The sequence below is a fragment of the Fistularia commersonii genome, chromosome 34 (genome assembly GCF_037954325.1).
Source record: "Fistularia commersonii isolate RoL2024-O1a breed Wild chromosome 34, RoL_Fcom_v1.0, whole genome shotgun sequence".
NCBI lineage: Eukaryota > Metazoa > Chordata > Actinopteri > Syngnathiformes > Fistulariidae > Fistularia > Fistularia commersonii.
In genome coordinates, this window is record NC_141317.1 from 919598 (window position 1) to 1040553 (window position 120956).

The 120956-nt window shown below is 40.1% G+C and overlaps 6 protein-coding genes across 11 annotated transcripts; 4 read left to right on the top strand and 2 right to left on the bottom strand.

Annotated features, from left to right (window-relative positions):
- Window positions 1–10070: 10070 nt before the first annotated feature.
- On the top strand, window positions 10071–12878 carry taf10 (TAF10 RNA polymerase II, TATA box binding protein (TBP)-associated factor). Its single transcript, XM_086141825.1, has 5 exons — window positions 10071–10491; window positions 10717–10874; window positions 11471–11535; window positions 12280–12394; window positions 12562–12878. The coding sequence occupies exons 1-5, from the start codon at window positions 10359–10361 to the stop codon at window positions 12649–12651; spliced, it is 561 nt and encodes a 186-aa protein (XP_085997951.1). The 5' UTR covers window positions 10071–10358; the 3' UTR covers window positions 12652–12878.
- A 5197-nt stretch (window positions 12879–18075) lies between these two features.
- Window positions 18076–28006, top strand: ppih (peptidylprolyl isomerase H (cyclophilin H)). Of its 2 annotated transcripts, none has more exons than XM_086141827.1 (9): window positions 18076–18127; window positions 21631–21695; window positions 21859–21882; window positions 23098–23142; window positions 24163–24205; window positions 25235–25327; window positions 27189–27276; window positions 27395–27435; window positions 27729–28006. In XM_086141827.1, the coding sequence occupies exons 2-9, from the start codon at window positions 21643–21645 to the stop codon at window positions 27795–27797; spliced, it is 456 nt and encodes a 151-aa protein (XP_085997953.1). In that variant the 5' UTR covers window positions 18076–18127; window positions 21631–21642; the 3' UTR covers window positions 27798–28006. The 2 variants fall into 2 exon arrangements, with proteins under 2 accessions (XP_085997953.1, XP_085997952.1); XM_086141826.1 differs by having other exon boundaries at window positions 18109–18289.
- Window positions 28007–31495: 3489 nt separating this feature from the next.
- ybx1 (Y box binding protein 1) lies at window positions 31496–37038 on the top strand. Of its 2 annotated transcripts, none has more exons than XM_086141830.1 (8): window positions 31496–31755; window positions 33572–33635; window positions 33886–33919; window positions 34008–34097; window positions 34214–34495; window positions 34830–34915; window positions 36032–36318; window positions 36708–37038. In XM_086141830.1, the coding sequence occupies exons 1-7, from the start codon at window positions 31650–31652 to the stop codon at window positions 36270–36272; spliced, it is 903 nt and encodes a 300-aa protein (XP_085997956.1). In that variant the 5' UTR covers window positions 31496–31649; the 3' UTR covers window positions 36273–36318; window positions 36708–37038. The 2 variants fall into 2 exon arrangements, with proteins under 2 accessions (XP_085997956.1, XP_085997955.1); XM_086141829.1 differs by having other exon boundaries at window positions 31497–31755; window positions 34830–34927.
- Window positions 37038–51531, bottom strand: arhgef16 (Rho guanine nucleotide exchange factor (GEF) 16). 2 transcript variants are annotated; one of them, XM_086141828.1, is made up of 15 exons: window positions 51382–51531; window positions 50208–50841; window positions 49749–49797; window positions 48871–49034; window positions 47836–47892; window positions 46272–46432; window positions 42362–42514; window positions 42146–42275; window positions 41154–41228; window positions 40964–41056; window positions 40626–40777; window positions 39823–40011; window positions 39333–39403; window positions 38587–38688; window positions 37038–38492 (listed from the first exon to the last, which is right to left on the bottom strand). In XM_086141828.1, the coding sequence occupies exons 2-15, from the start codon at window positions 50778–50780 to the stop codon at window positions 38353–38355; spliced, it is 2109 nt and encodes a 702-aa protein (XP_085997954.1). In that variant the 5' UTR covers window positions 50781–50841; window positions 51382–51531; the 3' UTR covers window positions 37038–38352. The 2 variants fall into 2 exon arrangements, 1 of the variants encoding a protein (XP_085997954.1); XR_015104381.1 differs by lacking the exon at window positions 39333–39403.
- Window positions 51532–55251: 3720 nt separating this feature from the next.
- espn (espin) lies at window positions 55252–95677 on the bottom strand. Of its 3 annotated transcripts, XM_086141810.1 has the most exons (15): window positions 94723–95676; window positions 93513–93706; window positions 86363–86549; window positions 85979–86161; window positions 84283–84414; window positions 79861–80131; window positions 79146–79411; window positions 75987–76145; window positions 72472–72703; window positions 71182–71235; window positions 68184–68329; window positions 67211–67588; window positions 59305–59384; window positions 58106–58126; window positions 55252–57203 (listed from the first exon to the last, which is right to left on the bottom strand). In XM_086141810.1, the coding sequence occupies exons 1-15, from the start codon at window positions 95020–95022 to the stop codon at window positions 57056–57058; spliced, it is 2751 nt and encodes a 916-aa protein (XP_085997936.1). In that variant the 5' UTR covers window positions 95023–95676; the 3' UTR covers window positions 55252–57055. The 3 variants fall into 3 exon arrangements, with proteins under 3 accessions (XP_085997936.1, XP_085997938.1, XP_085997937.1); XM_086141812.1 differs by lacking the exon at window positions 84283–84414 and having other exon boundaries at window positions 94723–95677; XM_086141811.1 differs by lacking the exon at window positions 71182–71235 and having other exon boundaries at window positions 94723–95677.
- Window positions 95678–107896: 12219 nt separating this feature from the next.
- On the top strand, window positions 107897–108836 carry LOC147214144 (transcription factor HES-2-like). Its single transcript, XM_086141902.1, has 3 exons — window positions 107897–108022; window positions 108131–108314; window positions 108422–108836. The coding sequence occupies exons 1-3, from the start codon at window positions 107933–107935 to the stop codon at window positions 108745–108747; spliced, it is 600 nt and encodes a 199-aa protein (XP_085998028.1). The 5' UTR covers window positions 107897–107932; the 3' UTR covers window positions 108748–108836.
- Window positions 108837–120956: the final 12120 nt, after the last annotated feature.

The window sequence follows — 120956 nt, forward strand, 5'->3', positions numbered from 1 at the left end:
AAAATATCAAAGAGGCTACATATTTAAGACAAACCTATTTAAAAGATGTTACAACACCTTCTTTGCGGCAGCTACACTGTAAGAAATCCAAAGTTCCTCCACATTTTTGAGTGAGTAACATGAAGTTGCTGAGGTGTCAATGTGACGCCCACCACTTCCTTCAGCCTGACATGGAACAATCATGTTTGATGTTTCTATTTCAACAAAAACTGCCTAAGGAACGCCATATGAGATCTTCCTAAAATGTAGTTATTTTATAAAAATGGAATTTAGTTCGGGATCACCTCTGTATAACAGACTTTATTTCTACCTTCTGGTGAGATATTTAGAATTTGAAAAATAATCCTTGTTAACAGAATGAATTTGTGGTTCGGTCTGACAAGTGGGAGGCATCAGGAAGGAATCGGGTTTCTGAAATGCCTGAGTGGACTTCGCATCAAGGTCTTTGACCTGATCAGGAGACAGTTCAGTTATCAAAGAGACAACAGCCACCGGACAGAGGATGTGGCCGAGGAGGGGGAGGAAGCCAGTCTTTAGTATGACGTTTGATTAAATTGAGTATTTGAAAACTTGTCTCCTCTTTGAAAAAAAAACAAACATTCATTTCAAATTGTATAACTTGCGAAAAGCACTTATTACAAGCACAGCCATAAGGTTGGAGACAAAGAACATTGAAAAAAAAATTATGTGACCCAAGACAAGGAAAGAAATTAAGGAGGGATTATTCGCGGGGTACTAATGCAGAACAAAACAAGAGTGTGCAGGCAGAGAAGTGACTGAGGAAGTGGGGAGGATTAATGTGACATCTGATTTCATGGCAACAGCTTCAAAGAAAGGCAACAGAGAGATCATATAAAGAGCAATTCTTTGCCCAGGATGTAGCTCTCCAGGCCTGGGCAGCTTCTGCCCAACATTTCTATATGGGCAGTGGGTCTGAAGGCCCAGCAGGAGGCTTTCCACAGCCCTGGGAACCCAAACCACAGTTCACTTGGAGTTTCAGGTCAAAGGATTGAGGCTTTGCAGGAAAGATACAGCATGTGATTTACGGTTTAACTTGTTTATTTGTCATCTATCCAGTGGAAACGCTATCTAAATCATCATTATTGTAAAGAAATTGAAAACTGATTCTAAAAATACAACATCCTGTCATTTCACATGCTTATTCCGTAATATGTCGATGCATGAGTTATCATATGTATTCCTAAGAAATTTGGGGGAATTTTTGGAACCAGCATTCAGTTAATTCTGACTGAGTCACCCTTCTTACATCACAGGTTACTGTTACTTCTTGAAAACTAAAGAAGGTGCCCAACATGTTTCTAAGTCACTAACAGAGAGAAGGTCATCCTTCTTCTCCTTGATGTTGGGATCCTGGGCTCAGGCTCTGGGAGCAGCCCACCAGAGAGCCTGACTGAGCAAGTGAATGATTCCAGCTGGGGGTGCCGGCACACCCGCGGCTGAACGGGCCTCATCAAGCAGAGGAGCCTGCCACCAACAATTCGCTGCCAGATGGCTGGTTGTTCCTCGCTAGTTCACCTGCCGCTTCTCTATGCTGGTTCCTGTGACCCCCGACGCCTCCCCTGGCCAGCTCCTGGCTCCTGTCACCCCTGGCCAGCTCCTGGTTCCTGAGACACCCGAAACATTCCCCAGGACACAACCCTGCCCCAGCACAGCTCCCCATTCCCCTTTCTTGTCAATAAACCCCTGAATACGCCCTTCCTCCTGAGTGTCCTTGCATTTGGGTCAGGCAAACCTTCCTTAAACATGACACTTTTAGTCATTGCAAATAACAAATTACTCAAAATGTTGACCCATTACTGTACACATGCCCAAATGAAACTGTCAATATTTGCTTGTTTTCACAGTTTGTTTGGAGTCCAAAGTCTTTTTCACCCTACATGATCGGGGAACAGTGAAGCTTTTTGGTCTCTTGATTGCTTAAAGTTTGAGAGCTCGTCACCACTCGAGTGTGAAAAAACAGGAAGCTAGGACAAAAATGATGAGGCCATCCGTGATTTCAAGGCCCAAAGATTTATACAAGAAAGATTCCTGTTTGTCATCCTCCCCACAGCATAGCTTGAAGTTCTTAAGCATGACAAAGCCAATCTTCCTCTTACTGTATCACCCCTGTTACTGCTTTCATGCTCCCTTTCATTCCCTAATCTTACTTACTACTGCTCAATTATTTGCTGTTGAGTCACCAGCAAAACCAGCCTGTTCCGTGCTCTACAATTTACGGCTGCCTTAGTTGCTTTCCTCCTCCACTTCCTTGCTCACAGATGTTGTCTTGTAAGGGAGAAATATGCAGTGCTGCCCTCCAGCTGATATTACTAAAGCTTCAAGAAAACTGAAAGCAGACATAAGAGTTTCTTCCTGGCAACATTGCTGATTTTGTGCAGTAAATGACTCTGAGGATTAAACCCTCAATACTTCAGCAGAAAATTCTCCGTGAGATGTCATCCCTGTACGATATTATAAAAGGAGAAGAAATTCAACCCACAAGCGCAAAAGGGAAAAGTAAACATGGCCAGCATACAATTAGATGTTCTTTTAACTTTCCTATAACTCTGGCGACTGAAAGCTGAGACTGATGTTTTTGATTTTATTACATCAGCGAGGTTAACAATACTGATTTTCACAAAAAAAAGGAAATATTGATTCACTCATTTTGGCTATTTGAAGATGTATTGTCACTCATTTAAATGGGAGAAAGTGATGCCGTGATGAGGTAAAGACCCACACAAGAGCAGGCCAGGGTTGGCTGTGTGAGAGGGAAGGCGGAGGGCACGTCTCTGAGAAGTGAAAAGGCTCTGTGGTGGATCGGTTGAGTCACTGAAAAATACAGCTTCTGACTCACATTGCAAACTTGTCTCCTAAAGCAAGTTGCCAGTCTTTCTGGGGTTCTAGGGTGTATGTCTGACCTCTTTCTTGTGAAAACCAAGTGTTCTCAGCAAGTCTGACGACAAGAGATTCCTGTTTCAAGAAAAGAACAAATGATTATACAAAATCCCAAGATTTTAGAACTCTGAATCAGCGTGACTTACTATAAAATGGAAACTCAGAGCATAATGCCGTGCCCCTGCTGTGATCCTGTCCTGGCACCAGGTCAAAGTCTTTCTGTGATTCAAGCATTTCGTCATTTCTTTTGTTTGCTCTACACACCCTTCTTGCCACAGTATTCCTATCTGTCCTATCTGTTTCAATTCTTCCATTAACTCCATAAGATCCATGATCTGAAATATACCTCCATCTTTCACAATAAAAAAAGGTGTGGTGTTGTCGATTATGCCGCTCTTTAGGCAATTAAGTGTGGTTCACCGGCACAATGGGATGTTCGATCTCAAAAAAAGAATGCAAAGATATTTCACAGGTAGGTGTGGCATCTCATGACACTGTATGTTATTACATGTTCAGGCCCTTTTTTCCACAAGTTTAAACTTCAATGCTATATCTGGTTACAGCCCAAGATAAAAAGTAATGAGAAACAGTGCTTTAAACATCCGATAACTAACCTCTTGTTTTCTGTATTGACAATATCTGGCTCCAAAGTCAGTAGCAGTGTGTCATGCACACCTTCTACGGTTGACCTGCCCAGGCTGAGGTTTAGTTGGTGAGCTGTATGACATGAAAATGCTTGTCTGTTTCATCTTTTATGGCCCGTTTGAATATTTGATTTGCTATATTTTTATCATCATCATTTACTTAATGTCTTAGAATCAAATGTTAATTTTAGTCTTGGAAATATAAGTGAGGTACAGTGTCATCTCAATGGCCTGCTTGACAACGATATTTGGAATGACTTGTGGATTTTTTCAGCTTATTAGTTCGTCTGAAGACCATGACAATTTTCCACGCAGAATAACGGATAATGAGTGGGTCAGGTGCATTTTTAACATTTAATACCAAGGCATACCTATGGGCTGGTTTGCTGTTCTCAGGTTTAAGTTAAATCTTTGCAGCATTTTGCACCAGTCGGTCAATGAAAATGCATCTGGAATTTCCAAACATTTTATTGTATGTTAGCCCACATTTAAAGTTAATTTGGACAGTTATTGTCAATCCATTAGAATGCTACTGTGACTATGTTAGCTAAAGCTGATATTTTATTCAGCAGTTGACCATCATGGGTTAAAATGCATATGAGTTCATCTATAATTCACTGTTTAAATACAGTGCTACTTTGATTCCCATTAAGCTTTCACGGCACGAAAGAATATAAGAAAGAATGAGACAGTATATCACTCATTTACGCACCCAGCGCCATATTGGATTTTTTCCTACCTATGTTAGACTCCAATTTCGAGGCTCTTTGACAATAAAAATGTTTTCAATTTTTAGTTTCTTGGGTTACATGATGATGTGACTTGCCTTAGTGTGACAGCTCTGAAGATTAGATAATCAATTTAGCAGCAGAACTCTCATAACCATGTGTAATAGTTCATTATGAATGTTTATGTCCAGGAAAAGCAGCGGGTACTGGTTTATCAGAATGCCTAGACAAGACTCTGAAGAAAAAGAAAGAAAGAAAATAAATCTACCATGTCCTATACATGCATATAAATCGCTTTCTCTGCATCCTCATAGGTCTTCCAGTCCCAGAAAAATATCCTGGGTGTTGTATGAGCCTTCACCTAAGGAGGTGTGGTTGGAAGTTGGCAATAGTTCACCACTCTCTAGTCCACTAAATGTTTTGGTATGGTAATTATATCATAAAAACAAAACTATAACTTTTAAACTTCATCGTAAGTCTTCATTTCATGTCGCTGCCCATTCGTCAGGTTGTAACATCAATGCGGCCACACCCATCATAACAGAACTCTTCTGGCTGTGTGGCTTCAGTTTTTGTACACCAAAAGGTGGGTGAATGTCAACCTGAGAGCATTTTGATGGTCACTTGTGAGCTAGATCGCTTCAGCTTTATACTTGCGTTTGCTCTACATACGAGCATTATTTGTCATTTTGCTTCATTTTATTTTCTTCTGTTTGGCAGTCATCTGGGGTGGGGTGTAGTTTGGAGTCTGGCAGTGGATTTCATTCCTGGTCTGCTGACCTCTCATGAGTTTACTGATTAGATGTTTCATACAGAGGAGCAGTTGATTTCCTATTGACCTGTTTGGTCTGAAAGTTAAACAGAAGTTACCGAGTGCAGTGTGTTACATGAGCCGTGCAAGTGACCTAAGTGTTAGTTAATTGTCAGGAGCTGGTTTTGCCACTGTTGGGTTGCCACGCTCTTTAAGTCTAATGAGTCTTTTGCTTACAATGCTTTTAAACCCATCACAGGTTCACATCTTCAGGCAAGCATTTCAAGATCAGGTGTTTTATATGACCTTGTGGAGAAGTCAGCCCTCTTGGAGTATTTCGGTCAGATGGTGGCAGCACCTTTGTGAGGTATTGAACTGCAATAACAGTAAACATTGTGTTGTTGCAGCTTCCCTGTTTTACAAATGCCTGAACTCAATATACTGCAGCAATTTATAATGGGATGTGTGAACTTTTGTTGGATTATTTGCTGCTGCTTGGTTAATTTGCAGTCACTAAGTGTGAATAATTCCTCTCATGTGTGATCAACTTCCTATGTTCCAAAGAACAATAGCAAATTTTTTCATGGCCTGATAAAATGCAGTCTTCAGATGAAATAAACTAGTGACACCCAGTGTTAACAAGATGGCACTGCAAGTTGCATGGCTTTGGTTCGGGCATTGCTTCTGAGATAGTGGGGTGTGCGAAACAAAAAGGTTTATAGTTTAAATAAGGAGTTTATTTTTATAAATTCCTGGAAAATTGATGCCCTTTGAATCTTTTCCGTTACAGAATAAAAAAAACACTGAATAAGTTATTCTTTTTTGCAAGTCAATCTATTTTTCTTTCTTTTCTATTTTCTTTTACATTAATAAGAATACAATGCTATACAGAGGTGTACATATAACAATTTTATAGAAAAATGATACTAGTTGTGGCAGAGAGTGGAGGGAAGAATATAATTGAGTCACAGAATATAATTGAGAAGCACGAGGTCACAGGAATAGAGAAATAACAATTTGAAAAAAAAAGGCTGTGAAATGTAACTTAACATAATGCAGTTCTTGACAACATGATGTAATGAAATAACTGAAACCATTCAAAGTAAATATACTTTGTAAGTTAGCTTTGATGTATTTTTCAATCACATACTCTAAAATACATCCAGTACAAGACCAATTTAATGATGTTCTTCATGGTTAGCTGACAAATATCCTAATGTATTCATGTCATGTCTTTGTTGATATTTACATTTGGAGAAAACTGCCAAGGATATAATTCATCTGGCATTTTCAAGAATACATTGTGGTGTTCCTCATATTATTGTGCGGGCTGTCCAAAAGTCTGAAGGACAGTTCATAAAAAAGAAAAAAAATGTATGTAGCAAAGAACCCTTTCTAAAAAAATCCTTCCTTCCCTCATCTTCTAAACATAAAAATCCACTGGATCAATACCTTTTCCTGGATCCACTGTGAAAACCTTTAACATAGTCCGTTATCTACCATTACAATTTACCATTCTTCTATAGCTTTACATGCTGTCACTCCCACCAAGCAAATAACCCTGCATACAAATAACAAACAGTGGGTTACTAAAGACATGAAAATGTGCAAAATTCAGAGGAAAAGGCATTGTTAGAGGGGAACAACCCTGAGGTAAGGGAGCTTGGATAAGAATTTATAGGGTAGGACAAAATGGCCAAAGCTCATTTTTAAAGTGAGAAGTGAGAAAATAAGGGGAACCTAAGCTAATATTTGGAAATGCAAAGGAAGCATGGCAGGAGTTGAAAATTATGAATGGGAAAGCCCCCAAGCTTGCAGAGATCAACCGCCGGGGTCTTGCCCCTTTTCATAGCAACTCAACATCTTCTGCAGAAGATCTATCATATCAGCCAGCAGGACCCCACCAAAGCCAGGATCCATCCCAGCCCTTTCTATCGACAAGAAGTTGGTGACCTCCGTCTTTGCCAGAGTAAACTCATATAAAGCGACTGGTATGAACAAGCTCAGAGGAAGGCTGGAGAAAAACTGCCCCACTCGCCTGAGTACTCTTCCAGCAACTCCTGGAATCTGTCTGTGTACCTCACTACAGAAAGGAATCTGAAATAATTCCAATTCCCAAAAAAGTCACATGCTGAGTACCTCAGCAACTTCATACCTGTTTCCCTAACACCTGTATTATGCAAATGCATGAAGAGACTTATGTCTGTCCAACGCTACAGCATGGTGGCAAAGAGGCTGGATTCACTCTCGGTGCTTATCAGGTCAAACATGGAGTGGATGCATTTCTGACTGTTGTACTCAATGGGCAAGCAGCTTAACTCAATGTATCCCTACACCAGGATTTTTTTTCATTGACTGCTCTTCAACTGTCAACAGTGTTAACACAATTTTAATGCATAATTCTCTTTTCTTATCCATGTGACTGAAGCCAAAGCACTTTCCAGGAAAGTCTCCTGTGCACAACATCAATAAAACCAAAGAGGTATACTGTGGGAGCCGAGAAAAAGTGGTGTCACAGCAGTTTCCTATTTTTCAGACACTCAGCACCAATGGTCAGTTGGTGGAACAAGTCATTCAAATACCAGGGGACTGAGACTGACACAGCCTTGACCATTAATACACATACTGTCTATACCTTAGAAACATCAGCAGCGTCTCCAACTACGGAGGAAGCTCAGGTCTGTCTTTGTCATTAAGGAAACACGGCCCGTTTGCCCCTTCAATATGGCATCCTGGTACGATTCACTCACCACTAAACAAAATAAAATCAAACTTTCCTGGAAAATAAAATAAGTTGTCAAAATATTTGGGTCCCATATGACTCCCTCCCTTCATAGAGTTTTACACTGAGATAGTTACCAGGAAAGCCACCACCATGACATGATACCGCTTGTACCAATCCTTCAAGTTACTACCGTCAGGTCCCATTGAGAAAGTACCATTGCCAGCCCCCCAAAAAACAATTGCAAAAGACGTTATTTTTTTAATTGGATTTTTTTAACCCTTCTTTTCAAAATTGGACGAGGAAAAAAATTATGCTACTTGGACACACAATAAACATCTATCTTTCTATCTATTTACCTATTGTGACATTTTGAGGAATGAGACTTAAATTTTCAAGGAAAAAAAATCCCTGTTTTTCTCACAGTCAATAAAAGCTAGTAGTTAATAATTCACCTAATTCCTCTCTAATATTTTATAATAATTCTTGTTGAAATCCTCTTGTCTTGTCAACTGGACTTGAATTTCTTCACTCGAAGATGTTTCACCCCTCATCCGAGAGGCTTCTTCAGTTCTCATGACCTAGGGGGAGTTTCTGAATACAATTGCCAAGTGTTTGGGCGGGTCCAGATTATGGATACAATAATGGATTATGGATTATGGGTACCATAATCTGTGAGTGAATAAGTGAATAAGTGAATGAGTGAATAAGTGAAGAAATTCAAGTCCAGTTACCAAGACAAGAAGATTTCAACAAGAATTCACCATGACCTGGATGACTGAGAACCTCCACAGACATTTAATAATAATTTAGGTAACTTTCTCCTTTACAGGATCAGCCATCACAGCTCTAATGAGTGATCATTTTGACATTGCCATTGTTATTGGGGCCCAACGTTGATCTTTAGCATGACACACAGATCATTTTTCTTGAGTTCTTTTTTTCCTGTTTCCTCATTGTAAAATGACTAATGCTTTGTATCTTAACAAAGGTTTTCATAAAAAAAATTAAGGCTTTAAAAAAATCTGTTAGCAATTCAGCAAATTTTCTAAACCAGTTCAAGATTCCATCTCTTCCCATTTTTTGGGGGAAAGCTTTGACCAGCACTCTCACCTGAAAAACTTGAACTGCTGTTGTTTAAGGCATCATGAAGTGATCACTGCCTGCAGTTCAGTCCTAATAGAAAATAATTACATCAAGTATTGACTCTTCTGGTATTAACTAAATAAAACTGGTCTTCTTCTTCTTCTTCTTCTTCTTCTTCTTCTTCTTCTTCTTCTTCTTCTTCTTCTTCTTCTTCTTCTTCTTCTTCTTCTTCTTCTTCTTCTTCTTTCAGCTTTTCCCTTCAGGAGTCGCCACAGTGAATCAACCTTCTCTATCTAACCCTATTCTCTGTATCCTCCTCTCTCACACCAACTACCTTCATATCCTCTCTCACTAACTTGTCAATACTATTTAATTCCAATGTTTTAAGGCAGAAGTCTTTTCAACCTCAATTGGCCGATTCAATTTATTTTCAGACACTGCATGAAATACTGTATCAGGTTTAACCAAGAACTGAGCGTGATGCCTAATTTCCCTCTACTACCACAAATGATTGTGGAAAATCTGTTCATTGGAGTTAGGTTTCTTGGATTCATTATGAAAGAAGCTTCAGTCATATGTCACACTTTTGAATAGCCTGTTTCATTATTTTCCCAGCCGCACCCTCTGTCCAATTTTCTGCGGACTATGCCTGCGTTGCCCTCTCGAGCATGCAGGCGAATTTTGTTGGGTGATTGCCCGCCGCCTCTCGGCTACACCGTTGCATTACATTATCAACTTTTAGATATACCGGTCTATACCTGTGTATACGTGCCTGTCCTGCATGCATTTCTTGTCAGGCGGTTAAAGTGAGCCAAGGCATACTTGGAAAAGCACATACATGCAGAGAGCCGTTTTTTGTTTGTTTGTTTGTTTGTTTGTTTGTTTGCAGGGAGCAGATTTTTTTGCAGGAGGGAGTATTTTTGTTTGTTCGTTTGTTTTGCAGGGAGCAATTTTTTGTTTGTTTGTTTTTTGCAGGGAGCAGTTTTTTCTTTGTTTAGCAGGGAGGAGTTTTGTTTGTTTGTTTTTGTTTTGTAGGAGGTAGTTTTTTGCTTGATTGTGTGTTGCAGGGAGCTGTTTCGTTTTGTTTTCGCAGGTAGTCGGGTTTTTTTTCTTTTGTTTGTTTGTTTTCGCAGGAAGCGTTTTTTTATTTGTTTGTTTTTTTGCAGGGAGCAGTCGGACCGTACAGAGTTGATTCTCGTCGTCACAGTCTGACGTAACGCAGAACGAAGGTCATGTGACGCGATTAGCTGCCCGACCGGCGTGTAGTCCGAGTCTACTGTTTGTAGCTACTAGCTTTGTAGATGTTGGCTAGCGCGTGTTTCCTTGATTTTTATACCGTCTAAAAATATAGAAGTATTCTAGCTACCAACTTACATTTTTTTCGAAAAGCGAAGGTAGAGCTACAGCGATTGGAATCGAGTTTGTGGGCATATTTGGAACATAATCTGCTCTGGTTAGCAAATGTTTTGCGCGTTAGCTAGCTCTAGCAAGTGACTTCTAAACGGCAAAGATCGAAAACAAATTTGAACATGAATGTTGAAGGCGTCAGTCAGTCTGCCACAACGGGAGTTTCATCCACTACGTCTACAACTGCAAGTAACTGTATCGCAAATGATAGTGCAACGACCAACGTCAGCAGCATCCCTTCGGTTACGACTAATGGTAATGTTCGGTGACTTCAGCTGTTTAGCTGAACCATAATCGACGCAGTTCCCCCTTTCCTACTCATTCGATGTAATTCTGACTAAATCTTGCTTGTCACACAATAACTTGCAATCAGCATTTTGTGACCTGATAGCATAGCATTCTGTAACGTCACATAGTGTAGAATGTGTATTCTTTTAGTTAAAAAATTACGTGTTCCTAAACTCTTATGACATTTTACAGCTTCAACTTCAGCGGCCATGGTGACACCTTCATCAGATGTGTCCGTTTCTAACGGCGTATATGTTCCCGGAGGCATCACAAACGGAGACATTAAACCTGCAATCTCTGCTACACCCTTAGCTGATTTTGTCATGCAACTGGAAGAGTACACTCCTACAGTAAGTCAAGTTTGCTCCATTACTTAATTACTGCGTTCACAGGTATTGCAGTTGTTCTACAATCTTACTCTGCGCCTTGTCTTAAAATTGATCGCAGTTCAGTCACACACATCCACATCCTGGTAATAACAGATTTTAACATGAATAGATGGTCAAATAATTGGATTTGTACTATTAAAATGTGGTGGTGTTTTATATCCACCTGAAGGATGAATAGTCTTTTTAAAATGTTTGTAAAGGATACCCAGCTTATTTAGAGCTCTATATTTTAGTATTACAAGAATAATGCTATAATGCTCCTTGTTTAATGGTAATAATTTTTTCTCAACCTGATTTTCCCCCATTGTGGGAATTTTGTACTTGTGCCGGGACTACTACTTATCTTCATCAAATTCAACACCAAGTCTTACACAGTAACAGACAATGCTACTTGTAATCTGTTTGAATATCTTAAAAGTTTGTTTGGGGTTCATATTGTTGTTGGTTGAAGAAGTGAATTAGTACATTAATGACATGCAATATCAGTTCCTTTTAAAAGTGTGTATAAGAAGGCCTATGTAGCTTTTGACGAAATGTTAAAATGCATTATTTTACAGATCCCTGATGCAGTCACAGGCTACTACCTCAACCGGGCTGGCTTTGAAGCTTCTGATCCAAGAATGTAAGTTAACTGCACTATATACCTCAAAGTCCATGTGTTCGTCCATTGCTGTTTTATATCAAACACTTGTGAGGAACCCTGGCTAATAGATGTTGAGTATGTAATATATTTAGAGATGTGTAACAGTTGTTTAAAAATATCCCCGCACAGAAAAAAATTGAATCTTTTACCATATATTTATCCTTTGTCAGCTTCAGTAGAGAAAAAAAATAAAGCAATTTCTTCTTCTGTGATGGAGTTATCTTTAGATTGTAAGGAAGAGGAAACTATGAGGTTTACATTTTTACAAGCAGTGAGAATGAACGAACAAGTCCTCAAAGGTCTTTGTATGTCTTATCCTGTACTCTTTCTTAAATCATGTTTGTGTCCAAACATGACTGTTGTATTGTCTCAACCAAATCACAGTTTGAATGCTGTTTGCATCCCTAGAGAGTTAATGGTAAACCAGATTCACTAATCACTTCTGCATGAGGTTCCCACAAATACAAAACGATTCTTTGAAATGGAGATGCTCGTTGTTGTCTCTTTTAAAAAGTCAAGACACATGAGTTTAATGTTACATTGGACTATACCAAATGATGATTTTAAATACAAGTAAGAAGCCTTTAGGCATTTGTAATGGCTATCAGTTGCAAAACCTAGCAAGTAGTCGTTGCCATTAACATTTCTTGGAATTAAATAGTTGTGCGCCAAAGCCAAGTATTTGTGGCAACAATGAGGTAATTTTATTTGTTCTTTCTGTAGAATCCGTCTGATATCCCTTGCATCTCAGAAGTTCATCTCAGACATAGCCAATGATGCACTGCAGTATTGTAAAATGAAGGGCACCGCCTCAGGAAGCTCTAGGAGTAAGACAAAGGTCTGTTTCACTTTTTTATCTGTATTATATAAATGGAAGACTCACTGTATGCTGAAGATTCAATAAGTTATCTGTTTGAATATCCATGTCTGCAAAAGTTATAATTTATTTTTAAGACCGCCTATCAATAAGAAGGACACATTTGTTCCCGTTGCTTTTCTTTTCAGGATAAGAAGTACACCCTGACCATGGAAGATCTGACCCCGGCTCTAACAGAATATGGCATCAATGTCAAGAAACCATATTACTTCACATAGAGGTGTCTTTCCTCAAGGCTTTAGTTAATTTTACCAACTTGCTGTCCCACTAGAATGATTATTGACCCCCTCCTTTGTTATAAAAAAATGTGTCTATAAAATCACTATGCTTCAGTGTAAATTCGATAAATCCTTGTAGTCATTTTGCATCTGTCTTTTCCATAGAAACCACCTTTGCATTTTGGTAAATTGTAAACCTGTTTTTGTTGAAAATAAATCCCTAATCATGAACCTTAATGTTTGTGAGACGCTCAAGTAAAATTGGATTAAGAGTTTATTCAATGTCTGTCCTATAGAGCAGCCCTAATGTAATCAAAATTCTCTACATATAAATTTTAATTAAGCGTTGTCATTTGTTGGTTACATGAAAAGTAGTTGGCTATTTCAACATTAATTCATGGGTTTTCTTTCCCTTAACCAGACCTGGGAATGTTATGTCCCTGTCCGGCCCGCGTTCCGCCAGTCATAAATAAACAAGTATTTTGGTTTGGATGCGAAGCAACAAGACTTTTATTTTGAAAAGGCCTGACGCCTTGTGCTGCTGTCTGCATAGTGGCAGGTTATGTTAGCAGCCAAAAACCCACAATCCCCAAAAATGTCGATTCATGGTAAAAAAAAAATAAAGTTTTCAACAAGGCACGGACAGCGGAATATTTATCTACAGAAGTCAAAGTTAAACCCGTTTGTTTGTTTTGCACAAGTGGCTGTGTTAGAGGATTGCAATCTCCATCGTCACTACGTGACCAAACGTGAGGTGAAATACAAGAAGTTTTCAGATAAAGAGTCGTCTGTATTGCTTGCCCAAACTCAACAAACACTTTACAGAGGTGCAGCAGTCGAGACAAGTTTTGTCATATCTCACATGTTCGCTTGAAAGAGCCAACCATTTTTTGATGGGGAGTTTATGAAGAAGTCAGTGGTGGACTTGTCCGCGCTTATATGTTCCGAAAAAACGTCTCCCTTTCCCGCCGCACCGTGGCGACAATGACTGAGGACATGGTGAAAAACCTGGAACTACAAATGAAAGACAGCCAGAATGACTTGATTATTTTTTTTTCCTGGCTTTGGATGAAAGCTGTGATATGCGGGACACTGCCCAGCTGCTCATCTTTGTGCGTGGGATCAACGCAAACTTCAAAATCACGCCGTAGCTGGCCGGCATGCGGTCAATGAAAGGGACAAAAACAGGGAGTGATTTCCTAACAGGTAAATGTGTTGAAAACTTGGGGCTGAAATGGGACAAACTGGTGGTCGTGACAACAGATTGCTGTCCAAATCTCACAGGAAAATAGCTGGTCTTTTAAAGAGAATCCAAGACAGTGGCAGAAAAGAACCCTGAGCAGAAATTCCCTTTTTTTTTGTTGTATTAGACATCAGGAAGGGTTCTGCAAGTCAGTGTTAAAAGTGAATCGCGTTGTTGAAGTTGCTACTAAAACAGTTAACTTTATCAGCAAGAGCTGTGAATCACAGACTATTTGTTGCACTTTTGGAGACAAACAAGACTGGCCACGGTGACATAAGCTACTGTACAGCTGTCAGGTGGCTCAGGTTGGGAAAAGTGCTGAAAGACTTCTGGGACCTGAGAGAGGAGATTCAGGAGTTGTGTGAGAAGAAGGGAAATGCCATCCCTCAGCTTTCAGAGGCAGACTGGTTGGCAGATCTTGGTTTTACTGTAGATGTGAGTGCTCAGATGAATTAACTTAATTTCAAACTGCAAAGCAAAGGACTTTTCGAAGTATGAAATGTACAACGGAGTCAAAGCTTTCAGTAGAAAGTTGCAGCTTCTGTCATGTCAAGTGAGAGATAATATTCTCATTCAAATGCATTACATTACATTACAGTCATTTGGCAGACGCTTTTATCCAAAGCGACCTACAAAAAATGCAATTCAGTCACCGAAGATCCGAAGTACCAGTAGTCGGAAGTGACTGCTCACCCAAATAGCCATCTCAGAACCATATACATACATACATAGATTCATTTCATCGTTTATTTATTTTTTCCGGGGTGGTTGGGGGCTAAATGCGATTACTAGGGTAGTGCTAGGTGAGGAGGTGTGTTTTCAGCTCACGGCGAAAGATGGGCAGTGACCCCGTTGTTCTGACCTTTTTGGGAGTTTGCTCCACAACCGAGGAGCCGAGACCGAGAAGAGCCGAGACTGGTTCGATCGGCAGCCAGGGGTTCTGAGTAATTGGGTCGACAGTCGCCGAGAGGTGGCAGATCGGTGGGGACGGGTAGGGACATGTGCTGATGTGTTGACCATATGCTGGAGATATGACAGGGCTGTCCCATTCACTGCCCGGTAGGCAAGCACCAGGGACTTGAACTTGATGTGGGCGACGACCGGGAGCCAGTGAAGGGACATAAGAGGGGGAGTTTTGTGGGAGAATATGGGATGGTTGAACACCAGGCGGGCTGCCGCTTTCTGAATAAGGTCCAAAGGCTTGATGGTCATCGCTGGGGCACCAGCAAGGAGGGAGTTGCAGTAGTCCAAACGAGAAGCAACACTGAAGCAAGCTACACCATCAGCAGGTCAGCTCTACAGGTACTCATCCATGTTAGATGCCCTGCATTTTGAGTTTTCAAGGCAATTTCAAGACTTTCAAACAGTCAAGGGTGAAATGCACATGGGTTCTTCTCCCTTCACCTGCAGTGTTGATAATGCATCCAGTGATGTTCAGATGGAACTTATTGAAGTGCAGTCTGACACATGTTTGGCAAAGCGCTTTGGGTCAGTCCCCCTGCTTGACTTTTACTCTTCACTCAAAGAGGAGGACTTTCCATGCATAAGGTGACATGCGCAAAAGGTCCTTGTGGTCTGTGGATCTACATATGTATGCGAACGGACATTTTCAATGATAAAGTTTAACAAATCCAGATCCAGGTCTTCCATTACTGATGATCACCTCGTCGCTGTCCTGCACATAGCCACATCAGACATTGAGGCAGATTTCAATGCACTTGTTGAAGCCCATGACAGATTGTACTATACACATGATTAAAATCAGTTATTGCTAATGTATAAAGTTGATCAGTTGTTCATCTTTAAGATAAGACTTTATTGATCTCACAATGGAGAAATTCCCTTGTGGCATTATACAAACCATTCCAGTTGTGAAGAAATTAACAAGTTAAAAATAAAATTGTGATGATTGTGTTTGTTCTATTTAAAGTATTACTTTTATAAGATCACTAAGAAGTCACCCTTCAACATAAATGACAGTTTATACATTTTTATAAATATTTACAGAATATTCGTATTTCTTACAGAATATTCATATTTCTTATTACCAAAAGAATCTTGATTTAAGTGATGCATAAAAAAAAGGATTAAATGAGAAAATGTATTTTGAGCAGTATTAAATGATTAGTCATTGTTGGTTTGGTCCCCCAACACATTTCAGATTTTTCATGTGGCCCCCTGTAAAAATGAACAGGGCACCTCTGCTCTAAACTGTCAAATGCAAATTGTTTTACCAAGGCTTTGCAAATAATGAAGCACTGAAATGCAAACACAATTTTTTTTTTTTCTTCGTAAGACATGTCAGATATTCAACATATTTCGTATACATGACATTTCAGGGAATTCATATATTTGACTGCTCGGATATGACTAAAAGAACAAGTGGGGAAAGAAGTCTGTAAAATGTAAACCTTAAGTAATGGATTAAATAGATATAAATAAATGATTAAAGTAGGTAAGAGGACAGTGCATTACAACAGATATTCAAGTATTTCAGATTTGATTCAAGACGTAAATGTTTAGTTTGTGTGTACTGACTGGATTTATTTCTATTATTCTGGTGCTCCAAACAAAAATTCAAATCCCGATTTTTTTTTCTCATAGATGCTCTGATTGAGTCAGCAGGCGGCTAAGAGCAGAGAGGAACCACCAGGATGCACAAGATGAAATCGCTGTGGTTGTCCTGTAGCTCAGGGGTGTCAAACTCATTTCTCATCGCGGGCCACATACGGCCTAGGTAGATGTCAAGTGGGCCGGACCATTAAAATAATAGCATATTCAACAATAAATAACCAAAATATCATGTCTGTCCTCTTTTTTGGTGTAAAGAAGTACAAGGACATTAGAAAATCTTGGAATTTAATGACCGATCCCTTGACAAAACATTTCATGAAACACCTCATATTTCCTTAGACAAAAGTGCAATTTACTTCTATCATTCACATGTATGAATTGCAATCATGTGATCATGAGATCCAACTGATCGTACAAAGGCACAAAACTTTAACAAGTAATTGGTATTAAAAAATATAGTAATGCACTTTAAGATTAAATGAGACTTATAAAGAAAGGGATTTTTAAACAATTTACACATGTGCATATAAAATCTAAATTGAATCCCTGCCTTCACCCTCCAAAATAAAAAGGGTGCTAAGGGTGTAAGGATTGGAGTATTCACCTGTCCTGTAAATGCGTAAACTTCATCCATGAAACATGCATACTCATACAATACATACTAAAAATGTATGGAGTTGCATGAACAGTAGAATTCCATCATACTAGTTTGTAGTGAAGTTTCTGACTTAACTTTAAATTGCACATTTTCGCTAGCAATTAGCTAGCTGGCTTTTACCGCTGCATCACTGATTTCTCGGCTATGGTTGAGAGTGGACGCTGTTTCCTCAGACCAGCCAGCAATTCGTTGATCTTATCTCTTCTCAGTTGTCTTTACAAGCTGTCATATTTTTCGCTCTGATGAGTCTCGTAGCGGCGTCGTATATTATATTCCTTAAATACCGAAACTTGTTGCAAAAACGCTAAGCACAAAGGTTTCCCGTGCGTCTCCGTAAATAAATAGGACATAGTCAATTTTTCTTTGAAAATTCTACACTCTTTAACTACTTTTCTCTATTTTGATAACGACATTTTGGCGAATGAGGGCGTAGCGGGGAGGTAGAGAACAGGGTAGAAACAACGTCATAACAAGCAACAGGTGGTGCATTGATAACGTCTGCTGATTGGTCCACCTCAGTGACGCGGATTGTCCTCTACTCTGACCAAAATAGTGCGCCTCTTAGCGGCAAATTTTCGAATTGCACTTAATTAAAAAAAATAAATCCTTGTCTTTTAAGCATTTTTTTCACTTTCAAATTATCCTGCGGGCCTGGTCGAATGCCCTTGCGGGCCGGTTCCGGCGGCCCGTATGTTTGACAACCGTGCTGTAGCTGCTGTAAGAATAATTTCCAATTAGTCAGTTGCACACTATTTTTGAATAATTAAATTGTCAGGTTGGATGGAGTCCATTGCAACCCCAGCTTTAAATGATGAACACATTTTGGAGACCCAAATCAATCACATCTATTTAGACGATCAAAACCCGGTACGTGTTGTAACGAAACTCTCTGATGTGTCATTAGTTTTACCGCTTGAAGACTTCTTGAATTTTTGGCTCGGCCTTTCCGTACACGCTCTTTTGTCCCACCCCGCTAGCCATACTACAACTCAAACTCTCCAGTAAGTCGCCCCAGTTGCTACACATTTTCTGCTCACAGCGTGTCGTCCACCGAAAAAGCAACTGTTCTGCCTTTTAACACCGGGGAAAGCACAAACATGTCTATTCCGTCAACGAATCCTAACAACCCAATTGTTTTCTTTGATATCACTATTGGAGGGCAGGTAAGTAGGGAAAACACGTTGCTTCTAGCTAGCAGGCAGCTAACTACGTTACCGCTAAATCTTAGCCGCTGTTATCATCGATTCCGCGCATCAGTGGCCGTGGTGTGCCGTGTTACTCTTCGGCAAACTTAACGCTTATGTTAACGTGGATGTGGGTTTTTGTCGGTGGAGGATTTTCTGTAAATAATGACGTTAATGAGTGCTCCAATTGAATCCACCGATATTTTGCGATTAAAGTAGTAAACGTCGTTGCTCAGGATTGTGGTTTAATTTACTTGTCCAGTGACTAAAGCAGGTGGTTTGACTGTATGCATTAGTTTTGAACAGAATATTAAGGACGTGGTTCTGAGCCGAATTGCCTAATGCATTGCATTTATTTGCAGTTTGTGAAGGCCTCCAGTCAATAACATCTTTTTTTAGCAAAATGAAACAAAACACGTAACGCATCAATTTGTCCAAGTGAAATAAAACCAAGAAATACAACTATTTCTAAAATAGGTAATGCTTTATCGATCTGACAATCTTTGAATGACAGACAACAAAGAAGACATTTTGTCTCTCAAAGAAATGTATTCTATAGACCTCATTTTCATTATTCCGAGTTTTCACTGGCTTCCACACCATAACTTGTCTTGTTTTGTGTTGTATGTCTTCTGTATCTTCTGTAATGTAGCTCTTATTAGAGAGGAAAAATGTCTTGATTTGAATTAATAATGATTAACAATTTAATGATTTATCCTTTATTAATCCCCCTGAGGAAGTTTGTTCTCTGCAATGAACCTATGGATGAACCGTGATCAGTAGGCTGCCAGGGGAGCAGTGAGGGGTTTGGTGTCTTGCTCAACAACACAACTAGGAGGATAGAGCCAGGAATGTTCGGTTCCAAAGACAATTACTCTACCTCCCGCTGCCCCTTAGGACTTGCTCTGTATTTGTAATTGTCAAAAATTCTCTCAAGGGCAACGCAGCTTGAGAAAACATCTTTGAAAGGCAATAAAAAACATTAAGTTGAATGATTATTTATAATAATAATAATACATGGTATTTAAGATGCCTTACTCAAAAGTCATGGTCACTGTATGTACATACTTTTACAAAAATGTACAAATCTGACTTTAGAAGTAATTTAATTCACATATTTATCTCCCTAAGATGTAAAGCATGCATACCTCCACCTGTCTATTGTTGGCTGATAAATTGAACAGGAGAACGACTGACCAGAATGAAAACGTTACAGATAAATGTAAAATGGATTAATTTCCAGCAGACATCCAGCTGGACCCCTGCGCTTTATCAAATTTTGCTATGTGGTTTAAAGAGGGTTGGGTCAGTGTTTTATTTTGTCCATCAACAAACTTATTGTTGGCATTGATACTATGTTTTTTTCCTAATCTCACACCTTATCTCACACATGATCAAATGTTGACACTAACACAGGGTGGTATTTATCTTTTGAGGTTGACATTTGGTTAATTTCACGCCCCACAATTAGATTTTTTAACATCACCATCATTTTCACTTCCGACAGAAAAAAAAACATAGATCCAACAGCATTGTGACTTATAACTGATGCTATTAGTTCCATAGTGTTAATAGTGTCATTCTAAAAGCAGCATTAGTCGTTCAAACTTCACTTACAGCCTAAATAGTTATGTACAGACATCCACTTCCAAATGTACCCCCCAAAATCCAGCACTGGTTGCCCTTCCTCTTTTACTAAGTTGTAAGTAATCATGTTTTTTTAAGGAAATTGTTTTGAAAAGAGCAATGAATCTTCTCAAAGCATTTTAAGTTTTAAACAATCATGCCATTGTTACTCATCTTCCGGGATAGATTCAACACATCGAGAGATATTTGCCACTGTTTTGCTTCTTTGCCCATGTGCCAGTGAACTTGTCAAGAGCACACGTTTTCCAGTAGATTTATGGAAGGCCCAAGGTTTTTACTCCTTCTCCAGAAAACACCACCACCAATAAAGTGTTGGTGCACTCCACCCTCAGTAGGTTGATGCAGATGTAGACAGGCACACTATAGCCAAAAAGCAGAAAGGCCCTTAAAACAATAAGATAAGTTATCCAAAACACACTAATGCCCAGTATCAAGCACAGACACAGGGTTTTGGAAGAGGGTGTCGCTACCATGCAGCTAATTCTTGAGACTGCATCATGTCTCTTTGTAACATGCTTAAGTGAACGATGGGTCGTTCTTCTGGTTCCGTGTTTCTTCCCTTGCCACTTAACAGAGCCGCCTCCCTCATCCAATTTGGAATCATTGACAACATTGGGCATTGGGCAACATTGAAAATATGATTATGCTTAAAAGCACTACAGCTAAGGAGGAAGGGGTTATAGAGTCTTGCACTTCACACATCCTTGCCTTCATTCCTGTCAGTGCCGGGACAACAAAATTATTACTTCCTGCAAGTTGATCTGTATATCTTTCTTTTTTGTTTAATGTTAATAAGGATAGAACATTATGCAGAGGTGTACAATTAACAATTTTATAGACAATCGATACTATCTATAGTTGCGGCGGAGTAACAGAAAATAATTGAGAAGCACTGTACTGTGGTAGCTATTGTATAATTTTAGAGGGGGATGTTTAAAAAATGTCTGGTAGACACTGAATCTCTGATGGTTCCAGATTTAGGCCGTCATAACGGCTCGCAGTGTATTTTGGGGTTATCTGTACAATATAGCAGTTGGGTGGTCTCCTGCTTTTAGTCTTGACAATCTTTTCTAACAAATATGATCGCGAAATGTTTTCTTCTTCCTAGGAGGGGCATAACAGAAAATATTGAGAAGCACTGCTTCTACATCTTTGTAGGAATTTGAGCATCATCTGGTTGCCAAATGTTGAGTCAACTATCTTGTAATGTATAGTTTACTGAGCATTTAGTTTATCATGACAACTTGCTGTATAATATAAAAATTAAGAATATGCAATGAGCCCGATTACCATAAAACATGATGCATTTCTGTTTTAGAGGGTCAAGGAAGACTTAAAATTATGAGATTTTTTTTCCAAACAAGTTGAGATTTGTTTAACCCTTTAAATCCCTTTCATTTTTTTGCTACTCGAAAATACTGAGATCTCACCCACCGTTCAAGTACTGAATTTCTAAGGACCCAGAAATTGTTTAAAGATTTTAGAAAGTTTTGATGAATAGACCATTTTGGACATTTTCCAATGGTTGGAAATTGGGACATATTACATCCAAGTATGAATTTCACCTGCTTAAAGAAAACATATTCAGCATTATTCTGACCTTTTCTGATTTCATTTTATATTATCTTGAGTTTTTAGTAAAGTTATTTGAGTCAGTTTATCTCTGCTTTCAGGATGTGGGAAGAATGAAAATCGAGCTATTTGCTGATATAGTTCCAAAGACGGCAGAGAATTTCAGGTAAGATTTCATTGCGTGAAGGAAACTTTTTTTTTCAAATTCAGTTCCTTTTTTTGTCCCATAACTTGTGATATTTTCAATATAAAATAATGTCATATTTCTCTGTTAATGTGTCTGCTCGCTTAATAATTGTCGTAAATCACAGCTCCTTCATTTCTTTCAGGCAGTTCTGCACAGGAGAATTCAGGTAGGAGGACATTACAAAATGAATTGATGGATGTGTGTGTTCACAACTCATACAACCATAGTTTGAGATTACCTCAGTTTTTAGAAACAACTATATGTCTGATATTAGGAAGAAAGTACCTTTTTTCACCTTCAGTCATGAAATAGATATCTTTCTCACACTATCCTCCTGGCTTACTTTGCATTTCCTTTGACCTGTTTGTATTTTCATAATAACAAATAGGTTTATAAAGCAATCAGGAGAAAACAATGTATAATTGAACTGGTTGATATCTGCTTATTATCTTGGAATAAGGAAAAGTGCTCAATCATGCCCTTGGCCTTCAGTACAAATATCCTGGCGACTCTCCTTCAGACTTTCATTAAAAATGTGTACTGCTACTGCAGCAGATTTATTAAATCATTAAGAGCATGCTACTCTCTGCAAAGTGTTACTATCTTGTCAATCTGTACCAAGCGAAGCATGCAGAAAGTAACCCGGAGTCAGATACCTGATTTTGAGAACGACCACAAAAGGGTTTAACTCACTCCCGCTTTCATTAAATCTAACCACTGTTTGGGGAAAAATTGTACATTATGTGTATATATACAGAACATAATATAACTATATTCATTTTAATATATTCTCTTGGAAATATGTTACATCTTAAAAGTCATGATTCAATCTAGGGACATTGGTTAGTAATAGCAAATATGGTCTTTAAATTATGCGAATAAACATTTTGCGAATATTGTGACATCTGGTGTTCGATTTAAGAAGTACAACTCGATTCCCCCCTTGAATTATGATTGCCCACTGGAAAATGAAGGATGATAATAATCATTTTTTCCCAAATTTAGCTTGCCTTAGACAGAATTAATAATCTGTTTCACCAAAAAGACAAAATTGGGTCTTGGTGGAAGATGACCCACTCACAATGAGTATGTAAATACCTCATTCTACCCTTTGTTTCATGTAAAATTGTAAAATGGTGTCCCCATATGTTTGACTCTTACATTACATTTCTTCATTAAGATCCCTCTAAATATTCCACACACAGACAATGTGAACAGCAAAACAATTAGAACAGCTACCTATCAGAGATGGTTAGTGGCATGTAGCCATTAAATGCTATACTGTATATGTAGATGGGGCAATGGAGTGGAAAGCAGCACAAAGTATTAGTTTTCTGTGCAGAACAATAAGTTAATCTTTGCAATAACTTCTCCCTGACAGGAAAGATGGAGTTCCCATTGGTTACAAGGGATGCACATTTCACAGGTATAATATATTTCACATTTTATATTAGTGTGAGAATGATAAATTCCTTTATTGTTGTTTGAATTCATCTGAAACCCACAACCTGAGGTGACCATTAAAAAGAAACAAAATCAGTCACGTATTAAATTGTTCTTTGGCTACATGATGAACATCATGAAACCTTACCGTAAATGGTGTGGTTGTACTATGCCATTTCTCCTCACACAAAGGGGTCCCCCCCCCAGGGCAGTGTGATGCCAGGGAAGGCGTGTGACCCCAGGGAAAATGCTTATTTTTGCTGTACTAGAATGAAGTGTAATTGCACATTCACAGTAGGTGGCAGTGGCCCTATTGGTTAAAAAAAAAAAAATCAGCACAAATTGTTTTATTAATTTTGTTTTGTAGGTTAAAGCGTTTTATACATTGTGCTCCTGAGTTAATGTTGCTGATCAATTTGAATTTATTATTTTTTATTGATTTTATTAAATTTTAATTTTCAGTATCAAATGGTTCAGTTGGTCAAAAAGTTTGTAGTTTAGGTAAGGATTTAATTTTTTTCAATTTCAGACAAATTTATGCATTTTAATCTTTTCTGTTAGACTAAAAAGCAATGTTAAAGTTATATTAAGGTTGCAAGTTGATCTTTATTTCCTTCTTTTTTCTATAATGTTAATAAGGATACAATGTTATTCATAGGTGTACATATAACAATTTTATTGACAAATGATACTATTTATTGTGGAGGAGAGCTGGGGGGGTCGCAAAATGTTTTCTTCTTCCTGGAGGCGGCATAACAAACGTGAGAAGCATTATGTTATGGCAACTATTGTATGAATCTAAAGAGGGATGTTTAAGACTGTCTGGTAGACATTGAATCTCTGATGGTTCCAGATTTAGGCTATCATAACAACTCAGTGTATCTAGGGGCTATCAGCACATTATAGCATTTTGGTGTTCTTAGTCTTTACAATTTTCTAACAAAGATGATCTTTTACTACTTCAGAGATTTCATCTCTAATGTTTTTGTTTTTGTCCTGACAGGGTGATCAAAGACTTTATGATACAAGGAGGGGACTTTGTAAATGTAAGTACACGTCTCTTTTTAACTGTCAGGCAAATGAGTAATTGCACATCAACGCAATCACGAGTTTCACTTGAATGACAAGTGATTACAAACAGTTCTGTCTTTATCTTTTGTGAGGGTTTGTTTCAAGTTGCAAAAGTGAATTTGTTCTTGGTGGTGATACTTCAACATACCTTAGTAGCTGATGCATTGCACACAAATACAAGCATTGTGTAAGTAACAGTGGCCTTTGATGGGATTACTGTTCTGATCACTGCTTTTAAGATCTCACTATGTATATAGACTTGTGTGGGCGAAGTTTTTGACTCGAGGCCACAATGGGTTCTAAAATTTGACAGAGGGGCATGTTTGTGTGAATTAATAACTAATAAAAATGGCATTGATAGAATAGAAATACGTGTAAAAGTCATTACATGAAAGGATTTGGCCTTTATAAAAGCAGGAATATGAAAGGCTCATGGTACAAAGTGTTGAATTGTCAAAATGCATTGATTTCATTACACAGTAGAGAAACTCATTCAGTTTCAGTTGGAACAGTGATGTTCATCTCCTTTTTTATGCCTGTGCATCAAAGTCTGGAGTTAGTTTTGTTAGGGCAATTCTCAGGATAGATACGAAGGTGTTGATCAGATAACTTGTTCTGTGACGGGCTTTGTTGATATTCATAATGCTAAATGGCCATAGTTTGCCCATGCCTCATATAGAACATTGACACTTACCACCTGTCATGGAAAAAATTCTAGCTAAAAGCTTGTTAATCAATAGTCTTTACATTTATGAAAGTGGCTGAACTGTTGAATGGCACTCTTGGAAGTGGATACTCAGTTCACCATGTTAACCAGATACCATGTTTTTTTTTTTGTGTTGAGCCTTTTATTTTTGTTTTTACTTATTCTCAAAATCAGACAAATAAACTTAAGGAAGAGACTGAACTGTACAGAGTGCACATATGGGCCTACGCATTAAGACTGCAACAATTGAAAAAAAGTGGTGAATGTATCATGGTTTTTTGTGTATGTCTTTTGACAGGGTGATGGTACTGGTATCTGCAGCATCTACAGGGGGCCCTTTGCAGATGAAAACTTTCGAATGAAACATTCTGTTCCTGGTCTTCTGTCCATGGTAGGTATTTCTGTTGAATAACTTGAGATCAGAAAGTCAGGAAAAGAAGAACTAACTGTATTGAGACTCCTTGTTAATTTAACCAGAACTTTAAAAATACTAAATATTTGGACCAAATATCAGTAATATTACAAGCTTACATATTATTTAAATCCACAATACTGTACTACAAAAATCCTGAACCAAAATTTACTTTAACATCAGAAAGATGTCAATATATCTCACAATATCTCACAGTATGCTGGACTTCATGTCACACAGGCACATTTTGCTAGGAAATGATCGACAGGTCGACTCTAAAATACAGTTTTGGGAGAAATCTAAATATTTTTAGTTTCTTTGTGCATTGACATTTGGTTGATTACAAGTATCTTCAAGGAATTCCCAGTTATCAAGAGGTTATTGTCCTATTTGATCAATATTTGTACCAGCTACAGAAAAGTGATAATAAAGATAATGTTGATTTGTTTAAAATTATCAAAAAAAAAAAAAAAAAACACTTACAGGCTGCCATTGTTGTTTACATTGCACTGCTGTCCAGGTAGTGATGGCGTGAGGTTGAACTGGGCTAGGTCAAATTCATTTTACTGTACTGTGCAAAAACATTTCATTTGTGCAGCCCTTCCTATTTGAACCAAAGAGACTTGAGCGGGGAGGATAACGCTTAAGACAGAAGTCAAAATGAGCTTCAAAAAGAATACTAACAAAAATGCAAAGAGGCAGAAGTCGCTGATGTGTGTGCAGCAACTGCATTGCTGTGCTAAGAGAGAGAGAGCATCTGTTGTAAGGAGCTCTACATTCTGTCATTGGCTGTCCAATGTAGACTTACAGACTGCCGTGTTGACTGACCAAGTCGTCAGCTTCGTCCTTGGATTCCTCAGTTTCCCGTCATTTGTCATTGGATGCTACTTCTTCAGTAGCGGGCTTATGACATCCTTGCAGGAGGATATCCAGCGGAGATGTGGCATTTTTTTCGAAGGGGCTTCACTCATTTCCCAGGGTACTTTGTATGCTTGTGAAAGAAAACTATAGCCAACATGTTTAGCTTTAGTGTCTGTTTAAAACTAGCATTATCTGTGATAGCATCCAGGAGCTCTTTCAGGAGCTTAGGTCAACAAAATGCATCAAATGCATTCGGAGAGAAGCGGCGAGTACACAGCCACGGATCCTTAAGAAGTGGTGTACATCCAGAGGCAATTTTGCACTCCTTTCTTCTTTTCTTGGCCCCTTTGCTTGCATTGAGCTGGAAATTTCTATTATCATTTTATTTATTTATTTTTTTTTAGATTTGATTGTACTTTATTAATCTCTTATGGGAGATGGATGAACCATGTACAGTTTGAAGCCATCTAGCAGCATCAGGGGAGCAGTTAGGGGATTCTGTGTTTTGCTCAACAACTCTAGTAGGAGCTGGGAATGTTCAGTTCAGTTTGCCACACTGCCCCAAAAAATTGCACCTTAAAGCAACACGATGTGGCATTATTGCTGTATGTAGTGTACTATACTGGAAGTTAACACAAACAATCTGTATATGTCATCAACCCTGCATGCATTGCGCTAGTAAAATGATGGCTGTGTCGGTAGGTTAAAATATGTTTATAAAGAAATAACAATTCTTTATGCTTTTTTTTAACAACACATTCTAGTATGAGACAAACATTGAAGCATGTTTATGCCAATTTGTCCGAGGCGGGGTTGACTTTAAAAATGTATCTGTCTGGATAAAATACTCAAATATATCAGCGGAATTTACGTTGTTTATTACAAGTTAATTGATCCTGATCACCAATGAATTTGTTTTTTAATTTTCAAAGGAATGAACACCATCCATTTTCAAAACTGTTGTCATCATTTTTTTCAGGCCAACAGTGGTCCAGGGACGAATGGATGTCAGTTTTTCATAACCTGCACAAAATGTGATTGGCTAGATGGGAAACATGTAGTATTTGGTAAGTCTCAGGTTAATTTGTGTTAACATTTATTCAGCGGTATCAGATCAAATGCTTTACACATCTTGAATGTACAGATGCCTTTTTGATTTTATTTTATGCATTTATTTATTTTCAGGAAAAGTTGTTGATGGTTTGCTGATTATGCGAAAAATTGAGGTAAAACTGAAACTTAATAACTGATAATGTAAATTCATATGATGGAACACATTTCAAGAATTTTATATAATATATGATTGTTGAAATGTATTCATAACATTTTATATTTTTGACAATGGAAAGACAGCGGTGACAAAAATATGTCAGAGGTTTAACATTTACCTGTACATTCACCAAAAACTTAGGATTGAGGCGAATGGAAGGAAAACATTCATAGATTGTCAGGGTAATGCTGACAGCCTATAACAAAGTTGAGGTTTTCAATAACTGGCTTTATTTTTCCCTCCAAACAGAATGTTCCAACGGGCCCCAACAACAAACCCAAGCTCCCGATTGTCATTGCTCAGTGCGGAGAAATGTAATCCCACTCCAGTCAAGCTCTAGACACAATGTCAGTTCTTCACTCGATTTGATTCTCTGCCACACATTTTTTGTGTGTGGTTTCCTTTACATAAAGGTATTTTTAAATTGGTGAATAACTGTACAATGCTAGGGAAACTACATTGTGCAAAATGGGATTTACTTGATGGTTAATTAGATGTGTTATAATAAAGCTTTTTTTTTTAATTTTTTTTTACATATTTTCATTATGTAAAATCCATGTTCAACTATGTCAAAGTGTTGATTTTTCCAAGAAAAAATGAAAAAAAAGAAGAAATTTCATGTGTCTTGTTTATAACAAAAGTATTTTTTATTATTTCCAGTGATTTAAAGTTTTTCTACTCAACAAATAAGCATATATCAACAACATATTGAATTCCTATGCATATATATGCATACTGGGCATACACCTATTTACACCCACTATGACAACATACATCAAAAAAGTTAATATGTTGCCAGCTATTTTCATCTATTGTTGGACTAAATTCTTTGCTGAGTAAGCTGCAACATGCCTGTCACTATTATTTTCTTTTACATCTTTTCTCTGAATTCATGATACTCTTGCTCTCTTTGCATTGGTGAAGAGAATCACGATTGTGCTTGGTAATTTTGCTTAATGCAAGAGATTTAAAACACTGATCTTCAAGAATATGACCTCATAATGAAAACAAAAATCTATAAATGGCCATATGCAGGTTGCTTCATTGGGGATCAATTGCTGAACTTGTCTGTGTCTGTTTGATATGAGCTTCAGTCACCATCACAGTTTTTAATGCCCAATGAATAGTGTGTATCCAGTAGTGGATCGACTATAAATATTTTATTTTACCTATTAGTTTGAGTCTTATTTAAACATCACTGTTGGCAAATTCGTACACTTAGAAACTTGTAGTCAGGTATAATGGTTTGAGTTGTCAGATGTGCTGCAATATCAGATTCATTCAGAATGCACAAGCAAATGAATCTTTTAAGACTTAAAGAATTACTTTTAGCATCTAGAATACTAGTTAAACTATCTTTCCCCTTGTTCCTGAATGAAATGTTCCCTTTCTACATTGCTCATTCCAGTTCATTCCCAGTGCTGTGTTCCTTTGTCAACTCTGCCACACACATAGCACACAAGCATGCAAGTGCACCATCCAGGAATTCTTAATCTCGGAAATTCAGGGATGTGCTTAATGTGGAAGGAGACTGAATGTATCAGTAAGAAATAGTCCACATGCGTAGAGTGATTAAAGTGATCCATCCCAAACTCATTGTGCAAAGGAGGGATACACTCAAGTGAAAAAAGCACTGGAGTCCTCCTCTGCACACACACTCCTGTGCCAAGCAATCCTCTGCTGAACTTATTGCTACCTCTCCTTATCCTAGCCATCTATACAAATCCAAGGCTGGACCCCATCCCCCATCCATGCTCCCCCTCTTCTGCCTTGGACTGCATTCTCTTGGCACAAAAGGACCCTTTTAGAAACAGGCCGTTCTTATGGGAGCAGGAAGAGAGGAAGAGTTTTTTTTTCTCGAGCTGGGGGGTGGGGGGTGGGGGTCCTTCACAGGGAGGCTTTCTGGGGTCAATGCTAAAGCCTATCTTTGTGTGGAAGAACAGGACTCAGCCATTAACAGGAATCTCTTCACACATCAGCCAGTGCTCATAAACAGTGCCAGTGGAGCATTAACATGACAATAAGGGAGGGGGGTCTCACACCCAGTCTGGGTCGGTCTGCTCTGTGCTACTGAAAGCCTAGATCCTGATTCACCCAGGGTAATAGTGATATTCAACCAGTTTTACACAGAGCAATTTGATTACATAAGTAGAAATACTTATGTAATACTTATGTACTTACTGTATGTCATAATAACCAATGTCTCTGGACACTCCCAATCTTCTGTCACAATCAATTGTCTAACAAGTGACTGACTGAGATGCAGGAAATTATTGTAGTGACCCCGGAATAGAAACTATATGCTGTTGCCCTGTCACTCTCCAGTCCTTTGCTGATCACTGGACTGCAGGTTTATCATATAGGATGTGGTCTGGTGATTGGTGGAGAGAGATGAGGGGAGTGGGAGCGGGAAGATTCGAGAAGGTAGAATGTGATGTGGAGTGCGGCGTCTAGCACGATTGTATCAAGATAAGTTGTTGAGAAGTCTCATTGCATACGTCTTCATTGAAGCATTATAATATATACTTAATGAGATGAGATGAGAACAACTTTATTTATCCCGGACATTGTTGTGCCAGAGTTCCAAGCAAAAACATAACAATAATAGATAATAGTAGGAAGGAGGGAGAATAAGAAATAAAATAAAATATAAATTGTCAAGGTTAAGGCTATCAGTGTTTTAAGGTCTTAAGTACAAAGGTTTGAAGATTCCCTGCGGCTGAGGGAAAAGGAATTAAAAAGTCTGATAGCCTCAGGTAGGAAAGACCTTCTGTGGCGTTCAGTGGAGATCCTTGGTGGTATCAATCTACAACTGAAAGAGCTCTGACAGGATGTCAGTGTGGCATGCAGGGGGTGCTGGAAGTTGTCCATGATGCTGAGGAGCTTCCTCAGCATCCCTCTCTCTGACACCTGCACAACAGACTCCAGCTCCACTCCCAGGACAGATCCAGCTCTCCTGATGAGCTTGTTGAGTCTGTTGGTGTCAGCTGTCTTGAGCCTGCTGCCCCAGCACACAATAGCGTAGAAGATGATGCTGGACACCACCGAGTGGTAAAACATCTGCAGCATGGTCCTGCAGACTTTGAAAGATCTGAGCCTCCTGAGGAAGAACAGGCGGCTCTGACTCTTCTTGAAGATGGAATTGGTGTTTAAGGTCCAGTCCAGTTTATTGTCCAAGTGGACACCCACTTGATTGAAATATTGATTGAAGTAATCATTTTATTTTGAAGAATATAATTAGGTGTAATCTTGATGTTGAAAAGTAGCATTATTCAGAACTTTGGGGTCTTATAGGTCAAGCTGAACGTCCAACCAATGATAGATGAGCATTTCAATTACGCTGCATGAATTTCTTTCCATCCGAATGGTTGAAATAGTTTATTATATTACATGTCTCTCAGTCCAATATCTACAATTTGTCATGATTCAGAATTTTAACAATATACCACACGCTGCCTTCTGAATGCAATAGGCTGATTTCATTACACTAATTTACCTACTTATCAATAATTTACTGAACATTTGATCCGATAGGTTACAATTAGAGTGACCGCTATTACTTGCACCTTTATACTGAAGATATTTCAGTCAAAGCCTCATTCCATTAACCTCTTACTGTGACCTCAGCATAATTGTATTGCATGAAAATAAGTTACCTATCACATTGCGTCGAATGAAATACGGACTAGACATTATCAGAGAAAGACGTGATAGGATTTTTAATATACTAATGATGCATTTGTTTGAAGGTGCCTTTCTATTGTGGATATTTGTACATTCTGGTGAATACGACACAAGATCAACCATAGTTTACTGGCCTTTCTGGGTTTGATATGCAAGCGATGTTACGTAGACAGGTGCCTTCGCTGATACCCAATCATTTTCCTTAAAATTATATTGACAGTTGTTGTAGCCAATACAAAGGCTTTACATTTTCCGTTACAGATTCTATCCAATCAGATAACTAGCTGGGCGGCCTTTCAGCCAGGAACTTTTGCCGGCACAGTTTCACGCTCTGCCCAGTTCGATCGGCAACGGGAGCGGAGAGAGGAAAGCTGAGAGCCCGAAGGCAGTAGCCCCCCACCACCGCCGGCCCAGGTTACCATCTAGCACCGGGAAACACAGCAGAGAGCCGCCGCCGGCTGAAGCCATTACCAACCAGTAGTAACCATGAGCAGCGAGGCCGAGACACAACCACCACCGCAGCCTGCTGCCGATGCGGAGAGCCCATCCAGCCCGGCAGCCGCAGCTTCCGCGGGAGATAAGAAGGTCATCGGTAAGTCTTCTGTAAATGCGCTAGTTAGCAGTTGTGGCTAGCAATGCACCAAAGTGGCGGTTGCTAACGTTAACTAGTCAATCACAACGTTAACAATCTGACACTGCAGTTACCTAGCATGCAGTTTACAATTGGTGGTGAGCTGAATTGGCGAAGCGTTTTTTTGCCAGCAATAGCTGTACACAATCCACGTATTTGATAAATCACAGTAGATATTTATCAATCAACTACTTGTGTTTGACACATTTTTTAGGATAATTATTATTCTCCGTTGACGTCGAGTGCTCGGCGCTGATGATGAATGGGACCAAAAAAATCGTAAATGTCAGTTTCAGAATGGGTAACATCAATCTAAGATCTCGTATATTTTTTCAAACGTTTAGTATGACAACTTCATTACACACGCTTGCTAATATTAAGCAGCTATAGCATTATATACATCTAACGAAGCAAACGATAATCCACCATTGATAGCCGGGTAATCTGTCCGGTTCATCGGCCTTCCAACGTCCATAAGCACTGCGGAATGCCATGTTGCCGGCTGGCCGTAACAAGTACAACCGTTGGAGTTACAACCGTGTTTACAGCCGAGAGACGTCTCTCCGGGGCGATCGCAGTGGTGATAGTATAACGTTCATAGCACAAAGTGTTGCAACTTATAATCATGGAGTACCCAATCATTTCAAAATAATCGGTAGGCGTAATACACTATGCCGTCGAAAACAAGCTAACGCTAGTCGCTGCCCGTCCCTTTGTTCACACGAAAACCCCAGGCTACGTATTGACAGGTTTCTGGCCAAACAGTTAAAATAAACGCCAAGGCTCGAAACTGGCTGGGAGAGGTGAGCCTTCACACATGGGTAGTTTCCCAAGCATCAATTTGAAAACCTCAATGATAACCTGTTTTACTCGACATCCTTTCGGCCTACCTTAGCTACTCAATAGCAACGGTGTGTATGGCTAACGATGCAGCGTTAGCCTATCCAACTATCGTTAGCTATTTACATGGCTGAAGGGGCCACTCAAAATGTCCGCCGACCGACTTTACACTTTCATTTAGAATTCAATTATTTTCGTCAGGCGAAACAACAACTGAATGCATATTATCTACTAAAACTGAAGACATTTCTTGAATTATAAACTATTCCATGGGCATCGGGAGTTTTCGCTTGCTGGCTCCAATCCAACCACATGGTTGAGACAGTTAGCCATGCTATCTCGGTAGCCTGACTTGCTACTTGCTAACATATCCGGGCGCGACATCACCACGTGTGAACTCTCAAGTACTCAGCTGTACATCTTAAAATGGGGCAGTGGGTTTGTAGCTATTGGTCGATTATGACATCTGTGACCCTATATTTAGCTTATAAAACATCATCGTGCTCATCATGTTATGCATATGTACACAGTTCCTTCAGACAGTTGGTTCGGATAATGTAACTTGAATGAAATTCTATCTGGACCATTGCTTGTGTAGTAATTATTGGCTCATGTGTTCTGGGTGGATAACTCACCCTTAGTGCAGCTGGCACAAGGCACCCAGAGCACTATAAAAAGAGTGACAGTTGCGAGTTAAATATAACTTCAACAATGTTTGTGGGATTGGTTGGTCCTCATCATCTGTCATTTGAGTCCCTTGCCTTTTCCCATCAGGAAAGGTCCGAGGTCTTGTACCTCACAAAGATTAAGCAGAAATGGCTGATGCTATGAAAAGAATAGTTTTCACCTTATTTCGCATACACACCCCTATATCTCTGGACAGGGTGTAAATTAATTTAGCTAATGTTTGATCTTGATTTGATATTTTCTCTTATAGCAACAAAAGTCCTGGGTACAGTCAAATGGTTCAATGTAAGGAACGGATATGGTTTCATCAATAGGTGAGTGATCCTTTACCCCAAATGTACTTTATGGAGACCCTTACTGTCTGTGGAGAGACATCCACAATCCTATTATGGCTTTGATTTGCTTACAATGCTAGCAGACGATTTGTCTGCTGGCCTGCATGCTGTTATTACTTCAGGACCCAATTAATCCTCACACTTGCATGTCAGGATGCAATCTGTCCACACACAAACTGTATTGTACTGCTGACTAGGTATAATGGATTGGTATTCTTTTTTAATCTAGGAATGATACAAAAGAGGACGTTTTTGTACACCAGGTAAGTTCTGACTGACGGAATGCATCGGGTGTATCATGTTTCGTATTAAATGAACACAAAATCTCATCTCTAACTTCTGCGGTTTCAGACAGCCATCAAAAAGAACAACCCAAGAAAATACCTTCGTAGTGTTGGCGATGGAGAAACTGTGGAATTTGATGTAGTTGAGGGAGAGAAGGTACTGTCTGGATTTCGGTGACATCACTAACTTAATTCCAAATATTTGATTCTATCTGGTTTCTCAGTTCATCATTTTTCTTCTTTTGAATTACATATTAATTGTTATGTCTACAGGGAGCAGAGGCAGCAAATGTCACCGGCCCAGGAGGTGTTGCAGTCCAGGGAAGCAAGTATGCCGCTGACAGAAACCGCTATAGACGTTACCCTCGAAGAAGGGGCCCTCCCCGCGGTGGAGACTATCCAGAGAATTACCAGAGTGATGGAGAGGGTGAGGCAAGCAGTGGGGGACGCGACAAAGGCAGTCGAGACGGGGGAGAGAGTGCCCCTGAAGGAGACTTGCAGCAGCAGCAACGCAGGCCCACATACCCTGGCAGACGGCGCTACCCACCATACTTTGTACGTAGACTGTTCGGCTGCCGGCACCTGTACACCGATGTACCATGAGAAGGGAAGACTGCTTCAGGGCTAACGTCCTGAAGCTGGCACTCAGGCAACCTATGACAAAGTTGGAACCCTTAGTATGCTGATGTCATGCATTACAAAACACTCCTTTTTGATGTGGTTGTGAAACACAATGCTCGGTGTATCGGGGGTCTTGCCAGTCTTTTGCAAATTCAAATGGGCCCTTTACACGAGCTCTTAAACTGGGTAGTGTAAATATGCTCTCTTACAATTGTTAATTTTGCATCTTCAAAGTAATGTGTCAGTTGTTTGACATGTTTGCTTACAGGCAGGTGAGGGAGATGAAAACCAGGGAGGTCCAGACCAGGGAAACAAACCAGTGAGGCAGACTTACACCAGAGGCTTCCGACCAAGGTTCAGACCAAGGTTTGCATGTTGGCTTCATTGACGCAGGGCTGCAACAATGGTAAACAAATTGGCTTTCAGATTCTTGGATATAATGTTGGATTTTGCTGACCATTAATATATATAGCACCAAAAAATCTTTATGCAGTGCCTTTTACATTATAAAACAATGAAAGATATGCTGTCATTTACGGTCCTTCATTCTACTGTGTGTTAGACCAAGTCTGTTGCCCACATTTGAGCAGTCAGCTGACCAGAGAGCCTTCAAATGAAACTTGTTCATGTGGTTCGTTTTATTGAAGTTGACAGCCATTTAAGTATAAAATATATATTTTCAGTATTGAAAATGCATTGTCTGGCTTTTTTATAGTGCCACAGTCACACAGGTCACTAGCAGCTGCTGTGATGGCCCCTCTTCACTTAGTATTGTGATGTCAGGAAAATTGCTATTCCACATGTTTAAATGTTTGAAGTGTTCTTCTTTCATCTTTTTGATTTTATTTTTATTGTATCCTTACTGTCATAGAATTAACTGCTCATTAAAAAAACACAATTCAATAGATTAGAATAGATCAGTAGAATAAATAGTCTTTTTAGTTCTACAGTGGGGATATTAAAATTCACAATTGCAATGGAATTGTGATTTCTATGACATGAAAAGGATTAAAATGAATATGGATTACTTACTCGTAAGACCAACTCAGTCGCTAGTTAACCAAAGATGCTGCTCGAAACTATTTCAGGACATTTCTCTCATTTGCATTGACAGCAATAAGGCCTGCCAAGCTGACCTAGTCAGATCTGCTTCCCAAAAGTTGAAGTGCCTTTATGCACAAGAAATACCTTTGTTGCAGCCTAACCTCAAACTGCTGCTATGCATCCGAAATTTTTTATTAATATATATATACATTTTTTTCTGCTGTTGACTGTGTGTGTGTGTGTGTGTGTGTGTGTGTGAGCATGCGTGCGTGCATGTGTGTGTGTATATGTCTGTGAGCAAGTATGCATGACTTGTCTGCCAATTCCCAACCAGCATCTTGTCTCTGTGGGAGGCATTTATTTTCACCATTTATAATGTGAACTGGCTGCACTGAGTGCATTTTGCATTTTACTGCCTAACTTCAGGGGTCCACCCCGTCCTCGACCGGTGCGGGACGGTGAAGAGGACAAAGAAAATCAAGGTGGTGAAGGTGGTCAGAACCAACAGCCCCGTCAGCGGCGTTATCGCCGTAACTTCAACTACCGCCGCAGACGCCAACAGACAGGCGGCAAACCCGGCCAGGAAACAAAGGAGGCCAAGACAGGAGGTGACCCATCTGCAGAGAAAACGTCCGCTCCCGAGGCCCAGCAGGGTGGGGCTGAGTAGGAATCATCCTGCCCACCGGCACCTACCATCTTTTACCATCGTCCGGGTGAGTATTTGCTCTGGATTCAATCTTCTGTGTTCATTTACTTTGTTGAACCGTATTATGGTTCTGTGCAGAGCTCATTTAAAGATCTTCAAAATCAAACAAAGTTTTTTTCTGTTCCCCTTTTCTAGTAGAATAGATAACTTTTTCAAAGTGGCCCTGTCTAGCTTTTTTGACATTGCACTGGATGATCCAAAGCATGAGGTATGCAGTGGATTTGATAAAGCAAACTGTCTGGCTTGATAGAGCCACATGCTATTGTCTCACTTCCATATGACCAGCAGCTTTCGGGTTTGGATTATGATTGGATGATAATGCATTTGAGGGAACTCTGAATTGTGAACTGAAAATACAGATTAACACTGGACTGAATTTTTAATTTCTCCTTGCAGTTTTTTTGTCAACAAGAAGAAACATCAAACAAGATCTGAGCAATAAAGATTTGACTTGACGATCGTCACAAGCTTGCACCATGCATTTGACCAGATTACCACCGATTGCCTGCAGAATCTATGCAGACCTGTTATTTCCTTATTTTTACGTGACAGCTACAAAATGTTTTGGGGAAACAACATGTTTTTCTAAATCTGTCCTAAGTTTTTACACCAAATGGTTTTTAAAGAAAATTTGATATCTGGTCAGTTTGACATTTTTAAATAACTTTTTATGTATTCAAACATTTTAACAAAATGCAAGCTCAAATAAAAGTCCAGAAACCAGAAACAGTTGAGTGCTTTATTCTTGCTGGTAAATAGGCTTGAAACAGTGATGTAAACACAAACCTTGATTTTATTTAATTTTTTTTCATTTGTAAGGTCACAATGTAGCTGTTACAAATGCTTTGCCTGCATCAGATTTCACAACAGAATGTTTTCAAATGTGGGTGGATTTTATGTGCACAGCCCAAACCAGAGTGGGACAGTCATTCTGGTGATGGCTTGTCAGAATATCCATTAAAGCCACTTGCATCAACAAGGCTGCAGCTAAAAGTCACAGGTGTCCAGTCACATTGTTTTTTTGTCAATAAACTGTATAAAGACGCCATCATGGCAAATAACTTACCTGCCACAGTTAAGGCATTGGTTAGCTCATCAAAACAATTGGGTGCGGTTTATCTCCCTCCCAAAAGAATCAGGAAAATATTGTGAAGGAAATGGATAACTTCTTTTTCTTGTTAACCTGCTAATTGGATGTAATTAAATTATAAAATCATGTAATGCCTCAGGCCTGTTGGTATAATTTCAAGTCAGCCGGACTGTCTGCCTGGCCTCTTTTTGGAATAATACCCCCATCATCTGGCAGACTAATTTAATACACTGTTCAAGTGCGCCATTGGCAAGTAACTTTGCCAAGTTCATGCAGTACCCAGTTCCAAAGCAGTAAATTTAGATGCTGTGGAAAAAAAAATTTAACCAACCTCAATTACTACTTACATATGTATAGTGTATAGTGAATTTAACATGGCAAGTAGATAAAGTTTTATCTGTCACGTCAGGACAACTGAAAGAGCTTCTCTAATTGACACGTTTGATAGAATAAGGCGACAAAAGATTAGTAAGAGATTCAGGTTCTTCTTGAGGTGAGAAGCAAAGTGCAAGAGGACACTCACATTATCAGCATGCAGCTACGCATTTAAGGATATAGAGAAAAATACCATTTTGTAGATCTTAATGTTATATAAAACCAGAGTGTTGTACTGTTCATTTACATCCATTAGAAAATAGATTAATGCTGTACAGGATTATTTAAAAAAATCTGCAATTCAGATGGCTCTAAAAGAACTATTATTGTCCAATATGATACATTGGCCCTGCCTCTGTTATATCTATAACCCCACACTATAGATTACTCCATTGGCAACACCCGTGGCTGATTTGTGAGTGTTCTGCGCTTCGGTTTTCTGCTGGTACTGAACTTTTGAACCGTTGTCCATGCAGATTCTGTTGCTGTGTTCGATACCAGAACAAAGTTAACACCTTGGGCCTCACACTGTCAACTGACAGCAAGTGGATTGACCCCCACGCCAAAAAAAATCACTTAAACATTTGTCTCTTTGCGAAGGCGCTTCATTCGCTGCACATTGTTCTCAATGGCTGTGGGATTGGTGATCTCTGTGGCACAGCTGGCAGGAAACCAGCCTCTCTCTCCATCTCGCATTCTCTCCCCATAGCACCAGGCTAGGAAAAGGAGGAAGTTTCATGAGAAAAGGTGGTGATTGAGTGTGAGGATCTGGCAGTAGTTTACATGTGAGAAAAAGAGCCAAGAGCTCACCCTCTTCTTTCTGCAGAAGGATGACAAGCTCAGCTTGTTGGAGCCCCAGCTCATCTGGCTCCCTGGGCATGTAAGCTTTGGTGGCTTCGTATTGTGGCAGACCTTAAATACATTGGCATATGGCAATGTGAGTCAATAAATCACAATAATTCTTAGGATGTTTCTTGATCAAAAGAAATTAAGATCATGTTCTAAAACACGTGACTAAAGAAGATGCACACTATTTTCTCATAAGGTAGTTACCCTATCAAATATTCATTAGGAATACACTATCCTCAATGCCTCAAGTACAGTACAATGAGTAAGTAATGGACCTTTGGGTTTGACGATGACGAAAAAACACTGGAAAAAAAAATTGTTTGACACGGTTTATTAAATTATGACAAATAAGCTTATTGGATCAGGATTGCGATTTTTAAATGTGCACATTAGGTTCTACACTGGTTTCATGCTAATGACCACTCATTGGCTCATCTGGTCTGTTTTCAGAAAAATTATGAGTAGGGTGAGGTCAGGGGGGGAGTCGGGGGAAAAAAACAAATACTAACTGATTACAACTGAATTTTAAACAGTTACAGACTCACATGAAATGGAAAATGAATAAAACAAACTATCTGTTTTTGTTGCGCTGCCTCACAGCTGAGCCCTCCATAATAAAGAAGTAATTTATAGAGGAAGACTCAAAGAAAATTGTACATGGTGAAGTGCATTTCAAAACCTTACACTGGTAAATAAAACTGACTCACCATCCTTACTAGCTGAGTCCCCTTCTTGTTTATGCTCTGTGAGAGCGACTATCCAACGAGCCCGGTCTACCCTGCAAAATAGTGGGGAGAGACTGACCATTGTCATCTGTTACTCCAATCCCAAAAGTCTCATTCAATTTTTATTGTTTGCAAAAATTTCAGGTTGGTGGTCACCATTCGGTCAGTAGAGGGAACCAAACACATAACATTACGTTTGGTTTCCAGCTCTTAGAAGTACATGTGATTTAGATTAAAAAAAATGAAACAACAGGATCCCATTTTCAAATTGCTAACAGGCAATTTGAACATCAATAACAATGTTGCAAGAATGACTGCGCGTGCACGCACACACACTCGCACACACGACTGACAGAATTTCAAGTAAGATTTGATTAAAAATCCTTCTACATGAAACTACTTGGCATCCCCTCGAATTCTTTATTGCAGTGTATAAGTATATTTGAAAGTACAGCAAGGTGTTGTGCAGTACCTGGACTCTGCCACCAGGCAGGTCTGCTCTTGTCTCCCTTCACTATTCTTGCTCATTTGCAGTTTGAAGGACAGATAGTAGTTGGAGCTGTTCTTTGCAGGAGGAGAACTCTGTCCCTCTGTGTCCTCCCCAACATTCACCTCCACATGTTCCAGAGTGGCATAGTCCATCACCACAAAGCTCTCGTCACTGAACAAACATGTTTAAATTAGTTTAAAACTTTGATATCTCATTTGACATGCGTTATAAGCCATATTTTCATTATAATAGCTATTCTAACTGCACTTTCAACCTGTATTGTTACAACACGTGCAAAGCATTCCTTGTGTACATGTTAATAGGATTTCCTAGATGTTGTCACCTGAGGATTGGGTCAAAGTCTCTGCTTTACAATCCTGAAAAACAACTAGTGTTGTGAGAAACTCCTTAATCTGAGCTGACATTGTTTGGTCTCTTCCTAACTCAAAACAGACAGCTATAGTCAGCCAAGCTGACATGCTGAATACAAGACTGAAGAATCTTAGGTATGTATGGACCACATCCCTGCTCTCGCTCTCATCATCTATGTTTCTGTGGTCCTTGTGAGCAAGCAACAGGATCTGATGATTCCAAAGGAATCACCAGGGAATAACTTTGGGTCATTTTTGACAAAGGTCACTAGCTGATCATGGTTCAAAGGTTTATTTAACATGACAGTAAAATGGATTTGGAATCGCTCACTACAAACTGTATTTCATATTCCTGGACACTTTAAGTGAGATATTATTATTGTAGTAAAAGCAGTGTGTTGCAGTCTCACTGACCCCTTCTTCTTTGTCACAATCAGCACATCACTGAAGAGAAAGAGGTAGTAGCTTCTTGTGCTAAACGCCCTCCAGATGCTGAGCTCATCAGAGCAGACGGCCAGTTCACCGCGCTTCTTTAGCCAGCGTGATGAGGACACCAAAGGAAACGGCTACGAGAAAACAAGTTTAAACTTAGGATTAGAAAAAGCTGAATACGGTCTGCAGCACTAGACCTGCTGCATTACTACATGGGAGAGAATAATCTGCATTGTTTTCCAAGTTACAAAGTGTGTCCAACTCTCTGTGCAACCTTAGGACCCTGATGCAAAACCATGTGAACTCTAATCGTCTCATACCTTGATTTTCCCAAAATCCATCTGGTTCTGGATGGTGTACATCTGTTCTGTCCTCTCCATCCGCCTTGCGCCATCATTACAGCTGCTAACAAGCTGTCAAAAAATAATTATAAGAATGATAGCACTAAAGTGATATGGACTATGACCAAGGATTAATAGAGAGGTGTTTTGCTGGTGGAAGTAAGCCTACCTTGCTGATGGCATTGAAAGCCCACACTGCAGCAAAGTACTCCGCTGTCTTGTCCGGAGTTTTCTGGCAAATTGTCTGAGGACACAACACAAGTGTTTATGTTGTTCAGTGAGATGAGCCACACACAGGATACCTGCGTTATTTCTTCATTTAATTTTAAGTGTTACTTAACCTCTTTTGATGTCAAAAGACCTTTCTGCATTGTTTTTCGGCTTCTGTGTATAATGTGCTTACTAATTTGCCCCTTGGCTTTTGCCCCTAACTACTCCCCTGGCGCTGGTTGACAGCATGCCTACTATTCGTGGTTCATCCATGATGGGTTAATTGCAAAGAATTAATTTCCCCATGAGGATTAATAATGGATATATTATTGTTATTATTTGCTCATTTCCTCTAGATTGCATGTAATGAAAAAGGGTTACTTTTGCAATCTGTACTGCACTCACTAATTATGTCATGCGAAGCTCAATTATATGATGGTTCTTCTTCTCCTTTCAGCTTTTCCCTTCAGGGGTCGCACAGTGAATCAACCTTCTCCATCTAACCCTAAAATTATATGATGCATTTCCACATATTTCAATTCCCCAACAAATCAGTCCAGTAAAATGTAGTCTTAATTGCCATGTCAGTGTACAACAATACAGGTTCTCAGTCCATGCAGATTCATCTTAAGCATGGTGCATGGCAAATAGAGTAAATTAGTGAATGCCATGATACTCCTGCTACAAATCTGAGCACAGAAACCTTTAGTTTATGTGAATTTACACATAAATAAAATGTTTTTGTTCTTGAACAGAAAAAAATTAATCAAGCAAACAACATTAACAGGTGTCAACCTCAACAAAATTGTGATCACATTAGATTAGGATGTAATTAAAATCACAAGAAAATACTAAGTGTCTGTGTAATATAGAACAGACTAACATTCTCTGAGCAAACACCTGCAAAAAGCTCACGTCACTTCATTTTTGTTACCACAAGAATAAACTGACATCCAGCAGCAGCGGCAGCCTGGTGACCCTTTGCATGGGAAGAATAAGGAAAGAGATCATTGGGAGGCCTCCGCATTCACTGCTCCCTTCAATTTGCTTCAAGGTCTCCTTAAATGCAGCATTCCTGGTCCTGGGGAAACAAATTGAATGACTTTAGTAAATGCTTCTTTCTTCCTAAGGAAAGTCTGTACGTAGCATTTTTTTCCGGATACTCACAGAAGTTTCTGCAGCGTCCTCTGCTGGAAGGTCTCATTAGAACAATAGATGATGTAGGGATCAAAATGATGTGCAGCATGATTTTGAACTATATCGCTGATGTCCCTGATCACCGGGTTGTCATAGTGACGCCGCTCAAGGTCCTCAAAAAAACTGAAAATTGAGTGAGAAGTTTGTAATGAAGTGCAAGAATAGGTTCCCTCCCACAGACCTAATTATATGCATGCGCACAACTAATTCAGGATGAAGACGACTCACAATGCTTTGCTCCAAAAGATTTCAAAATTCAGGATAAGATTGTGGCACCATTAAAGTAAACACAAGTTTGGGAGCTTGTTTTTATACCGTAACTTCCCTATCATGTTTTGTGTGTCAGTCTTTTGACAGAACTTTTAGGATCAATGACTCTCATTAAACCTTCGATACAAACATAGGTATGTAATGGTGATCACTGAGGTTCTGAAAAAAAAACAACAGTTTCAAGACCCATTCTTTGTCCCTCAAGAATTCTTATCCTTATGCAACAATTACTGTTTTTTATGATGACAAAAAGACTGAAAATGAATGTCATTCCACCTAGACAGTGGTACTTAAGGATTTTTTGAAATAAAGTGAAAAGTCATGGTTTGTCACTGGCTAATATTTACTAGTTAAGGCTGGTTATGAGGGTTACTACAACTATGAACATCCCAACAGATATTCTGAAAACACAGACTTTGCAGTGGAGGGAATAAACGGAGGGGACTGAAACAATATCATCTATCTCATATTATGGCAGAGAGAGAGAGAGAGAGAGAAAAAGAGAGACAGATCACTGGAAGTTAACATAAGTGAGGAATCATGGCAACTTTGGAGTGTATTTTCTGTTTCAGAGGCATGGCAAAAAGGAAGACACCCTGTATCCCTTTTCTGCCATTACCAGTTTACAGACATTTTCGACAAACAGGAATACATCTGAGAGCAGAAAAGAAATAGGGTCAGACTTTGTGCTTTTATCAACAACAGATGGTGACACCCTAGTCACTTAACTGTGAAGGAGCCTTTCTGCAGGCATTATCCTGTTTGGAGTGGGGCTGAGATTATGTTACAACTACACTTGTTTGTGACACTTTGTGCAGAATACTTGGTTTAGGAGTGAACAACTGAGTGCATTTGATGCTGGTCGTGTGTGTTTGGGTATGTATGTATATGCTTATATATATATATATATATATATATATATATATATATATATATATATATATATACACACACATACATATGTCTGCAATTCCCTGTGGGATTCTTTTGAGGAAGAAAGCACAAACAAACTTCATGGGTCCACAGTGCTTTTGACAACAAACAGCCAGGCTTGTTGGAATGGGAGTCAGAGCGTGTACTGACTGTAGTAATAGTACTCTGTTGCACGAGCCTCACATTGGGGAGATTGCATACACGGTAATACAGATAGCAATTCATCTTCCAACCTTCAACCAAACTGCTCCAGTACAAAAGGTGCACACATACTACTGTTTCACATGATTTCTGTTTTTATTTATTTATTTTTTTTAATGCAGAAGTCACCAAGCCTGTGTGAAGCCTCCATACGGCTCACACATTGCACATGCTTCAACTTGTCTGCAGCACAACATCCCAACTCTGATACCACATGTAAAGAGCTGGACTATTGATCAGCCAGTTTCAACCATTCACAGGCCCACATATGTTATACACGTATAAAAAGATGTTAATAACACATATTTTAACCTACAGCTGCAGCCATTGTTTTACTAACACAATGAATTCCGGTTTTATGATATCCATAGGTCACCCTGTGTTAACTTTGGCTTTCGGCTTGTTAACTTCCGCTCAGTATGGTATATATGGTAATAATGCTACATTGTGCTGCTTTGGGTATAAATTCCAGTCTAAGGGAAACACAGGGACTGATGCCAGTCTACACAGCTTTCCAAGGGATAAGAAGAGAAGACAGAAGCGGGAAACTTGTGGACGTACACAACTTCCTAAGGACCCGGGGCTGTGTCTTGCTGCTTCTATCCAGATGAATTGGACACATTTAGCCGACCTAAGCTGCTGAAAGAGCTCATGGGTGCCATTTTGAATGGACATCAAACACATTGCCTACAGTTTTCTTTCACAAACATACAGGTCCCTGGGAAACAAGTGAGGCCGGCTTGAAGAAACGCCACAGACAAGAGATGCTGGGTGTTCTCCTGCGAGGATGTCAACAACCCACAGTCTTAAGAAGTAGCATTTGATGATGAAAGGCCGGGCACCAGCATGATGACAGAGGAAGCTGACGACGAGTCACCTGGCCGGTCAACAAAGCAGGCCCTAAATCTACACTGAACAGCCGATGACAAAAAGTGGAGCTCCTCACAACAGATGCTCTCACTGTTAGCATAGTAACGCAACTGCAGCACAGACACCAACAGCTTTGGCCGACTCTTGCCTCGTTGTGTCTTTGTTCGTCATCATTTTGACTTGTGTCTTCAGCATTATCCTCCTTGCCCATGTCTATTATTGGTTCAATTGGAAGGGTTGCACAGCTGCTATGTTTCTGCACTGTAGACTAAAATAAATGGGACAGAACCCAGTGCAACATCATGACATCAGTACTGTAACAGCATTGCGAAAATGTCAATGAAGGCCAAAGAAGAGTAAAGATTAAGAGCACCTAATCTGATCAACTTTAAATAAAAATGTATTTATGGTCCAAGTTTGCTTTATATATTAAAATTTCAGCCAGTTTATTGAAATAAAACATTTAAGTTTAACCTGGCTCCAAAAAGTGAGTACTGATAACCCTTTCACATGTAGTGGAAGCTAGTGGGATAGATAGCATGGATGACTATGAACATATGTGTGTATTTCATCCAGCGGGCCCGGTTTTCCAGTGTGTGCTGCTCTATGTGCCTTTGCGGGACTTTTCTTATACAATCAGAAAGGCTGCCACTCAATCCTACCCTACGATCTGTTAAGATTATTCAGTGCTTTGCACGGAATATTTTGAATGATCATGGTAAAAGCGTCTAGTGGGCTTAGGGGAGGCCAGGGGGTACAGGGACATAAGTCTCATAGGTCAGATTAAGGTTATTTAGTTCTAGTGTTTCCCAACATCAGCTTTTTAACAGCAGTGTTCTATTAAAGCGAGTCTGTGTCTTTTAAAACAAAACAGAACCCCCTTTTGAATTTCATTTCCTCTGTGACCCTCAGTCTCAACAATCTGGGAAGCACACAGATCATCTTTTTTTTAAACTCATACTACTGGTAAAAACCTAATTATTAAAAACATCAAGAAAACTCCTTCTGCCAATACTTTTAAGTGTGTCACTGAAGCAAAATCAAAAAAAGATGGTTGACTTTCAAACACGCCATTGTACATTGCCTTATAAAAAGGAGTAAAATGACACAAAAAACAGCCCAACTTAAGAGTCAATTTTACTGCAAAGGTATTGCAGTAAAATGTTCTACTTTATGCCTTCGAAGATCTGGTTATAGAGAAAAACCAAGACAAAGGGGATCAAAGGGAGACATTTTCTGGGTTTCTTCAAGTATTCACGTGAGCAGACGAAGGGACTGAGCAACATAGGAAGCTTAAAGCATGCTATCTTCAAAATTTCAGAAAACCACCCAGTCTAACAAGGTAGTAGAACCAGTTTGGGTAGCAAGTTTTAACATGCTGAAGGAGCCCAAGGCACTACAACACACCAAGGGAAACTATTCCACTATTCTTAAAAGAAATATACAGTTCTCAAATACACAACAACCACGGAAAACAGGATGGGCATTTTAGCAGCCTCCTCTCGGCAATGATGTAACTTTCCAAAGGTTCTCTCATTGTGCTTTAACATACGGATACAACACACATGCAGGCACACAAGCGAGACTGAAAGTGAGTTGTGCCCACCGTTTGCTGACTTGATGGATGACAGAGATGTTGGAGAAGAGGTGATGGTGCTCTGTGGCCGTCATCGTTTTCCTCAGAGCTTCGTTGCTCTTGAAGTGACGCACCAGGATTCCCAGGCTGTGCAGGTATGAATGCTCTGATGTGATTATTTCAAAAATGGCCTGACAAATGACAGCACATTATTTATTAGGTTTTGATTAATAAAAAGCATGTTTCAGACTCAAGTGACTGCACAATAATTTGTAAATATTGCTGGATAAAAGGACTGATTATCTTTGTGTGAGTCCAACCAAAAACCAGCAGACAAAACAATAACTATATTAAAACACATAAGCAACATGAAATGGCTCTCTTTATCTGATGTTTCCTGCAAAATAAGCGTAAATATGCTTCTGCCATTGACATGAGTATTTTCATTAAGTTAAAAAAAACAAAAAACAAACAGATGATAGTTGATATTCAGTCTGTTAGACAGGACTCTCCAACAACTCAGCAGTACAGTGTAAGGTCAAAAATGTCTTCGTAAATCTCAGTGTGTCTAAAACACGCTTTAAATGCTTTCATTCACTGATCAGTATATATGAATTTTAAAATGAAGTTTGGAAAAATATTCAGTAATACAACTAGACCCATCGGGTCACAAACAAAGAGCACAAACAGATGAGACCTTGGAGCTATTACAAAGACAGGGTGCGGCTTTATTTTGGCACAGAACTGCACACAGGGTGGACCTTTGATATTGACATAAGATCAACTCTCACACTGCTGAAGGGGATAGAAGGAGTAGAGGGGAAATGTATTGACCAGAAAAAATGCTTACACTTCAGTGGTATGATGCTTATTTGTTTTCCTCTTGCTGAAATGTAATGTGCTTTTTTATCATTGCAACATTTTTAACTCGGTCTCTGCTTTGGAAAGTCATCCTTTTTGAAAGGTGTGGGATTTGAAACAAGTGGAAAGTTAGGAGGCGGCGAACAAAAAATAATGTTTGAGTTATTGAGTCAAGATATGAGCCTGTTGCATTTCCTTTGTGTAACATAATGAGCTATAATGAATCATGACAAAACCCCATGAAAGAAAAGCACCAGCTGTAGCTGTAACAGATTATTTTCTCTCTACCCCAAGCTTGGATTGAGCACAAGACACCAGAACTGATTTTGTCATCTTCAGGAAGAAAAAAAAACAAATTGTGGAGGAGTTGATTTGCAAAAATACATATAATTGTAGAATTATATCAATCAGATCAATGCCCCTCCCATATAATTCAATATATGAACAGACAACAGAGCAGGAGTGAAAACCTGTCAACATAGAGTCAGTTTTTACCCCATTTCCCCCAAAAAAGTTATCCTAAAAGTAAATCTCCAGCCCCCTGAGAATATCTCTGTAGAGCAGTGTTCTTTATATTATATACTTCTACAGTTTTGCCTGAGTGTGAAACAGAATTAGAATCTTGCACAAAGACGAACATTAAGACAGTCTTAAACAATACAATGGTTTTGCAATGAATGCAGAGCTGCACATACAAATGAATTCAAAACACAATGATTCTACTTGTACATACTTCTTGTCTCTTCCTCTCTTGAGGGGTGATCAGGTTCAAGATGCCCGTGTCCTTCACCTTTGGAAGAGATGCAACAAGGACACAGGGTTAAGTTCCTTCAGGCTGATGTGATTTGAATGAGAATTTAAAATGACACAAAAATAATGTTTCCATCCTGTCACCCAGTGAAAAATCCTCTCATATCAAGTGTGAACCTAATCAGTGTTTCTTAAAGAGCAGGTGGCATTTGATGAAACTTAATGTATAGGTGGCACAGATAGCTGGGAGATGTATAGGTAAGTCCCTTTTTTCTACACCTGTGTGTATCAATCATGTAATCCAGTATGGAAAAATTCAGACATGTCGCACAAACAAATGAATAATGAATGAACAATAAAATGTACGTTTTTTTTTAAATAGAAACTATTTTTAAGATGGTATTTTAGTATTCAAAATATTCACAATATGAAGTAAATTTGTAGAGAAATATAATACATGAACTAAGAAAAATATCAATTTCAAAATCATTGCACCATATGTTGTAGATTGTGACAGAATGTCAACAGTTAGGCTGTTTAGCGGTTTTAAATATTCAAATAAAGCCATGCACAATACTTAAGTTAAAGGATTTTCAATGTGATGGATATACAGCAAAGTCCTAATATGATTTAGAAATTAATTGTTAAACTTCACTTACACAAACTATAAGAAACATTAATCTCAAAACAACATTTGTTGACAATAGAATAGCCTTTTACTGACACTGTGTTTCAAAAGACAACGGAATTGTAGTGCTGCTCCATGGTGTAGGAAACAAATCAAATGGGGATGGTACCAATAAGATTCACAAAATAATAATAAATGATGCATAAAAAAATGATGCAATAAAGTGAGATGTGCAACTGGATGACAACTCAACAAAGAAATGACGAGAAGAATCACAGGCTTGTGTGTTGACTTTCCCTCTATGATATTATCACCTCCAGCACTTTTGCAGAAATCTTAATATTTAATTTCATTGTGTTTGTGTCAATGTGAGTGCAAGCGTAGACTTACCTGTGGCAGCTGGCTCCATGTGAGCTGTGCGGGCCTGTAGCTCTTCACCACAATTCCCTGGTCCTCTTCAGGAGGCTCCACCACCACAAAGTCATCAAGCAGTTCATCCTGATTAGTTGAATGCAGCCCTCGCTCACGGACATCCTGGTAGAGGCGCGGTGTCGCTGAGGAGCAAATCCAATAATAAAGAAGTGTCAAGACAGTGGATTCACCAGGTCAAGGTTAAACATTATTTGGTCCCTGATATTATGAAGACTATAACTGAGGATAGTAAAAAAAGAAAACCCTCCCAAATCACCATCCATCAAAATGAGTCAACCACTCTCTCAGAAAACTCAGAAAAAGCCAATCTTCAAATCTTCAAGATGGAAGGCTTTTTGCAGGGATGAATGTTATTCAAGTTAGCCCAATAGAATGGCAAATGTGAGGAAGTAATGGAGTAAAATTAGTCAGTGACCAAAATATTTTAAATCATTCGTTCTTTTCGGACCAGGGATATTTCATCTGAGCCTCACTGTCAACCATATAAATATCGCTGGAAACTTATTGTAACTCAAGCGCTCAAGACAAAAGAAGTAGCTGAGGTTGCAGGTCGGTATAATTCAATACTCAAGACACAACAATGTGACACTTAGAATGCGGAGAATGTCCACAGTGATTTCCTGTTCTCCCCTCTGCTATTAACTTAGGGGATCCTTACTAAGATGGGGGAAATTGGGAAGATGGCATTCACAAATCAATTCCAGTTTGCCACTGACAATAGGCATTGTGCAGCACATAACTCCAACACATTCGAACCAAAAATGAACTTGCCACTTATTTGCACTCATGCAGCCAAAATTAGAGAAGTGGACAGAGTGACACATCAGTGAACATACCATCTTTGAATGATCCACGGTTCTTGTTCCTTTTTCTTCCCAGAGTCCGCTAGAAGACAAGTTTAATGTGGAATACATTATCCTTAATGATCACTATACATTTTTCCCCAAGAAATTCAGTAACTCCTATCTTTGGCATATTAAGGTAAAAAAAAAATCTTCTGAAGACTTACTCACCAGAGACATTAATCAGATGATTTACAAAAAATGTATCGAAACATACAATTATCACAATGATTCAGAGAGAGGTCATGTCAAAATACAACTAGAAGTATTGTTACCACGACCCACAGAGGAACTAATGTGTACTGACTGAGCCACGTTTTTAAACTCACACAAGAATTTAAACAGTCATCTGGTTGGATGAATCGATTATTTTAAGTCGAGTCATACTAACCATCAGGTAAGTTTGTCATTAAAGTAGCCAAGAAATTCATCCCTTCTGATCTGGGCATGTACCTTGCGTGCAGGACTACGGGCTGGACCAGGACTCGACGTTCTTCCCTCTTTGACAGGTTTCAGAGCGGATGCCGTTCCTTTACCCGCTGCTATGGCTTCAATATCCAGACTGGTCACGGCCGCCCTGTACGATTTGTTTCGACGATTTCTCCTCAGTGCGAAACCATCTCCGTCACTATCATAATCCTCCCATGACACATCGGGTCCCTGAGTTGAATGACGGCTTCGGGATCCACTTCTTGAATTCTCCAATCCTAGTGGGAAGGTCACCACAGTGGTGTGGTGGCGATTTTTCGGCCGGCCGGCTGCAGATAAATTCTTGGGGATGAGCTGGTGGGAGCCAATTTTTAGTGGACTTTGGGTGGTTAGAAGGACCCTTTGAGGCAAAACCAACGCATCTACTTCATCTTCCTGGGGTGCGGATGTTTCGGGCTGGGATGCGGGGGAGCTGTGGGGTTGTGACTCAAAGCTTTCGTCACCCGGCTCAGATATATGGAGAACTGTGGTGAAACAGCTCTCAACAACGAGGGGAGCCTGTTCAGCTGTGGAGCTGTCGGACAGGTTTTGAGCCATGTCCTCCCACGGTCAATCTGCAAGGGCCCACTGATCTCTGCTCCTACAACATCGGAGGAGTCTGAGGACGAGTCAACAAAGTATTGTTGAAGTAACGGCAAGAGAGGCAAAGCACAAGAGGGGACATGTCTAAAGTGTGACTTTCATTGGAAATAAAGAAACAGCTGGGGTAACAGTTGTATATGATGAGTGGAAGACCCCAAAATACCACCAGTGACCTATAGAGGGGCTCCCCGTTTCGATCAACTGCACTGGCTCTCAGCAAAATGGGCGAGAAGCAATGGTCCGGTTTCTGCGTCACAATTGTCCAGGACCTCGCACATATTTACGCGCATTTGTCCGGCGCACAAACACGATTCTAGATCGGGCACCTTCTAACTTGTTTTATTTGAATTGAATTCACATTAAGTCAAGCGCGGCATAAAGTTGAATATAACTAAATATTTGGATTTTCATAAGTAAACTAGTGTGTCTCAGGGCTGAATCAGGGATTTCTTTCCGCTCGCACAGAGAAGGATTCATGGGTGGGAAGAAAAAAAAATGTTTAGCCTCCATTCCCACGGTAATAGCAGCAAGGTGACACGGTGTTTCCGGCCCTTACCTGGGTGAGGTGACCTTTCCCGGAGCAGCTCTCCAGCGGCGCAGTGTCCGGCGGAGGTTGAGGAGCCGCTCCCCGGCAAGCTGAGTGTTGCAGCGGCTTGTTAGTGCGCCGCTCCTCCTTCCGCCACACACTTGTCCTTCACTCACTTCCTCCTCTTCTTCAAGCGCTCGTGGGTTCAACTGTGACGTCACTGCAGGTAATGGTCGGGCCGCCGTGAGAGGATCCTTCCGCTGCTCCGGAACAAATCCCCTCTAAGTGGGCCAATGTTTGTATTTCCCCTTACAAACTAATTAAAGCCTTGCACACTGGAAATAGAAGGTAATTTTCATCTCCTCCGTTCAACCCGTTTTAAAACACCGCACGAAAAAAATTCCTCCATGCAAGTGCATTTCACAGTTCTAAACTCTTATGTTTATTGGCATCTTGCAGTAGCTTTTTGCTGCCGTCTGGTGATCAATTAAACTCATTACAGTTTATCAAACACATAAGCATGCGGTTTATAGATAGATAATAATCTCAGAATCAGAGATACTTTATTGATCCTAGAGGAAATTAACTGATCTCAGTTGATCCATATAGCAAAGAAATAAAGATGAAATATATAGTAGGACAAAAACGTATTTATTCAACCACGAATTTTGCAAGTTCTCCCATTTAAAAGATGACAGAGGCCTGTCATTTTCATCATAGGTACACTTCGACTATGAGACACAGAATGAGAAAAAAAATCCATATAATTACATTGTCTGATTTTGAATGAATCTATTTGCAAATTATGGCGGAAAATAAGTATTTGGTCAAGAACAAAGGTTCATCACAATACTTTTTTTTATTCCCTTTTTTGCAATGACAGTGGTAAGTCTTTCTGTAAGTCTTCACAAGGTTTTCACACACGGTTGCTGGTATTTTGGCCCATTCTTCCATGCAGATCATCTCTAGAACAAGGATGTTTTGGTGCTGGGCAACTCGGATTTTCAACTTCCTCAAAAGATTTCAGTGGGGTTGAGATCCGGAGACTGGCTAGGCCACTCAAGGACCTTGAAATGATTCTTATGAAGCCACTCCTTCGTTGCCTGGGCGGTGTGTTTGGGATCATCGTCATGCTGAAAAACACGGCCATGTTTCATCTTCAGTGCCCATGCTGATGGAAGGAGGTTTCTACTCAAACTCTCACCATAAATGGCCCCATTCATTCTTTCCTTTACACGGATCAGTCGTCCTGGTCCCTTTGCAGAAAATCAGACCCAAAGCGTGATGTTTCTACCCCTATGCTTCACAGTAGGTATGGTGTTATTTGGATGCAACTCAGCATTCTTTCTCCTCCAAACATGACAAGTTGAGTTTGTTTCATCTGACCGTAGGACATTCTCCCAATCCCCTGCTGGATCATCCAAATGCTCTCTAGCAAACTTCAGACAGGCCTGGACATGTACTGGCTCAAGCAGGGGGACACGCCTGGCACTGCGGGATTTGAGCCCATGGTGGTGTTGTGTGTTACTGATGGTAGTCTTCGTTACTTTGGTCCCAGCTCTCTTCAGCTCATTCTCAAGGTCCCCCTGTGTGGTTCTGGGATTTTTGAGATCTTGCGTGGAACCCCAGATCGAGGGAGATTATCAGTGGTCTTGTATGTCTTCCATTTTCTAATAATTGCTCCAACACTTGATTTCTTCACACCAAGCTGCTTACTTTTTGCAGATTCAGTCTTCCCAGCCTCGTGCGGGTCTACAGTTTTGTTTCTGGTGTCCTTTGACAGCTCTTTGGTCTTGGCCATAGTGGAGTTTGGAGTGTGACTGTTTAAGGTTGTGGACAGGTGTCTTTTATACTGATAACCAGTTCAAACATGTGACATTAATACAGGTAACATATGGAAGACTAAGGCGCCTCTTACAAAAGAAGTTACAGATCTGTGAGAGACAGAAATCTTGCTTGTTTGTAGGTGACCAAATGCTTATTACCATTTAATTCATTAAAAATTCTACAATGGGATTTTCTGTATTCTTTCCCCTCATTCTGAAAATGACAGGCCTCTCTCACCTTTTAAGGGGGAGAACTTGCACAATTGGTGGTTGACTAAATCCTTTTTTTGCCTCGCTATACTTAATGTGGAGAGACATCAATAGGTAGAAGGTAAATCAGTTGAAAGGTGCAAATACAACATCATACTAGCAACAGTGTTGAGGTAGTATGGTGTGTCAGTCAGATTGCCACAGCCAAGAGTGCCTTCCTGTGACATTTGGTCCAGCACCTTGGTGGAATTGTCAGCTGTGACATGACAAGTCCCTCCAAGCACTTGATGGTAGTCGGGGTGAGGGCCACAGGACAGAATTCATCTATGTTGGCTGCAGAACCATATGTTGGCATAGGCAGGATGGTTGTGGTTTTGAGACATGTGGGAACAACTACCGTACCTGGGTCAGTGACAAGTTTACATTGTCAGTGACGACCATATCTTGCCGCCCTGCACATGCTTTGAGCACCAGGCATCAGGACCTGCCGCTTTCCAAGGATTGACCCAACTCTGTGGGTCTGTGAGAGTCTGTGGCTGGTCATCAGGTGGAAGAATGAGCTTTTCCTAGGAGGTCTTGTCAAAACAAGCATACAGGACTGTCTCAGAAAATTAGAATGTTGTGATAAAGTTCTCTATCTTCTGTGATGCAATTACAAAAACAAAAATGTCATACATTCTGGATTCATTACAAATCAACTGAAATATTGCAAGTCTTTTATTATTTTAATATTGCTGATTATGGCTTACATCTTAAGAAAAATCAAAACTCCTATCTCAAAATGTTCGAATATCATGAAAAAGTAATTTTTGTTTTTTTAGTTGCAATAGAGAAGATAAAGAACATTTTCATTTTCTGAGACAGTCCTGTAGAACTGGCTTAGCATATTAAGGTTGAAGGTGGAGAGCTGCCCTTGCCATTATGATGGCCCTTTTGAGGCCGGCCCTGCATGTTTTTTTACTTCTCAGCATTTCTTGACCTGAAAGTATCTTTTTTTCAGTGGCTGGTGTACGGTACCACTTCAGATTGAGTCCTGCCACATACAAAAGCTGCATCAGGAATGGATAGGAAGAAGTGTAGGACTTTGTTGGATGATGCAACCACAATCACCTGCATCTCCACAACCAAGACCAAGGAGTTAGTTGTGGATTTCAGCACTCCTGGGCCTTATCTGGTGCCAGTGGCGGTCAACTGACTGTGTGGAGTTTATGTAGTCTTACAATAATGTGGGAGTTCTGCTGGATGATAAAATGGACTGAACATATAATCTGTGCAGGAAAGGTGAGTGCTGAACATCCTCAGCATCAGCAGCAGAGAGGAATACCCCACGCCTGGACAAATTGGCGAGGAAAGCGAGCTTTGTCGTGGGCAGGGATCTTGATAGTTTCAATTCTGTGGCAGAGTGATGGGCACCGAGCAGGCTCCAATATTTTTTTCCTTGTCATTTAACAAGTATAGGCTTGACTTGGTGCTGTAACATATTGGTCATTGTGTTATTTTTTATTGGGTAATAAGGTATCTCCATATACAAATCAAAGCCTTCTGCTTCTCTTCTATTTGACAGCATTACCAGTAAAAATGGTCAATAGGATGGTTTTAAAAATATTTGTTTGCAATTACTTGACAATTTGTTTCATACTGCTGTACTCAAGACCCCAGTTTGATTTGCAGTATTAATCTTTTACATAAATTATGACATGTTATTGTGTGGAAGTTAAAAAAACATTTGGATGTTCCGAACACAATCACCATTTCAGTTATCAGTTATCTGTTAGCATCAGTAACTCCAGCCTGCAAAATGGATTTAGCTGAGGCAGCTTCACAACAACCTGCAAATTACAATGGTCACTCAAGCAGATAGTTTGGTGATTCTACAGATTTATTTTCTTCGTTTTTAACAGTCTAAAATTATTATTATACATGAGTTAGCCAACATTCTGTTCAAGCAAGGCTGAGAAACATAATATAATCCAATATGGAAACAAATGACAAAATCCCAAGAGGGGCCTTATGTACAGAGGTTATATTTATAGATAATCAAATGGCAATGATGTTTGCATTGTTTCAAATTTCAACATCATATGGCATCCCATGAAAGTGAATTATTGATTATAGGTATTTCCCATGTTTTCCCCAAAGCTCAGTCACATGTTTCATGAAGCGTATACTCTTCCAACATTTATGAATAAACATATAGCAGAATAGTTCCTATATTTTGACAATCATATGATTTAACCAAGATGGCTGTGAGATCCAAATTAATGTCCTGCTCACATTTACATTCTCACTTCTGACACTAATTTTCCACATAGAGTTTTGTAATATATGCCAAAGTAATAAATGTGTGCTTGACATTTTTTCCTGGAATGATGAAAACCTTTGGAAGTAAAATAATTTTCTGACAGAAATGATAAACAAATGAAGCAGTACTGCATTATTTCTGACTTTTGTCTCAGTTCTCATGCAAAAATCAGTAATCTACACATCTAGAGTTAATCGCACATTATAGTGTGCACTGAAGCTAGAGTCTTAGTTGCTTTAGTAAATGTAAATTATTATTATCTAAGACACAGTACACTTTTGATATTTTCTGGCATCCAGAAAATAATGTGCTCATGAAAAACATATCTACTCATTTCTATTAGCACAGAGGCTGGAAAAGACATGAAACAAACCAATGTCCTTTCTTTATATGTGTAATATTCAGATTGTGCTAAAACACCTTGTAAGTTTCTTCTCTTCGATGTGTCCAGGTTTTATTCAAAAAGGCTTTGTTTAACATAGAAACCCACAGTTACAGTACTCACCTTGTATGCTTTTTTCTTCTCGGTCACTTTTTGAAACTCAGTATTCAGGGTCAAGTCAACTAACGATATGTAACATGCTTGGTAGACTTAGTGCTAACATGCACGTACCATTTCACGTTCATGATCACAGATTAAAACTGTTTGAAATCAATTACCAACCTAGCAGCATTTCCTTTTTCCAGTGTTGATTAATAAATTAAAATCTGCTACATAATCTTTATGTCAGTTAAAACAAGATGTATAACCATAATCCAAATCCACAGAGAACTTACAAAAATGCTAAAGGAAAATTAGTTTGTACAATGTGTGATATATTTCTTATTAAGATTACATCTCTGGCAGTATAATGAAACCGTTTAAATTCTGCAACTATGCAACAGATAAAACAATCTCAGGACTATGCATATCTAATGACATTGCTTTGATACTGTCCATTTATGGTCCAGTGAATTGTAGTTGAGTATTAAACTAGGTGACATTGCTATTGTTGAGCTATCTTACCATTCATTGCATAATCGCGAGCATGGCTAATAAAAGTAAACATAACTGTAAAGACAGCACTTTCCTCTGTGGCAATAATGCTCACAAGTAGGCCATCCATTTATCACAAACCTGGCCATATGATAAAATGATATCTGGAATAGGAGGTGGTGGGACACACTGCCGTGGTTCCTCCAAGCTGCAGTCACGGCATGATTCTATGTGTCTGGAGGCTTGAATAGTACAGATGAGTGGAAGAGGAGAGAGCTTCTCCCCATTGGTCTGTAGTGGACAGCAGGGTTTGGGTAGTGGATGCTTTCAATGAAGGCCTTGGAGGGCTTGGGGGTAATAAGTAGTGTGGCAGAGGATTGGAACTGCATGTCACTGTTTGGCTGTATCTCCTTTCTTCAGGATGATCTGTCGCTGCCAAGGGGCCAGTTTAGTTTCATCGTAGCCCAAGGTCCGTAGTCGCTCCAGCTCTGTCTTTTCCTCTTTCTCTTTGGCCTGCTTGGCCTCCTCCTCTGCTTTTCTGAGAGAATCAGCAGAAAAAATGGTAAGAAAAAAACGTAGGAATTCCAAAGAATGTTTCACACAGTTGTGCTTAAAAATGTATATTAATTTCATACATCAGCTCTATTACCAAAGTCTGTCATATCATGGCTTAATATGAAACAAAGCAACACTCCCACACATTAAAAATGAATACTCAGACTCAAAAACTTATACAAATCTTATTCTGTTCAGTCATCAAACTTATGATATTGGATTTGGACGGCCTCTAATTGCCCACATATTTTAGACTATGTAATTCTATTCCTGGTCTGCCCTCTCAGTATGAGCAGTGACACCACTGTACCGCCACGGGCTGGAGTAGAATCAGCACTTTCTTCTTTTGTCTCGTGACTCGTCCTATAAAAGCAAATGACTGTTCCATGAGAAAAGACCTGAACAACCGGGGTGCATGGGGGCAACAACCTTTGGTGGATAATGTTTTCATTCATACTTAGTCGTCACTGGTATGCTATTTCTTCTGCCTATAAAAATTTGAATTGCAGATTCTTTTTATTTATCAATCAATCCTAGGATTGATATGAGTCACAAATAAATTTACCTCCAGAACAAAAGCCTTAACCTTAGAATGTATATTTGTTGACCAATACCCCAATATTTCCAAATGTATTCTAGCGAGCTATAGCTCCTGGTCTTTCCATATGACCAGGTAGGACTTTTACTATAATAATCATTTATTTTGAGCGCACCAACCACTGGACCATGGCCGAACCCCATTCAGCTAGTTGTCAACTTCAAGCACGGCTTCAGCTCTGGTTTGGCAAATCACATCCCAGACGACCCATCTGGGATGTCACAATATTTATCGGCTCATTATCATGATATTAGTCATCATGACATAGAGTAACAAAGATTTCTTACCTCTTCTGTTCCCTGCCACATCAGGAGGGCATAAACACAAAGAGAGAAAGTGTAAATATCTTCAATGACATCAAGGCTTATATTCATTCATTCATTCATCCATCCATCCATCCATCCATCCATCCATCCATCCATCCATCCATCCATCCATTCATTCATTCATTCATTCATTCATTCATTCATTCTCTTTCACTTATCCTGTACTGAGGGTCACAGGGATGCTGGAGCCTATCCCAGCTGTCACAGGGTGAGAGGCAGGAACCGCACTCCATTCGATCACATACAGTGACATACAACCATTCACTCTCTCGATTACACATCTTGCCAATGCAGGGTCTCCAGTTAACTTGCTGCATATTTTGGGACAGTGGAAGGAAACTGGATGACCTGGAAGAACTCGGAGAAAACGTGCAAATTCCACACAGAAAGGCGCCCCGCTGAATCTTCTTGCTGTGAGGCGGAAGTGCTAACAACTGTGCCGGTGTGCACAATAATTCAATCAAGCCAGAAACATATTTTCAACTATTGATCATTACAAGAGCTCATGATTTATGTTAGTTCAGTACAAACCGATGGAGCGGTTTGAGAATGATTTGCGTTTTTGTATTTTCTCTTATTTTCATGGCATTGTGTTCCATTGTATTTTTTAAACTAACATATTACTGACTCTTAATAATGAATACATTTGGACAAGCCTTTCTCGCATCACAGGTGTTGTGATTTTTCACTGATGAAACACAAAATATAATCTAATATGAAATTACAACAGGGGCATATAAAAACCTCAGACAATATTTTTGGCAGGTTTTAAGCATTCAGTATGAAATATCTAGCACAGTGATATGATGCTACAAAGGCTTGTATAAAATGGGAATAGATTACTTAAGTAGAATGTAAGCTTAGGCAGCTTTCCTGCTTGCCCCACTGGCTAAAATCAGTTTAATTGTAATGACTCAAACATGTTTGCATGTATGACATGTTCAAGCACAAGATGTTGTATCATCATATCAGTGAACAGTGAACATCAATGCATCTCTCATACCTCACACAAATGCCCATTTGCAATGCACTTTGGTGAAAGACACCCCAAAAATCAAACATTTATAGTTAAACAAAATGAAGTGAATATTGTAACAAAAATAATTACATCACAACAAGGGATTAATAGAAGAGTGGGGGAGCATCGCTTTGCTACTCACCTCTCTTCATCCATCTTTTTCTTCATCATATCTCTCCTCCAAGCTGGCATGGATGCGAGGCGTGCTGCCTCCTCTTCAGCCTGCAGATAGGTCAGGAGGCAGGTGGGGGGAAAAGATAGGGATCCATGGCTATCAGTGAATGACTGGAATTGTAATGCAGGTACTGCTTTCCCTGGCTGCTTTCAGAGTCAAATCATCCAATAAAATTCAAGCAGTGTTTAAGATGACTTTTCGATTGTGATTTGCAGAGAATGAAGACCAAAGATTGCTTAAAATTTGAACACGGATTTAAGCTGATTAACTGACAAGCACAATCTTTTTGGGGACACCACACTATCATGAGCAGATGGACAGGTAATTAATCACTGAAAAAGATGTGAAAGAGTCAATCACTAAACCTATTAATTTGTACATTTACAAGAGGACACGTTCAGGTAGCCAGTTATAACTGTGATGATGATGATTATAAAATGAACATCACACCTTTAGTCAAAATCATGCAACTGAGTTGTATCACTGACGTTCTTTGCAAGACAATGTAAAATTTTGTTACTTGGTTTCATCCCACTAAAATCTCATTTTGTTCCTTTTCTACACATTAAACATCATCCTTGTAAAACGAAGTGATGACGCCTTTCTATAAGGTCTACTTTTAAAGACTGGAGGTCAGTTGTGTCTCTGTTTTTATGTCTGGCTTGGCATATATATGCCAGAAAAGAAAATCATTGTGTCCATCTGCAAACATTTTTTCCAATATTAAATGATAGACAAATGACTGTTATGAAAGAAATATGAAAACTGAGAAAGCTAATACTGTGATTTGTGTACAATAATATGGGGTAATATCAGCGGTGTCATCGATTAATAAATGTTATTCCCCATTTCTACGGAACTAAAAGGTAACACCTTTTGGTCGTACATTCAGCAAGTGGATCCTTTCCTCCATTTTAAACCTGTAACCAAAGGGGAGCTGAGGCTGACAAAGATTACACTCCTTGATTTTAATTTTGACCTGACAGGACACATAGACCCTTACAAATTTTTTCTCAAGACTTTCACATGTCCTGACAAACTTGAATCCAGGTAAGATAAGCTTCATACTGGATTTTTCATGATTCTCCAAGGAATTAAAAATGAGTAAGAAACCCCACAAAAGGTTCCATTTGTTCCATGGTATGTGATCCAAATTTTGCAAATAAGAATAATTTTATACTATTAAATATGTAAACATTAAGGCAGGACCACTTCATATTTGCAGCAGTATTTTCAGAACAGACATCCTGTAAAATAGTACACCCCTAAGACATGAGATTTACTCATTTACAGCTACATGAATGTGAAAGTTTCATTGCACAAGTGACAGACAGCAGAGGTATGACAGCAGGGATCTTCACCGATTTACATCAACATTTAGATAAATTGTAGATTGTGCACATAAAAACACTCTTCATCCATCTATCCATCCATCGTCTGCTGCTTATCCTGCACTCAGGGTCGCACTGGATGCTGGAGCCTATCCCAGCTGTCATCAGGCAAGAAGCGGGGTACAGTCATAGGGCCACGTATAGATACAAACAATCATACGCTCACTCATTCTGGGTAATTTTTTTTCCCAATTTTCTTACTCTTCATACATTAGTACTTAACCCTCTCAGGCTCAAATTAAGTTGTGGCGTAATTAGCTAAGTAGCATTTAGCTGTCGCAAATCTGCAACATCTGCCTGGGGAGGGTTAAAATGAACAAAGTTCCATGGTGATATTGATTTATCCTGTGTCCTTGGTGAGGTTGTAGGTGCACTTTCAGGAGTGAAGACACAAGGTTTTGAGATGTATACTGTTGTTCGACAGTAAAATTCTGTTTGATCGAAAATTTACAAAACATACAAATGAGATATTCATGCCTTCCAAATTCAGATTTTCCTATTGACTCACAAAGCTTCAGAATATATATCAGTTTCATCTTTTTTTTCCTTTTGTTGCTAAAGTTAGATTTTAATCTTTATTTTAGCATTACCTATTTTGAGAGTGAAAATTTTCATCTTAAGCAGTTCAATTTGTACTATGAAAAAATATATGTATATACATCTATCTTAGCATTTTTAATGAGGAGGAGGTGGATTAGAGAATTTTGTTATGCCATAAAATATATGCTGTGAAGATTTTGGGGGGTTTTGAGATAGAAGTGTTGTAGATTGTGCACCTGTCATCTCAACGAGTTTGAGCCATGGATATGAAATTGACTGGCCTATGACAGCAATTTGACTTTCCTATTCCAAGTTCAATCATTAACTCAAATCCCCCTACTTCTGGACTTTCTCCTCGGAGCCAGAGGTCACATAACTATGTGTGTCCATTTTTAATGTCAGCAGACACATGTGTCAAACTTCTGTATTCGACTGGAATTACCACAAGCTCTTTATTGTTTATATTCATGACATTTGAGGGAATTAATAAATCTCAAATCTAAAATACATTTTGTTTTTGTTAATTTTGTTTACTAGCTGACTCCCTTCCCTTCTCGGCTTCAAGTGCTAAAGATCCACTGTAACCTCCTTAAGGCTTCTGTAAGCCATAGATAGCATGACAGCGGGTGGTACTAAGAGGGTTATTTGAAGATAATCTTGAGGCTGCGGAAGAGAATAGTGTGGCTCCTCACAGCTGCAAGCATTGCATCACAGGATTACACACATAAGAATTTGTGTTTGGTGGTTGCTCTCTCATTGTTAATACTGTATTTCAGAGCGATTTAGTTTCTAAGTCTTGATGGAATCATTTAATGAGAACCACTTGGCAATTGTATGTATTTCCATGTCCTTGTTTTAGTTTAGTTAGAAATCATAAAATCACAAAAATGTCAACAAGCTTTATTTTCAAATCCAATAAGAAAAGCAAATAACAATGTAACATGTAATTCAATATTGGAAAGTTATATCAAATATCTCAAAAACACGCAATATAAATTAAAAACATCTTTATTGCTTAAACACATTTTTTCCTGGAGTGATTACAACTTGATATTTTAACTTAGATGATAAAGTCATCAGATCAGTTTAAACTTTGCTGATGGCTATTCATAGTTTTAGAATTCAATTTAAATTGATAATGAGACATAAAATCCAAGTTTATGGTTCAGCTCTATGACTTCATCGTACCCATCAATTTATACTGACTAGCCACACTGTATATTATTGTGAGGCGAGATACTTAAAAAGCAAGCACTTTTTGAAACACTATGCTACTTTAAACCTGCACAAATCCCAAGACATCAGTAAAACTGTAAAGGCCAATATTTTAATATAACATTGGGTTTAAAAGAGTGAGTCACCAAGACTAACTCAGAATGATGATAAAGTCCGAAGTATAAATGAAAGGTTATTTAACGTTTTTTTTCAGACCAAATATCTTGTGCATCGATTTATGTTATGTACCCCAAAACCTAAATAGATGCACATTTTTTTCTGGCTGAAAAATTGAAAAATTGTCTTTCTCACCTATAAATTTCCCAGATATAATGTACCATGGCAATTGATCTCACGAGATCTTTGACGTGTTGCTTGAACACATATGGGTGTTGTAGACGTTTTTTATCTTACCACTTGTATGCAAGCAGATTGGTCAGTACAGCTAAGTGAATGCTCTTTGCAGTTAAGTCTCTCATGTGACATGGCCTAAAAGCTAGGAAACCAGATTAGTTTCTTAAACTTTGATGTAAGGGCTACTTTCCCTGATCACGCTCTTTACTTTTTTTTCTTTTCTTTCCAGTTTTTCAGAAGGATCAGGATGAAATGGATTCATACTCCAAATACATGCAATTATTAAATATCAAAAAGCTCAGCTTCCTTTTCTTTCCAAAAAGCAAAGCTTCGGTCAATGTATCTAATAATCTCCTCATTACTGAACTCTTTGAGTTCATAAATCACTTTAATTGAGTCTTCATTTGGTACATCTGCATGTAGGGGTTTAATGGTGTTGGGTTCCTCTGCAATTTTAACAGTAGAAGAACAGTTTTGAACTGGATTTAATCCAGTACTTTCTAACTTGTCCTGCACGGATGCTGTCCCAAGCATTGGTGGAGCATCAATGTTCTGTTCAACTTCAGCTGTCAACCTCATCATTCCATCAGCATGTGAACTTGTGTCATTATAAAACACTTTTTTATTTGTGCTCAGCTCAGTGGCTCTCATGTCCTTGTGAGTATTGTGCCGTGACCCTTGCAGGGTTGCCTGTTCCACATACTGATTATTTTCCGATAAACCATCCAGGTCTGCGGAAAAAGGTGATGGAACATCTGATTGTGAAGTTGGTGGGATAAATGGAGAGTATTGCATTGGAGGAGTATATTGTGCATTTGGTTTGGAATCAGGTTGCTTAGGTGGAGGTGGAGGTGGGGGATGAGAAGGTGGAGGAGGAAGTGACTCCTGCAGTGGCATGACAGACATCTCAGAAGACACTGAATGTAGAGAAGCTGTCATCACACCTCCCCCGTCATCTGAGGTTCCAAAATACTTGAGCTTTATGTCTTCAAAACCATCCTCCCAGTCTCGCCTTCCTCGCTCAATTTCCTCCATGACTTCTTTGTGAAACTGCCGAATGACCTCCCATTTGTGACGACCAAGACGATCAAACATTTCATAGCATAAGAGGTGGCGGAATTTCCGCTCATTGCGAGTCATATTCATTTCAAGTAGCTGGAAGTATCCTAGCATGAAGAGGTCAAGGGTTAGACTTTCATAATGTACCGGTGACCCATTGATGTGGGGCAAGAAATGCTCTGGCCAATAGATCATCTGGGCACGACTTAACCTGCGAATCTGACGTGTGGGCACTTGGCTCATGATTGTCCTCCAGTGGCCTATCAGGTTTCCGACAACCTGTTTGGACTTCATGAAAAAGAGGAGTTTGTCATCTTCACTGTGCATCTCACCACCAGTTTGAGCCCCAAACTGGTTGTAGTCCAAACTATTTGCTGTTAAATTATTTCTTTTCCGATCACTACATTTAGTCTGGTAAGATTCAGAAATAGTATACTTCCGCCAATGTTCGAGAAACAGTAAGACGATCCTTTCTTTCCTCATTTCGATGCATTCCTGGACACAACTCAGATCTGTCTGTACCTCCAAACTTCTTGTGATTTGATCGTTATTTAAAATAGGGTCTGAAGACAGAACTTGGTTGAAGTGTTCTATGTTTGTTGGCGCTATTGACTCCGTGGACTTATGTGTCTGAGATATATGACTGGCAATAACAGGCTCTTCAACAATTATTAATGACAATTCCTCTGCTGAAAGTAAATCTTCATTTGACAGGGATGGAAGAATATCAGAAGAACAAGTTATATCTTTCTGACAAACTGTCTCAGGAAGATTACTAGATTCACTCACAACTGGAAGTGACCGCGTGCGTTTGTAAACTCTATTAGATTTGCAGTCTCCGGACGGACTTGGAATTTCATAGTTTGCTTTGAGGATTTTCACCGAAACCCCACACTGTTTTATCTCCTTTTCCACATCTTCTCTTGTTGAGAAGGACTGAGACCGACCAATAATGCCACTGCCAGATGATCCTGCCGGATCAGACATATTTGTGCTCAAACTTTTCATGTTATTTTGAGAGTATTCAGAATATAGAAGATCCAAAATGTCTATTTCCTTGCCCCCCATGGTGGCAAGAAGAATGGCCATACTCTTAAGTAGGGTGGAAATCTTGCTGCACCAGGCCGGAAGGTCTTCAGCTTGTCCATGTACTTGCTTTGGATTGACTGAGAAATGCCCCTGGGTGAGGGCAGCAGAAACTGGTAGAAGCTGGTGAAGCTCCTGCTCCAGTTCCTCCAGTTCCCTCTCAACTTCAGAGACCTTGTGCATCACTTGCAAGTTCTCAATTTGCTTCTCAATGCGGTTGAGATCATCCTCTGTCATCAGTTCCCCAAACGGGCCCAATATGGCATTGTGGACATGGGAGTAGTGCCATTCCTGAGGCTGGTACTGCCCACTTGCCGTAAACTAAATCAGAGTTCAAAGGAGACCAAAGACAAGAAAAAGGAAGGAGGGAGGGGCTCCTTCAGCTTAGGGTTCCTTGTGTGAACACATGCTTAAGCGTAACTCTTACTCCACACAAATGATATACATTGATTTAGTGGTGCAATGGCACTGCCTCATTATCAATCATGAAACTTTGATGTGAGTCAGAGAAATACATGATGCAGACTATTAACTAATTTCTACCTGTACAGACAAATAACATATAAATAAATGTGTTACATGTCTCTTTTGGCACATTTTGGGAACTTGACACTGCACTGCAGGTCTCTTCTATCTTTGATCTTCTTATATCTGTACACACACACACACAAACACACACATACATCTATACCTATATCTATCTATCTATATCTATAGATAGATAGATAGATAGATAGATAGATAGATAGATAGATAGATAGACGTCATTTAGGTTTTTTAACAATAACCAAAGGCTGAACATTCAGTGTGTTCTGCCATCCAGCAGTTTTTATTTCTATGTGATAAATGTTTTGCACTAGTGTCACTGTTTGAACCATCAGTGCGTCCACCATTCTCCAGCAAACATCCAGTAGGGATGCTAAACAACACTGGACATGTTCGGTAGTGCCACAGAAGTGTCAACATGGAGAGTTGAGTGAAACAAACAGTTATCTGAGTTTAAATGGTGTTGTTCCTTATCAGATGATTTCCATACAAAAAATAACCTCACAAATACAGGGAAAAAAAGAAAAACAACATTAAATTAAAAAGAAACTACACTATGTAAATATTTGTAGTTACTGTATTTTTTTTGAGAGTAAAGTAATGTACACAATTATTTATTGGTATTGTCTGCAGTTATATTGACTGTTAACATGTAGTGTGAATGGGCTCGGCATCACACCACTGAATCAGCATGTAACCCTGAACCTACAAAACTCCATCACCAGACAGCAGCTCACACTGAAACCTTTGTCAAGTGTGTTAATGCTAAGATGGGCATTGTAGCCAAAAGCTCACTCCACCGCAAACAAAAGGTGCTGCTGTGTCAAGTGACTAAAAAGACATGCATACTGATATCTCTAAGTTGATAAATCATTAAAGCTTTCAAGAAAAAAACAAGCACATACTATTATCAAACACCAGCAGGTCCAATGCCATTTCATTTCATGCAAAGAATGAATAACAATCAAACTGTCTCTTACGTTGACTTATTCATGGGGTAAATCATATCACAAAAATAATCAGTACTCACTGCTTTACTGTAGACTACATTTGAATGACACTGATTCAAAAATGATTTAGTACCTGCTCAATCATCTTTGAGATTATGACTGCAAGCCTTGGTAATGATCATTCAGACAAGTTAAATCAAAACATTTATCATATCTTTGGGGATTTTAAAGGTTATGTTAGGTTTTAAATAGTAGGATATACTATACAACTGCACCTGTATAACGGTGACAAATTTACAAAAATTGCAGTCATGATAACCAAGAACTAAATTTTAAACTTGTAAAGCCAAACAGCACTTCCTGTGTGTTTACTGAGTCCCCGCCTTAACCTCTGCCTACAGCTTTTGCTCAAGAGATAAGGAGAAAATTTAGCTGTAAAACCCTCAGTTTCAGCCTGCGCTAACTGTTTTGAGAGTAGCAAGTCTAAAAAAAAGGGAGTAAACATTGCATGCATATAAAATATATTTCACACAAGTTAGCTCTTTAAAATCAGAAAGATCCATGCTCAAACACAAGGCGCTTTCCCATTTGTGTTGTTAATTATTGTGAAGCCACACAAAGACATGTCAGGAGCTTTCCAAATTTACATAATCACAAATGAGATGGCAAGCACACATTGAGAAGAAACAAAGGCTCTGGAACTCTCAAAAGCAACTGAATATCATGGCTTACCTTGCGTTTGTGGTCCTCCTCCTCTTGCATCTTGACCTGAAGCTTTCTCACCATCACCTGCCTCTTCCACTCAGGGATGGCTTTTCCCTGTTCGTCATGAGTGGGCACGAGAGCCTCCACGTCTGTGAGGCTTGTCTTTCGCCCCGACTCTGCCCCTGCTACACTGACACTGCTGTTCCCATTGAACACAGAGCTGGAGGACAGTTGCTCATAGCTCGCAGAGGCAGACAAGGTCCTGGCAGATCCTGAGCCGGTTGGGCTTGGGCTGGGACTTGGTGTTGATGGCGGGGAGGAGACTGACGCATTGGATGGTAGAGGGGATGGCGGCTTGGTCGGTGGGCTACAAGTGCGAGTCTCTGGTGGAGATGTGGTGCTTCCCTGAAAGAATATAAAGACATAGAAGGACATAAAAATATGGGGTGAGATAATATGGATGACGTGATGTTATTTTCTTAATTTCATGAGCACCCACTAAGTAATATTCTTAGACATACTTTAGCTTTAACCTTTGTCTGATTTTGCCAAAATAAAGCTTTAGCCATACGGCATGTTATATGACTTAACTTATGTTATGGAGTCCCTGTATCTTTAAATTCACACAAAACTCATGAAAACTTGAGCAAAAACTAAATTCCAGACATTACCAAGCATAGATCAATGGTGTCTTTGTGTGCCAGATTTATAAAAACTCCACTGCGGTTGACATGAAACCTATCAGAATTCACTGTTAAACAGGAACTGCAAAAACACAGCTTGTAAGCAATCAGTTCTGTGTCCATTATTTCATTGTGCATCAGGGTAAAAGAAATGCTATCTCTCAGCACAACCTGTTGACTCGATGACCTTACATCTAGAGACATTTGTCTTAAATTTCAAAGGTCGATCCCCTGTTTTGTGCCAGGGTGTCTGTTTAAATCATGTGTCAGTCGACGTAAAATGTTTGACTGTTAATGAGGGCAGGCCATGGACTTACGTTGCTTCCTGTAGGTCCGCTGTTGGAAAAAACAGTAGTGTAGCCTTTACTGTGTGGTGTGGGCTTGAGGCTCTTCCCTGCTTTGATCTCTGCCAGCAGCTCTGAGTTGTCACCAGTGGGGGACATCATGTTGAAAGATTTTGTGCCTTCAGACAAAATGACATAGGCCAAAGTGAAACCGGATAGATAGAAAGCTGAAATAGGGGGAGAGGAAAAAGAGAGAGTGACAGAGATACTCTGAAGAGGAGGGAGCAGGAAAGGGCTTGAGTGGCATTTGAATATTTCATCCCCCTTGGCAGGTAACAATGCTGACCTGGCACATGTTGTACAATGATGGCCCTGAGCCTCTTTCTCCAAGAGACATATATTTTTATCTTTGTTTTTGTTGTTACTTTACTTTGTCTTTGCATTTCTTGAGTTCAAAAGAGGCTTCGGCACTGGAAACATTTCAAACACAAAAAACAATGATGACGCTAGTCCCATCGGGCATGTTTTGCATCATTCTTCAGTTGCAATGAGTCAGGATGCAATGGGATGATCAAATTAAAGATCATTTCACCACTGTAAACTCAAAAGAGAAGGCATGCCATCTCTTTTATAAGTGTCACCTGACACTAACGCTAAGCTGATGAGCCTCTAGATCTTAAAAAAAAGACCTAGGAGTGTGGTAAATGTATGTAGTTAGCTTTCATGAATCCTAATCGGATTATCTTGAACAATGCAACAACTTCATACGTAGTTCGGTTTCAAACTCTATTGGTAATGCCTCACAAAGAACTTTTCAAGTTTTGGGGATGAAATATGAGACATAAGTTTAAAATTGCAATATTGTATTACCAAAGAATAAAAAACAATCTCATCATGTTACATTTGTTCTACATATGGTTAACTGCTAAAACAATAATTAATCAACACTTCCAACAAATATATACATATATACAAACAGAAGGCATATCATTTAGTTTAACCTTTCCAACTGGCATTTAAGTTGCTCAACAGAAATATGTCCAGATTTACATATTAAAGCATTTTTCCTTTACACACATTTTCACACATTTTGCATGGAACAAACCAAGAGCTGCCTCACCTTTTCAAGTAAAAGCAAATGAAATCAATCGTCTCAGATCCTCATTCTTTGATTGAGGAAGACAAAAAAAAAACTAAATAGTCCTTGGGTAAAAATGTTGGCAGTTAGGACGACAACAGAGGTTTTGCTGGACACAATGCCCTGCTGGCCTGCCACCCCTCCTCACTCTCCCTCTCCCTCTCCCCTCTGCTCTCTTTCTCTCTCTTGGGAGGAGAAAGCGGCTTCCTATTAAAGAGCCATCATCACAGTTGGGGTAAATCCAAAGGAATCACCGGTAACTGAAAGTGACAGCTAGCCATTGGCAAGCTGGGGGGAATTAACACACACGTACGCACGCGCACACATTGACACATTGATTTAGTCAGGCAGACACTCCCCCAACACACACACACACATACGCACACAAACACACACATGTTCATCCTTCAATCCTCAGCTTGTTAGTCTGCCCTTCTGGACCAATCTTCACCTCAGCAAAATGACACACAATTCACTCATTTACACACTTTCATGACATGTGTCCCGCTCACACAAGCTCCCCCTGCACATCTACAGTTGACAGAGAGAGGAAGAAACCAATGTAAGAACTAATTTGAGACATGTATGTAGAATAAAAAAATATAAAAAAAGAAAAAAAATATATATATACATATATAAGTGCCACTTGAACCTCCCAAAAATTTATAGTCAAAAGGGCAAATATTAAAATATAAAACATACATGAATTGAATTGAATTGTTCTTTATCAAGAAAGCCTTTTGATTTTACTGGAATATGCAGCTTACCTTCATCCATTTATGTCTGAGAAACCTTTATTATGCAGTCCAGAAATACCTCAGTATTTATATGCAGATATTTTTTGAATATGGTGTTATGGGAATGTGTCTAAAAACACATTTGGTACCTGGGCACAACTGACTCAAGTGCGGGACTGTTAATTTAAAACTTTTAAGAAATGAGGGTGTGGATAAGTCATACTGTGGGGAAAGTTAAGGAAGGTGGAGCTTTGACAGGTTGAGAACATTTGATAAATAGTAAGTCATGACGCAAGTGGCTGCTCAAAACAAAGGGGAGTATGGTGCTATGTTGGTGCAGCATTTTCAATTACGCAACCTGGTTTGTTGCCATTATCTCAAGAAGTAAAGAGCCGGAGATTCATTTTCAACCTCTCTGGGTGGCTTTTTAGTTTATGGCCTTTTAACCATCTATTTATTACATGTTCAACACTGTTACTATAGATGAGTCATTAGTGACCCTTTTCACATAGCATTATTATTAATGGCAGGCAACTCAAACAAAGCCAGTTGATATGTATTAAACGACTGAAGACAGACTGTAAAAAAGTTGTTTTAATAAAACAATGAATGGTTTACAGCTTGATTAATGTTGCTCCTCATTAGTGTTTGTAGCTGCTTTTTGTAGCTTTGGCAAAAATATACTCATTCAGCAATCAGCCATTTAAACCTTTGTTAGAGAGTACGAGCTGGATCCAAATTATGTCCTGCCAAAAAAGCCCTGGCACAGAAATCCTGCTCTGAAATATTGGTTTGCCATTTATATTCACTATGTTTGTAATTATTAAAATAAAGTACAATTAAATACATTTGGCTCATTGTTCATTTTATATATAAAAACTATAAACCAAAATACGTTTTGTTGTTTGGGTTTTCATCTTTTAGTTTAGACTGAAGGGTTCAGTCACAGTTGTTTCATTGTTTTGATTCTCTCTCTCTCTCTCTCTCTCTCTCTCTCTCTCTCTCTCTCTCTCTCTCCATGTAGTATATATATATATATATATATATATATATCAAATCGTGTGGATTTAAATCTTACATTGTGAAAAAGTTTCAAAGCCAGCATGTGAAGTTTTTCACTGATAATTTGAAACGCTGGTTTGTTGTCCGTACTTACTCTTTATTGATCTTAGTTCCCCTCCCTCTGCCTGCAAGGCAGATAGACCCCCGCCTTGACAAAACAGCAGTGACGACAGAGCACCAGAGGTTGAAGGAAAAAAGAGAAACAGATGGAGATGAAGCAAATAAGAGGAGGATTGAATGCATAGAAATATTATTTGTTCATGAAAGCTGGAAGGAAAAGTGGGAAATTCTGTCAAAATGGTACTACTGTTTTCTCTTGATTTTCTTTGCATTACTAACTTCTTCCCACATTTTCTACAGACAAAAAACAATCAATGAGCTCACACCGAAGGGTCAACAGTGGATAGTGATCAAGAGGCAAGGCTTAGTTAGGTCAGAGGGATTATGGTTCTTTCATCTGATAAGGTGAAAGGACTTTACATAGTCATAAGTAAATGGATGAATTTGGAGGAAATTGCTTCACAATATGAGTTATTTTTCTTAATTCAAGCAATAAGAAAACATTGCTTGTCAGTTCACCACACAATTGTTGCTTTGGTAAAGTATACATATACTTATATCATTCCTGCTTAAGTAAGAGTAAGGCCACAGTATCTCAGGCACTTAAGAAATAGATGAACACTACACTATCTTTGAAGGTAGAGGATGACATGGATCCTTGTTTCAGTCTCGGCTCATGTGTACCCGTTGAGATTCACTATGGCCAGTGTAATAAATAAATGCAAATAGTGACACCTAGGTAGCAGAACTGTATCAGGCTGTCACTTTTATTTTTAACTCTCTGTCTAGGAAAGGTTGGCACCAATCTTAACATAAATGCCTGCTGACCACAGTGACTTCAGGGAGTTCAGCAAGAGGTGGAGAGTAAACAACTCATCAGCCAGATGGAACTTTAAACAAACGTATCATCAACTGATCTGTAGATACTGGATGAGACTAATGACCCCTATTTACCAGAAAAGGTCCTCGTGTTTTGTTTTGCACACTGAGGGTTTGATTTCTTTTTTTTTTGTTGGGAAAAATAGCAATTGATAAATGTTTTTATGTGGAATCTTCCAACCCATGACAACCACATTCCATGATTGATTTTTAGTCCTCTATAGTACATATGTTCATGTCAATTGCACTGAAATTACCGTGTGTTATTGTTTTCTTTTTAAGTATATTTTGTCTTATCTTCGCTGATATGTATTGGCAATACTGGTGAGAATTTATGTATGTATAGAGATCCTTTTGTTCTTAAGACAGCAGTGTTTGTGAGGTGAAGGGTTTGAAAACAAAGTTTCCATGATATTTAAAAATAGTGAAAATTAGTGACACTCACTTCCTGATGAAGAAGATGCTCGTCGCTGGTTGATGGAGGTGTTACTGGTATTGTAATTCTGGTGAGCTGGTGTGTCTGGAGGCAGTGGAGGAGGTGGTGGGGGTGTTGGCGTCGGGTTGCTTGGGGGAAGGGGAGGTGGAGGTGGAGGAGGTGGTGGGACCATTTCTTCTGTAGCTCCGTTTTCAGAGCTGGCGGCAGAACTGTTGTTTGGCTCCTCTAACAACACAGAGCCCTGGTTACAGATCATAGAGGGATTGAGCAGAATTACAAGTTTTAGCTTTTAGCGTTTGTTACTTCAGCTCGTTCCCATTAGTCATGTTGTGCAAGTACTTGGCTGGCTAATATTGATCATTGATGACAAGTCTGTGAAAAGTTGCTCAGTAATGATATTGCTGTTTTAATCTAAACCTATTTCATCTTAACAGTAACAGATGATTTTTTTTTGTTGCCAGTGATTATTGCATTGCATTTTATAGTTGTTCTTTTTTGCAAAGCATCTGAAATATCTATATTATGATATCATATTATGTATGTAAAATAATATAATATAATTATATAGGATGCTATTATTTTTAAGAATAAAACAAAGAATAAAAGATGATTAAATAGCATAAAAAAATGTCTCAAGAATCCATGCCTGCATAGGAATTTTGAGTGTCGTCTTCTGCTTGGCTGAACAATCACTCTTTATAGAGTGATGAGAGTGGCAGATGTTTGTAGCCCTATTAGAGGTATCCACCCTCTGCTTCACGCTGTCAGTTCATAAGGACATAATACTCCACTACTAATAACATGGCTATTATGACCTTATCTCAAGGGGAAAACACAGTGGCACAACAGTCATAAGAGGCCATCTGGTATTGGAAGTGATAGTGTTCTAACCTCTGCCCCACCGACGCCCCTTCGCATTACATGCGTCTGACACGTTCTGAAAGCGTGCCAAACCTCTGCTGGATGCAACTTAATGGGGCGTAACATTTGACCCGCCCCTCTTTTATTCTCCAGACACATGCTCATCATTGTGGTCCCCTTTACGCCTCAAACCCCCAGAGGATTTGGGGAGGGGCTATGTCCAGTTGAGCACTGGATGGCACGTGCCGTTGCCGCTGTTGATCAGCAGTCCATCTGCTAGGGTGCCTCTGAGACCAGTAGAGGCCCCACTGAGGCTTTAATTGGCTCAATGTGGATTACACCCCGTATCAGCCCCATCACCCCCACTCTTGACAACCATGAGATTAGGGCAATCTCTCCCCAGGGACAAGGATGAGAGACTAACACAATCTGCTGTCCGTAAAGGTACTTTGTGACAAAAAGATTAATAATCTGCAGAAATGTGTAGTTAACAGAGAGACTTTAGTCAGAGGATATTTTCAGGTTGAGTATCCGAGTAAATGTAGTAAATTTAGTGTCGTTTTTACTTTTATTCAAACCTGTTACATCTCCAATACTTAGAAAATGTGTTAAATTCTTCTCAATAAGGTCAAGATTCAAGGTCTCTTCAGAAAAATCAAAACTTTAGAACAACTCCTGTGTTTGTGAAAGCATAAATATTGCAGAATTTTCCATTACAGAACAGCAGGGTAATTATAATTCTACACGCACAAAATAAGGTTGTTTACTAATCTCATTTGATGTCATAATTGAGAAGTTTACACCACTTCATCATATTAGCAGATAAGGAAATTAATTACTATGGATTTTTAATGCTACTCTAATTAATGAAGGGAATTTTTATCAGCCAAAGTTTTAGTTTAATGTCTGCATCTACTGCATCTATCACAGTAGCCATGTTGTCGACTGGCAAATATTGTGAATAGTTAACCAGGTATGGCCACATTCATAAGTTTTTTTAATTGCTTTGAAAGTTACAACAAACAAGTAATGCACATTTTTTTTGTAAAAGTTGTCATATTTAATGTCATATTTAGATTCTAATTGCAAAATATTGGTCATCCATTTCTGTATCTATCTTCTCACTCTAACTCATAGCCCACAAAATCAAATACAGATTTCCAATAAGCTGTGAAGTGCAAGTCAATTTGGCATTTATTTTTACAGTGATCTTTCTATTTGACAATTAGAAGAATAGTCCGATTGTCTATCCATGTTAATATGCAAAGATATGGTTGTCTTTTGGATGTAACAGGAAGACCCAGGCTGTGATGGTTATTTTCCTGCAGCTGGTAGGCTGGGGCACTACACAGATTTACCAACATTTCATTATATGGTGCCTCTAATTTCTTACAGACAATCAAATAGCCATAATATGATTCCACTACTTAAAAAGATAGTATGGCAATTGATGATGTCCAGCTAAACACCTGCAGGTTTGTAGCTATTTAGTCATTTTATACAATGTGCTGACCTCAAAAAGCAAAAGAAATGAGCAAGCATTTTGCATCTTGTTTCAAACTGAAGAGGGCACTAGATTTTGTACCACAGTGAACAGCTTAATGCACAAGCCATTGTGGCCACCAGTGTGGTAACTTAATGCCAACACACCTCGCTTGGTTCGAGACTATCCTCTATCATTCAACAACAGCAGAGTATGTTAATCAAACCTTCAACAGTTTCTGTTGTTTGTATTTAACTATATGCTAATAATTTGCATGTTTAATTTGATTTGCAATACATTTTTCTAATTACTAATTAACCTACTTCAACATAAACAATACTTTAAGGATAGCTTAAAAATAAGGTGTATACGTAAGTTTGTTTGAAACCCTATGGCATAGGGTTCCAAACAACAAGCAGCTCCTGCCCCTACTGTCTGAACTATGCTGCTTACTCCATTAACCCTCTCAGGCTCAAATTAAGTTGTAGTTGCAGGAAAAATCTGATATTTGGCTGTCGCAAATCTGCAACATCTGCCTGGAGAAGGTTAAATCATCAGAATGAGCTATTTACCAAAAAAAGTACTCTGTTGCATAAGGGCAGTTATGCAAGATCAACAAACATTTATTGTGTTAAGTATACTCAGTAGATATGTAAAAAATATATATATTCAGCATTTTTAGTGGAGGTAGATCATTTTCACATGGTCATTTGAAAAGTAGCTCTAAAGGCAAAAAAGTGTGGGCACCCCTGCCCTATGGCACAGTTTAGTGAAATTATATTGCTTTGTCTTTTATTGAATTCCAATGCCTTGTAATGAGAAACTGTAGCACATTCCCTGTGAATGAAATGAACCACCATTCAGCCATCAGATTAGGACTCATGAACAATTTGAATGAACGACAAAGCATAGTTATCCAGAGAAACCTGATTTCGATACACTTATGGAGACAGCAGACAAGCCGATTAGTAAGATAAAAATCTCAGAAATGGTATATCCATAAAAGGACACCCAAAAAACATGGCTACAAGTTTACCCTCTTGCCCTCGGCACTCTTCAGGACCCGCTAACCTGGCTGACAAATCTTGGAGACGCTGCTATTGAATAGAATACATTGCTTTTGTCTACACATGAAAACATCATAATGCCTTACCAAATCCCTGAGCAGAGTCCACCTTACCTCCTCATTTGGTGCCATGCCTTTGCTCAAGTAGCGCTCAGTCGTGTCGCTGCCCAGGGTCTTGTAGTAGTCCCCAGTGCTTGGCTGCTTGCTGAAGCTCCTGGATCTTCTGTTTGAATCCACGCGCCGTAATTTGTCGTGGCTTTCTCCAGGAGACAGCTGCTCAAGGGACAAAAAGTAAGAGGACCAAGTTCACATGAAATGTTCTTTATCATTTCAGTTTGTTGAAATTACTTCCCCTGGTTCTCCTGGTTATCAGATGAACAGGTGACCATCCGTCGAAGTACATATCTCAGCCCTTGTTCATGACATAAATTAAATAAATCGACCAATGAAACAGTTACGGGTTTATATATTTTCAAGAGAAAAAATAGATCACTGATGCATTAAAAAAACAACTCATGTATGAATGGCAGGGAATGTTGACCTCCATAATAGTTCTTTTGGAATGTGTGGGACAGCAAACAGTAATACATGCTGAGTAGCTTTTCTTGCCTGATTAGCTCTCGTCAGTGACCAAAGCTGCTTTATTTTAATAACAGAACAAGGCTTTTATTCAGTTCTAATACAAGATTGGTATTTATGTTTTCATGTAGAGGCTTCAGAGCCACACAGCTGAGCTTCAGGGAAGAGGGAGCTTTCTGTCCACATGACAGGGTCCGAGATCACTGTCACTTTTCACTCTACCTAATGGTACAATAAAGATAGCATATCAACATCTCATGAGAGTGAGAATTTTCAGTTGAAACATTTTAAAGACTCTTTAAAGACTCTTTAAAGACAACTTGAGATGAACGACATATTTACAAGGTGCAATGAAAAAGAAATGCAGATACATATAAGTAGCCTGTATATTGTCGTCATCATAGTGAAAAGCATAATTTGCCTTTCAAACCAAGGAACCAGCTACAGAGCTAATTTACAATGTGATGTCCTTACAAAATGTCCATACAAGCCTCAGATGTTCAGCGGATGTCCAATGTTAATGTGAGGAAATAATTAATACCTGACCCTTTCCCTGTCTTTTTTGTGGTGTCATGTTCAGAGTTCTGATAAGCCTGTTAAGTTTTGTTGACTGAGAACTTATCAGGTGGGAGGGTAATTTGAGGAGCACTACAGATGGTTTGATTGTTAGCCTGCAGGAAGTTGGGCCAACAGTAGCAAAAGTGCAAAGCATTTCAGCTGCCCACTCCCATCCATCAATGACATTTGAACATACACAGCCTATCTTTCCATTATATGGATCTGTCTGTAGCCATAACATCCTCACTGTGTATTTGTTTTAACAGTTTAATGATTTCCAAAGCATCACACATGTTCAGCCTGTCGTTTGTTTTAAGATGGCCATTTGCATTAAAGCTTTAAATTATTAGTCATATAGACATATAATAAAAATGCAACCAACGACACAAACACAAAGGCATCAGTGTAAACAGAAATGAAAGCAACATGTGCATTGTCTGAATTAGTAGCTCTACAAACGACATCTTACTTTTTTGACAATGAAGCATTTTTCTCGATACTGTGAAAACAAAGCTGTTTTCCTCCGTAAACTCCTTACCTTTGTGTTAAGAATCCACTACTTCAGCCTCAACACAGTCTCAGACACAAAGTCCAACAGAGCTCAGGGTAACTGTCATCAGATCCAGAGCGTCACCTCCTCTCCTGTCCTCTCAGCACTACACCTGTTACTCTACCTGCCCTCTCACTTTACCCACAGTCCTCATCAATAACCTATTGGGCTGGCTTTACAAAAGCAATGATGTCACCACTGATCTGCAGCCTAACAACTTCCGTGCACTGCCCAGGACTTCTTATGCAAAAGCAGTTGCTGCTCTCAACATTGCTGGGAACAATCAAATCTCTAATGCTTTAAGATTATCAGAAATTTGAAGCATTCGGAATCTTGATTTTGCAACAGATGACAAAAAACTAGTAATCTCCAACGTGACCTCAAAGTCCAACTAGTAATTACTAAAGGTGTAAAGTATTAAAAAAATTGGAGGCAAAGCAGTCATTTGCTTGGCTGCTTGAGACATTTGACTTTCATCTAGGCAAATAAGGTGACTAAAGCAAATGCAGACAGTCTTCAAAAACTTGAAAAGGAAACATTTCATCTGATATCCAGTGTGAGAGGACGTTGTTTACTGGTATCTTGCTGCCAAACTGATTTTTTTTCTGCTGTACACACTGATCTTTATTTGTGTGTGTGTGTGTGTGTGTGTGTGTGTGTGTGTGTGTGTGTGTACAGGCATATATTCCCAAGGAGAGGTTTGAGTTAAATTGTTAATGAGCACTGGTCATCTGGGTAAAGAAGGGGTGGCACTAATGAAAAACTCTCCCCCACATGACCAATCGTGCATGGGGAACACATTCACAGACACACATGTATACACATTCACATGGCTTTGCTCTTTGTAGCTGTACAGTATTGAACATTGCTTCCACTTTGTTGAAGAAATTTATCGAGCACAAAGATTTATCGACAACAAAACATTTGTAGGGTTTGAAAATCCAGCGAACTTGTGAATAAAACTGTCCAGTTAACTATCACATCAGGATTCATGGTAATAGATGCTTCATGACAGTGAGTCATCAATTATTAATCTTGAAATTACCAAAATGAAGTAATGCTGGAAGTGGTGTTGTCTTTTAATTGTTGTTTTCTAATCAACTATTTAAACAGACTTCTGAGTCATCTGTGGCCAGATTAATTACTGGAATTAAGATCGAACCCATCACCAAAATCATTGAGTGTCAACCCAGAGACCTCATTATCCTTGCAAACACAATAACATCACTGTGTGAACCAAGAGTCTTTGTTATACAAGAGCAATAGCCTAGATGATGAGTCACAAGGGAAGATGGCCACTCTAACAATCAGTGTATCCCAAACAGTCTTGATGTTCTACACCTGTAGAATTGTTTTCCCCAGCTTAATGCTCTGACCATATCTCAAATGATGATGAACCACAGAAGATATATTACAATAATCTGATCATGTGAGTGGTAATTCCAAAATAACCGAGCTTTCCTTTTAACTGAACTCAAACTGCTTGGAATTTGCAGGAGATTTCCCTCCATGAGAAGAAATTTAGCAAAATTTGAAAACAACCTATTCTCTAACACTCAAGCAGGTGCTCAGCCCTGGTTCCTTACCTCCTTATTGCGCTCTACATGGCGCAAGTTGCTTTTCACCTTCAAAAATTCGTCTGATGACGGTTCTCGAGGGGGCGTGGGTGCTGGATAGCTCGGCGGGGGAGGAGGCAAAGGGGGACACTGTGGGGGCGGTGGGGGTGGATAGGTTGGCGGTGGTGGTAAGTTTGAGGCAGGAATGTCATTTTTTTTGGATGTGTCAGACTCAATGTCGGGATTTAGCATGTCCATGTACGCTTGCATGTCAGAAATAGCTGACTCTGAGGCACCTGCAACAAACACAAGATTAATGTGCACAAAGTTTCCCAAAGTGATCCAAAAGTGTTGCTTCACCAGTTAAAATAAATTTACAAACCAAAAAATTCAGTTGCAGTATCTACAGCACTGTTTTTTCACATGTATAAGAAACATAGGCTTCCTTTATAACATCCAACCAAAATAGAATATCTGCTCATACACCACTAGGGTGCAGCACCTTTTAGCTTAGCCTCTGAGCTTCAATAGTTCTGATTATAAAACACATGACAGTAATTGAGCATGTTTCAACCTTTATTCCTATTATAAATAGATACCCATTTAATAGATATTATAAAATAAAGGTACTGTTTCAGTTCAAACCAAGTCATGCACAGTATAACAATTCTGTCTTCACCTTCAAAAATCAAATTTGTTTGTCATGCAAGCACTTTATTTTATTCATAATCACTACAGATCAGACCTGGGTGTGCCACTGTATTGAGCTGACCAGGCTGGCCTCGAGATGTAGTTAAGCTGCTCCTCTTCTCCCCAGTGCTGGACTGGCTGGAGTTGGCTGAATCATAGTTGGACAAGGAGCTGGATGGCGAATTGATGTCAAAAGCTGTGGCCTGGCTGACTGGGGGCATGGTGGTGTTTGGAGATGAGAGGCCCGAGTCTGGCTGCTTATACTCTGGCTGTTTGTACTCAAGGTCCATTGAAGGGTCTCGGGACAAAACACGATGCTCCACACTCTGTCACAGGATTTCCATATTATTAACAACAAATAAGAATCACATATTTGCATCTTCATCGAAATATGTATTCATTTTGAAGGATAATTAATCATTTGTAAAAAAAAACTTACAACTCTTAATCCTTAATGACTTACATGGCAAGAAAAGTATAATGAGCTTAATTACTCCACACAAATGAAACATCTAACAGCTGATGAAAAAGTCTCCGAGGCCCTCTCCTTTTCCCCTAATGGGACTTTGTTGACTGAGTTGGCCTCATAGGAATGAGTTCAAGAGGATGAGACATTATTCCTCTAAGTTCTTGTTTTTTTAGTGAATAAAACAGTGTTAAAACCTCAGTATGTTAGTTTTTAATATCTACAGTAGCTCAACTTAACTCAGCAAACTTGATATAGTCACAGGGGACATTTGACTCAGTGACTTTTTTGCTTGGATTTTTAAGGCTACCTCTAGACTCTTGTGGAGACTCTGTATGAATTGATTGGTATATTTAATGAGCCAACTTTTTAAGCTCATCAACTGACACAGATGATGTGGCAATCACTCAGACATGATTATTTATACTTTCCATGGGATTCACTGCAGCTTTTGAAAGCACACCAAAATGAACAAAAGTATGCCCAGATCTCAATAGGATGGACCACAAATATTGTGTGTTTTCTTGTTACGACCTGGAAGAGTCAGACTCTCATTGGCCCAATCAGTGTTTGACACACAAAAATACATATATAAGACAAACATGCTTCCAGGTTGGAGGGTGAAGAGCTGGCTAGCCCTTCTTTTTCTTTTCCTTTTGGTTATTCCCTTCGGGGGTCACCACAGTGTATCAACCTTCTTCATCTAACCCTATTCTCCGTATCCTCCCCTCTCACACCAACTAACTTCATATCCTCTCTTACGACATCCATAAATCATCTCTTCGGTCTTCCTCAAGACCTCCTGCCTGGCAGCTCCAATTCTAGCATCCATCTACCAATATAGTCACTATCACTCCTTTGTACATGACCGAACCATCTCAGTCTGGCTTTTCTGACCTTCTCTCCAATCATCTAACATGTGTTGTCCCTCTGATAGACTCATTCCTGATCTCATCCATCCTCGTCACTCTTAAAGAGAACCTAGAAATCTTTATTTCTGTAACTTCCAGCTTTGCCTCCTGTCTTTTTGTCATTGAAATTGGTTCTAGGCAACACGGCATTGCTGGTCTCACAACTGTCTTGTACACCTGTCCTTTCATTCTGGCTGATAGCCTTCTATCGCATAGTACCCCTGACACTTTTCTCTACCCATTCCAATCCACTTGAACCCGTTTCTTTACATTATTTCCGCACTCTGTTGCTCTGGACTGTTGACCCTAAGTACATGAAATCTTCTAACTTTTTGATCTCCAATTCCGGTAACCTCACCATTCCACCCGCGTTCCTCTCATTCACATACATATATATTCTGTCTTATTGCGACTAACCTTCATTCCTCTCCTTTCCAGAGCATACCTCCACCTCTCTAGATTTTTCTCAACCTGCTCTCACTGCAGATCACAATGTAATCTGCAAACATCATGGTCCATGGAGATTCCTGTCTAACCTCATCAGTCAGCCTGTCCATCATCGCAATTTTGCACATCCCCCTCATTCTTAAATATGAGCGCCATCACTATTCTTCTCCATTACTCAGGCAATTTCTCACTCTCTAAGATACTGTCCAGCCAGAAACTCTACTGCTGCCTCTCCTAGACACTTTCATACCTCCACAGGTATATCATGAGGACCAACTGCCTTTCCACTCTTCATCCTCTTCAGTGCCTTCCTCACTTCACTTTTACTAATCTGTGCTTCTTTGTGGTCTACAATAATCACCCCTTCTACCCTTCCATCTCTATGATTTTCCTCACTCATCAGCTCTCAAAGTGCTCTTTCCATCTTCCCATCATTCTTCTAGCATCTGTTGATACATTTCCATCTCTATCCTTAATCACCCGGACCTGCTGTACATCCTTTCCATCTCTATCTCTCTGTTTTGCCAACCTGTATAGATCATTCTCTACCTCCTTACTGTCCAACCGAGCATACAAGTCATTGTACACCCTTTGTCTTGCCTTTGCTACCTCCATCTTTATCTTATGCTGTACCTTGAACTCCTGTCTGTTCTCGTCAGTCCTCTCAGTGCCCCACTTCTTCTTTGCTAACCGCTCTCTCTGTATATACTCCAGCACTTCCTTATTCCACCACCAAGTCTCCTTATCTATACCTCCTCCTCCTATACCCTCCTATCTGTCTCCTTGATAACATTAGCTGTTGTTGTCCAATCATCTGGAAGCTCTCCCTGACCACCCAGAGCCTTTCTCAACTCCTCCCTGAAAACCACAACACTCCTACCCTTTCAGCTTCCACCACATTGTCCTATGCTCTGCCCTTGTCCTCTTGATCTTCCCTGTCACCCCAGTCATCCTACAAACCACCAACCTATGCTGTCTGGCAGCACATCTTCTCCCCTTCCCATCCTATGCTGTCTGGCAACACTCTTACCCACAACTACTTTGCAGTCACTGATCTCTTTCACATTACCTCGTCTATACAAGATGTAGTCTACCTGCGTGCTTCTACCGCCGGTCAAATAAGTTACCCTTTGTTCCTGTCTTTTCTGGAAAAAGTGTTCACAGCCATTTCCATCCGTTTTGCAAAATCTACCACCATCTGTCCCTCTGCGTTCCAATCCTGCGTTCCTATCCTTCAATGGGCACCAACATGCCCATTGAAGTCTGCACCAATTACCACGCTCTCATCTCTGTGGACATTCTCCATCACTTCTAACTCATTCCATAACTTCTCCTTCTCTTTCAACTCACATCTCACCTGCGGGACATAGCCACCAATAACACTGAGCATCACACCTTCAATTTCCAATTTTAGAGTCATAAGTTTATCTGTCATTCCTTTCACCTCCAGAGTATTCCTAACAAACTCCTCCTTCAAGATAACTCCTACGCCATTTCTCTTCCTGTCAGTACCATAGTAGTGCAACTTAAAGCCTGCTCTTAAGCTTCTAGCCTTACTGACTTTCCACCTGGTCTCCTGGACACACAGTATATCCAGCTTCCTTCACTGCATCTTGTTAACTAACTCTCTACCTTTTCCTGTCATTGTTCCAATATTCAAAGTCCCTACTCTTAGTCCAAGACTCTTGCCTTCCTCTTCTCTCTCTGCTTCTAAACACGCCTTCGTCCTCTCCTTCTTTGACCCACAGTAGCCCAATTTTCATTGGTACTCATCAGATTATCGGCACCAATGGCAATTGTTGTAACCTAAGCCTAGACTGATCCGTAATGAGATTAGTTTTGTTTAGCATATTTTGCATATTTGGTTTTGGCACAAGTTTTACACTGGATGCCCCTCCTGACACAACCCTCTGCATTTATCTGGGCTTACTGATAAGTGTAGTTGTCTGTGTACAAATGTTCTTACATATAGGGTATCTCCTTAAATGTTTTACTTTGATAGTCTGAGATTACCGGGATTCATGAAGAGGTTTCAGGTCAAGGTTCATAGTCTAATAATAAAGCATGGCTCAGGTGGTTAGAGCAGTCGTCGTGCAATCAAACATTCCTTGTTCAATTCCCGAGCTCCTTCAAGCCTGTTGAAGTGTTGTTGAGCAAGACACTGGACATCTAACTGCTCCCCTGGTGCTGCTAAGCAGCTGAATGCTAATCATGGTACATTCATGATGGGTTAAATTCAGTGGCTGCGTTGTGCTGTATGTATGACTGATTGTGAGAAAATAGAGCTTTCTTCTTCTAGGTCTTAAAACGATGTGTCTTGAAATAAGGGGGCACAAGGGCTCCAACCTTATTTCTATAAAGATTAAATAAATAAGCTAAATGTATTTTTGCTCGACATGTAGCCCTTAATTGTGAAATTAAATAGTTGTAGTTGACTTTTAAGCTGGAAAAATATAGATTGCAAGTACTAATTAAAAGTGTAACTTCACAGCTATCTTTGAGAATTATCCATGAACTCAAGACCCACCTGGGATATGACTACATCACTGCTTCAACTCTTATGGCAGCGCAGTTTTCACAATTGCCCTCAGTAGCTTGTGAATAAAACACTGTGATCGCAGTATGGTATGAGACATATAGCAGTGTTCCCTACCATGTTCTCAACAGTGCGCAGATACTTGGCACACTGGGAGTGTCCATTGTATTCAGCCAGGTCAGCTGCTGTGAACCCATCCTGGTCCCTAATGCCAAGATCCACACCATTGACCACAAGGATCTGACAGCACTGAGGGGTGAAATTTATTAGTTCTCCCAACCCAGGGACAAAACTCTGGTCAACATTCTCACCCTACTTTGAACAGTAAATATTTAGTGCATATACAGTAATGACATGTCAATATCTGATTTGAGGTGAAGGATTTTGACTATAAAAAACAACAGTGTAATATGGTATTAAATGGAGACATGGAGTATCACAAAAAGTACTTTTTCCAGTTTTATACCATGATCAAAAACTGTCATTTTTTAGTAAGATTAGTCATTGCAAGGTCACCGGGATTGAGACTTCAAATTGGTGTTTATTATTATTTAATGTCTCTAGAGGTCAGCATATTAAAAGCTTGCAAATGTTTGATTGTTATTTGGCTGCGTTTGACACTGAGGTTTTTGTTAATTATTGACAAAACCTTTCTCTTTTCTAAAACTGAGAACTGCTGCCCAGTGAAGAAAATGAATAATATTGATTTTAAAAAAATCTGAATATTCATACTGAAACATTTTGACTCAAATACACATAACTGACTGTGTATTAGTTCAATAAGAGTTTGGTCAAAGCACTGGGATGTGTTTGACACAAGACTATAACACCTGGACCATTCATTGAAAGCAGGTGATGAGGAGCCCAGCACTGATATTTAAAGACAAGAATCAGATTATCCACTTCACTTCACTTCACTTCAAGTTAAAAACATCTTTGGCTGTTAGACTCTGCTGCTGCTCATGTTGCCATTGTTATTAAAAAGAATGTTTTCAGTCCCCCATTACAAATTTAAATTTCATACTGTATCAGACATTTTAGACAGGTTTGGGGTATTTTTGCCTCCCATCTCGATTCACTTTTCAGGTTAGAATATATGTGAGTAGGTCTTAATTCTAAATGGTAACAGTAGAACCTAGGTTTAAAGTAACAAGAAAAAAGTTATAAAAAGATATTCAACTCTTTATTTTACAAGTAAGTTTAATCATATTTTAGAATAATTTATTATAAGAAAATAAATCTTTTGACACATATTAATCAAAGCACATCTTTATCACCTTTATTTATAAGGTATTTTTGCCCAAAGGCATTTTTGTTCACATCCCCCAAAATTCACAGTATCTTTTTATTACGGTTTGTTGATACTAACAATCTTCAGTGCTCTGAGAGTTGCATGTTTAAATTTTCATCGTATGTGTATACAACAAACTGATTATTTTAGAGACATTTTAAATGTGCTTCCCAAATGAGCAAAAATCAAATGTGATTCCTTCATGGATTGTTAGAAAGTAGAAAGCCTGATTCAGACTCTTCCCTGCTAAAGAAAACATTTATTTTAAATACGTTGACAGTCTTTGAGTTAAACAGAGGAAGCCATGATAAGCAAGCTTCGACAGCAATTTAATGTCCACGATGACCAAAATACTGTATGTTCCATTTCTTATTACAGATGCAGATTGTTGAATCTTGTAAGAATTCAGGGAATTTAATGCCACATAGTTTTACATGGTGTACAACAGAAAACATTGACACTGTTTCACACCCTATAACCATTGCAGAAAGAGAAGAAAATAATGTCAACATTCACGCTCACCTCTAGTTCACCATTCTCTGCAGCATCATGTAGAGGGGTCCCTCCCCAGCTGTCGATCACGATCTCTCCACCATGTAGCAACAACCAGCTGAGCACTTTTGAGTGGCCACGACTGGCTGCAAAGTGCATGGCTGTGGCCCCATCGCCATCCTTGTCTGTCAGACTGATCTCTGTAAAACTCATCTGAACAGAGAACACAAGTTACATATAAATAATGGAAAACGCCAACTCCATTTGATGAAACTTCAGTGAAACAACACAGAGCTCATCACAAAACATCTGGATGCAATTAAATTATTGTCTGATTCAAGTTGGCTATGGATCTTGGGGCCTTGAGTACTAAAATATGCAATCGTTTTCAAGCCGTTATCCATTCTAGAGTACCAGCCAGACGATGACAGTGTTGTGACCCATCTGGGCAGCTGCATGAAGAGGTGTCATCCCATCATTGGCTCTTATACGTGCATCAGCCCCACAGTCCTTGACCAGGTATTGTATGACCTCCAAATGACCCTCCTGGCAAGCCAGGTAGACAGGTGTGGCACCGTTCTTAGTTTGGGAGTTGACAATACTGCAAAAAAGCCAAAAACAAAAGACAAAACATGGGGGTATATGTTATCTTCAAATAAATCAGATCATCCATCTATCCATCCATTATCTACCACTTATCCTATACTTAGGGTTGGGGGGGATGCTGGTGCTTATCCCAGCTGTTATTTAGTGAAAGGCAGGGTACACCCTTGACTGGTCGCCCGTAAATCGTAGACAAACATTCACGCTCTCATTCAAACACTAGGGCAACTTTCCCAATTTTACCGATGAACTGCAAGTTTTTGTGTGAGGAAACTGGAGAACCTGGAGGAAACGCACGCAGACACGGTGAGAGCATGCACCCCGTGAGAGCATGTAATAATAATAATAATACATACGATTTGTATGTACACTCAACACAATATTGTACAAATTTTTACAAATGTTGGTATCAAATTCAAGGAGGGTAACTCGGAATATCTTGTGGTCATAGTACATAGCACATATCATGTGCTCTGTCTCAATCAGTACAATTTTATAAAATGGTTATCAGTCAACTGCTGGGATCATTCTTTCCTGCAATTTCTCACTGTCCTCATTTAACAAATTACCAAAGGACACGACAAATTAGTTTCTAAAGAGATTGTGGTGGCTGCTGCTGATTCCTTGAAAAGAAATGACAAACACTTGCTGTTTGCTGAACAGGAATACTTTACAGCTACATTCCTTATAGCTGCAATAATAACAATAATAATAATAATAATAATAATAAGAAGAAGAAGAAGAAGAAGAAGAGGACGAGAAATTATTAGAATAATAAGAACAAGAATATTAAGAATAATAATGCTGTTTAAGGGGTCTCTGCTGCAATTTGCAACTTCTAGAAGCCCTGTATAAGCCTCTATTGGTGTTATCTTCTTTAAATTTGAACATTTTGTATACCCATCCCATTTTGCCATGCCTCACACTGCATGACACGTGTCAGCAACCATTAGCCAAGTATTAGCACCTGCTATTTTATTTTCTATCAGCAAAGTGATAGTTACTCAACTATTGTACAATTAAATGCAACTTTCTATAGCAATGATTAATTGTCTATTAGCATCAGTTAGTATATATTAGCATGTAAAACTCATTAATAACTTCATTTAGGTATGCTTGCTTCAGTTAGCTATATGCTGTACAAAATGTATTCACTGCTATTAGCCTTTGCTAATCAACATATTTTAGTCATGTGATACACCATCCACTTACTTAGCCATGTTGATGACTCTGAACTGTTCTCTAGATGAGATAGTACTTATTTACCCAAACTTTCAGTTTACATTAAAATAGCATTAGTAGCTATTCGTTAAGTACCGGAAAGTCACATACTGTTGAGGTTATGATGAAGGAAAATTACTTACCAAAATAATATAGTTGAAAAGCCCAACTACCCCTCAAATAGGGTAATATATTAACCACCCTTACATAATAATACCAAAAACTGTAGGTTTATCAGCATTTTGCATTATGCAATATATATTACGATATGATAAGAGTTAGTTATCTCGATCAGCTGACAGGCTGACAATACCGCAAGGGCTGAAGCGCCTCACTCTTATGAAAACACGATGGACAGCAAAGGGCTGCAGCCAATTTAGATAACCTAAATACCTTTGAGCTCTGACAAGCTAACTAGAGTATAAAGTGATGCATTAGACATACTTGTGAAATGTTGGCTCTGTCATAAAATGCACAGCTGTTGTTATAAAGGGTAAGAACAAACCACCTGTCATTTGATCTTCAATCACATTTCAACACAGATGGAGAAGTAAACATTTTTTCACCTAAACTCTCCAGATATATTTTCAGACTGACTGAAACAAGCAGCCATGTCTGAACAAAGAATATAAAACTTGCCAATGTACTATTCTGAGAGCAGACAGAGGTGATACTAAGCCAAATCCTGGTCTGTTTATTTCCCAAGGTCCTAGCCAGGCTTTCCTTGTGAAACCTCATAGAGTGACTGTATCTCCTCTCGTCCTAGATCTTTTCAGACACAGCGGGAGGTCAGGGAGTGAACAGGCGCTTCACCACTAAATCCTATAAGGTCGTGCTTTATTTGGACACGGACAAATGAGCAATGAGTCTGCTAAGACGATTATCACTCCAGTGGCTTTGCCCGACTTGCTGGGCGCTTAACAAAGGGTTGCCAGTAGCCAAGATGGGTGAAATTGAAGACAGTGTCAAAATTAAATGTGAGTTTAAACTGGACAGGTGGGTCTTGTTGTCACAAACACCGGCTTATCAATGTTTCCCTGGATTGCATTTGTCTAAAGGAGTCTAAAGAAGGCTTAAGCATATGACTAAAGACGGCACATTGAAGATACATTGGTCAAATCTAATATGTTATGCTGTATTTTCTACCCAGACTGAGTGCTTAATTTCTGTCTAAAAATTAATTCAAATGACGGATCCACAAACGCTTTCCTTAAATTTCTTTTGTCGATTGACTATATTTAAACAGTCAAGTCTGCAGCATAGGTTTCATTTGGAGAGAAAGTTGGGGTGATTGGGCTGATTTTTTGTACAGGTCTTAAGAAAACAATAACTTTTAAAATTGACCATTTTTCAGTTACATTTTTTGGTTTGACATGTGAAAGTCATCTAGCGAATCCTTACGGCTACTAGCTGATCCCACTGATCAAAGAAATGGACAGAATTATTCATTAGCGTAACCAAAGTGGGAATGAAGTTTGCCTGTCTCCTGGGGGAGAGAACCTTATATTTGTCATCAATCCTGTCCTCAACATGTGCAAGAGTGAATGTATGAGTGGTGTGTGCAGGAGACAGACACAAGGCATATATCTTCTCAAAACTATCCAAAGTACAGTGCCAATCTACCACTAAAGACATGGTTTGTGAGAAGAGGTGTGGAATTCAGTGTTACGAACAAGGTTATAGGACAGCGAGCAAGTGTCACAAGGGACAATCCATTGTAGACAAGCAGCAGATATATTTCCAGAGAAGCAACGATAAACTCTTACTGCAGTAATTGTCTGTCTACCGTCTGCCTGCCCTCCTCAACGGTATCAAGACAGGCAAGCGATGTACCACTTGTGGTCGTCTGCCTGGTAATTGTGTTTTGCCTTTTTTTTCTTGGTTTTTCCTGTCTATATAATTCAAACAATTTAACTATGTGCTGTTTTAGCATTGTTTTTAGTGATAGATGCCATACTGTACTTGTGCAATATTTAGAGTTTCAACGTGGAGATCTACTACCTGTGCAGTGCACACATGTAATCAACCTTTTTTGTTTGCAGGCAAAAGTTTTCGCATGACAACAAATCAACAAAGACTGAGAAGGGAAAAAACACATTTGGTGTGGTTATCGATGAATTTAGAATCAGCAGGTGATCAGTAAGTGTTTTCAAGCTGTAGCTTTCTTTGTCATGACACAGAAATATATCTATACATTTACAATGTTTCTTTTCTCAGAGGGAAGAACATAATCCATTACTTTCAGGGGTGAAGGTATGAGCTTTTGGCAGCAACACAGTGAACATTTGTACTCTGGGCTCATAGCCCAGTTTAAATCTTGTGCTGTAAACAAGAGAAGAAAGGGGCTTTATACAACTTTAGGGCAGAAGTTACTAAGAAGATTTATGTTTTACTGAGTATATTTTAACATCTTTTCTCCTTTAAGGTGTCTTGACTTTACTTCTAAAATCCTTGATGAATTATTTTAACAACTGTAAGGGTAGAGTAACTGAGAAAAGAAAACCTCAATTTCAGCTACGATACTGATAAATAATGTGAATAAGGATCAAGCTGACTTAAGACAAAATTTCGGGCCGAAGATAAAACTAAGCAGAATGGCAAATCCCAAAGAATGATTGAAGATAATGTCCACAAAGCCACAATCCATCATGTCAATATGTTCACAATATTCTAATTGTGACAAGATCTGCCTCCTAAAAAACAAACTGGATTTATGGCTTTGCCAAAGATTTTAATCTGCATTTACTGATTGCATAACCTGTCTGCAGCCCCACTCTCTTTCACTCTCTCTTTCATTCAGTCTTTTGTGCACTTTGGCTATCAGTTGAGGCGCAGCACATGAGCCTGTTGGCTTTGGTTCACTAGGATGGATGGGTAAGCAAGCCTGCAATTTAGAAGTGACTTATAAATCTATCTAGAACAATAATATCTGGTAACAATCACATTAGTGCAGAATGAATTATAAGACTAATTTATTGATTAGGCTAAAACCTTACTGATGTTTAAATGCTGTGAGATTGAAAGTTATACACAATAATGCACAACAGGGTGTTACAAAATATTCGAGGATCACAGCCTCCGAGTACTGTAGTAAATGATGGTGGCACATAATCTGCTGAAATTACAAGACATTGCAAGGGATACAATGCAAATGGGAAGTCATATTAGGATCCATGCTCTTGAAAAGCTTACAATTTTTGATCAACAACTGATAGTGATTACTTTTGTAATAAAAAGAAAATTCAGTGGTGATGATAAACACAAGACTTCATTGGAAACAGGTACCAACAAACATGGAGACAGCAGTTCTAGAATTGCAGTATCAGGGCTGTGTTTCTACTGTAGGATCCTGTGCTTTATTTAAACGGAATCTTGGGGTGTTCAGAATTTCTACTAGTTTGCTGATACATGATAACATACCAAATAGTTTTGTTATACAGAAAAACTGGGGGATTGGTAACATAGGTTGGCAGAGCAGTGGTCCTTGGACTACAGTTCTGTAACTGCTGCGTCAGAGTCAGTCACTTAATATTGAAATATAGTCAAAGATGTATGTTTGACTCTTGTGTTCAATGTCTACAACAGGATGCTGACTGAAGCATCACCACTGAAAGAGGAGCTTGCAACACTTCAACCTCAAATTGTTTCAATTGATGTCAATCTAAAACGAATCTAGTCATAAAACAAAGATTTATGCCTATTGCCATGCAGAAATGGACAAGTCAATAACTTTTGGTATTGTCTGTGAAGATATTATTGAATTGCTTTAACATTGGTGATATGAGCACATGAGCAGCTGGTCCTTGTGCTCTGACAATATTTTCTTGTTGCACCCCAGGCACATAGTTGTTGCAAATTTAATGAGCCAAAGGGACATGGTAGCTCCCTGATAGCAGGGCCCCATTCACTCTTCTCCCCCACCCCTCCCAGTGTTGCTGTTTACCGCCATCTCCACGGTGACACACAGTAGCGCCAACCAGTGATAAGATAATGAGGAAAACAAATCCGTTTGAATAGACAAGCTTTTTCTAGTCACTAGTCTCAGGCTATGTTTGGAATGGAACTTTGCAGCAGGAGATAGCCTTCTTTTTTGTAGGTCTCTAACAACTTGCAAATTTGTATCAAGAATTAACGAGAGAACTTAGTTTGTGCTAGTTTAGAAATCCCAAGGATAATATCTCTGTTACATCATCTTCACCCTTAATACTTGCCAGCCTAATGACAGCAAAATAAAATGCTGCACACAGATTACACTTGAAAGTAAAGGAGCAACTCCAATTATATCTACTGTTGCTGTTCCTGGAGGAAGCATTATAAACTGCCTACATTTAAACTCATATTGTTTGCTTATTGAATTACATTTTCTGTTTCTGTTTAAAGGTTTTTAATAAAAACATTTAAGTTAATTTTTTCTTTCAGTGTACACCAGACACAATGGCAAGCCTGATCTTAAGAGATGACTAACCCATCATTTTTAGTTGCCTCTCTGTGAACAAATGTCACCTGTCCAAACAACTAAACCATAAAGGTAACCATCACATGCACAAGACTTTTTTAATTTGGATTTCATATTGTGAATACAATTATTTTTCTACTGTACTTCCTTTTGCTGATGTTTGTATATTTTTTGTTTCCGCCTTGTGGTAAATAGTTCCTCAAGCACACTTGTTTTTTATTCTGTTTTCTTTTGCTTGGTCCATTAATTGTTGTGTCTTAGAATGTGAGCCAAGTGAATGGCTGCTGTTCTTTGACTGCAAACCAAATCTACCTTTGGGTACAAACAAAGGAACCTGAACCTGAAACTTTATATCAGCTGCTGAACTTAGGGGTTGGGCCCTGCGAATTCCACACTGAGACTGCAACATCATGATCACTGATCAAAACAAATATATCTGTAAAGAGGCAAAGATGAATGATAGACGGGCTCCCATGACTCTTAGCCTCCTTTTCTCTTTATTAGATAATATCTACTCTGTGAATGACCTGCCAGCTGGTCATAGAACATTTGGTGTTTCTTTGTGCTCCCTCTGTTGTCAGTGTTTTGCATCTTAGTTCAACAACTCTGTCTTCCTCATGTCATAGCCATGTCCATAGTGTTTGCATGGTTCATCCTGATGAGTCTTATGTCTGCAGGACATGGCGAGGTCTGACACTTCACTGATTCAGGATGATATCCATCACAGACTTGTTTGACAGACACACATTATTACTTATTAAGAAACACATGCTAAAATGGTAAATGCAAATACTGAATTGTGCCCAGTGTCACTTAACTCTGCCACTGAACTCATAGTCTGTTAAATAAGTAGGTGTGTGTGTGAGGGGCAGATACTGGAAAGGTAAATCACAAATGTTTTTGTTGTTTCCAGAATGGAAATATTTAGATGCTTTGATAGGACCTTGATCTGGAACTTATCCGCTGATCAAAATGCTTTTTTTCTGTAAAAGGCATACACAACAAATGCCAAACTTTGATACGGTCAAAAAGTGAAGTTACAAGTGAACCATTTTTCAAACAAATGACTGTAGTTATGGCAACTGATTACGAGAGTAGTGAATAGATGGTCCTGAGTTGCAAAAAGGTATTCTTCCTGCCTTAGCTATCTATTAAAACGCTGCACCAGTGACTAAAACTGGAAAGACAAAGAAGAAATTGTACAGTCCAAAGTCAAACTCCTAATGTGAAAATTCTGAAATCTTATCAATTCCAGCAAGGTGGGAAGCATCCAGTTGTTCTTACTTTGGGCTGTGCCCTAGTAGCAGGCGCAGTGAGTGCAGGTCTCCCTTGGCAGCAGCATAGTGAACAGGCAGTGCACCCGTATCAGTGGTGACTCCAGGGTCCACCTCCCCGTTCTTCAGCAACCAGTCAGTGATCTCATGGTGACTGAAGCGGGAAGCAAGGTGAAGAACAGTGGCACCAGAACTGTCCCTGTCCTGGAAATCAAACATTTTATGAAAAAAGCTGAAGAAATTGCAGTGGATGCAACGAAAGGTTAGAAGCTGTTTGCAGGATAAAAAAGGCTTCTGGAATTGTGATTTAAACTTTCCCCAAGCATTATAAGGCTGAAAATAGCATGGTGTTCTTAATATGGTTTCAGAAAACTTGTCCCCATTTCCTGTAAGGATAAATAAAACACACGGCTACAAAAGATGCAGAACACACTAATCAAATTAAATACACATGGGATGGAACCTCCTTTGGGTGTGCAAGAGGACAGAAAGGGCGAAAGAACTGTCGATATATCAATTTCCTTTAAGAGTGTTATCTGTGTAGTAATCTGGTATCGAAAGAATCTGTAGCATCACTCTAAGCAGGTTTAATGGTCGGTCCTAACAGATGCATATAATTGTGCCTGTTAAAGGATAACAACTGCTCCTAATGCTGCCACCCTTTGTCGTTATGTTGTGCGACAGTAACATGCAAGTAAATGCTGTTTGCCTTAAGTCAACACAATGCCGCAAAAATCCCTCCATAACAGTATATTTTGTGTTTGTAGTCTCATCCCATTAGGAGTGTATATAACTGACTGTAAAGAGATGGACTGGCAGTTCATGCCCTTTACATTTTATTAAAACTGTAAATACATCTGTTAGTGTGGGAACAAAGGCAGTAGATCATAAACTGTGAGTGAGACAAAAGTTACTCTTTGCAGTCTCGAGATTAGAGGTTCTAATCCTGTTTCATACAATTTTGTGTGATCCGACTATTGAGTGATGCATTTCAGGCTATTGCGGTTTTGGTCACCTTGAACTCACTGTATCTGATTCGATAATTGCATTTTCAGGAAGTTTTGACAGGCTTGTAGGAATAATTAAATTTGTCAACGGAGTAAAGTCGGTGAGTAGCTGCTTAACTTCTGTCTCTCAGGAGTCACTTTGGTAGAAACACACCGTCAGCACACCACATCTGGAGATGTCAGTCAAACGCTTCCACATCTACATAGTCTTACCTCCGCCCGGCATCCGCCCTGGGTCAGCAGCCACTGCAGACAGGCCAAATTACCGGTGGCTGCCGCGTCGTGCGCCGGGCTGGCGCCGTTGTTTGCCAGACAGTTGGCCGGCAGTCCCGCTTCCTCCACCAAGAAGCGCAAGCAGGTCAGTTTCCCGGCGCGGGCGGCGTGGTGGACGGGCGAGGCCCCAAGGACATCCTTCACCGTGCCAGTGAGCGCCTTTGCCTCTAACTGCACTTTGAGCGTCTGCACGTCCCCTTGCCTGGCGGCCAGCAGCGTCCGGTCCCACTCCACCACCATGGCGGCCACACAGGCCCACGCACTGCCTCGGTAGTCTGAGTTGAGCCCGATCGGTTTACCGTCTGGGTTCGGTCCGCATCATCAGCCACCCGATAAACGTGAGATTACGGGATAAACAGGATATTATCGCCTCATAGCATCGAAGAGCCAATACGCACGGCCACTTTCCCGTTTACGCACTTGGCATTCTAATACGCAACGTTTCTTTGCACATGTTGAAAGAAAATTGAAATATGTCAAAGTTGCCCGCTTTCTACGCTCGACCGTCCGCGCCCGCAGGATGTGCGCGCCTGGTGCGCTAAACCCTCCAGCCTCTGTGCGCCTCCTGACTAATATGTTTCCATTTGTGCGTTGCGCCGCGTCGTTCCCACTGACTGCTTTGTGTCATGAGCCGCCCGGAGTGTTTTTCCTCCCTTAGCATATGGCGACATGGGACTGAGCGCCTGTTAAATAATCCATCAGGGGGGAGGATCGCTGAGCCCGGTGCAGGTTGCTGCTCTCTGGAAATCGGCTCAAAGTTAAAGGGGCAGCGCGATCAGGCTGCCTTTCAACTCTTTCTTGAAGTTCAGTGCGGAAAGTTACACACTTGAGAAGACACCCATAAACCGAAACGGGACGCAGTCACGACGGGTTTCAAAGTTTCGTTTGCATCCTGCCTCAATGCCCTCCATTTGAGGTGCAGCGGTAAAAATGAGCTTCACCGGAAGCGCACGGCTCCCGCCGTACAGCTTCACCTGGTGGTGGTTTGTTGAACTGATGCATGAAAATATCAACCAAAATCAATTGGACCGTTAACGTTTCTTCATTACGCAGACTTGTCATCACACTTCACTTTAAGACGGATGACATTTTAGTTTTTCAGAAAACCTCTGAGCACGACGTGCATGGAGGCGATACTTTTGGATGAGAGGCAGATGTTGAATTTAATAGCTTATTAGACGCAGGGTTCAAGAGTTTGCTCTGGTATGATAAAACAGCTGGATGCATCTTAAATACCATGTAATGTATTAAGTATTACACTCTTAAAACAGTTCACATGCTCTTTGTGATTTTTTTTTTTCAATATCTCATGAGGTGTTGGTTCATTTTAATGGTTTGATGGAGATGATAGCATGTGGCGCTGTTAAACTTTTCCCAACATCTTCAATCCATTTATTTAGATTAGGGGGTGACAAAAAAATTCAGTAAGTCTCTGTGTGGGCATGCATTTACTTTGAACCCCATGTACCTACTAACCAGTCTAAAAACTAATGAGCATTTTTGGTACTCATATCAGAAACACTAACAGATCGGCATATGCATATTCCTTTTTCCTCACTTGTCAAAAAACCTTACTTGTAATTGTGATCAATTTTTGACTTTCATTTTATTTGAAAAAAAGAAATAGATATTTTCCCCCATTTTACTCTATGTATGTCAGGGGAAAGGCAACACAGCCTGGAAAATACATAAGCAAGTATGACATTTTCATCCCTCCCAACTATAGTTTTTGATAACAGGCCTTAATAAATCAACACTTTGAAACAGCTTCCATCAAAACCTACCCTCATTATTTCGGAAGGTTTTAATGTAAGGCTGCTGAATTTGTCTCTCTTATTTATATTTACACCCATATATATTGATACTGTCATTGTTGCGCTGCTGTGACAAAAGAATTTACCCAATGAGGATCAATAAAGTATATCTTATCTTATCTTATATTGCTGTTCATATTGCTGACTTTTAATAACGATTTCCCTTACAAAGTCAGTTTGGTGTGCAAGTGCATTATCAAAGTATTGAATATTTCTTCCTCACTCCATCAGGAAGTCCTTCATCTCTGAGGTTTTTACTCTTTTTAGCAGCCAAATAACGTTGATAGTTCATAAATCGAGGCCCGACACCTGGTGTCCTCGTCGTCAACCTGACCAAGAACTGTGATACTTTTCATCACCAAATGGTGGCAGGAAAGGTTAATACTCACTGGTTCTTTGGGTGCAACCCATCAATGACTGAGCTGGAATCAAAGACAGGAAGAGCCTATGTAAGATTTAAAACACTGCTGATCATCCTCATCACCATTTGTCCTGAAAAGAAGAATCACTTTAGGTTGCACATCTATCCTGAAAATGAATATATTTCTTACATTTTTGAGGCTGCTTAAACATGATTTTTACTTTATTCAAGATAATGTTAAATCTCATCTGATGTCATTGGCATTCAGTCCAGATTTTGCTAATTGAAAACATTAATTCATCAGAAAGTTGTTACGCTTATTTTGTCACCGCGGTAACAGCCTCCATCCCATCAGTCTTCTCTTCTCACTGAGGAATGAGGCCTTGCACTTGGCTGGCCTGCACTGCGTGGGGGAGTGGTGGGGTCTTGTTGAAGCGGACTCGTGCTCGGCGCGTGCCCCTCCAGCCATCTGTCACAGCGGCCAACTGTCATAGACACCACGCGCCGTGGGGGGGCCATTCCCACTGGACTGATTAATTGTACAATTCCCTGAAGGAAATGGACAATAACAGCTCTTCACTATCATGTAGCAACTGGGGACTGCAAATCTGGATTTCTTGGCTCACTTGTTTCAGTATAAAACACCACTATCCAATAACCCAATCAACAACTTATTATTATACCTGAAATCACCAACTACCCTGTAAGATCTGTTTATATGTCCGTTTCTGTTTGTTTTCCTTGTGTGCTCAAACAGAAAATAGAAATGGGTCTTTTGTTGAGTTTTAACTGTATTTTCAAAGGTTGCCTTTGTAATTTCCTAATTTACAAGAACAAGTTAGTATACAAATGCCCCAGTCTTTTATACAGTATAAAAAAGAACTAAAGTTTTTCTCTTTAAGCAAGATATTTAAGATTTGTCCTGTGTGTCTGTTTGCTTGATATATTTGAAGAGGTCTACAGTGCGTGTGTGTGTGTGTGTGTGTGTGTGTGTGTATTTGGGGGGTTAAGTGAACACTTGTATTGTATCTTCGTAACAAAGGAATAAACAAAAGGTACACAAGGGCAGTGCTACACCAATATGGATTAACTGCCGTGTGTGTGTGTGTGTGTGTGTATGTGTGTGTGTGTGTGTGTGTGTGTGTGTGTGTGTGTGTGTGTGTGTGTGTGTGTGTGATGCAGAAGTCAGCTAAAGCTCCAGTGAAAGGGGAGGCGGCTCCCAACGGTTTTCCAGGGAAGCCTGGGAAAGCCGGGATATCTCTTGCACGCGTCGGACGTGCGACAGTTATTCAAATAGGACGCAATTATTGAAGGCGTCGCCCCATCTTTTGTGCGGTCACATCTGCTGCTGCGCGGGAACATTCAAATCGGACCAGATTAGCTGCTCTCAGCTTCCCTCTGTCCGTTATTCACCTCGTTAGCAATTTAACTTGCGAATCAGGGTGCGAAGTTGACCGGCCCCTAGAGTACTGCTATTTAAAATAAATACCTCAAATGTAGGTATTTAGCAAAATTTCGCAGTTAAAATTTAAGACAAGACGTTATAGATCATTAAGTTGAACGCTTTAGAAATAGTTTCAACAAACCAAGAGCACATCCAATGACAATGCAGCGATGGCAAATAAACTGTAGTCTTTTTCAATTTCAAATTTCCCATCCAAACAGGCCCGGCTAACTGTCATTAGCTTTCAAGCCTAGCTTCCCAATCACGTCTGAGCTCCACGCGCCAGTCTCTATGGTAACGGCGCAGCTGCTCGGCACGTGGTATGACGTCATTGCCTCTGCACGGAGAACCGGGCGCGTGCAGCCAGACTGGAAGAGTATTGAAATCCAAGCACAGATATTGTCTGCACCCTGTACCTTAACATGCTAATTTTAGTCAAATAAAGCTTGATCATAAGGGAATTTATAGTTTCGTTATTTGTATCATAAAACACACCATTACTGAAGTTCTATGTTGGAATAAAATATGAAGAAGACGCCAGACAAAAATCACTTTTATTGATGAATTGAAAAAAGACGATCACACACAGATGGAATAAGTTTTTATTAGTCCACACCCCCATCTCGTGTATTTTTTATTTTTTTCTTTCTTCCTTTTTCTTTCAGATGAAATCCTGTCGTTCAGTTGTAGTTGTCGTTCAGTGTTTATATCAGAATATTCAGAATATTCATTTGTTTTCTCATCAGTCAGAGACTCCACAAATGACTAATTTTCAAAAAAAATCCTCATGTCTTTTTCACCTTTCTTTCTTTCTTTTTTTTTTTTACCAATATTTCCAATCTTGTGTATCACTTCGTTTGATACGGTGAATGAAAGAGCAAATGGCTTGTAATAAATGCAATTTCATTTTTGCAATATCTTTCCATCCTATCGTTCTTTTTGTATGAATACTTTTAGCTGAGGGCTCCTCGTTTCCTCGAAAAGACAGACTCATTCATTCTCTCTTTTCAGACTATCAATCTGAGATCGGGCTACGTTAATCTGACAAACACCTGCCACCTCCAATGATTGGACTGATAACGCTCATACGATGCCTGCTTTTTAATAAATTCATAATAACTTTTTGTTGTTGTTGCCAAAGCAATGCATAGTGATGCCATCTTGCAAAAATAACGAATTGCTTGAATATCTGCCGTTGCCCTCCACACATTTGCCTGATTACCACTTAATGGAAGTTTTCTAAAAACGAAAAACTAATGCAATCTCTGGGTGTTTCTTGTCCCACATCGGTCTTCACCAGTCCCCTCGATCCATCCTGTCAGGAGATAACGTGATCCCGGCAGCAAGACTGTCATCCGTGAGCTGCACTGAGAATTTGTAAAGTCAGACTTTCTCACACGGGACACATGTGCTTTTAAAGCTCCATTAATTCAAAACGCGCATTTGTAACATTTCAATGTAACATTAAAATCCTGATTTCAATGTTCATTTTGACAATATGACATACAGATTTTTCATTTTGTTTTATTACTCATGCATAACAAAATCTACTCCACAAATTAGGTCATGTCCTGGAGCATAATAATGAACCAATATACGTCATATTAGCGCATGAAATTAATCGCTTTCATTTGCTTTAACTGGCATTCACTAAGAGCAACGACTTTTAGTGACAATGTCAAAGCACTTGTAATTTATTCACAAAAACCAAGAGGATTACTATTCTTTTTACGTCTGTAGCTAAAGATTTAGAGAGAACAGGCCATACCAGAGTGATGGTGATGCTGAAGGCCGCCGCAGGTCCAGCTCGGCGGAGGATGCTCGCTCATCTTCTATCAGCGCCCTCTTTACTGCACGGGTTTTTGGCCCGTCGCTCAGTGGGCGGAGACATCCAAGGCCGCGCCCTCTGCACCCTTGTCACTTACTCCTTTACTCATTTTTAAAATGAGGCAGGTCAAATTACAGTAACGTTTAAAATCTGCTGGAACGTTTTGATTTTGCATTTTGAAGACAACTAAAGCCAACTTGTGTCAACTTAACGTTTGCATTGCGCACGATTGTTATTATCATTATTATCATATTACCATTTGAGCCGTGTGTTACTGAAGATACAATTCAATATTCACTGAATGAAGTAACACAAATCAAGTTTCTCTGCGGACGAGTAAGAAACAACAGATCAGATATAGACACGTGTCAAACAGAACTGACAGCTTCAACGAGCACCTCTTCCCCCTTCATTCAGACACACACACACACACACACACACCGTTTATTGAGTGTACCTCGTCGGAGCAGGGAGGCCATCTGCTGCCTTTTGTTGTCGTGGCTCGTGCTCTCCTCGTGCCCGTGATCCCGCAGCACACCGCATCCCATCAGACATCAAATCGTTCACAAACCCGCAGGCGACCAGCTTCCTGCTGATATTTCAAAGTTTCAAACCACCGAGACGCATGGATGAGGCCTGTCAAACGCTCTGCTGCTGACGCGACGTTCACGGACATCGGTAAACTTTGGAGCTCGATGACGCGCACGGCCAGATGTGCGTTGTCGTGCAACTCGGCGTTTGGCTTGGAGTCAAATCCTGCGTGGGGCATCCTTCTGTTTCCTGCAGACGCGCAAAAACTTATGTCCCTTAAAGCCCCGCCCGATGCCACCATTTCAAATATACAAGGGATTTCTTTCATGCTTTCTGTATAGTAACAAAGAGGAGAGTTTCGTAGGTTTTTATGACAATGAAAAACGTTTGATTTTAGTTTTCATTGTACCTTTCTTGTGCATTCAAGACTGCATTCAGCTCAATAGCCAACTTGATCATTAAATTACCTATGAAACACTGCGAATCAATGTAAAAAGGGAACATTAAAAAAGGAGAAGTCAACTTAAGTGCGGGTCACGTGACGATGAACGAACGCACATGAAGGTGCGTCACTGTCGTGATGCGACACACAGACGGTGACGTAATATCCACCTCGGGGGAGGTAAAAGTCTTTTATTGCCAGCAGATGCTTTAAGAAACGCGATGGTTGAGGCGTCGGAAGCCGCTTGGCAAACTGTGATTGGCTGAACACGCAAGAGAGGTGAGACAGTTTGGCATCAGGAAACTATCAAACAACAACAAGGTCAAAATCCTTATTGATAAAGCACCAGCCTTGCATACTTTTTGTTTAGTCATTTGTTAGTGACAATACAAAGCAGTGTGACTAACCTCTATGCATGCACATTAATGCATGAATGCATGAATGCACATATGCGTTTCCCTTCCTTTAAACCCTACACAGACATATGTCTTCACTGGGCTTTGTTGGTGGATGTCAGTCACTTCTTCTTCTTCTGCTTTCAGCTTTTCCTTTTAGGGGTCGCCACAGCAAATCCACCTTTTTCATCTAACCCTATTCTCTGTATCCTCATCTCTCACACGGATACCTTCACATCCTCCCTGACTGCGTCCATAAATCTTCTCTTTGGTCTTCCTCTAGACCTCCTGCCTGGCAGCTCCAATTCCAGCATCCGTCTACCAATATATTCACTATCCCTCCTCTGTACATGACCCAGCCATCTCAGTCTGGCTTCTCTTATCTTCTCTCCAAAACATCTAACATTTGCTGTCCCTACTGATGGACTCATTCCTGATCCTATCCGTTCTGGTCACTCCCAAAGAGAACCTCAGCATCTTCATCTCTGCAACCTCCAGCTCTGTTTCCTGTCTTTTCATCATTGTCACTGTTTCTAGTCCACACAGCATTGCTGGTCTCACCAGCTGATAGTCTTGTATCTCTTCGCACCCCTGATACTTTCCTCCAGCCATTCCAACCTGCTCGAACCAATTTTTTTAACCTATTTTCGTCACTCTTCGTTGTTCTGGTAGCATGATATTTTTTTGGAAGAAAACATGAGATATTTTCTGTCTTTTCAAGCATTATAGCTGATTTGTAACTGTTAGTAGCACTACACTCACAATAAATGCAGTATCTATTATGAGGGCAAACTTCAAAGAAACTGAGTTACACTATGCAGGTAATTTCATTTGTGCAATTTTATCCCCCATTTTTTCTTAAAGCTATTTTCTAGTGAGAGATACAGCATTAATATGACATGAAGTCTTTATATTTAAAAAAAATGCATATTGTTAGTTGAGAAAAAAAAGCTACAACAGTGAGTGGTTCAAAAAGAACATTTCCAACAGTTCCTTGCAGTCTCTTCAGCAGTCTACGGTAGATGGCATCCCATCCGGTCCCCCTAAATACATAACTAAAAACTCCTGCTTTGGTTTTCAGAGTACAACCACATGGAACAAGAGAGGTCAACCAGGCACCCACACCTGACCCCTTTGACCTGAGGTGAGAGACCATGGTAAAAATCTGACAAATTAGTAGTGGAGAGGAGGGATGTTTACAAAGTGAAGGATCAAATAATTCAAACTCTTTATCTTTTTCACTGTGACCTTGGAATTTACCTTGTCTCCCTGTCATCTGCATCGTTTTGTCCTTTTGGTTGCTCCCTTCACAGGTCACCGTAGCAAATCATCTAACTACATCGAACCCTATTGTCTGTATCGTCTTCTCTAGCACCAACTCATTTCATGTCATCTTTCACTTCATCTGCGATCCTCCTCTTTAGTCTTCCTCTGGGCCTCCTGCATGGTCGAACTAGCAGCATCCAACTACCAATACATTCACTATCCCTCCCTGTACATGTTCAAACTGTCTCAGATTGACTTTATCTCCAAAAAATCTAACACATGCTGTCCCACTAAAGGAGTGTTATTGTCCATTCCACAAAGAACCTCAGCCTTCTCATCTCTGCCACCAAACGCTCTGCTTCCTGCCTTTTCCTCAGTGGCACTGTCTCTAAAACATTGAACAGCGCTGGTCTCGCCACCAACTTGTACACCTTTCTTTTCATTTTTGTTGATACTGTGTTGTTGCACATTACCTGTAACACTTCTCCACCCACTCCAACCTGTTTGAACGTGTTCCTTGCTTCTTTTCCCCACTCTCCATTGCTCTGGACTGTTGACCCAAAGAATCTAAAATCCTCCACCTTCTCTACCTCTACTCCCTGTATCCCCACCGTTCCTCTTGGGTCCCTCTCATTTACGCACATGTATTCGGTATTGCAGCAACTAACCTCCTACTGACATTTAACTAAATAGATGAGAAATCAGATTGAATCAGATTTGTCTGACATGGACTGACGTGCCTTTCAATGTAACCTCTGCTGTCATTTCAGCATATATTGTTTCATCATGTTGTATTGTCGTCCTCTTCTCAGAGACTGAATTACAATAGGACTTCATCATAAGTTTCATTTTTCATGAAAGTGTCAAACTTTTACTGACACCTGTCATTGTTTTCTCTTATCCTGGCCATGACGGGACCTGAACATTTCCTGTGCAATTTTAGTAGAGATCATGACTTGCATGTGTGTGATGTAACGCTTCATCCAGTGTGTTGTGTGTGTGTGTGTACACGCTAGAAGACTCAAAGACATTTTTTGGTCAACAATCAACCGATCAAGTATCTCCTCTGTAAAACACGAATCCTACTTTCAGATGCACAAGGAATAAACCTGCCTGAGTAGAGAGAGATTGAGTCAAGAGAAACCTGCAGTGATGAAAATTGTTAATAAATCCCTGCTGTAAAAGGTTTACAGAGATGTAACATTGAATTACTTGGGTTATTGGTGCTGGTCTATGAATACAAACAGTGATTGGACTGGAAACAGATTGCTGGTTGATTGTTTGAGCAACCATATCAACATAGGTACTATCAGTTCACACATGTGTAGTTGGGTGACATTCAACTGCATTTACTGCATGTCCATGAAATAATTTGAAGTGGTTTCTCTAAATCTATAGATTGATTGGCTGGTCTGAATGTTGCTTGACGTGCTGAATTGACCAATGTTCTAAAACTAGTGTCTCAATCGGGCCTTGCATGGCTCAGAATATCTTTGACTAAGATTTGGGAGTTTAAAAGAAGTTAACTAAATATGTATCACGCCAGTGAAACTTTGTTTATTGATGTTAAATAGAATAACCCTTGAAAAGGAAGCTCAGCACAGTACCTTTGGGCTGGACGTTTGATCCTTTTGTGACTTAGTAAGTCAAACTGTATGACTGTATGAGTAGCTTTGCATTTTAATCTCCATATTTCTGTTCATGTATTGTGCTGTTTTTGAATTCCGACAATGACCACACGAAAGCAAGATAATGAAAACGTTTGTGCCAATATAAACGAGAGGCATTACAAGGGGGTGAAACACATCTTTTAAAACAACTTTGTAAAATAGATCTCTTGCAGTTATTGGGAAGACAATGTCTGTTCAAAATATAAAACAAGCTGACATTTTTTTCTCATACCCATTGAGAAAGAATTAAAAGGTGGCTTAATGTAAGAAAGTGAATGATCCCCAACTATTTGTCTGCCTGCTGCTTCTGCCAGCTGCAAAACGAACCCATGCATTGAGGTGATGTCGGTTTATTTGGGAGATATGGCTGGTAATATTGACTTACTTGTCTGTTTATTTTTGCCTGGAAAGAGGTTGCGCTTTGACAAAGTATGGTCATTTGGCCATTCAGTTTCTCAAGCCTCCCCATGTTTGTTTCCAGTAAAATGTGATTAGATGTATCATAATCTTGATTTGGAGTCACTGGAATAGTTATGCTGCTTTGAAAGAATAATTATAATTTTACTTATTGATTTATACCAAACTGCAGTTTATCAAAGAGTGGTTAAATATCGGTAAAGTAAGATGTTCAGTGGTGCGTCATAATAGATTCCTCTGCGGCGCGTCAGTGTATAAGATATCTAAGTATAGTAAGGTCAAACTGTCATCATTCATATTGTCATTGTTCCTTCATCCAGAGTTTAGTCTTTGTGATATGGATAAGACATTGAGAAAAGTAACTTTATGGAAACAGAACCACTCTTCTTTGATACAACTGACTTTAAAAAGAAAAACACATCCAAGCACAAAAAGACCTGTGGTGTTGAGGAACAATAGTCTAATTATAATAATAAACTAAATAAATTAAATAAATGAATTGTTTTGGTATCACTTGAACACATAACTGAATATCTGATACAATGTGCACATTTTCACTGAATATCATGTTCGTACGTGATGGCCAGAATGAACATCTAAATCGTAACCAAGGAACAGGACAGATGTCACCGCATCCATGCAGTGAAATTAGCGTATATTTTGGCTTGGGATGCCAGACACCCTAGTGACGCAGTCCCAAATGTGGAAACTGGGGAAGACAAAAATGTCTGAAAGCTTCCCCCCCTGCGAGGAAGCCGCAAGGAAGACCATCACTCGATCACTTTCAGCACTGAGTCTGCAGATGCCTCTCCCCCCGCTGCCCCGCCGCAACCTCCACCCATCGGCCTGAAAGCTCCGACGCGTGTCAGTCTCACGTCATCTAAAATACTATAACCTCACTTTATTCACAAACTCAAGGACTGATTTTCAAACAACTCCAGTACAGTAAAGTAAGCTTATGGTTACAGGTTTAACTTCGGAGTGAAGCACTGTGATATTTCCATAACACCCGTAAAACGCGTTCTCCCTTTTAATCTATAACGACATACTTCATCAAAAATCATGTCTTTTTCATGTTTTCTTCTTTAAACGTTGACTGATGGATCTGACCTTGTTGAGCGGACAGACAACAAAGAAGGACGTCATATCGTTTCCACATACACTTGCCCGCATCTCCCTTCTCAGCATCTTTCAACAAAAGCCCCCTGTGCTCCCAGCGCGCACAGATGGATACCCCACGCTGCGATTGGGACATAAAGGATCCTAACCCAAGCCCCGCTGACTTTTTTTTCTGTCTCACCGAAAGGACCCGTTCCCAGACTGGTCTTGGTGGCAGTTATTTTGGGGCCCCTTGGGACAGGACGCGTGCAAAACCGCCCATTTCGAGCTTGAAACAAAATAATATGGAGGAAATTGAGACGACCGTGCAGCACCCATCATGATGCACACTGGAAGTAAACCCGGGGATTTATTAGAATTATTTTTTGGTTTAAATGAATTTATTTAAACAAGTTAACATCTCCCACATCTCTTCACATCGCCCATTTTTTTTGTTAAAAACGAACTTCATGCTGCGCAAAGTTGCTCCAAACGCGCGAGAAGCATAAAGCGCATCAAGACGCACATGACCTGCACCTTCTTCACATCAACGTGGCCGTTTAATGTTGTTGCCAAATATCACCCTGTGTTGCTACATAACCGCGTCTTTGTGTCAACGCAGCCCCCCCACACACACTCACACATGCACACGCACGTACACGCACGCCGTGTGGAACAGTGGTGAGCGCGGATGGTGATGAGAGCGCCAGTACTGCGCTGCACTTGGAGGCAGGGGCAACATTAGTGGAAGAGGGGGTGGGGGAGGAGTGTGTGTGTGTGTGTGTGTGTGTAGGGGTGTCCCATCTGTTGCGCGGTTTTGGCGCGTGCCAAACGCGTGAACGGGCCCAGCGGCTCTGCTGTGAGTTTGCTTCCCAGTTAGACCACAGAGACCGCGCCATAATGGTGATAATTACAAAAAAATGAAATCAAATAGAATAAAAAGAATATTGAAACAATATTGGTGATGCGAGTCGTTTATTCCGAGAGGTTTAGTCCTATATATTCAGTGCACCCCCCCCACACACACACCCTATTGTCGGGCCACGGTTTACGTTTCCCAGCAGGAAAACGCAGCTCTGCTTGCGACTTGCAGGACGTCTACGTCATCGTGACCCCCCGCAGCCCCCGCACCCTCCGCACTATCCGCCTCCTCTTCTCCTCCCACCCCCTACCAGGTAAACACACAGCTGATATTAGAAAAGGGCAAATGTGAGTCTACACAAAGATGGCGTGGCTTGGGTTTTTGCTTCTATTCATTTAAGGAATGGATTAGTGTTGTCATCTCGGAAACACGCACGGTTCGACTTCAACGTGCACGCGCTTTATATGTGTGTTTATTGGGTGACAAGAGGAGCTGTATTTGTATAGATTCGTTTCAGTCACCTAAACACAGATTTACGTATAACTGCAACACTTCCAGCCACCTAAAATGGACAATAACTATCTTTTATTTGCCGCAACTTGATGAAAAAATAAATCTCAAGAGTTTTACTTCCAATAAAGACAGAAGAGCAGCACAAGAAATCCTGGATTTGAGAGTTTCAATATGACAGTTTGTTCCTCCGTGGGTTCTAAGTGTTATTCGATCTGATTGAACACTGAAGCTTTGAATCTTTAACGCCCTCAGACCGTGGAGCCTCTGCATGCCAGCGGTTGACGGAGACTCCCGACTCGACCAGATGGTCCGGATAGCGCCACTCATCTCCCAAGGGCATCGCCCACCCACGCCCCCGTGTCAGACCCTCCCTGCCCCCGGAGGCTTGTGTTCCCTCCCTGCAGACGCGCCCGATCCATATAAATAGGAGGCTCCGCTGCTTCACCGCTCAGTTCAGCTCGGCAGCCCGCAGAGCAAGTACTCCAAATACCAAAACAGCATCAAGCAGAATGAGTCCCAGCATCACCGCCGAGACCAGCCAGCCCCCGGCTGTTAGGTCCACCGTGGCCCAGAGGAAACAAGCCCACGAACTCAGAAAGGTAAGGAGGAGATAACCGCGCAGTTGCTGTTTTGTTTGTGCTCTCGGAAAAGTATCTTGGTTTGACTTTGGGGTGCAGGTGAATAACAATTTCCCATCCTCCCTGCAGACTCTGAAACCGCTGCTGGAGAAGCGAAGACGCGCTCGTATAAACGACAGCCTCAGCCATTTGAAAGGTCTGATTCTGCCACTCGTGGGTAAAGACAAGGCGCGATACTCCAAGCTGGAAAAAGCCGACATTCTGGAAATGACCGTCCGCTTCCTCAGAGATCTTCCGTCCACCCCGGCCAACGGTGCGTCTCCTCTCCCGCGGCACAGCGCCGGTTTTACAGCGAAGTCCGTACCACATTTTCCTGCGCAATTCGAGCAGCGGATCTGATCTTGTCTCTTCTCCCTGCAGACCCCGCTGACAGCTACAGAGAGGGTTACAAAGCCTGCCTCCAACGCGTCTCTGCCCTGCTCCCCAAAACCAGTCTGGATCCAGACGCGTGCCAGCGGGTCAACGAGTTTGTCCAGCGGTCACTGAACGCCACCATCACCCCCGCCTGCATGAACTGCTGCGCCCAGACCTCCAGAGCGATCCCGCAGATTCAGCAGAGACTCCTGAGCCTCAAATCCGGCTTGGGCTCCAGGCAGGAGAACCAGCCCCGCGGTGGCGCGGCGGCCCCCGGCGCGGAGCAGCCACTCCCACACGCGGCCCACGCCACCATGTGGAGACCGTGGTAGATTAGATGAGCAGATTCCTTATATTTTATTCCGTGCTTGGTTATATTTATGTGCACGCATTTCAGTGGCGTTGAAGATGAAGAAAGTTTTTTTTTTCTGAAGTTGCTGTATTATACTAATTTGTTTCAGCATGCTGTTAATGTCTGCCAGAGAGCACACACGCACAGATCTCAAAGAAACTGTATAGTCAATGACCGTAAAGAATAATGCAATCCTCTTTGGGGTTTCAGAGATACGGGTTGTAGACAACACTTTTGTAAAACCCCAAGGGTTATTTTGTTTGAGGTTTGCACGTCGGACTTAAAGTATTTTGGTCTGTGCAAAAGAATAGTGAGTAAACACTATGTGTTAAATAGGATTAGCAGTTTTTTTTTTCTCCCATTCACGTGGCATGTAAGAAATAACGTTTTGTGACACTGCGGATGTTTTTAAAAAAATCAATAAACACCCCCCTTTGCGAAAATCTGCCATTTGATCTCGTCTTTTGTTGAGCCCTGCTGATCTATAATGTGCCATTAAACCCAGACGTCTTGATGAGGGGAATCTCAGGAACAAAAAGGGGAAAAACGCGCGCAAACGCACAAAAGCGCAGGTCAGTCCGGTGCCATTGATGCTGAGTGCAGCTGCTCTATTGTTGCTGGATGTGAGGCGCCTCACAGTTGCCGCCAAATTGGTGGGAAGAAGTTGGACTGGTTTTTGTAAAAGAACACACACCGAGATCGCGACGTGTTAATTTCACAGCCTCGGGACTCACACCGTTTACACTTATTTTCAAACCGTCGCCTGTCCACGTAGAGATTTCCGATTTCTCACAATTAACTGTCACAGATTAGATTATTGTTCTGTGATAAGTACTGGCCGTTTCTTTAAATTATGACATGCTTTATTTGATTACTTTCAGGAAAATGTAATGTTTAATCCACAAGAAACTATTATTCATGTGATTCACATTAATATCAACGTAGGTCTGATCATGTCATCAATCTGAATAAATCTAATAAACGCAATAAAAAAATCGAATACAGTTATTCATCCACGTTAGGAGACTCCTCTCAAATGAACTCCAACAGCTGAAACTGACAAATTCAAATTGTTATTTGTCCAACTTTTGAGCACAGTGTCCATACCAAACCTTGTATGTTGGTAAAATAAATAAGACTATCACACTTCACAGGGATGTGGTTATTAAAAGTAAAACCAAGATTTATTATTCACAGCATATAATTCACAGGGCAATATCTTAAATCAGAATGGATAATATAGGTTACATTTTATGACGAGATCTTTAGGGATTTGAAACTTAGCCTGCATGCAAAACCAGTATGATTCCGACACTGAAGTAGTGCAAAAGACTTAAACTCTCCCTAAAAAGCATATACAACTAAAAATCTTATTTCTTTTTTCCAGCATCCGTCTACCAATATATTCACTATCCCTCCTCTGTACATGACCCAGCCACCTCTGTCTGGCTTCTCTGACCTTCTCTCCAAAATGTCTAACATGTGCTGTTCCTCTGATAGACTCATTCCTGATCCTATCCATCCTGGTCACTCCCAAAGAGAACCTCAGTATGTTCATCTCTGGCTCTGCCTCCTGTCTTTTCGTGATTGCCACTGTTTCTAGTCCATACAGCATCGCTGGTCTCACCAGCTGATAGCTTCTTATCTCTTCGTACCCCTGACACTTTTCTCCACCCATTCCAACCCTCTTTGTTCCTCTGCTCCGGGAACCAAGTTCCTCTGCTCAAGCCAGCACGTGTACAGGCCCGTCTGAAGTTTGCCAATGAGCATCTGGATGATCCATAGGAGGAATAGAAGAAGGCCATGTGGCCTGATGAGGCAAAAATAGAGCTTTTTGGTCTAAAGTCCACTCACTGTGTTTGGAGGAAGAAGAAGGAAGAATACAACCCCAAGAACACCGTCCCAACCGTGAATTATGGAAGTGGGAACACCATTCTTTGGGAATGCTTTTCTGCAAAGAGGACAGGACGACTGCACCGTATTGAGGGGAGGATAGATGGGGCCATGTATCGTAAGATCTTGGCCAACAAGATTCTTTAGTAAGAGAAGATCAGGATATGTAGATGTTCTCAGCCATGAATCCATTGAAAGATGATCACCAGTAAATAGTTCACAAGAGAGACATTGTAATGAACAGCTGGGCAAGCTGAGTTTTTCAGAATAGAAACAGAGAGAGCACAAAACAATAACCCTCTAAACTTATCAGACACTATACTTGATATCACTCATATCAACTTCTCAGATCCTTGTCTATTCTTTTTGAACAACATGAACTTCTCCATTGCTTAAGTATACCATCCATTTGTATCATCTGTGCTCACCTTTATCACTGCAAAAGGTCCATGAATCATGAGCAAGTTCTTTGTCTCATGTAAAATGAGGAATGTATGTCCAGTATGACATTCGGTGAAAGCAGAAAGTGCCCTCTGAATCTACAACCTCAAATCCAAAACATTTGGGAGTGTAAAAAAAAAAAAAGAGAGTTTTGAATTTGATGCCATCAACACATTCATCATGAAAAAGTTATCATGGAGCATCCCCTCTTCTTTCCTCAACTCTCTGTAAACATCTGGGAAGTGAGGAGGCCGGTTACTGGATTTTTAGAAGAGGAATATTTTCCCACTCTTTTGTGATGCAGGATTCTACCTGCTCAACAGTTCTGGGCCGACAAAGCTGGATTTTTTGTTTTTTTTTAATGCACCAAATGTTTTCTATTTGCCAATTGCTTTCCTGCAAGGCCATATTGTTGTGATGGAGCCTTGTGTAGCTTGACATCGTCTTGCTGAAATATGCAAGACCTTACCTGAAAGGGACATTGTCTGGGTAGGAGCATAGTTTGCTCTTATACCTATATGTGCCTTTCAGCATGAATAATGCCCTCTTAGAAGTGTAAGCTGCCCATGCCACAGACTGGAAGGCCACCCGTACCATCAGAGGTGCATGTTGTTGAACTGACTGCTCATAACAAGCTGGATGGTCCCTTTCCTTTTTAGTCCACGGAACAAGTCGATCAAAGTTTGCAAAAATAATTTCAAATTTTGATTCATCTGACCTAAAAAAAGTTTTCCATTTGGCCTCAGACGTTTGAGCTTTGGCCATGAGAAGATGACAGTGTCTCCAGAACTTCAGACAGTATGGCTTCTTCTTTGTTTGATACAGTCACTTGCATTTTGGGATCATTCGTTGAACTGTGTTCACAGACGATCATTTCTGGAAATGTTCAAGGATTTTCCAGTAGAGGAATCATGCCAGTTTTTAAATCTGTGCCGCGTGGGGCCCCTAAGAGCATAAATGTTCAGCTTTAACCCTGACCTTGTCCCTTGTCCACAGTCCCCCTAGTTCCCTGAGTCATTTCACATTATTATACTCTTTAGATTGTAATGATATGAAGGTAGTAGGTGTGAGAGCGGAGGTGCCGACCTGTGCCGACCCCTGAAGGGAAAAGCCGAGAGAAGGAGAAGAATACTTTTTAGATTGTAGGCTCTTCAAAGTCCTCACAATTTTACATTGAGAAAATTTTTCTTGGTTTGTTCAACAAATTTTAGATGCAGTTTGTCGCAGATTGGTGAACCTTTGCCCATTTTTACATCTGTGAGCCTCTACTCTCTGAAATGCTCATTTTATACCCAGTCATGTAAATGACCTTTTGCAACTCAACTTATTAGTTGTCAAATACTCCTCTGGTTAATTTAGATTTATGGCAATTACTTTTCCAGTCTTTTGATGCCTCTGCATCTTTTTTTGAGGCGCCTCTTCCATCCAATTCAAAATGTGCTGATCATTTTTATGAAACGGGACTATGCCTCAGTTTCAACATTTTATAGTTTTTAATGTTCTGTTGGGAACAGAGTATGGGTTTTTGAGATATGCAAATCAATGAATGCAGTTTATATTTACCTTTTACAAATCGTTCCAACTTTGGGTGGTAGTAAATTGTTGTGTGTTTGTCCTGGTTCTGGTTGGAATTGTTTCAATTTCCTGCAGTAGATCATAAAGTGTATCCCATCACAAAATGTTAAGTTTTGTATCCATTGAAACAAGAAAATCAGGTCTGGGTGATTGAGGATAGAGGGAAATGTATTGACAGATACAAGAAGAGTGATGGGAAGATGGAAAGAGTACTTTGAAGAGCTGATGAATGTGGAAAGTGAAAGAGAGGCAAGGGTAGAAGAGGTGACAATTGTAGATGACAAAGTAGCAGAGATTAGTAAAAGTGAAGTGAGAAGGCATTGAAGAGGATGAGGAATGGGAAGGCAGTTGGTCCTAATGATATACCTGTGGAGGTGTGGAAGTGACTAGGAGAGGCAGCAGTAGAGTTTCTGACTTAGAGAGTGAGAAGATGGTTGGATAATGGAGACAAAGTGTGATGGTGCCCATTTTCAAGAATAAGGGGGATGTGCAGAATTGCGGCAACTATAGAGGGATAAAGTTGATGAGCCATACAATGAAGTAATGGGAAAGAGTAGTGGAAACTAGACTGAGAGCAGAAGTCATTATTTGCGAACGTCTGTATGGCTTCATGTCTAGAAAGAGTACTACAGATGTAGTATTTGAGAATGCTAATAGAGAAGTGCAGAGAAGCCAGAGGGAGCTGCTTTGTGTTTTTGTAGACCTAGAAAAAGCATATGACAGGGTGCCAAAAGAGGAGCTAATGTAATGTATGAGGAAGTCTGGAGTGGCAGAGAAGTATGTTAGACTGGTGCAGGACAAGTATGCTAGCTGTGAGACAGTGGTGCAGTGTGCTGTAGTGGTAACAGAGAAGTTCAAGGTGGAAGTGGGACTCCACCAGGGATCAGCTCTTAGCCCCTTCTTGTTTGCAATGGTGATGGGCAGGGTGACAGATGAGGTAAGCCAGGAATCTCCATGGACCATGATGTTTGCAGATGACATTGTGATCTGTAGTGAGAGCACAAAACAGGTCAAGGAAAATCTAGAGAGGTGGAGGTATGCTCCTGAAAGGAGAGGAATAAAGGTTGGTTGCAGAAAGACAGCGCATATGTGTGTGAATGAGAGGAACTCGGGTGGAACGGTGAGGCTACCGGGAGTGGAGATCAAGAAGATGGAGGATTTCAGGTACTTGGGGTGAACAGTCCAGAGCAACGGAGGGTGTGGAAAAGAGGTGAAGTGACGGGTTCAAGCAGGTTGGAATGGGTGGAGAAAAGTGCCAAGGGTACTATGTGATAGAAGACTATCAGCCAGAATGAAAGGAAAGGTGTACAAGACAGTGGTGAGACCAGCGATCCTGTATGGACATGAAACAGTGACAATGACAAAAAGACAGGAGGCAGAGCTATGGGCCGCAGAGATGAAGATGTTGAGGTTCTCTTTGGAAGTGATCAGGATGAATAAGATCAGGAATGAGTCTATCAGAGGGACGGCACATGTTCGATGTTTTGGAGAGAAGGTCAGAGAAGCCAGACTGAGATGGTTGGGTCATGTACAGAGGAGGGATAGTGAATATATTGGTAGACGGATCCTGGAATTGGATCTGCCAGGCAGGAGGTCTAGAGGAAGACCAAAGAGAAGAATTATGGACGTAGTGAGAGAGGATGTGAAGGCAGTTGGTGTGAGAGAGGACGATACATAGAATAGGGTTAGAAGGAGAAAGTTGATTCGCTGTAGTGACCCCTAAAGGGAAAAGACGGAAGGAGAGGAAGAAGAAGAAACAAGAAAATCAATTGGTTGCAAATTTTGAAAACTTACATTGTTGCAATTGCACTCCGTTTTAAATCGAGCGCTATATAGATATAGATTTATAGAGATGCTGATGGGCTCATGGATTTCTACAAAGCAACAGAAGCTTGAGAAACAAAATCTTTTTGCATTTTAGAGCCTGACTCTTTTTCAAGACATTTGAATATTCTGGTGGATAAGGTGGTTGGTTTGATTTTTGGGGGAAGGTATTAACCTAGGAACCAAAACCAAAGTAAAATCAAGATACCAAGATCAAGAAGATGTGAAGAAAGTGGCTGGGCTCTGGTTTATTGGGAAACCTGGTGATCTTTATGATGTTTGGGGTTCTGTCAAAATTTGATTTTTATATGGTTTTAAAGCCCAGGATGCAGATGAATTGATCATTTTCATGCAGTTTCATGCAGATTCGAACTCACAAGTCCTCCTCAAGTCTCGGTTGATCTCCAAGCTACCGTGAAAGCTCTGTGTTTCACTAATGTATGGAGTTTTTCCATTGTTAGGTGCTCAGAACCACAAACTTACACCTTACAAGGCAGTCTCTCTGAACACTGTATGTGGAAAACATGTTTAAACAAAAAATGGAAGAAGACAAATTTATAGTATGTTTTGGAAACAGATTATTATGCAATCAGAAATTGAAAAGAGAACAAAACCAAAAAGAAACCCAAATCAAGGCTACAAAGTAGTATTAAGAATTGAATTACAGTAGTTAAGTAGTAAAGTTAATCTGAACTTTTAATCTTTTAATCTGAACTAATCTGCACTTTTCCTAAGTAAAAAAAAAGCATTATCGCTGTTTAACGTTGTTTTAACAATAAAATACAAACACAAATATTAGAGTTATGAATAAAAATGGAAAATTGATAGGACACAGAAAACATAGCAGTAAACACGTGGTAGCATTAACTTTAACTGAAATTTTTTTGGGACTAATACATTATAATAAGCAGCAGTTAAATCATGCCATTAGAAACTCCATCTGAGAAGCTGGCTGATATTGTCGGTGACTAACAATGATTGGTCCAAAAAAAACGTCACCCCAATAAGTTTTGTTATGCTTCAGTGGCTCTCAATGACCCCATATCTTTCTAACATTTGTGATTTCAATTAACAAAACAAAAGTAACAATCATAAATTCTTTTACACAATTTAGAACTGCATTTCAGACCGTTATCCACCTGATGTTGCGATGTCATCAATGCAATGGGCAACTACTTAAAATTATTGAGTTTAAAGGAACAATTAAATTGTGTATTATGGATATAAAAAGGCTAGTAATTATTCCAAGAGGCAGCATGTATTTTGAAAACGGCCTTGGACTCTGAACAGAACCTCGTGGGACGCAACACATTAGAGGGGATGTGTTTGAGATGAAGTGGTCCATAGAGGCCTAAACGTCTGTCTGTGATTGTGGTGTGTGGATGTTTGGGGGAGGGGAGGCACTTCAATAATCAATAATAATCCTTTTTTATCCAAAGGGATAAAACCAACAGGTGGGGAGTAAGAAACATATATCAGACTCGGTTTTAATCATAGATATTGTGATATATTTTCAGTGTTCATGACCGGAAAAGTCCTGTCGCCCTATTTCAGTCACCACTAAAGCAGACCACAGCATTAGGTGAAGGTCTGGTCTGGATTGCACTGGCACATCCTACAGTATGTTTGTGGGAGCAAAGAAAATGCTGTAGGATGTTGTAAGTAACTATTTAGATGGTTTAATGTGCTACTTTCTTGCCTTCATACTTCTGAATTAGACTGTCAGGTGTCTGTGAATAAAAGCCAAGCCATGTCCTTTGCATGCATTTCATTGTATAATGCCATCTAACTGTTGGCTAACACAGGTGCTCAGTTAGTTGCATTGAAAAGCCTTTGGGTCTATTTTGTGATGTTAGATTGTATTTCAGGCTACTTTGAATGGAGGAACAGTAGCCTAACCCTATTACTTAAAACAGCAAAAATAAACAAAAAAAATGTAGATTGACCTATCTTTCATACCTTTTTAATGGTGTAATGCAATAATATAAATGGATATTCAACAGGAGCCACGCGTTTCTCATGTATGAATTAATGTCACCGATAGGAATCACTTTGAGCCTATTAATCTAGTCACATCTCATCCATTACTTTAGTTAGAGGGAGCGGCACAGGGTGTGTTATATGAAGCATTCATTTTTTTTGTTGTTCAAAATATAAAGTAGGATTTGCTGAGCAAGAAAACAACTGACAAAAAGACATTACCGGGCAGACTATTGATTTGATGTTAGTGAGTCAAAGACCTGTTTCATAGTAGGTACATATTTTGTAACCTCTGACATTACAATTGTGTCTTTTGTTCTGATAACCCATTGTGTAGGACTGTGTGTGGGGGCGTGATGTCAGCTGTTTGTGTTGTTGAACTATGAATATAGATGTTCAAGGTGTGACGCATACTGTGAGCTGCTAAGGTTTTTCTATGGTTCCTTCAGACTGCCGGCATTATGTTGACAAAAAGCAAGATACTTTATGCCTCATTAGATATCCATTGTTACAACATGTGCCATATTTCCAAGGATATGCATTTTGAAATGTGCCGAGGGTGATGTGTTCATATTTGGTTCAACCCTCCCCAACTCCAACCCAAAGTTTTTGTATAATGGTACGGTGGATGAAAGGATTTGAATATGGTGATCAACTCACAGAACAGCAGTACAGTGGTAAAGTGGCTTGTACTCACACTTCATAGAATCAAGGTTCCTGGTTTTAGCTTCATAGTCGCCCGGAACAGTTATGTATGAAGCTTGCATGTTCTCCAGCTTAATAAGTTCTGTTCGAGTTCTTTGGCTTCCTCACAGGGACCAAAATAGACAGTAAATTAACTGAAGACTATCTTCAGGAATAAGGGAGACCTGTAAGCATAGGTCTAGCATATGACAGTGTCTTGAGAGTAACTATGGTTTGTATGAGGAAGTTTTGAGTGGCGGAGAAGTATGTTGCAGGACATATGTGAGAGCTGTAAAACAGTGGTGAGATATGCCATAGATGAGACAAAGGAGCTCAAGGTGGAGATGGGACTGCATCAAGGACAAGTTATGAGCCCCTTCTTCTTCTTCACTATGGAGGTGGACAGGCAGACTGATGCAGATACTTAATCTCCATGGACTCTAATGTTTGCAGATGACACTGGGATCTGTTGGGAGAACAGGGAGCGGGTGGTGGCAAATTTCGAGTTTTGCCCTGGACAGGAGAGGAATGACATTACAGCAACGCAGAATGCATCTGTGTGAAGAGAGTGACCCACGTGGAGTAATGTAGTTTCAGGAACTGGAGATAAGGAAGGTGGGGGATTTTAAGTTCTTAGGGTCTACGCTTCAAATCAGTGAAGAGCGTGGAAAAGAGGTAAATAGACATAAGAAAGCAGGTTGGAATGGGTGGAGAGAAAAGTCAAATGTAATGTGTCATGAAAGAATGAAAGGAAAGATGTACACGATGGTGGCGAAACCAGTGATGTCTGGTTTTAGAGACAGTGGCACTGAGGAGAAGACAGAAAGCAGAGCTGGGGGTAGCAGAGATAAAGCTGTTTAGGTTCTCTTCGGGAGTGAGGGGGATGGGTGTGATCAGGAATGAGTCCATCAGAGGGACAGCACATATTAGATATTCTGAGAGGTCAGGCAGATGGTTTGGACATTTGCAAAGGAGGGATCGTGAATATGAGTTTAAAGATGCTTAGGTTGGAACTACCAGGCAGGAGGCCTACACAAAAACCGCAGAGAATTTCTATGAATTTTGTGGATTAGCACATTAAGTTTTCTGGGGGGAGAGAGGAGAGTGCAGAGGATACGGCAGAATCGATGATTTGTTGTGGTGTTCCTCAAGGGAACGGCCAAAAGAAAAAATTATAAGTCAAAGTCCGCTTTATTGTACATTTCTCCACATGTACTGGACAGACAGAGGAATCAAGAAGATGTTTCTCACAATCCCAGGATGACAAGAAATTAACAAAATAATAACGTATAGAGTGTAAATTGAAGGTGAAGTGCACCCATCCCTGGGCCACATAGAGGAGACAAACAACCACTCTGGCTCTCATTCATACATTTGGGCAATTTAGGATCTCATACTGACCTGTTGCATGTTTTTAAATCGTGAGAAGAAACCAGGGAAAACCCACACAGAAAGGGAAAATATGCAAACTCTATATAGAATGGCCCTTTGTTGAAATCACACCAGGGACCTTTGTGGTGTGAGGCGGAAGTGCGAATCATGTAGCCACCGAGGCGCCCTTGCGCAGTAAACGATAACAAACTTTTGGTATTTTCTGGAATATTCATTTCCGTGTGTTGGGATCCCAATACTTTTGAGTTTTACCTTTGGTCACAGATTCCGATACCACAGAGTTAACCATTTGACTTCCAACTTAATGGAATAAACTACTGTCAAAATTTGGTTTGTGGATTTGGCGGTTGATTTGGTGGAAAGATTCAACCTCGTCATCCGCAAACAACATAGAAATCAGCTTTGACAACTTGTTGCAAAACAGCTCTGGAGTCCCTGTTGAAAGAACACTGATATGTTCAAGGGTGACCATCTTTACAGTGTTGTCTGCTATCTTAAAATTCAATAACAAAATGAATCATATTTGATCTGTACAAATTTAGAGATTACAATGATGTATTGGCTATCATAGAGAAAGAACACATTTTGTTTGTTGGAGGTGATATGTTCTTTGGTAAAAGTGAATTGATTAGTGATCCGTCCCACCTTCATCAGTGCTTCTGAAAAATTGATAACAGCTTTATACATGGATGCTCCTGTTACATGTCAACACCCAGTGAATATGATTGCTTGTTTAGGAAAATGGCACAATTGCTGGTCAGTGGTGACGACGCACTGAGTACTGATCGATACACTTGGACAGAATGTTCCTCTACGTTAATTCTAGTATCATCCAGCCACTCTTCAGTCATCGGTTAACCTCCAACTCCATGTCAGTGGAGTCAGAGACGCACATCACCAGGGCCGTGGAAATCAGGTGGTGTCCCGCTGCCCGCACCCCCGCCGTGATCCTGGAAGCCTTGCGACTTAAATCGTGTGAAATGTCGGAACACGCAGAGACAAAGGCTCCCTGTTATCTGGCCTGCACAGATGGGTTGCAGACGCGCAATTTTCGCGGAGAGACAAAGGACGGCTCTAACCGAACGCGCAAATAGGGAAGAAGAGTGGATCCCCCCACCGCCCGTCCGGCTGGTCCCGTGGACGCCCCCCACGGTCCCGGCGGGTGGGGAGGGGCGCGTGCTGCAAGTGTGCCCGTCAATCCCACGGAAACGTATGTTTGTCAGCGTGCACACTCGGGCGCGCTCCCCACTTGGATCTTCGTTTAACGTCAACATGAAGAAAAGACTGTTGACAATTGCCCAGAAACCCGAAACCAACCCATCTCACGCACCAGCCCGCGCTGTAAATGAATCACCGCTTAAAATGGTGTGGAAATGTGTACGATCGAGTGTTGAACGGGGTTCTAATATATTGAAAAAATGTTGACTGGACTGAGAGCTTGGTGCAAAGTTCATTTGCTGACTTCTCTCGAGGATACATAGAATAAAACCAATAAAAGACAATTATATGTGTACCATTAAGAGTAAAACGCATGATGTGAATGAAATAAATCTCATTTAATGGGAAGAGCAAGGTATCATTCACTAGCTCAATACTTTTAGTTCCTGTGCGCCCCCCACTCCAACACACACACACACACAAACAAACACACACAAACATACAAACACACACACACACACACACACACACACACACACAAGCTTGAGCTTTTTGTTTCGTCGTCATCGGACGCTGAAGTTTCTGCAGACGGCCGGGAGGAGACACGCCTGCAGGCCGGGGCGTCGGCGTGACCGGCCAGCTTGGACACCAGCGACCTGCACTTGGAAGCCACGCCAAAAATGCGCAGAAGTCATGTGTCATCTGCGTAAAGCACAAAGAAAGGCTTTATGTGTTTTGTGTTGGGTTGTGCGTGTACGTGCGCGCGCGTATTCACTTGCGGATGGAAGATGGTTAACGATCGGCCAGAGGCTCCGGGTGCTGCGGATGATGGTGAGGGGCAGAGGCAGACTCGGTGGGGTGGGCGTGGGTGGGCGTGGGGTGGGCGTGGGTGGGGTGGATAACAGACGGCCATCTGGTCGCCGTGGCGCGTGCCGCGCGCGTGGTTCCCCTGAGTGCCGTGGTATTTGACGGCTGCTCGCGTCTCCGCGGTTCAAATTTAAAGAGCTTAACTGTTCATAGCTGGGCATGAAGTACTGAAGGCTTTGCATTGAGAAGGGTACAGTTGCCAAATGTCACAAAAGTAGACACTCTTTAATTAAAAAAAAACAATAAAAACAACAACAACGGGATTATTTGAGCGGGATTATTTTCTGCGGTGATATTAGTGAAAAGCTTCGTTACTTTTCCCAACCCTGACACTATTTCAGCGCCCACCGCCCCGCGTCAAGCGCTTGCAGCAGC

Excerpts from the sequence above, each read along its gene's own strand:
- taf10 (XM_086141825.1), top strand. The coding sequence starts at position 10,359 with ATGAATGTTGAAGGCGTCAGTCAGTCTGCCACAACGGGAGTTTCATCC. Across the intron at positions 11,536-12,279 it reads GAAGCTTCTGATCCAAGAAT|AATCCGTCTGATATCCCTTG; the intron begins GTAAGTTAACTG and ends TTCTTTCTGTAG. Across the intron at positions 12,395-12,561 it reads GCTCTAGGAGTAAGACAAAG|GATAAGAAGTACACCCTGAC; the intron begins GTCTGTTTCACT and ends TTTTCTTTTCAG.
- ppih (XM_086141826.1), top strand. The coding sequence starts at position 18,224 with ATGTCTATTCCGTCAACGAATCCTAACAACCCAATTGTTTTCTTTGAT. Across the intron at positions 23,143-24,162 it reads AAGGGATGCACATTTCACAG|GGTGATCAAAGACTTTATGA; the intron begins GTATAATATATT and ends TTGTCCTGACAG. Across the intron at positions 25,328-27,188 it reads TTCCTGGTCTTCTGTCCATG|GCCAACAGTGGTCCAGGGAC; the intron begins GTAGGTATTTCT and ends CATTTTTTTCAG.
- ybx1 (XM_086141829.1), top strand. The coding sequence starts at position 31,650 with ATGAGCAGCGAGGCCGAGACACAACCACCACCGCAGCCTGCTGCCGAT. Across the intron at positions 33,636-33,885 it reads GGATATGGTTTCATCAATAG|GAATGATACAAAAGAGGACG; the intron begins GTGAGTGATCCT and ends TTTTTAATCTAG. Across the intron at positions 33,920-34,007 it reads AGGACGTTTTTGTACACCAG|ACAGCCATCAAAAAGAACAA; the intron begins GTAAGTTCTGAC and ends CTGCGGTTTCAG.
- arhgef16 (XM_086141828.1), bottom strand. The coding sequence starts at position 50,780 with ATGGCTCAAAACCTGTCCGACAGCTCCACAGCTGAACAGGCTCCCCTC. Across the intron at positions 47,893-48,870 it reads CATGGAGCCAGCTGCCACAG|GTGAAGGACACGGGCATCTT; the intron begins GTAAGTCTACGC and ends TCTCTTCCAAAG. Across the intron at positions 40,778-40,963 it reads TGGATTTTGGGAAAATCAAG|CCGTTTCCTTTGGTGTCCTC; the intron begins GTATGAGACGAT and ends GTTTTCTCGTAG.
- espn (XM_086141810.1), bottom strand. The coding sequence starts at position 95,022 with ATGGTGGTGGAGTGGGACCGGACGCTGCTGGCCGCCAGGCAAGGGGAC. Across the intron at positions 80,132-84,282 it reads TGCGCACTGTTGAGAACATG|AGTGTGGAGCATCGTGTTTT; the intron begins GTAGGGAACACT and ends ATCCTGTGACAG. Across the intron at positions 67,589-68,183 it reads GCGGACCTACAGGAAGCAAC|GGAAGCACCACATCTCCACC; the intron begins GTAAGTCCATGG and ends ATATTCTTTCAG.
- LOC147214144 (XM_086141902.1), top strand. The coding sequence starts at position 107,933 with ATGAGTCCCAGCATCACCGCCGAGACCAGCCAGCCCCCGGCTGTTAGG. Across the intron at positions 108,023-108,130 it reads AAGCCCACGAACTCAGAAAG|ACTCTGAAACCGCTGCTGGA; the intron begins GTAAGGAGGAGA and ends TCCTCCCTGCAG. Across the intron at positions 108,315-108,421 it reads TCCGTCCACCCCGGCCAACG|ACCCCGCTGACAGCTACAGA; the intron begins GTGCGTCTCCTC and ends TTCTCCCTGCAG.